A 124,179-nucleotide genomic window follows, 5' to 3' on the forward strand; every position below is an offset into this window, starting at 1 on the left:
GCCCTGTGGAGGCCCCGCCCCTCCTAGAACAAATGGGGACCCTGGGACCCATGAGGGCATGGGAGCCCCTCCAGTAGATCCCAGTTCCCTCCACCCGAGCCCACTGCCCTGAAATTTGCCTAACTCTGAAAAGCCCTGTCTCCAAGCACAGGATGAACTAACTCAGTACTGCCCTTAACTCTGGGCAAGGGAGCCCAGCCCTGTACCCCAAAATGTAGTGGCTCCACCAATCAGAAACATATACAAGAATAAATGTATTAACAACACATGTGGGCGTTTCTATCTCAGCATCTGGGCTCAGTGCTGGCACCCTGCACAATAACCTCACCTTGCTCTCTCCTGATTGAAAAAGCCCAGGCCAGAGGGACATTCTCCACCTCTCTTGCCCTCTGTTTTTACTATTACACAAAAGTAACACCTACTTTCCATCACCCTGTTTTTCTAATGGTGAATTTGAAAACCCCAATCTCTAGATAGCCCCATTTTGTTTCCCCGGTAGTATATAAGGGCTTGTAGGGTGAGAGTCTGTATGACTTATTCTGGTCTCCCGTCACTTCAATTCCCTCTTTCATTCAATTTACCAAGTTTCTGTCATCCATTCATTCCACATACATACCAATTATTTACTGGGCACCTGCTATGTGCTTCCTGTACCCGTGCCCAGCACTATCAGACCTATGTTGAATGAATGAACAAGGCAGGGCGGTTTTAAGCGAGGAAGGCAGGCAGGAAGGAAAAACTCAAGAGTTTTGGAACCCCCGGCCCGCCCGCGAAAGCCCTAACTGGCAGCAGCGTCCCCTCTAAGCCTCCATGTTTCATCTTCTACCTGGACCCCTCTCCTGCCATCCTGGGACCTATCAACTCTGTCACTGGGGAGGGAATTGGGTGCCAATCCCGACTTCGGGGAGGGGTGGTGCCCGAACCCGCCCCCTCACAGCCTGCCCTGGGCGAGGGGCGGTGACTCCCTCGCGGGGAGCCGAGCAGCCTCTGCCCTCCTACCCCCTAGGGCGCGCGCCCCTCTGCGCACAGCTCGAGTGCGGGGCAGAGGGGTGGGCGGACGGCGCATGGAGTTGCCCAAGACACCGGGTGACTCCTCCCCGGGGACCCTCCCCTCTGGGGCGCGTCATTCTCCCCACCCTGGGGCCCGACCCCGGAGGCTTCTGACACGCTGGCCACGCTGGGGACAAGTCCCGGCCACCTGCTCCGGGAGCCCGAGCCCGGGGCGCCATCCGCGCGCCTTGGTGTGGGTGCCCATGGAGCTGCCGGCCCACAATGCCAGCTGTGAGAACGGTAGGTGCAGGCTGGGGGTGGGGGGGATGACGCGGGGAGGGGGGAAGTGCGGAAAGGGGCGGGGGGGGGTGTGTGTGGAGGGGGTAGTGCGGGACAGGACGGGGCCAGGGAACTGCTTTCCTTCCCTTCCCTACTCCCCTTCCCTTCCCTGCTCTCCTTTCCTTCTCGTCCTCTCCTGCTAGGAGGCCCAAAACCAAGTGTGTGTGTGTGGGGGGGGGGGGGTGAGGGGTGCAGCACTAGTCCCCCGCCCAGTTCTTAAGCCTGTCTTGAGAAGGAGCAGGGTTCTGCCTGACTTTCCCCATCTTGGGAGCTGGGTAGCTGAGGGGACAATGGGGGGAAAGGGGACAAACTAGGAGGGAGGCAGAAGCAGGCATTTTTGATTGCAACAGGTGGACCTAGAGGTGTGGGGTCCCAGGTTTCTTTTTATGTATAGTCACTTCAGATTTTAGTACGTGCCCAGGTCTGGCTGTCTCCCTAGGGCCCACCAAAGACAGGAAGAGGGGCACCCCATCCCCACACCCACCTTTTAGACAAAGGTGAGAAAGAACAGCCCAGGAAAGATAAAGGGAGATCCTTGGCTTTACGTGGACCTCTTACCGTGAGCCAGGTAGTGGGCTAGGCTCTTTATTTGCATTATCTCACTTAATCCTCAACACAGCTCTAGGTGACAGGTAATATTACTACCTTACTGTCTCCATTCTGGAGACAGGGAAGCTGAGGCTCTGGAAAGTCTGATAACTTGCTCAAGGAAAGACCGTGGGGAAATGGGATGTAGAAGTAGGGCTCTTGGATCCTAAAACCTGTGCTCATACAACTCCTTTCGTGGTGTCTCCACCTCCCTACCTTGCAGCGTGTGGGATACCGCTGTTGCTCTAACTTCTCTCCCGATGAAGCTTTCAAAGCCAGCCTGTTGGGTGTTGGCTGGCTTTGGTTTCCTGACCAACAAGGTGGTTCATGTTCAGCCTCGCCTTCCCCTGGGGAAAAAGATGTTCCCCAGTCCTAGCATATTCTGAAAGAGAAACAGGAGTCATTTGGCCCAACACCTGCTTGTCACATGACATCCTTCCCAGAACTGGATTGCCTTTGGCCTTCAGTCTTCTCTCTTTTTTTTTATTTATTTATTATTATCTCAATGGGAGAACTTCGTTCAATGGAGGGAGCTGTGCCCCTTGGGTGCTTCCGGCCTCCCCCAAACAGTCAAACCCACAGTGGGCTCTTTGGTTCCACCTGCTGGAGACACACCCTCTGGAAGGCAGGGGATGGGCGTGGGAATGAGCTTGACCTTCTTCTTGGGAGTCGCCTTCCTGGGCCCACGTCCTCCCAGGCTCTGGCTCACTTCCTGAGCTCAGGGAACTCCTAGGGCTTGACTCTCATCCCAGATGAGGAGCAGGAGTGAGCAATCAAAACAAGTTGGATTAGGGGCCGAGATGGCCTGTCTCACCTTCTCTCGATTGTGACACAGATGTCAGAACGAGACAGCTCCCATTGTAAAAGACACATCGGTATCCCCTGGTGGTCTCCATACCCCGCTGCCACTAGGCTTTTGTGTGACATAAGTTAGCACTTCTGCTTCTCAGGGCCTCAGTTTCCCCAGCTGAAAGAAGGTTAGACAGGCTGCCTTCTGAGGGCTGCTCCAGCTCCACTGGTCTGTGCTTCTGTCCCGTGGAAGAAAGGTCGACACTGCACTTACTGATCTCCACCCAGATGCCGCTCTGTGCTCTGGGCATTCCAAAGCCAGAGCTGCCTGACCTTGGACTTTGGGGTCCTTCCAGTTCAGGTTTGGCCGCAGGAGAAGTGCCTGACGCAGGCTTACATCCTTGTCTTTATGACACACAGTTAGGAAAAGACCGTCTGTCGTCAGAGGTCACAAACTCAAGTGCCTACAAGAGCTGAGCACATAACAAAAATGATGGAAGGGAGCCGGGCATGGACCCTGGGGCATTGCAAAGAGCATGTCCTGTCTAGTGGGCGACGCAGCCCGTGACAGCCAACTGTGGCAATGGGAAGATAACCCAAAGTGGCATTTTCATGGGAAATCTGAGTTTTAAATGTTGGTAACAGATTTACATTTAAAAATAACCCCCAAGAGGCCGAATGAAATGCTACCCTCCTTGCTGCCTGTTTTGTGGGCTGTGTGGTGGTTGAGAGCGTGGGCTTCAAGTCAGCATCAGGGAGGCTTGGAGTCCAGTTCCAGCTTCACCGGTTACCAGCAATACAGCCTTCGGCAGACTACCAAACTTACCAGGGTGCCTATTGCTTCAGCTGAAACCCTGGGCCTGGTGGCTGTGCTATGTTCATGACAGGAAGGTTCAGGGACAGCCCCGGAGCAGAGGGCCATGTAGGTACTAGCCCTGGAGGATTACTGACTATGCTATATGTACTGTTTCCTTGAACTTAGACAGCTTAGTTTTTTGACTGAGGGTGTGCTCCACATTTGTCCTTTTGTCCTCAACATTTGTGCCAGAAGGGCAAGCAGGGGTGCCCTAGCTCAGGCATGAGGACTGACCAGATGCTCATGGACTCGAGGGCTTGGAACGCAAACTAGAGGCTTTCTGAGAGGGACGCGATCCCTCTGAGGCCTGAAGGTAGGCTCTAGCCGCTGACCCCAAGCACCAGAGCTCTCAGAAGGAAGGCCTGGGAATGGTCAGTTATAGCAAACTGAATGCTCATATTTAATCACCCGCAGGCCTGGAAAGGGCTATGGGCTCTCTGACCTCACTGCCCCACGTTACCTGTCAGGGGTCTCCGCTGTGGCTGGAGTCAGGAGATGTAAGTGAAGAGGCCTCTGGGAGGGAGAATCCCTGTGTGATCTGAGCCGTTGGAGGCCCAGAGGCTGGGAGAGGATTCCTGTGGCGGGTGGGAGGTTGGATTCAATGGGAGCTTGGGGGACCCTGCGTGTTGTTTGGGGCATCAGAATAGCTGAGTGGTTCCATGCTGGAGTTCTGCTGTCAATTTGTGTTCTTAGGCAACATACATGAGCTCCCATGGCTTCCAAATTCATACCTATGAAGTGGGATTTAAAAACAGCACTCTTATAGGCGGCTATAAGAATCCGATGAGTCCGTGGAAGCCCGGCATAAGCACCGGGGAATGCTGACGGCTATCTGTGGGTGGGGGCCCAGTGCGTGCACGGAGCTGACGGCTGTCTGTGGGTGGGGGCCCAGTGCGTGCGTGGAGCCCCGCTGCAGCTGAAGCATGGGCTCCGAAACAGTGGCCAACTCTGATATTCCTCACGTGTGCCAGTGTCCCCAGCATGACCCCTCTCACCATGGTCTTCCCATCCAGGTTCCCTGATCACCCTGTACTGCTCCTCCCAGCAAGTCCTGTGCCAGATCGTGGGCGACCTCAGCCCCCACGTACCCGGCAATGTCACCGCAAGCAGCTGGCGGGAGGTATTCTGGCAGAAGTACAGCTTCTACGTCGGCCTGGGTCTGGCCTTCCTGTCCAGCTTCCTCATCGGCGGCAGCGTCATCCTCAAGAAGAAAGGCCTCCTGCGCCTGGTGGCCTCGGGGGCCACACGGGCTGGTAGGCTCCTGGCGGGGGCGGGGAGATGGGATGTGGGGTGTGGGGCAGCTGAACCCTCAGCCAGCCCTGTGAACCTCCCTTCACTGCAGCAGTTTGAGAGCCTGGCCTCAAAGGGCACAAAAAGCTCACTCTCAACCCCATGGGGAATCCAATCCACCAACAGGAGATTTTCCTTTATAATCCAGTATTTCTTGACCACCTCGTGACCAGTTCAATAGGGATGAGAGGGGATGGTCTCAGGGTCAAGAATTAGGAACCCCAGATCTAGTCCTGGTTTTATTTCTAATCAGTTGTGTCATCATAGACAAGTCACAATTTCCCTACAAAACGGGAATACAAACACCTCTTTCGGAAACAATGTCAGACACTAGTATGCCCTCACTTATTATCATATTGAGCTCCCTATGGGCTACCAAGGAATTACCGAGTCTCTGTCCACAGGGATTTGCTTGTCTGAAAAATAAGATGTGTATCCATAAAGCAATTCTTTTTTATTTTACTTTATTTTTTATTTTTTACAGAAACAGAGCAAGAGTCAGAGAGAGGGACAGACAGGGACAGACAGGCAGGAACGCAGAGAGATGAGAAGCATCAATCATCAGTTTTTCGTTGTGGCACTTCAGTTGTTCATTGATTGCTTTCTCATATACGCCTTGACCGTGGGGCTACAACAGACTGAGTAACCCCTTGCTCGAGCCAGCGACCTTGGGTCCAAGCTGGTGAGCTTTTTTGCTCAAACCAGATGAGCCCGCGCTCAAGCTGGCGACCTTGGGGTCTCGAGCCTGGGTCCTCGGCATCCCAGTCCGATGCTCTATCCACTGTGCCACTGCCTGGTCAGGCTCCATGAATCAATTCTTGAGGAATGGAATCCTGTGTAAAATAACTTATTCATTTAATCATTGTTCATTGTGTACCCACGGTGTGGGACACAGTGCCCTTGAGGGGCACTAAATCAAATGGGAGAGACAGGCAAGCCAGCAGGCAGGTGTTACACAGTGCTATCATGGGGAAAATAGATGCTGTCGCAATATTTTGGAAGGGCATGTAAAGCCCAGGCTGTGGGTATTAGGGGAGGTTTTCTGTAGAAGTGATTCAGAATCTGAGACATAAACAGTGAAAAAAATAGCAGGGTGAAGGGGGAAAGAGGAGGACATAGAGCTCCAGGCAGAAAGAACAGCATGTGCAAAGGCTCAGAGGTCATCAAGCACGAGTGACATTAGAAACTGAATGTAGTTCAGGCTGGCTGGAGCATGGTGGGGCAGAGATGCTGGTGTCGGGGCCAGATCCTCATGTGTCTTGGAAACCGGGCCTCAGAATTTGAGTGTAATTGTAAGTGAGAGTAAGGCTTTGGGCAGGGGAGTGACAGAGTCCAATTTATGACGTGAGATGATCCCTGGTGGCTGGTTGGAGATGGATAAGGGACAAGACGGAAGACCAAGTAGGGGAGAGAGACAGAAGAACCTCGTCTGGGCCTGAGAAAGAGCAGCGGGCATGGAGACAAGAGGTGGAGTCCAGTTTGGAAGGTAGACCTTACTTACCGGGTTTGGTGTTGACCGGCTGCAAGGGGAAGGTAAAACCACGATTCACGGACTTCGCGGCTCTATGACTTGAGCAACTAGGGAGATACGGGTGCTATTTTGTGAGATGAATAATGCGGAAGGAGCAGGTTTGCAGGAAGATAACATGTTCAAGTTTGGACATGTTCAGTTTAATTTTTTGCTCTTTTATTTATTTATTTTATTTATTTATTTTTAATATTAATATTTTTTTATTAAATTTAATGCCGTGACATTGATAAATCAGGGTACATATGTTGAGAGAAAATATCTCTAGATTATTTTGACATTTGATTGTGCTGTATACCCCTCCTGCAAAGTTAAATTGTCTTCTGTCACCTTCTATCTGGTTTTCTTTGTGCCCCTCCCCTCCCCTAACCCCTCTCTCCTTCTTCACCCCCTCCCCCCTCCCCCAACCCCCCCCGCCCCTGTTGCCATCACATTCTTGTTCATGTCTCTGAGTCTCATTTTTATGTCCCTTCTATGTATGGATTCATCTCAGTTTTTTTTCTGATTTACTTATTTCACTCCGTATAATGTTATCAAGGTCCATCCATGTTATTGTAAATGATCCGATGTCATCATTTCTTATGGCTGAGTAGTATTCCATAGTATATATGTACCAAAGCTTTTTAATCCACTCGTCCTCTGACGGACACTTGGGCTGTTTCCAGATCTTCGCTATTGTGAACAATGCTGCCACAAACATGCGGGTGCATTTCTCCTTTTCGAGCCGTTCTATGGTGTCCTTGGGGTATATTCCTAAAAGTGGGATAGCTGGGTCAAAAGGCGGTTTGATTTTCAGTTTTTTGAGGAATCTCCATACTGTTTTCCACAGTGGCTGCACCAGTCTGCATTCCCACCAGCAGTGCAGGAGGGTCCCCTTTTCTCCACATCCTCGCCAGCACTTATTCTGTGTTGTTTTGTTGATAAGCGCCATTCTGACTGGTGTAAGGTGATATCTCATTGTGGTTTTAATTTGCATTTCTCTAATGATTAGTGATGTTGAGCATTTTTTCATATGCCTATTGGCCATCTGTATGTCCTCTTTGGAGAAGTGTCTATTCATCTCTTTTGCCCATTTTTGGATTGGGTTGTTTGTCTTCCTGGTGTTGAGTTTTACAAGTTCTTTATAAATTTTGGTTATTAACCCCTTATCAGACGTATTGTCAAATATGTTCTCCCATTGTGTAGTTTGTCTTTTTATTCTGTTCTTGTTGTCTTTAGCTGTGCAAAAGCTTTTTAGTTTGATATAGTCCCATTTGTTTATCCTGTCTTTTATTTCACTTCCCCGTGGAGATAAATCAGCAAATATATTGCTCCGAGAGATGTCGGAGAGCTTACTGCCTATGTTTTCTTCTAAGATGCTTATGGTTTCACGGCCTGCATTCAAGTCTTTTATCCATTTTGAGTTTATTTTTGTGAGTGGTGTAAGCTGGTGATCTAGTTTCATTTTTTTGCAGGTAGCTGTCCAATTTTCCCAACACCATTTGTTAAAGAGGCTGTCTTTACTCCATTGTATTTCCTTACCTCCTTTGTCAAATATCAGTTGTCCATAGAACTGTGGGTTTATTTCTGGGTTCTCTGTTCTATTCCATTGATCTATATGCCTGTTCTTATGCCAGTACCAGGCTGTTTTGAGTACAATGGCCTTGTAGTATAACTTGATATCAGGAAGTGTGATACCTCCCACTTTATTCTTCTTTTTTAAGATTGCTGAGGCTATTTGTGTCCTTTTTTGGTTCCATATAAATTTTTGGAATATGTGTTCTATATCTTTGAAGTATGTCATTGGTATTTTAATTGGTATTGCATTGAATTTATAAATTGCTTTGGGTAATATAGACATTTTAATGATGTTTATTCTTCCTAACCATGAGCACGGTATATGCTTCCACTTGTTAGTATCTTCCTTGATTTCTTTTATCAATGTTTTGTAATTTTCCGAGTACAAGTCTTTAGTCTCCTTGGTTAAGTTTACTCCTAGGTACTTTATTTTTTTGGTTGTAATTGTGAAGGGGATTGTTTCCTTAATTTCTCTTTCTGACTGTTCATTGTTGGTGTATAAAAATGCTTCTGATTTCTGAGTATTGATTTTATATCCTGCCACTTTGCTGAATTTATTTATCAGGTCCAGTAGTTTTTTGACTGAGACTTTAGGGTTTTCTATATACAATATCATATCATCTGCAAATAATGATAGTTTTACTTCTTCTTTTCCAACTTGAATGCCTTTTATTTCTTCTTCTTGTCTGATTGCTGTGGCTAGGACTTCCAGGACTATGTTAAATAAGAGTGGTGAAAGGGGGCACCCCTGCCTTGTTCCTGATCTTAAGGGTATTGCTTTTAATTTTTGCCCATTGAGTATGATGTTGGCTGTGGGTTTCTCATAGATGGCTTTTATCATGTTGAGGTATGTTCCCTGTATTCCCACTTTGCTGAGAGTTTTGATCATGAATGGGTGCTGGATTTTATCAAATGCTTTTTCTGCATCTATTGAAATTATCATATGGTTTTTCTCCTTCTTTTTGTTTATGTGATGAATCACATTGATTGATTTACGAATATTGTACCAGCCTTGCCTCCCCAGAATAAATCCCACTTGATCATGGTGTATGATTTTTTCCATATATTGTTGGATCCGGTTTGCTAATATTTTGTTGAGGATTTTAGCATCTATATTCATCAGAGATATTGGCCTATAATTTTCTTTCTTTGTGTGGTCTTTGCCTGGTTTTGGAATCAGAATTATGCTCGCCTCATAAAAGGAGTTTGGAAGTCTTCCTTCCTCTTGAATTTTTTGAAATAGTTTGAGAAGGATAGGAGTTAGTTCTTCTTTGAATATTTGGTAGAATTCCGTTGTGAAGCCATCGGGCCCCGGGTTTTTCTTTGTTGGGAGTTTTTTGATAACTGTTTCTATCTCCTTTGGTGTAATTGGTCTGTTTAAGTTTTCTGATTCTTCCAGATTGATTTTTGGAAGATTGTACGTTTCAAGGAATTTGTCCATTTCATCTAGGTTGTCTAGTTTTTTGGCATACAGTTCTTCATAGTATTTTTCTTACAATATTTTGTATTTCTGTTGTATCAGTTGTTATTTCTCCTCTCTCATTTCTAATTTTATTTATTTGAGTCCTCTCTCTCTTTTTCTTGGTGAGTCTACTTAAAGGTTCATCAATCTTGTTTACCTTTTCAAAGAACCAGCTCCTAGTTTCATTGATCCTCTGTATTGTTTCTTTAGCCTCTATGTCATTTATTTCTGCTCTGATCTTTATTATTTCCTTCCTTCTACTACATTTGGGCTTTACTTGCTGTTCTTTTTCTAATTCTTTTAGATGCAGGGTTAAGTTGTTTATTTGAGCTTTTTCTAGCTTCTGAAAGTGTGCCTGTAGTGCTATGAACTTCCCTCTCAGCACTGCTTTCGCTGTGTCCCATAAATTTTGAGTTGTTGTATGCTCATTGTCATTCGTTTCTAGGAATTTCTTTATTTCTTCTTTGATCTCATTCTTAATCCATTCATTATTTAACACCCTGCTATTTAGTTTCCATGTGTTTGAGAATTTTTGAGCTTTTCTGCTGTGATTCATTTCTAGTTTCATGCCGTTGTGATCGGAGAAAGTGCTTGATATGATTTCAGTCTTCTTAAATTTGTTGAGAGCACTTTTGTGCCCTAACATGTGGTCTATCCTAGAGAATGTACCATGAGCACTTGAAAAGAATGTATATTCTGCTGCTTTAGGGTGAAAGGTTCTGAAGATATCTATTAAATCGAGTTGATCTAGTGTTTCCAATAAGTCTGCTGTTTCTTTGTTAATTTTCTTTCTTGAGGATCTATCTAGTGATGTTAGTGGGGTATTGAAATCCCCTACTATTATAGTATTGCTGTTGATCTCGCCCTTTAAATCCATCAAAATCTGTTTTATATATTTGGGTGCTCCTATATTAGGTGCATAGATATTTATAATAGTTATATCTTCCTGTTGGATTACTCCCTTTATCATTATGTAGTGGCCTTCTTTATCTCTTACTATATCCTTTGTTTTAAAGTCCAATTTGTCTGATAAAAGTATTGCTACCCCAGCTTTTTTTCATTTCCGTTTGCATGAAACATTTTTTTCCATCCTTTTACCTTCAATCTGTGTGTGTCTTTTGTTCTAAGGTGTGTCTCTTGTAGACAACATATGTATGGGTCCTGTTTTCTTATCCACGCAGCTACCCTATGTCTTTTGATTGGATCATTTAATCCATTTACATTTAAGGTTATTATTGATATGTAGTTGTTTATTGCCATTTTCTTCTTTAAAGGTGTATTCCTTTTTCTTTTTTTTTTTTTTCTGTATTCTTTTCCCACTTTATCTGTTTACACCAGGCCCCTTAATATTTCCTGCAGCATTGGTTTGGTTGTAATGAATTCCTTGAGTTGTTTTTTGTCTGGGAAGCTTTTTATTTCTCCTTCAATTTTAAACGATAGCCTTGCTGGATAAAGTAGTCTTGGTTGTAGGTTCTTGTTCTGCATTACTTTGAATATTTCTTGCCATTCCCTTCTGGCCTCAAGTGTTTCTGTTGAGAAGTCAGATGTCATCCTTATGGGGGCTCCTTTGTAGGTGATAACTTTTTTTTCTCTTGCAGCTTTTAATATTTTCTCTTTATTGCTTAGCTTTGGTATTTTAATTATGATGTGTCTTGGTGTAGGTTTCTTTGGGTTTCTCTTTAATGGAGTCCTCTGTGCTTCTTGGATTTGTGAGAGTTTCTCTTGCATTAATTTAGGGAAGTTTTCAGCTATGATATGATTGAACAAAGTCTCTATCCCTTGTTCTTTTTCTTCTTCTTCAGGAACCCCTATGATGCGGATGTTATTTCTCTTCATGTTGTCACAGAGCTCTCTAAGAGTTTCCTCTGACTTTTTGAGTCTTTTTTCTCTTTTCTTCTCTGCTTTCATGCCTTCATTCCAGTTGTCTTCTAACTTGCTGATTCGATCCTCTGCTCTATCTATCCTGTTTTTAATTCCTTCCATTGTGGTTTTCATTTCTGATATTGTATTTGTCGTCTCCAACTGATTCTTTTTTATACTTGCTATTTCTTTATTTAGGTTTTCAAACTCCCCCTCCATTGTTGTTCTAAGATCCCTAAGCATCCTTACAATCATTATTTTGAACTCCGCATCTGGAAGTTTGATTATTTCCATATCACTCAGTTCATCTCTCGAAAGTGTCTCTTGTGGTTTCATTTGGATTGCACTCCTTTGTTTTCTCATCTTCTTTTTTTTTTTTTTTTATTTGTAGAGTTGATTGAGTCTAGGCTTGGTGTTGTCTGCCTCCAGTTTTCAGTTGTGTTATTTTTAGGTCTTCGTGGGTTGGTATCAGCTATTATTTGTAATCCACTTTCGGATTTGGGCAGCTTTGAAGTCTTGATTTGTTTGTTTTCTTAACAGGTGATAGTCTTGTTAACTGATCTCAGCAGGGGGCTTCCTTGAAACGTAACCAGGAATGCTGTGGGTGTAACCTGAGACGCTGAAGGTCTCTTCCTCCAACTAATCTCACTGGGGGCAGGGTTTTTTCTCTTAGCTTCAGTAGGGGGAGGTGTATCTCAGATCTCCATGGAGACCTGAGTTACTGCCCCTCCTCCCCACTTCTTGTTTTCAGCTGTGTCTTATTGTGCTGATTGGAGCTGGATAGATGTCCGGAGATCTCTGATCCGGAAGCACTTCAGCTCTGTTTTGTGAAAGGTTCAGTCCCTCCCCCAGCTATGGCCGCCTCCAGCACGAATGAGTCAGCTTTTTAATTTTGTTTCTTGCATACCTTAGCCCCTCACAGTCTGTCCCTCTCCCTGTCTTTTCCACTTGGGAGATAAGCTGGTCTTTTCAACCCACCTTGCTCCCTGGTTGCCAGGTAAGTGGCTGTGAGCAGTAGTTTCTGCTCTTTTTCCTCTGTGAAATCCTCTCTGGGCTCTCAGCCTCACCCCCCTCCTTCCCTTCCTGTAAGCAGAGGAGATTCAGGCACTCCTTACCAGGATTATTGTGGCTTCCTCTTTGCTCCTTGGTTTTTGAGAGCTGTTCTTGCAGTTCAGTGTTGGTTTTTCATGCTGATTTTTTCTAAATTGATTTGTATTCCAGTTTGGTGTTGAGAGCTGGGTGTCTGTGCATCCGCCTACTCTGCTGCCATCTTCTCTCCCCCTTATTTATTTTTTATTTATTTATTTATTTATTTTTCATTTTTCTGAAGCTGGAAACAGGGAGAGACAGTCAGACAGATTCCCGCATGCGCCCGACCGGGATCCACCCGGCACGCCCACCAGGGGCGACGCTCTGCCCACCAGGGGGCGATGCTCTGCCCATCCTGGGGGTCGCCATGTTGCGACCAGAGCCACCCTAGCGCCTGAGGCAGAGGCCACAGAGCCATCCCCAGCGCCCGGGCCATCTCTGCTCCAATGGAGCCTTGGCTGCGGGAGGGGAAGAGAGAGACAGAGAGGAAAGCGCGGCGGAGGGGTGGAGAAGCAAATGGGCGCTTCTCCTGTGTGCCCTGGCCGGGAATCGAACCCGGGTCCTCCGCACGCTAGGCTGATGCTCTACCGCTGAGCCAACTGGCCAGGGCTTTGCTCTTTTAATACCTTCTGAGATCGCAAATCTTGGTGAGTGGATGAGGAGCGTTTAAAATCGAGAGTTCCATTGAGAGCAGAGTTTGAGATGTCTGGGTAGAGAATCGAGAGATGTCGACTAAGCAGTTGGATGTGCACCTGGGCTCAGAAGGAAGGATCGGGGCACCCAGATGGTATTTAAAACTCGGGGGATGGATGAACTCACCTAGGAGAGGACCCGGAAGTAGGCCCGGATGACTGGCCACAACTAACATATTGTATATCCCGAACCCTTGGAGAGGGCGGAGTGAAGGTCAAGGTAGGAAAGGTGCCTGAGGCAGTGTGGCCAAGCTCTGACGTGTTGTCCACTTCTTTCTGCAGTGGACGGAGGCTATGGCTACCTGAAGGACGCAATGTGGTGGGCTGGCTTTCTCACCAGTAAGTGGGGTCCTTGCTAATGACGGTGCCATTGATGGCAGGGGCGGAGATGGAAGGACGAGTGTTTGGGCCATTTCTATCTCTCGTGTGCCAAGTATGAATGCGAGGCCCAGACTTTTAGGGGGGACCTGCCACTTAAGGTTTGTACAGATTTGCACATTTACACCCCTCCCCCCACCACTTTCCACCTGCTTTCAAAAGGCAGAGCCTGGTCATTCTGTACCAGCAGAGAGACAGACCCCTTGCAGGGGTCTGCAAATCGGCGACTCAAATGGGGACAATTAGGCCCTTTGAGAGTGTCAGACGCGCTAACCACCTGCCTGTCTGTTGTAGGCTGCCCACGGTTCCTCTGGGAAAGATGGCGCTCTGGACCAGTTGGGACCTGGAGAGTTGATAACCGTCAACTTTACTTGACGATTAACACTTTCTAGAACTTACCTTAAAGATACAGACCCAATATTGGCAGTCCCTGAGACACACTTAACCGTATCTGGACTAGAAGAAGCCAAGAGATCTCAAGGACAAGACGGTGTCCACCCACGACCATGTCGTGTGACCTTGAACTTTGGCCCTAGCTTCCCCATCTTTCAAATGGGAGGATTTGATCAGGATGACCCGGGCCTGACCTTCTGACCAGATTCTCCAGGGAGAGAGCATGAGGATCAGGATGTTAAGGAAGGCCAGACTGGGATTCTATGACCGGCCGAATGCTGAATGGAGCCGTCTCTACCCAGATTCGTCTGGGCTGGAGATGGGGCATTGGAGCCATACCAACCTCTTTTCTCCTTTCATTTCCTAGTGGCTGCTGGAGAAGTTGCCAACTTCGGGGCCTACGCATTTGCTCCTGCGACAGTCATCACACCTCTGGGAGCGCTGAGTGTCCTCATCAGGTCATCGTCACCTCTCTTGCTTTCTCTGGCTCTTTCCTATTTTCAGTTTGTTGAGGTCTGGAACTGATCAGTGGGGTCCACTGCCGCTTACAATCAGGAACGTGGGTCGGTCCTAGCTCCTGGAAGGGGGCCGTGTGCTGTGCTGGACTCTGGCTGCTTGAATTGCTTGCTGCCGGTTGCTCTGGCGTTCCCTTGACTTACCGGGCAGTGGAAGGGCAGGCTAAGCCCAAACCGGAGGGCAGGGCCTCCATTGCCACCGGTCTGAATTCTCATGTCAATATCTTGGTGCCGCCATAGGAGAAGCCTACAAGTGAAGAGCGTGAATCCTAGATGAACATCCCCTGAGTTCTCACCTTAGCTTCTACCACTTAGTCGTTATGTTACCATGTGCAAGTCACTTAACCACTCTAAGTCTTAGCTTCCCCATCTGCTAGGTGGGGGTGCTAATAACGCCTACCTGAAGGCACTGCTAGAGGGACTAGATGAGATAGTGCACGGAGAATGTGTAGTTAGACAGGCATTGAAGAATGACCATGGCTAACATATATGAAGGGCTTACTATATGCTAAGTGTTCGAAATGCATTCTGTGTATTAACACAGCATCCCTACTAACTAGAAAGTAGGGGAAACCTGAGGCCAAGAGAGGTTAAGCAACTTGGCCAAGGTTACCCAGGTAGGTCCCCTGAGAGGCTAGGCCAGGAATCCCATCCAACAGTCTAATGTCAGAGTCTGGGTGCTTAACTGCTGTGCTGTGTCGTCTTGCAAGCGTTTGCTGGTTTTAAAAACAACTGATTCTAAATGCATATGCTTCCCATTGCCCCATTCCTCCTGAGCCCCAAACATAGCTCCTCTGGGGGGGGGCCCAAACCCCCATTAGAACCTGGCTCGAATTGGCTTAACCTTGGAGCCCTGGTCAATCTCAGCCAACCACACCCAGTGTCCATAATTTCCTCCGTTTCATTTTACCTTCTTGATGACAACTTTGCAACATTTATGTAGTCAAAACAAACAAACAAAACAATGCAGAGCCATGACTCACACTGCATATTTGGCTGATGTAACAGTGTCCTCACAATCCATGTATGATTAGTTCCCTCCTGTGGGAAGTTGAGAGAGTTAGGAATCCTTCAGTGTGTCCCCTCTGCCTATGCCACCATGCACTCTTTTTTTTTTTTTTTTGTATTTTTCTGAAGCTGGAAACAGGTAGAGACAGTCAGACAGACTCCCGCATGCGCCCGACCGGGATCCACCTGGCACGCCCACCAGGGGCGACGCTCTGCCCACCAGGGGACAATGCTCTGCCCCTCCGGGGCGTCGCTCTGCCGAGATCAGAGCCACACTCTAGTGCCTGGGGCAGAGGCCAAGGAGCCATCCCCAGCACCCGGGCCATCTTTGCTCCAATGGAGCCTTGGCTGCGGGAGGGGAAGAGAGAGACAGAGAGGAAGGAGGGGGGGGGGGTGGAGAAGCAAATGGGCGCTTCTCCTATGTGCCCTGGCTGGGAATCGAATCCGGGTCCCCCGCATGCCAGGCTGACACTCTACCGCTGAGCCAACCGGCCAGGGCCCACCATGCACTCTTTAATGGGCCATGTGGGTAAAATGTTTTTGGTAGTTTTAGAGAAGAGATGGGAGACTGCTTGGACATCAGTTCCCCTCTAATGGGTCCTGATTTTTACCCTAAATGCTACCTTTGTAAAGAAACAAAGGCGTGCCCCAGCGATTACATCTGTTTTGCCCAATTTCCCTCCCTTCTTCCTTCACCTCTGCTGGCTCACCTGGAAGAAGTGAGGAGAATGAAAATGACATCATCTAGAAACAGCAAAGAAGTGGAGGTATTTTGCCCAGAAAAGAAAGAAGAGACTCTGGGAAGTCCCAAGGATTCACTTCAGTGATGTGTAGTGGGAAAGCCATAGGCTTTATGATGAGACAGAACTGGAGCACAAATCTGGACCCAGCTACTGACCAGTCGTATGACCTTGCCAAGTTGTTTTAACTTCTGCGTGACTCAGTTTTCTCATCTACAAAATGGTCCTAGCATAGTTCACTTCTTGAAGAGTCGTAAGATGCTAGTGAGATAATTAATGAAAAGTTCCTAGTGTAGTACCTGGTACGTAATATAGGCCCAAGACGCAGTGCCTATCTATAATTGTCACTGTGGTTGTTTACACTGATATATACAAAAAGAAGAAGGAATAGAGTTCTGTATGGCTCAAAGGATAAAAGTGAAATGGAAATAGAAATGAGAAGAAATGACCATAGTTTTGGTGTATAATTAAATTGAACCTACAGTGGATTCATTTGCCTTGTGAAGGAGTGAGCTGCTTGCCACCAGAGGGATACAAGCTGTCTGTTTGTGATGTTAAGAGAAATGTGCTTGTTGGGTAGGGAGTTAGACAAGAGTGCTTTGAAGGGCTCTTCCAACTCTTCTGTTTTGGAATACTTTCCATCCCTAGAATGAAAGAAATTCACCTGTGTGTTCTCAGGTCCTCCAGCACACACTGTAACCCCCTGTAAGTAAGTTTCTATTTTAACTGGTTTGGGAGGTGTCTACGAAAGCTTCCCTCTGAGACAGGGAAGACATGACCTGGGGTGCGTCCCGATCTGTCATTCTCCGTGAGCCCTTGCTCAGACCCATTTCCCCTATGGGCGCTAGCACAGTGCTGGCTACCTAATCTCTGCTCCCCCCCATTGCCACCTGCAGTGCCATCATGTCCTCATATCTCCTGGGAGAGAGTCTGAATCTGCTGGGGAAGCTGGGCTGTGTGATCTGCGTGGCCGGCAGCACAGTGATGGTGATCCACTCCCCTGAGGAAGAGAAGGTCACCACGGTCATTGCAATGGCTGCCAAGATGAAAGACACAGGTAGGCTCCAAGCCCCCCTGCCCCCCCCCCCGACCATGGGAAGGAAGGCACTGAGGGATGAACCAAGTTGAAGGGCTGACCTGGTTGGAGCATCTCACGTGCTGCCCCCTGGAGGGGAAGGCAAGCTCAAGAAAGTGGGCGGGCTGGTACTGAGGCCAGCATATAGGTTTCCCAGCCTGATGTGCATCGATGCCATTTACTAAGAGTTCAGTGCCAGGTGCTGTTCTACATGCTTTATCTGCATTGCCTTAGTCTGCTCAGGCCGCTGTAACAGAATACCAAAGACTAGGGGGCTATCCACAACAGAAATTTATTCCTCACGGTTCTGGAGGTTGGGAAGTCCATGATCAAGGTGTCAGCAGATGGTGTGTCTAGCCAGGGCTGGCTTCCTGCTTCCCTGTGTCCCATATGGTGGAGGGGAGGAGAGAAGTCTCTGAGGTCCCTTTTATAAGGGTACTAATCCTATTCATGAGATGACACAATCACTTCCCCAAGGTCCCCACCTCCAGATGCTGTCACATTGGAGATTATGTTTCAACATATGAATGTGGGTAGAACACATTCAAACTTACAGTGTATACGAACTCATTTGATCCTACAAAAAGAGAAAAGCTCTCTGTGGAGGTCCTATCAGCCTTATTTTACAAATGAGGTAACTACGGTCTTGGGGTTGACCTGTGTCCCTGTCTTCCTGAAGGGTACATCGTGTTTGCTGTGCTTCTGCTGGTGGTCTGCCTCATCCTCATCTTCGTCGTCGCCCCACGTTATGGACAAAGGAACATCCTCGTTTACATCGTCATCTGCTCTGTGATCGGGGCCTTCTCGGTGTCTGCCGTCAAGGGTCTGGGCATCACCATCAAGAACTTCTTCCAGGGGATGCCAGTTGAGCGCCACCCCCTGCCCTACATCCTGTCCCTCATCCTCACACTCTCGCTCAGCACTCAGGTCAACTTCCTCAACAGGGCGCTGGACGTGTTCAACACCTCCCTGGTGTTCCCCATCTACTACGTGTTCTTCACCACGATCGTGGTCATCTCCTCCATCATCCTCTTCAAGGAGTGGCACAGCATGTCCGCCGTGGCCATTGTGGGCACCCTCTCTGGCTTTGTTACCATCGTCCTGGGTGTGTTCATGCTTCATGCTTTTAAGGACCTGGACATGAGCCAGACACGCTTGCCGCACACGCACAAAAACCCCACACCTCCTCCCGCCCCAGAGCCCCCGGTCAGACTGGAGGACAAGAATGTCCTTGTGGACAATATAGAACTCTCCAGCACCCCATTGCCACGCGAAAAGCCCAAAGTATTTACCGTCCATTCTTAAAGCTCGGACTCTGTGCATGAGAGGATGAGCCCTACGGTGCAGCCTGACTTCTCCATCTGGAGCCTCCTGGATATTTTCGGCACCATTGTTACCCATGGGCTCTCTGTTCTGGGACGTTCATTTATACCTCATCACTGTTTCGAGGAGAAAGATCCCTGCCCAGTGAGTGGTGGGGTCAGACTTCCTGGAAACACAGCCTCAGTGACCAAACACCCTACTTACATTGTTGCCAGCAGGTCCCCGGGACCTCCCTTCCCACATGTTCTCTTGTTGCCATCTGTGCATTGTTGGGAAGAAGATGGAATTTGACCTGTTGAATGTAGCACCCTCTAAGAACTTCCCTGAGACTCTGGTCATCAGGGAATCCTCAGCGTTCGTTCTCCTGAGACTGATGGCCCGTTCCTGAGCCCAAGGACGAGGTGTCGCTGGCTCCCTGGGGCACGGAGAGCGATTCGTCCTGCCTCCCCATCCAGAGCTGACAGAAACACACCACTAATGAAAAATGTCTTGCTGCTCTTGCCACTTCCTCTACGGAGACAGAAGCAGGACCTCAGCTGACCTTCTTACTGTGAGAGTCACCTGATGTCTCAGGGAAACATTTCCACCAGCCCCACTCCCCCCGCGCTCCGGTCCAAGGGCAGCATCTTTGTTCCCATGGACTCCACCGCCATGCCCGCCTCTTCCCTTTCTCTGTGCGTCCTAAGGAGTCAGTCACTGAGACGTGCAGGCAGTTAGCTCGGAACTCAAGACAAAGTGACAACCACCACAACAAAAGATGCTTTGCAGCCAAGCTCTGCTGGCCAAACCCAGTGTTTATTTTGCCTCAGAAAATGGCAATTGCACTGCTCTTGAAAGCACCCTGTTGAGCTGGAATTTGGCAGAATGCACTTTTCCTTAAGGAGTAAAGCAAAATATGATTTGGGGAGATGGGCGGGGAGATTAAAAAGCAAAGTCAGGATTTGCCAGGAAGCCACCACCAGCTCCACGGAAACCAGGAACTAACTTTTGTGTTTACTGTGGTGCCCAACAAAGCAGAGAGGGCTCTGGATGACTTCTGGTCTCCAGCCTTAAAGGCTTGGCCAGTGAGACCAGCTTGAAACTTTAGCGACCAAGTGGGATGTCAGTTTGGCAAAGGTGCGTTCTTGCTGTTGACCAGATTGCCACCAAACCCCCAGCTCTGCTGACGAGCTGCTCACCCTGGGAAGCAGCGTGTCATGATGATCCAACGCCACCTGCCTTGGAGACTGCCTTTGGTCCCCTCACATTTGGCCAGTGGCATTCGAAAAACAAGAGCAGCTGGAGAGCGGTCTGACTGATACAGCCTTCCCTCTGGGTCTTCTTTCTTGCTGCAGGAGTGTGGGAGTTGGTAGGAGGACTGTGAAAGGGGAAGGAAGGAGGCCACGTATTTCTGAGGGAGGACTGGATCCTCAGCCCCCAGGTGGGGGCCGTGCCTCCCCTGAATACGCTACACCTGTGTCCCGTGTTTACATACCCTGCCCCAAGCGCAGCCACGCCCAGGCCAAGCTCCTGCTGGCCCCGGAGCTCCAAAGGGTCACCTGATCACCAGGCTGGCTTCCTGCACCTCCAGCCTCAAAGCCCCAGTTTTAAATGAATGTGGATCTCTGTATCGGACTAAAATCAATGCAACACATTGGATCTTGAGAATATCAGTAATCTGAGGTCCCTGAGAGTGTGGTCTGCAGGGTCAAGAATAAAGACCTTCGAGTGTGTTTACTTTATACTTGAGTCTTAGCCTTCCTTGGCCACGGAACAATTACCCTGGTTCCTCTGGGGCTGGGAAGCCAGTCCCAGTCTCTGGAGGGTTGTGGCCTCCAAGGAAGTCTCTACAGTGGTTTTCAACAGCCCCCACTAGAGTAGAAAAGGTTGTTTTGGGAAGAGAGTCAGTAGAGGATACCTATCCCTTGTTAATGCCTGAGCCCTGACTAGGAGCCTGGCGTAGTGCCAAGAGCTTCACATCCATTCTCTCTTTCAGCCCTCCAAACTCCCCAAGGCAGATGTATTTCTATACTCATCTATTTATTTTATTTGATTAATTCTAGAGAGAGGAAAGGAGGGAAACGTCGAATTGTTGCCCCACTTATTTATGCATACACTGGTTGATTCATACACGTGCCCTGACTTGGGGACTGAACCCGCAACCTTGGCGTATCGGGGTGATGCTCTAAGCCACTGAGCTACCCGGCCAGGGCCAAGCAGGTCATGCCAAGTAGTCATGTACTGGGCCGGTATTGTTTTCATATCTGAGGAAAGGGCCTCAGGGAGGTTAGATATCCACCCAAGGCCACATGGCCAGGAAGAACTAAAGTTCATATCTGGCTCCAAGCCCGCAGTTTTAACGACCAGGTCTGGTGTTACTCTGTTCATTTCTTCTTGTGACCTGGGCTGAGCCGGTGAGAGCTGTCTGGAGTTCCACTCCTCAGCTCACAGGGCGACCATGGAGGTCCCGTTGATGTCCTCAGCAAAGAGTTGGCCCTCATAGGAACAGTGAGTCCTGCTTTGCCCAAACGGTCTTGGAGGCCAGCCTTCAACCTGAACAGACCCTAACAGAAGCCCAACACGTTAAGCAGAGCAGCCGTAAAGCTGATGTCGTTTCTGAGCACTCAGGAACAGCACTTCGGGGGCAGGCAGCATTCCCACTCGTATAATAAAAGCGGACTCAGACTTCTGGAATATACCCGCTCTCACACACCTAGCAAGCAGTAGAGGCAGAATTTGAACTCAGGTCTGTGCAGCCAGGCTCTGTGTCATATGCTACTGACCAGTCCGTGACTGGCTGTCCACAGATGGACACAGTAATGGGTTTAGATGGTTTGAGGCAGGCAGCGCTGTTTGGGTGGGGGCTGATATCATGAGCAGGTGTTTTAGTAGTCGGGGCATTTGTGTTTGACACTTTCGGTGTCTTCAGGCAAACTCATCAACATGAAAAGTTAGAACAGTATCATCAGATATCAAGGACTCTTGTGAAGATGAAATGAGATAAAGTGGCCCTCAGAGCCTAGCGTGGGTTAAGTACTCAGTAAATGTTAACTGCTATTATGGTGACTATGAGTCTTTCTCTCTTAGGGAACTTCAAAATTGAAGCAGGGAGCAAATGAGAGAATGAGGGTGGAACCCTTTCACAGCTGGGGAAGCACTAATGGCTGAGCTGTTACCACACAGGGCTCCAGACTCAGAAAGCACACCCACCCCGAACCTGGGCTCTGCTCTGCCCGCCCAGCCCAGCCGACCTCGGGCAAGTCCTCCCCTCTTTGAAGTACATGATCCCTAGCAATTAAGATGGTTAGAACAGAGGGTCTTAGCTGTATCCTAAATGCATATCAGGGAATCCCAAGATTATTCATGCCTTTAGTGACTCAAGACCTAAGTAAACTAGCCCAGCCTATGTCCAAGTGCAAAGAGACACTTCCCCTTTCCACTGGTCCCAGGGAAGCCCGAGACTTCTGTGTAGCTCTACAATGGCCCAATAGGCTGGACGGATGGATGGTCCCTGTGGGCACTCTTCTGAGGAGTCCTCACGTGACAGATCCTCACCAGGCTGAGCAGTAGGACATCAAAACAAACAAAAGAGAGTCGCCAAACCAGACAGCATTTCAAATGACAATTTATTATTATAATTAAATACAAACAAGGAAAAAAAGGCACCGTGGCCTATTCAAGTATTTTGCATAGATGTACAAATATTGTAAACAATTAATAGGTGGACGTGAGAGAAGAGGATCTGTTTTCCATGAACAATCTCCCAAATAAAAGAAACTTCACATTGCCCTGGATCCTGGTCACATACACACACACAGCGGGCGGTGTGAGGATGTGGGGAGGGGTCGCTCTGGGGGCGCTCGGCTTGGACTCCGCAGAACCCCTCTTAGCACCTTTCCAGTCAGCATTCCCTGGGTTTTCCTGGGTGTCCAGCAGAGCTGTTACATAGGTGTTTAATACAATCACTGACTTTGAACTGGTCCCCAATTTAAGTACGCAAGTCTTCCACCCCCTCTGCCAAATAACAAATTTAGACATAGGTAAGGGGAGGCTTTATTCACAAGGATTACTGCAAGAGACGGCAAGGGACACCTGCAATAGGGTGGAGGGGGCTGTTGCAACTCCACGAGATCTGTAAGTGTCTCCGAGCTGGGGAGGAAGGGGCCTGTTCTTTTCCAGGAAGACGGAAACAAGGCTGAAAAGAACTTAAGGCCGGCAGGTAGTTCAGACTTGGGGCCAGTGCCCACTGCCGTTCCCACTGACTCGGGCACGGAGCCAGGCGCTATCTCCGTCAAGGTCCCCTGAGGCTTACATCTCAGAGATGGCTCCCAGGCCCTTAAGAAAAACATTTCCAGGGTCATAAAACTGGCAGGAGGCTAAATTAACTTTTAAAAAGATTTATGGACATCTGCATCTGAACGCAGGGCTGGTTAACTCCCTACCTTAGTTCAACCTTAGTTCAACCCCTCTCCTCCCCGTCAGACTCTGAACCTGGACTCACCGCCAGCCTGAGCCAACATATACAACCCTCCCCCAAAAGGCCAAGCACAAAGACGGCTCCTGAATACACCTTTTAGCCACGTTCAGGCCTCCCTGGAAAAGTCAAGGCCTCTGCTCTGAGCTGTGGGGTGTGGGCAGACCTTGCAGCGGCTTGTCTACCCCAATATCCCCTTCCGCCATCTAGCAGTAATCCTGTCAAGTAAATTCCCCCGCTTCCCCAAGTCCGAATTTATCTTTGTCACCTCAAAGCAGCACATGGGCGCAGGAGGGGACGGGGGCCGTCATGGCCGGTCTTGCTCCTGTCCAGCCACTGTGGCCCGCCAGAACAGCCACGCCCGGCCCCCTGAACAGAGAGAGCCGGGAGGGAGTGGAATAGGAAGGAGAACCGGCTGCCGGGGCCGTCTATCAAATTTTAAACATTTAGCCATTTTCCAGTTCACAGCACAATTTTGTGGGATGGAGGTGCTATTCAAACAGTGGAAAACAAACAAAAATAAAAAAGCAACAACCCAGATCTCTTTCGGGGATGGTTCTAGGGAGAGCGGAGTTCAGGTTCAGAAGGCTCACGCAGCCACAGTGGGTGTGGCATTTCCCCCAAGATATCTACTGTCTGATGTGAGGGAGGAGCCAGACAGCCCGCGGGAACGTCGGTGAGCCTTGGGGTGGCTTAGGGGTGATTATAGATATATATATATATATTTATATTTATATATATTTGTAGAGCCTGTTCTCACCTTTACTTTTCTGGGGCCCAGCACTGCGGCCTGGGACATTTGCAGTAGCACACTTCAATGGCAGGCTGTCCCCTGACTTCGTGACAGCAAGAAAGGCAAAGATTGGCAACGGGGAGCAACCAGGGCCCATGTCAGGGATAAGGGGGCGCGAACGTCACGACTACCTGAGGGAAGAGAACCTTGTTTTCCTGAGCTCTTTCTGAATCCACCCCATGTGTGTCCCCGGGTGCAGATCCCAGACGTCCCACCTGTCCACAGGCGCAGGGACACCTATTGAGCACCAGTCGCGTGCAGAGAACTGGAAGGGGGTCGGGCGGTGGCTGGGAGGGAAAGGTCAAGTCTCTTCCTTGCACTGAGGTTTTCACGGGCCCTGCAGCACCTTTGTGGGGCGGGAGCCAGTCCCAGGGAACATTCCAGCAATAAGCCGTCTGATTTGGCAGAGCACCACACGGCCCTCCCACCCTGCTCCGGGGAGGACCGTCCAGAGTGGGGTCCCCTGGCTGCTCCGGGGTCTCTCTCTGTGAGGGCCAAGTAAAGGCAGTGACCAGAGGAGAGAGCACAAGCAGGTAGGTCATAAATGGCCTGGGTGGCCCCAGCTCAGACTCTATTCTTTCAAGACTGGTGACAGTTCCTTCTCCAGAGACCTCCAGAGACAGGGCCGCTCTCTGCTCAGAGGGCCCCAGCTCTGCCTCAGGTCAGTGACGGACCTCGGGACAGGCTGGGGCTCCCCGGGGAGTAGCGGGGGAGACCCTGGCCCTGCTGAGGTCGCAAGACACAACGGAAAATGAAACCACAACCCCCACAGCCACAGCCCGAGTCCACTTTGACTCCTGAGAACCAATGGAGTCAAGCCTCGAGGCAGGACCCTAACGTGTAAGTCACAAGCATCAGGCCCCAGGACGTCAGGACTGCCGAGGGCCCACTCTCCGCAGCACCACACTGGGCGGGTCCGAGCGGGGAAGGAGAAATCAAAATCATGGGCACTTGGAAAGTGCGGAAGGGAAAACAAGGGCAATCAAGAGTTATGGTGAGTCAAGAGTCAGAACCTTTGGCATTAGGGCTCAGAGGAGGCCTGCTGCTCCCCCTGCTGTCTGCACTGCCTACAAATAGTACCTGTCTGGGTCAGAGCGACCCATGTAAATAAGGGGAGGTGGGGAGCTGGGAGGGTTGGGGAGGGGACTGCACTTGTTCACATGTGGCCACAGAGCCACAAGCTGTGACCCCAGTCAAGCCCTGTGCAGGGGCACAGCAGTGGCTGGTCTGACCTCCCTCAGTCTCAGAGCTGCAAAGGGTGGGTGAGTGCCGGCCTCTGCCTAGCCCGGGACCTCCGAGAAGACAGAAGCAACGGAAGGCTCTCATGCATACCCTCCACTGCAGGACGAGGACAGACGGCTTCTCCAAGCTAAGCCCTGACCCGAAGGGTTGAAGGGGACTTCTCCCGGCCGGGCTCCTCGGCTCAGCTCAGACAGCCTGGCACGGGCACCTCTGAGGCGAGGGGCCGGCTGAAGGGAGGCTAGAGAAGCAGCCATTCACCCTCTCCTGCGCCCCCCACCCAGGGCTGCATATTGCACTAAAAACACTCGGATGCTATTGGATAGTGGTCCCTGTGGGCCTTGGAGGAGGCTGTGGAGGCACGGAGTCAAGAAGGAGGTTTCGGAGATGCGGGGGGTTCAGGGAGGAGAGGCTCAGAGGCGGCCAGACAGGCTTCTTCCAGACGGCGGTGTTCAGAGTCCCCAGGGAAAGGGAGCAGCCCCTTGGGCAGGCCTAGATTCTTGAGCTGGTCATCCTCCCAGCCCTCTGAGATCTGTAGTCAGGAAACTGTGGAAACCAGGAAAGGGGAGAAGGAGAGACATTAGCCACTTGCTGATCGGTGGGGTCAGAGGGAGCTGTCCTCTGGGTTTTGACAGGTTGGACAGGTGACAGCCAGTCAGCGAGAGGGACAGTTTCCCGTGGAAGTCTGTGACATGTCCGCTAGACCAGTGGTCCCCAACCTTTTTTGGGCCACGGACCGGTTTAATGTCAGAAAATATTTTCACGGACCAGCCTTTAGGGTGGGATGGATAAATGTATCACGTGACCGAGATAGGCGTCAAGAGTGAGTCTTAGACAGATGTAACAGAGGGAATTTGGTCATTTTTAAAAAATAAAACATTGTTCAGACTTAAATATAAATAAAATGGAAATAATGTAAGTTATTTATTCTTTCTCTGCGGACTGGTACCAAATGGCCCACAGACCGGTACCAATCTGCGGCCTAGGGGTTGGGGACCACTGCGCTAGACCATCAGCCCCACATGGCGGTGCCCCTACTCCAAGCTGACAAGCCAGCTCCCTCCCTCCCCCTAAAGCTGCCTCCTGGGAACACAGGGAGTCAGCCAGCAGCAGCCTTCTCCCCTCCCCTGTGCCCCGACGCCTAGGACTGGGGGCCGGAGAACACGCCAGCCCAGGGAAGAGGTATAAGAGGGGTCATTTGGGCACACTGTACCATAGGCCGGCAGTTTAGCTAAATTAACTGCCTTGACCTTCACGGCAACCTGGCGGGCTGGCTTTGCTGCTTCTTACTGCCTTGTTCCAGGGAAGGAAACGGACTCAGGAGGGCGACATGCTCAGGGCCACCCGGCTGGTCCATTGCAGATCCAAGTGTGATGCCATCAAGCTCAGACTCCTAAACATCACTTCACACGAAACAAAAACCCCTATCACCCTTTTCAGGGAGAGTCACGTCGGCACCAAGAAACACTTCGCTTCTGCCCTCCTTGTTTTTTGCTATGGAAGGAGTTCAGCCCTATAACAAGGAGCCTGGACTCCATCTGCTTTTTCAACCACAGTCTTGCCCCCTGGGTCCTTCTGGTTGCAGCGTTCACCTCGCAGACTCCTGCAGACTCACCTTTGGGGCGGGTGCTATCAGAGGCCGGGCCTGCTGAGGCCCCGTGGCAGCGGGTGGCAGGACGGAGGCGCCGCCCGCCCGGGGGAGGTTCTTGCGGCCCGGCACTGGGTTAGCCGGTAGCGCCTTCTGAGGTGGCCGCGGCCGGGAGAAGTCCTAGGGAGAGAGCCACACGCCTTGGTCAAAGCCCAGAGGGGCCTGCTCCAAGGAAAATGTTCCCAATATCATTACGGATCGAAATCAGATAAGAAAAGGCATTACTACCTTGTTTCCCTGAAAATAAGACCTACTGCACCTGACCAGGCGGTGGCACAGTGGATAGAGCGTCAGACTGGGACTCAGAGGACCCAGGTTCAAGACCCCGAGGTCGCCAGCTTGAGCGTGGGCTCATCTGGTTTGAGCAAAAAGCTCACCAGCTTGGACCCAAGGTTGCTGGCTTGAGCAAAGGGTTACTCAGTCTGCTGTAGCCCCACAATCAAGGCACATAAGAAAGAGCAATCAATGAACAACTAAGGTGCTGCAACAAAGATTGGTGCTTCTCGTCTCTCTCCCTTCCTGTCTGTCCCTATCTGTCCCTCTTTCTGACTCTGTCTCCATCACACACAAAAAAAGACCTACTGCAATTTTTTTCAAGCTTAGAAATATAAGGTCTCCCCTGAAAATAAGACCCAGCAGGTCTTTAGGAGCAAAAACTAATATAAGAGACTGTCTTATTTTTGAGGAAACACGGTATACTATACGGTCCCATTTAAAAAGAATTTATGAGTGTTTTAACACGCAGGAAAAGAGCCTTTTGGAGAGTCAGTTGGGAGTATCCATTAAAATTAGAAATAATCATTGTCTGATGTAATAATTCCACTTCTTACTGCCTGTGCTGGAGAACTATTTGCCCGGGTACACAAAAGGGAAATGACACGGACGTTCCTTGCAGCACCAGTTGCAACGGCAAAAGAAATAATAAATAACCATAATTTGCATCAATAGACAACTTACTAAACTTACATGGGACATATGAGGCAGCATTTAAAAGAATGAAGGGGGTTGATACGTGCTGATGAGGAAAGATGGTTAAGAGTCATTACGAGCTGACGCACAAGTGACAGAGGACAGTTTACGTGAAATAAGCCTCCACGGCCCTCTTACCCTGTCCCCAACGTAAATATAGCTGCACAGTCAGGAAGGACACAGAGCAAACTGCTACTAGAGGTTCGGGATGGGGAGTGAGTGGGGAGAGGGTTTGCCCAGGTGAACGTGTAACGCTTTCAATAAGCGCATATACTGTATATGCTTTGCCTGTGCAAATAAAAATAAAACGGGGAAATGACTAGTTGGCTGTGTGTGTGTGTGGGGGGGCACAATGGACAGGAAGAGGGGTACAATGGACAAGAATCTTTTCCTCTGCTTTTCTATCACCTGCATGGTTAGTCACCTTCCCACTAAGGTCTTCCCAGACCACTTTATTTAATGCTATAACAGTGCTGCTCAGTGGCAGGGGATGAGGCTGACTCCACCTTCATTCAACAAGCCTGCAGCGTGGGCTTTTAGAAGCAGAGATCTGAATGGACGGCTGGCTCTGTCTCTCCTCCTGCAACCTGTTCTCCCTTCAGCCCCGCCCCCACGCACGGCTCTCCCCCCTTGAACTCCCTTTCTCTCCTCTCCCTCTGTATGGGCTGAGCTATGACCCCCTCAAATTCATACAGTGTAGCCCTAACCCCCAGGACCTCTGAATGGGACTGCCCTTGGAGCTCGGGCCTTTAAAGAGGCGATTGAGTTAAAAATGACATCCTAACCCAATCTCCTTGGCGTTCTTCAAGGAGGAAATGTGGACACACAGGGAGACCTGGGGCACACGTGCATAAAGGAGGGACCGTGTGAGGACACGGGGGACAGCAAGGAGAATGGCTTTGGATGAAAACAAATCTATTGACACCTTGATCTTGGACTTGCTGCTTCTGGATTGAAAAGTGAATTTCGCCTGGCCTGTGGTGGCGCAGTGGATAAAGCGTCAACCCGGAATGCTAAGGTCGCCGGTTCGAAACCCTGGGCTTGCCTGGTCAAGGCACATATGGAAGTTGATGCTTCCTGCTCCTTCCCCCTTCTCTCTCTTTCTCTCTCTCTCTCTCTCTCTCTCTCTCTCTCTCCCCCCCCCACCCTGAAATGAATAAATAACATTTAAAAAAATATGTGGCAAAAAGTGAATTTCTGTTGTTTCAGCCACTCAGTAAATGATTTGTTGTGGCCGCCCGAGCAGACAATGCGCTCTCGTCTCCTGTCCTCTCCCCCTCTGGCTCTTGTCCCTTTCTCCGTCCCTCCTTGCTCTATCTGTCTGTCCCTCCCCCTTACTTTCCTGCACAGCTTTTCCCACCCCACCCCTGCCCCAGATGAGAAAAACGGGAAAGCAGAAACCTCGCCCTGTCAGAGACCCAAACCTGACGCTCTCAGCTCTGCCAAACTGGACACTGCCCATGTCCCAGGGGCCCTCCGGGACCTGGTGCCAACGCCACAGTCCTGAGGCTCAGGGACAGGCGGGGCCCCCAGGGAGCCCTCTGGACAGTGCCCAAGGAAAGCAGTCCCAGGAGGAAAATAAGCATATCCCTGCTCCACGGTGGGGTCACACCCAAAACACACATTCAACTCGGGCAGGCAGCAGGTCCGGCCACCGCCCTGGAAACATCTGTGTCTGCGCTGCGGGAACTGCTGCCAGAAGGTCCAGTAGGAGCCATTGGAGCCCAGACATGCCGGGGACACGGGCGGCCACTGGGCAGGGCCGCTCTGCCCCCAGAGGGCAGCAGTGGTGGGCGTCCAGCCCAGCCCCCACTCCCAGCTCCCAGAGCCGCCTGCCCCTGCCCTGCCCCCCCGCCCTGCCCTGCCCTGAAAGGAGCAAGGCATCACGGCACATCCCTCATCAGACTTCTGACCGGTGGGAGATACCGACGGGCACCCTTTGGTGGGGTAATGACTAAGCCGGGAGAAGTGCGGGGCCACCAAACTCAGGCTTCGGGGGTCAGAAAAGTGGGATGTAAGAGGAGATCAGAGGATGAGGAGGATGAAAAGGAACTGGGTGATTGGAAGGAAAACCGTGTATCAGGCAGAGGAAACAGCATTGGCAAAGACTTGGAGAAGAGAGAAAGACTGTCCATGGGGAACTGAAAGCAGTGACTTTGGGGTGGAAGGTGGGCAGTGGCTTGTGATAAAACAGGGCCACCTGGGAGGAAATCCTCTGTAGCGGAGGGGCTGCCTGGGGGGCACAGTCCCCCATTCTCTTCGCTCCTGCCCTGCAGTTAGCAGAACACAGACCAGGCAGGCAGCTCGGACTCAGCAGGGTTCATCTCCCCAGCCTTGGTCACTCGCAGTGCCAGTGGCCTTTACAGCAATGCCCCAGCCCAGGGCTGCTGGGCGTCCACTTACCTGGGAGAGGAGGCAGTTTGGTGCAGGGGGCATCGGCCGGCTTGGAGGTGGCCTCCTGGCAGACTCCTTCCTCTCTACTTGGGGCCCAGCCCCTGGGGAGTTCCGGGGAGCCCTGATGAGGTGTGCCGACAATGGCACAGGTGGGGACCCGCCGTGCAGATAGTCTGGAGGGGGCCGGGGCGGGGGCTGGGTGGGCTTTCGTAGAGTTTCAGGGGTGTTGGTCACCTGTATGCATAAGACAGGAACACTAAGACAAAGGAACCCTCAGTGCCTTTAAAGACTCACGGGTGCCCTTCTGAGACGACTAGGAGCCAAGGGAGGAGAGGGTGACTTGTTAAATCCCAGGATCCCAGAGTCAGATGTAATCTTTAAAGTCTCTAGGGGATGTCAGAACCAACTGAATGTCTCTCATGCCAAGAAAGTGGCTTTTATTATCAACCTCACGGGCACAGAGGCTCTTAGGAAAGTCCAGTAAGGTCCTGAGGATAAAGGAAAAATAGCAAAGTTCAAGGTGCAAAGCCCTTACCTTCCGCTTGCCCTGGGGCGTCTGCAACTTGAATGTTGGGTTGGCATGGCCAGTTCCACTGTTCTGAGACACCCTGAAGGGGCAACTAGTAACAGGGAATGGGGGAAGAACGTAAAGGGGGTTAACACTGAGGGTCAGTGCCCGAGTGGCCCCCTGAGCCCCAGCTCCCTAGGGATGAAGGTACGGATGGCCAATGGAAAACTCTCAGGGTAAAGGAGTTGACTTTATATAAACAGTTCTTCTCAGCACCTTCTCTTTGCCCATTTAAGACCTTTCTTCCCCAAGAAGTCCCTAGAATCTCATGAGCCACCAACTAATCCCCCTTAGGCACTGACTCAAGAGGACTTGGGATTAAAAATCCACTCCAGGACAAGTGTAATTTACTATGGGACTCAGAGACTAGACATCTTCAACATCCTAAGCCCTGGTCGTCAAACCGTGGCTCGCGAGCCACATGCGGCTCTCTGGCCCCTTGAGTGTGGCTCTTCCACAAAATACCATGTGCAAGCGCTACCTCGATAAGGAATGTACCTACCTATATAGTTTAAGTTTAAAAAATTTGGCTCTCAAAAGAAATTTCAATCATTGTACTGTTGATATTTGGCTCTGTTGACTAATGAGTTTGCTGACCAATGTAGGAACAAATAGCTTAAAAACAAAAACAAAACTTAAGTTGCTGTCTTGAGTTGGGAGCCAGCCATCCCTGTGAATGTTTTGGGCTAGTCATTCTCTCTCTTTCTGGTGCCTCAGTTTCTTGCTCTTTAAAATGGGGAGCAAACTGATGAGATAAAGGGAAGAAAATAGATTTCTTCAACAAGAATTGGTTGGGGGTATTCTGCTGAAAAGTATTCTTAAGTGATGAGCAGGCTCAGTAGAGAATACTTCCGGGAAAATCAACTAGTAATGTGTGCCCTGGTCTTGGCGCACAGCTAAGGGGACAGGGTGGCGTGCACCTTGCATTGGCCTTCCCCGCATTAGACCCATCTCCACCAACTTTTTCACACAGTATGGCCGACAGAAAGATCTGCGATCCACAACCCCAGGCCTCCAGGGCGCCCCATCCTACCTGAACTGCTGCCTCAACTTGGAGGGCAGGGCCAAGGCCTTGAGGTGGCCCAGTCTGCTGTCCTGCTTGCAGCAGTAGTACACCAGCAGGAGCACCGCCAGCACGAAGAGGGCCGAGAACACTCCGGCCACCACAGGGCCCACACCTGCCAGAGACAGAGCTCGGTGAGGGACCCGGAGCCTGTCCGGGCAACGGGCTTCAAACAACGTGACTCCTCTTCAGGTATTGGGCTTGCATGTAAGAGGCATTACTTATTTTAACTTAAAAATTATAATGCAAATATGATTTCAAATGCTTGGCAACCAAAGGGCTAGAATCCTTGAGATTTCCAGTAACAAACTGTAATATACAGTAAATATAAACTATATATATGTTTTTCCTGAGTGCCTGGCTCTCCATTTCCAGCTTTGTGCATCCAAGGGACTCTAAACCACTTGAATGTGTACCAGGTTCATGATTATTTTTAAGTGGCTAAGGAAAACTGGTTGGCACCCCACCCCACCCCCAAAAGGATGAGCTCGTTCGATAACCTATGGTCTGTCTTGATCTCTCTCTCTCTCTCTCCTCAGTAGAAAGGGCAGGGAGCAGCTGAGCTCAGCCCCACACCGGGCTACCAGCCTCAGCTGCTCCGCCCATTCGGCCGCTCTGTTTCTTGTTTCCTCATCTACACCATCAGGATAATGAAGCTGATTCATTACCGCTCTGCAACATGCCCCCTGCCCCTATGGCACCAACCCGTTCCCCTAAGGTGGGCAGAGGTCCCAAGCAGGCCAGGCACTCACCCTCAGGAGGCATGGGCCCGCTGTCGATGCTGCCCCCCTGGCCTGGCATGTCACAGAAGGGCGGGGCCCAGCCCGGGAAGCAGTGGCAGTTCTGGTTGTTGTTGCAGACCTGGAGCAGGCCGGGCAGAGGCGTCAGCACCCTGGAGAGCTCCGGCCTCCCACAGGGCCTGCACCCCTGCCACCAGCTGAGGAGTTCCAGGACCCCGGGGAACACGTACCCCGTGGCCATTGCACTTCTTCCCACAGCCTTCTGTTTCAAAGAACGAGGTGTTCCTGCACTGCCCCTCGAAGCAAATCTGTCGTGAGGAGGAAACCAAACCGTCAGCACAACCAAAAGGACACTCATTGCTTAACAATCAGAACACAGAGGTTTTGCACCTAGAACGTATGGGGCTCAAAAAGGCAGCCCACTTCCAGTTATTTATTATGGAGAAATCAGAAAACCAAGAGGACTGGACAGTAGTTAACTAAGTTCCACTATTACTTCTGGGATTAGCAAAACCCCCACAAATACTATTAAAACATCTCTAATAATATAATAAAGGTGTTATTATAGCCTATGTTGCCTATGTTATTACATGTTGGTTATATGTTATTACTTAATTGTATATTAATATGCACTAATTTTAATATCAAACTCAAAAATAATGATAATGGTGACAGCAATCTATTCTGTGGCAGGTGCTATACCAAGTACTGTGTGTGTGTGTGTGTGTGTGTTTTATAATTTCATTCTCATAATTAACTCTGAGGTGACCACTATTTCCCCCAGGCTCCCCTGATTCTTAGTCTAGTCCATCTCTTAATTCATGTGATGGTTAATGACGAGGACAAAGGTGATAAGAGCTAGCCCATCAAGGCACAGAGATGCTAGGCTAGCTGGGATTGGGGCCTAGGCATCTTCCTTCCAGAGATCACTTTCCTCAGTCACGACCCTCTGCAGCCCAGCCCTTGAGTGGAGCTGGAAGAAGAGACTCACATGGTTGTAGCCACACTTGGTCCCGGTCATCACCAGGCCTGGGTCCAGCATGTCGCCCTCCTCCTCCTCGGGACCTCGGTAGACATGGGTGCCCCGACATCGGATCTGCCTCCCGTTCATGATGATGGTGGTGTCAATGGGTACCGCGTTAGACTCCAGGGGCCGGGTCTCAGAACTCTGACACTGGATCTTCCCACACTTGGCATCTCTGGGCCCAACAGAGAGGGAGAGAAGAAGGCAGAATCAGAGGGAGGGGAAGAATCTGGGGCGCAGAGAGCTTAGTTTTTATTGACCAGGACAGCGGGCGTCCAAGCCTGGGGAACAGGCAAAGACAAAATGGGCGTGCTCCAGGATCCCACCAGGAGAGTCCCCACGTGGACTCAGACCAAGGGAAGGAAACAGGGGTCTTGTCCCCAAGCAGTTCCAGGCCAGAGGGCTGGCCTCAGGAAGTCCTCTTTACTGCAAGGACAACGGCCTGACCAGAGCACCTGGCCCCTTATTGTCCTTACACCCCATGCACCCAGATGCTGCAACCAGAAGCCTGGTGTCATCTCAGACTCCCCATTCTCTCTTACTATTGGGTTCAAGCAATTTTCAGGTTGTCAATCCTCTCTCCTATACACTGACCCTAATTCACACCATCATCCTCTCTCATCTGGACACCAGGAAACTAGTCTCCCTGCCTCCAGTCTTGCCCCATTGGCATCTAATTTCCAAATTGTTTTCAAGCCAAAGTCCAAACTATCTCAGCCAAGCATTCAAGACTCTTTATAATAAAAGACAGGATAAACAAATGGGACTATATCAAACTAAAAAGCTTTTGCACAGCTAAAGACAATAAGAACAGAATAAAAAGACAAACTATACAATGGGAGAACATATTCGACAATACGTCTGATAAGGGGTTAATAACCAAAATTTATAAAGAACTTGTAAAACTCAACACCAGGAAGATAAACAATCCAATCAAAAAACGGGCAAAAGAAATGAATAGATACTTCTCCAAAGAGGACATACAGATGGCCAATAGGCATATGAAAAAATGCTCAACATCACTAATCATTAGAGAAATGCAAATTAAAACCACAATGAGATATCACCTCACACCAGTCAGAATGGCGCTTATCAACAAAACAACACAGAATAAGTGCTGGCAAGGATTGGAGAAAAGGGAGCCCTCCTGCACTGCTGGTGGGAATGCAGACTGGTGCAGTCACTGTGGAAAACAGTATTCCTCAAGAAATTAAAAATTGAACTGCCTTTTGACCTAGCTATCCCACTGTTAGGAATATACCCCAAGAACACCATACCACTGTTCCAAAAGGAGAAATGCACCCACATGTTTATGGCAGCATTGTTCACAATAGTGAAGATCTGGAGACAGCCCAAGTGTCCGTCAGAGGACGAGTGGATTAAAAAGCTTTGGTACATATATACTATGGAATGCTACTCAGCCATAAGAAATGATGACATCGGATCATTTACAACAACATGGATGGACCTTGATAACATTATACGGAGAGAAATAAGTAAATCAGAAAAAACTAAGAACTATATGATTCCATACATAGGTGGGACATAAAAATGAGACTCAGAGACATGGACAAGAGTGTGGTGGTTATGTGGGGGGCAGTAGAGAGGAGGGGAGGGGCACAAAGAAAACCAGATAGAAGGTGATGGAAGACAGTATGACTTTTGGTGATGGGTATGCAACATAATCAAATGTCAAAATAATCTGGAGATGTTTTCTCTGAACATATATCCCCTGATTTATCAATGTCACCCTATTAAAATTAATTTTAAAAAATGAGTCTTTATGATCGGTCCCTGCTTTACTATCCAATCTCATTTCTAAGCAGTCCCCTCTCCTCTGTGCCCCAACATTATCCTTTATATCAAATCACTACCACTTCTTCTGACCACCAGCTTTTCTCTCCTTATGTCTTTGCCTGGGGCACTCTCCCGTGTACAGCACCCTTCCCCACCCTATTCAGCTAGAGAAGTTGTTCAGATCTCAGCTGAGGCATAACTTCCTTTGGGAAACCACGTTCACTCACTAAGAACAGGTTGGGTGGCTCTCTCCATATGTCCATTATCACACTACATTGTTGATTAAAAGTCCCATGTACTCAGCATAGTAGCTGGTACATGGTAAATCCTCATAGATACTGGATTGGTGAACAGATGGGTGAATGGGTGGTGGAAATGAATGAATGAGTGAATAAGTTAGGAATTTAGCACCCTGCAGAAGTGACCCAAAAAGGCTGATTCCCTGCCTTACTATAAGAATGTCCCAAAAGGAAGTCTGATCAGCTTTCTAGGAAGCACTGCCATCCACACCCTCCCTCTGACGTCCTTAGGGCTGAATGGGGTATTGTCCAACCACAGGCCTGGAAGAGATGACTGACTTGGAACGGTTTATTTAAAGGCCCAGCTCTGGGGCCAGCCAGGCTGCTGAGCAGCGTGGGAGTGAGGAGGACAGAGCAGGGATCGCTTTGTGACCCCTCGCCTCATGGGGTCTGCCCTACGGTCATCACCTCATGTTGCACTTCTTGTGTTCCCCGTTCATGTCCTTCCCACAGTTTCCAAAGGTGTCCCCAGCCACATTCACCTTCTCGAAGCAGAGGTCAGGAGCGGGCCGGGCTCCTGAGTGGGCAAGAAACATTTATCAGTGCACGAGACAACTTGAGCAGAAGCCCCCAGAGGGTAAAGCTAGGTAAAGGGCCAAGGTTAAGAAAGCTTTTTGGGAAAAAATAATCAGCCTTTTCTTCCTGAGCCCCCTTTCAGGGTGTTCCATTCCTACTCAGAGAAAAAGATTTCATATTTGTGGGTTTGTATCTTAAGCCTTCTCCCTAACAAAAGAGCCCAGCCCTTTTCAGGATTGTTTAAAATATCTCATACATGCGCAGCATTTTAAAGAAATAAAGTAGGTCTTGGGAATTTTTCTAACTAGCCATTGCAGTTCTTCCTTCCTATACCTTGGAGGAGTCATCACAATGAATAATGTGTTTTCTACAGATAACTAGGTATCTTTTAGATACAATTCTTGTGTATCTTTCAGAGGTAATTTAATAAAGAACGACAGTATACTCTAGTCACTGTTCTGCATCTTGCACTGCTCACTTAATCCGTGTGGGAGATGATCGTATTCACTCCATACAGAGCTGCCTCCTTTCATCGTGTAACACTGTACAGTCGCACCAGAAATAATTCAACTGGTGCTATTAAATCAGCATAGGCTATATAGGTGTTGTTGCTGTAACTAACAACACCGCAGTGATTATCCTTGTAAATTTATCTTCACATACATGCTCAAGTACAGTGGAAGATAGATTTCTAAGTAGCAGAATGGATGGGTCCACTGATCAGTGCATTTAAACTTTTCCTATCTCCCAACTGCTCTCCTTAGGGGTTGTACCTCTCTGTTTCCCCACACTGTCCATCTCACTATATTACTATTATTCTTGTTGTGGACGTTGTAGTATTGTTATTATGAATAATGTGACATTGTAATATTAACTCCTCAGTCTTTGCCAATCTGATCTATGAAAAACCCCATTTTCCAGTACCTGTAATTTGCTTTCACCTGAGTGAGGGCAGACATCTCAGAGCTATGGGACACGTGCATTGCCTTTTCTGTCTCCATCCTCTGTCCACTTTTCTTTTGGATTAGTCTTATCCGTGGACCCACTCTGAGAACTTAACGACTGAGGAACCGGGAGGAACACGGTCCACTGCCTCTCCCTGAAAGTCTAGCCCGACCCAAGGGGGCATCTGGACATGCTGTTTTGAAGCCAAGATTCTACACTCAGCAGAGGTGGGACGGGGAGGGCCGCTCAGCCCGGGTCACTTACCAGGACCCCACAGCTGCTGGCACTGCTCCTGGTAGGTGAGGCACATGCCGTTGTAGCAGTAGGCCTGGCCGCCCTCGCAGGGGGTGCCGTCCATCTGGTAGAAGTTGGTGGGACAGTGCGGAGACTTGCCCGTGCAGAACTCCGGGAGGTCACACTGCCGGGCTTGCTCGCGGCACAGCGTGCCAGGGGCCAGCAGCTGATCCAAGGGATAGAGGGAAAGGCGTCAACCCCGTGCCAGCCCTCAGCCCGACCAGCAAAGGGCCCGTGAGCATCTCCCTCGTGGCACAGAATTTCCCCTTTCCGTTACTTTGCATGACCTCATGAGCTCAAACCATCATCCACCTTCTGATATGAAGCATGACTTAGAGTTCCCCAGGTGTTTTCACAAATGCTAACTCACTTCCTCTTCATAAGAAGTAGTGAGAAATAATATTTCTGCAACAATTTTCACCTGACTGGGTGCTTTGGTCCTAACGGCTACTGTTACGGAGCTCCTGCTTAAGTGCCCTGTGCAAATATTACTTCGTTTAGTTTTCATGACAGTTTTATGTAAAATAATTATCCCTGTTTTACAGGTTAGGAAACCTGAGGCAGAAGAGGTTAAGCAATGTATCCAAAGTCGCATGGTGAGGAAATGGCAAAAGAACCAGGCCAACTAATACACACACACACACACACACACACACACTATAAACTCACATATGCAAATATACAGACCCAGTCACACATATTCTACCAAATTATATATATACAGCCTTTCCCCTGAGCACTTACATGTATACCCACGTGTGCTCGTTATGTGCTCGAGAGGGTCCCAGCTCCATGTATCTGAAATTTCGAGGCCCTATCTTCCCCTAGATGGAGGCTGCTTCCCTTCCATCACCCCACAGTGAAGCATCGAGCTGGTAGGTCAGAATGCTGGGCAGGGGAAAGGGCCACTTACCTTACAGCGGTGACAGCAGGAGCCGTGGGCACACTCTGCCCCTTCCTTCAGGGTGCAGTTAGAAGCATTGCAGCAGGGGTTATTGCATTCCTGGGGAGGCAGAGGGGGTGGGCGTGAGCTGCTGGACAGGGGCCAGGCCAGGGTCGCAGGACAGGGGACAGGGGTCTGGGCAGGGGCCAGGCCGGGGCCACAGAACAGGGGGCAGGGGTCTGGGCAGGGGCCGGGCCAGGGTCGCAGGACAGGGGACAGGGGTCTGGGCAGGGGCCGGACCAGGGCCGCAGGACAGGGGACAGGGGTCTGGGCAGGGGCCAGGCCGGGGCCACAGAACAGGAGACAGGGGTCTGGGCAGGGGCCGGGCCTTCACCCACCTCCTCTATCTCCCACCATCTCCCCACCCAGGACCCATATGCCCTGGAACCTGGGCTTTCTAGGAAGTGGTTACCAAAAAATCACTTTATAGCTTAATTGCTAAGGTAACGAGTATTTATCGTAGAAAAAACATATATACACATGCACGATCACCAGTAATGCTACAATTTAGACACAACTCTATTTTGAGTGTGGATATTTTCCTAGGCATTTCCCTATATACATCTAGAGACATACACTTACTTTACAAAAGCATAGGATCTGAACTGCTTTTTAACGTAATACAATGTGCACACTTCTCCTCGTAATCATGCATCGGCCCGAAACACGATTTTCAGTATAGCATTACACTATATGGAAACTCTGTGACTGGCTTTCCTCACTTCTAACGGAACACACAGACTCTCTTCTGCGCTGCCCTCCCTGGCCCTCTCCCCACCCCCTCGGCCTTACTATCCCACAAAAAGAGGCCATCCTGCAACAACCCTGAGCACAGTTTATGTAAGTTCCTGCGGCCCGCTTCCTCAGACTCCTCTCACCATCTGCTGCTCTTCCTCAACCCTCGCCGGCCCTGGCCTTTCTGGGACAGAAGTCTCTAGGGGTTCCACGCTCTCCGCTCTCCCTTCCTGCCTTCCCGGTCCTGATTTGCTGACACACAGCATGAGATTTAAAAGACTGACGAGATGGCCAGTGCCTCTGACTGTCCTGATAACACTCCTACTATGGTCACAGGCCGATCCATAATCATTTCTTGACAATGTGCTGGTCTCCATGCACAGGACCATTGCAGTCTGTGAAGCGAGATTATTCCCACTGCACAGACAGGGAAACTGCGGCTCCGACTAGCCCAAGGGCAGGTCGAGGCACATTCCTGGAAAGTGTTGGAGTCGAGTTCAAGCTATGTCTGCCTGGCGCCCACCCACACTTATTAACCATATCCTAACCATAACTGCCCAGGCCTAGCAGATCGCAGCGACACCAGCCACCATCTACTGGAGATGCCCATCTCTCCTAAGAGAAAAAATAAGAATACTTCCCTTCCATTAATTTCTCACCATCCTGGGCTCCGGGCAGACCCGCGTCCCTTCCCTTCTAACACACCACGTCTTTTCCCATCTCAAGGCACAGTTCCTCCCCGAGCTGAAACGTGCCTCCTGTCCTTGTGCTCTTCACTGACTCCTAACAGCCTCCAGGTATGGGGTCAGAGGCCGCAGCTCCACCCAGGCAGGGCCGCTCCCCTCACACTGCACACACCCATCGCGCCTTGGCGCTGGCCCTCCGGCGTTTACCATGGATTATATTCAGATACTTTTCCAACTATGTGATCAACGTGTTTTTCCCACTATTCTAAATGCGCCACAAGGACAGGGACCATATCTATTTTGCTGTATTTATCTTAGCCTTAGCACCCAAAATAGCACCCCACACTCGGTAAATACCTGTAGAATCAGCAACAGCTCCGAATGGAAGCCACCCGGCTAAGCCCACTCGTGGGCTGCTCCTCAACCCCATGTCCCCCTCACATGATAACATACACCCTCCTTTCTGACTGCTCTGAACTCATGGTGGTGGGCGTGGCAGAACCTTTAACTAGGCCTTTATTATTAAAGTTACATGCTGACATTAATATAAAATCAGACCACAGAGAATGTAATAAAATCAAATAGTCTTTTCCCACACAGACAGACCCTAAATCACATCCCCATAGCTAACTTACTCATGCGTTCTCCCCACAACTGTTCTCAACACAAAAACTAATCAGTTCTGCTTTTTTGTGGAACAGCATGCATCCGTTAAAAACAACAGCTACGCTGTGCGCCCCCACGCTCATATGAGGGTCACAGCAGCTCTGCTCCTTCCTCCTAGCAGCCTTTCTCGGGCCTGACTAGCCTTCCTGCTTCCCCTTTCAATCATCTCTTCTCCAGGCTGAACAGCACGAGCTTATTATTTCAAGCATCCTCATAGGTCCCGGTTCAATTTCTTATGTCCGGCTGCGTGGCCTCCGGAATAAATTCAGTGCAGCTGGAAGACCAAGAGGCCATCTGTCACGCCACTGGAGAAGACTGGTTTCTGGTCAGGTCAGACCCTCACAAGAAGAACTCCACCCCGACTTGGACACAAACAGTGTCAACCTCAAACTGGGAGAGTGCAGAACTGGTGCAGAGTTCAGGCTTCCTCTCCGCGTCTTAGGTGTGATGTTACGGGAGATGCACACAACTAAGACGCTCTTCGATTGCATTCTCTTTGACCGTGACATTTGAAATGAATGCAGATTCTCTCCCCTCCGCCAGCACCGCCTTGACACCTTACTTACCTCTTCCTCTCCACAGTCACACTCTTCCCCATCTTCTAGGTACCCGTTTCCACATCTCCGGCCTCCGTACAGCGTCCTGGTGTCCGGCATGTTCGAGAGACACATCCCACCACCTGACTGCAGATATCTGTCCAGCTCCCTCCTGTTGCATCCATTGAACACTTTGGGGAAAGGATGCCTGGCAGAGAATAAGGCTGGAGTTAGCGGGGAGTCTGAGCACCACTTGGCCAGAACAGCTGCCAGTCCTGCCGCCCAATGGGCTGACCGCACCTGGCTGGGCTAAGACCCTCGACAGTCCCATGCACATACACTCTGCCCCTTTAAACATCACCAACATAATGACTTACAATTCTAAGAATTAAAAAACACTAAGCACTGCATGCTGGGGTTTTTTTTTCCCCTCCTCTGCAGAGAGGAGGTATCTAAGAAGCAGAAGCAGCGATCTCTGCCCCTTGCATGCGGGGGCTGCAATAAATAAAGAGATATGAGAGTTAACAATAGGCCTTTTGAGCCTTAGAGCTGCATAAAATGCCAGCCAACCTAAACGTTTTCTGAAGCTGATATTATATAGAGATTTTCTTAGGACTGAGGACCAAATCAGAGAGATCACAGGTTAAATTTTTTGGTTGGGTCAGTGATCTGATCCCTGTGCTAAGGATTTAGGCAGTATCCCAAATTCAGCCAGCCGTCTCACAAGTGCATAGTCTTTAAAAGGTCCTGGGTCCCACCACTGAGAAGAAGCATTAAAAGCCACACATTTCCTGGTAGGAGGTCAGTACTACCATTTGGGTCTATAAAAGATAAGTTTTCCCGATCCAATTCTCTAAGCCACCTAAACATTAACACGCGAGGGTTTCCTTCAGTTATCAGGTATATCTGCTACGAACTGTTAAACTACCAAAATTTATGAATAGTTCAAAAAACCAAGCGGGGTAGTAATTAATATAACTCTCAACCATTTTTTTACAAATATGCTTTTTTAGATTGGGAAAGAAAGACGTGGATTTAGGCAGGAGCGCACAAGAATCTAAGCATCGCCCATGAGTTATATCCTGCATATCAACCTCACCCTTTGTGTGTCGTCACAGCTGAGGAGGAATGGGAAAAACACTGGCCCCTGGAGCTCCAAAAAGCTGCATTTTCCCTTAGAAACATTGAAACACCATCTCTTTAAGAGGCATAAACAGGTCGTAACGGTTTGGGATGAGAGGAACCCAAGCTCCCAGCATGATGCCTTCCAACAAGTGACTCACTTCCTGGGAGAACCCAGTGCTCTCTGCGGAGTGAGTCCAGACACTAAACATGAATCCTCTGAATAAACTCCAGAGTTCTCTTTGAAGGGCTCTGGGTTGAAAACCCCTCCCAGCTACAGGGAGACGCAGCCGCCTCGTCCTGTTCCTCGTGGCGGACGCAGCCTGTGGATTCTGAGGGGTCACTGTGGGGAGTGCTGATGCTCCTCCTTCCTGTCCTTGTTCTGGGGGCTACATCAGCGCTCTCGATCGACCCTGGGGAGTAACACACTCATCAAACCCCCTCGGACTGGAGGGACTAAGAATCGTGACTGTTACCAAACTGGGTCCTCATCAAGAGTTCACGACAGAAAAAGGCACATGTAGTCGGGTTGACTTTGCAGCTGAAGACCTGAGACAGAAATTAAGTCTATCTCGGGTTCCTCCGGCACCAAACCCCCTGCTGGGAACCTACTGCTCCCTGCCTGCATTTGCTCTCTTTCTCCTCTTCCCATTCTGTTATTGTCAAGAGCTCATTTCTCTCTAAGGTCTAACAGAAGCTCCCCGCGGCCAGCCGGGAGGAGCACCGGATTGCACTGGCCTGGCACGCTCCGCCCTCCACCCGTCCTCCCCGTCCTGCTCGACTCACCCGGTGGCGGCCGCCATGATGCACCCACCGTCGGCCGCGCTGGCCTGGCAGCAATTCGCAGAATCATGGCTCATGCCGAAGTTGTGGCCCATCTCATGGGCCATGGTGGCAGCCACGCCGATGGAGTTCTCAGAGTGGTCCTGCGCAGGGAGAGAGCTGTGGTCAAGAGGACAGCTGTCCCCAAGCCCCGACCCCGCCTTTTCTTTGGCCACGCCACACAGCTTGATAAAGGCCCGTGCTAACTACAGGCTGCGGCTGTCAATAACACAGCGTGGATAGAGACTGGGCGAGCAGAGGAGAGCAGGCTCCTTGCCGTCTACTTCACAGGCCAGATGTGAAGAGTCATTTAATAAACAGTCCCACAGTCAGAGAGAACACTCTATAGAACGCAGTGATTTCCTAGCCATAACTATGAGACAGGTTTTTGTTTCATAATGATATACATAACAGAAAACCTAGAATTAAAAAAAAAAACAAAAAACACCTTTTCTCATCTCCATTATCTCACTATTCCCCAGCCGCTGGTTTGGAACATATAAAAGACCTGGTGATGTATTAATGCGATTGCTTCCTGGTGTCCCTGCGCTTGAAAACTGGGATAAACTACAGTCGGTGAACATTCACCCCTGGGCACCTCCATTTCTTATTACTTAGTGACTTCACTTCAAACAACTGCCTGTTGTGATGTCAAAGCTTTTCTTTTTGCTGCAGTAATAAAGGTGAAGTTATTTTTCACTAGGTGAGCTCCTGTCTTGCGAGGCAGTGTTCTGTCTCCCTGCCACGTCCTCCTGTCGGCTGAGACTCACCATGTTGACGCCTCCAGACTGGTACACGGAGCACATGGCCATGAGGGGAGCCAGGCCGATGGTGATGCCCTGGAAAGCCCTGCCCCTGCAAAAGGGAAGGAGAGAGGGTGACAGGGAGGGGACTCAGAGGCCCATTTCAAAGTGCCCAGGAGCAGGGGGCCATCATGGTGTCCCTTGGACCCTCTGACTCTCCCAGAGGGTTCCCAAAGGGAGAGGCCCTGGGGTTACAGGCCAACTGGGCGGATTCCAGGCTGCCACACCTCTCCCTTCCTCCCACCTACTCTCTCACTGCTCTAGAAAAAACAGAAAGAGTGAAAGGTCACTTCTTCCCACGGCGTGCCCAGAGCCCCATGCCCTGGAAGGAAACGGGCAGGGCTTGCAAAGCCGCGTCCCATTCCTGCTGCACGGGAAACGGTCGGAGGGAGGGGTGCGGGGGAGCAGTACAGGTTCTGATGCCGACGTGAATCATGCCCACTTCCGCCAGCTGCCAGGGTCCCATGCCACATCCCTGGCTCTGGGGTATGCGGATGGGGAATTTGGCCGCAGCTGTGGGGCGATGATGCTTCATTCCTACATCATGCTGGGGCCAAGGAAACAGATGTGTCCCATCAGAAGCCTCACCAAGTGCAGCTGGGTGCAAGAATGATCTGCCTGTGTTTTGCGGTTGTGATCCTAATCTGCCAACAGCCAAGCTCCATTCCCCCAGTTCAATTCATCCCTCCCTCAGCTGCATACATCCAGGGCTGGGGCCAAGGAATAACTAAAACCCCGCGCTTTCATACATGCCACCAACATGCAACTTATTTAAAGGATCTATGCGGAAAGTCATTGTGTGGTGCTTTTATATCTACGTGATTGTCTTCTTATTCTGGGTCCCATTATCTTTGAGAGCTGAGACTCTCATTTATTTTGGGATCATTAGAACTTAGCATAGACTCTGAAACACAATGGATGCTTAATAAATGTTTGATGAAGTCAAGGCAGACTCTTCTTCAGAGAAACAATATAAAAAGGAATATGCAAAATACATGGTTGTTTTATAAACTTAGACAATGGCTCTGAAGAAGTCCAGCGGGAAAACCTGGATTCCAGGTCTTGCCCAGAGCAGGACTCCAGGCTTCCAAAGATCAGGCAAATGTCTTGGTGACCAAAGACTCTTCCCAGGTGACTGTACTCACTGCCCAAGCGTTTGGTACAGCTATTTCCTGGGACTTTTTATTTAAAAAAAAAAAATTCAATAAGCTTTTTATTAAAAAACTTCTACATAACATAATAACTTCTAAATGATCTGTGGCTTAAAAAAGGAAACCAAAACTGAAAAGACACACCACTTAGGAAGGACAGTGGAGCAGTATGTTTTAAGATTAATGGGATGTGCCATGTGTTTATTAGAGAATAAAAAAAAAATTTAAGTGATTGTTGATTCAGAAGGATATTTAGGCAACAGAAGAAAAATAGTTTTATTACGTACATATCTTCCGTTGTAACTGCCTCAGAATACCTTTGGATACCAGATAGTCACCACCCCCTGCCCCAGGGAACTGTCACATGTCACCATGACCCCCGTCAGTGCCTTCTGTTTTTCTCTCTGGGATGGAAGAAACTCCAGCACAGTCCTCACCCCATTTCCCAATGTCTCTCTCCCACCAGACACACAGTTCCCACACTGTCTGCCATTCTGCCTATCTTGGGCGGTCAGCCCCTGAGCCCCTAGGGAGGAAGTGAAGGACAACCCGGGAACCCCACCTGTGCCTGCTGGGAGAGCTCAGCTCTGGGCTAGAACAAAGCCTGGAGGTACAGACGAGCCCCGAGGAAAGTCTGCTTCAAAGCTGCCCATGACCAACAGCCAGTCACTGCCCAAACACACGCCCAAATGGTTCCAGATGCTCAGCTGAACACGTGCAGGTCTACTTTTCTCATCTAGATTGTGAATACTTCTTGGGATTGTTATACCTCTTAGGCGCCTTAACTTTTTCCAGTGTGTGCCTTCCAGGGCACAGAGCACACGTCGAGCAACACCTGATTACCTGGACCAGAGAGTCAGGGTGGCCTAATGCAAACAACACTCGGCACCGGGAGAGGAAGGGGCCAAAAGCACACGCCCTGTGGGCAGGGGCTTGGCAGCCACGGCCAACGCAACACAGATGCCAAGAGGCTATTTACGTGATTAACTGTGCGTTGTCGTGCTTCTTCTGAACGAGCAGCTTGCGCCTCCAGCGAAGAAAGGACCAGAGGGTCGAGTACGGGTTCTCCGAAACTTCACACAGGTCCCCGTGAGTCCACACTTCCAAGCCCACGAGAGCAATGCGGATGTTCAAGGATCGGTAAAACTGATCGGTAAAAACAGAAAAGACATGGCATCACCTTCATCCGTCAGTGCTGGGAAGGAGCGTCTACATCTCCGGTGGCTAAACAGTGTTCCATCGTGTGGACATACCCAGTTATACATGGGTATTTTATTATGAGATGTCCCCACCCGTTTTGGAAGTAAATGGGAAATAAACGATTCTACATGTAGGTAGATATGCTTACTCTCAAAAGTTTCCTTCCCCACCACTGGAGGTGTGTAACTTTCATCATGGATATCATAAACAGGCTGTAACCAAGACTTCTAAGGTGCCAGGTCATCTTCAGGGTTCTATCCAACTCAAACTCTTGACTCTCGGGATCCTTAAGGCTACAACTATATCTTTTATGACACAGTCTCTTTCATGTCATATACAGATAAGAAGGACGAGAGCTTTCTTCAAAGCTGACTATTGGAAGGCGTGGGTATAAGGAATTCTTTGACTGATATACCCTAAAGACTACTAAGGCAGTGACTTAAAAAAAAATGTTGCACATAAATCTAGGTCATATGAACAAAGAGATACCATCTAATCCAAAGTTGGATGGCTTTAGGCAGCTACTGCCCCAGCTAAAAAGGACAACTGGACCACTTTCTATGTACTAAGAACTGAAGTTTAGTTAGTGCCTTGCTCAAAGTCTCAGCAGGAAGATGGTGGAGTCAGGATTAAAGCCCAAATGGTCAGACCTCAGAGCCCATGCATGAGCTATGCTGCTTAAGTGTGGGTGTCTTTATATCCACACAATCCGCGTGCCCCCCAAAAACGGCGGCGTGAGGGGGCTCCAGATTCAGCAGAACATCAGCTGATCGCAATGGAAATTTTTACTTTCCCGTTTCGTGCCAGGTCAGTCATTACAGAAAATGAAAGGTTTGGATTCCAATTTGGACTTGCGGCATGCAGTAGGGAGCTTTTTACGGACTTAAACTTGGCTTTTTCATGGTTAAGAAAAAACGTCTTGGATTGCGTTCATGAGTCAGCAAATTAGCACAGTTCATTCCAGGTTTGGTTCAACAATAGTTCAGTTCAAGTGGCTGGGTCAGCGAGCCTCAGAGAGTAGGTCAGCCTTCCAGCCCGGGATGACGAGCATCAGCTGTGAGGAGAGACCTGACCCGGCTTCACAGAACAGACCAGCGAGCCAGGCTGGGGGCCTTCAAGGACGGACTGGGTGTGCTCACGGCTCTCTTCTCCTTCCACTCACCTTTGGGACCCTGGGTTCTATCTCCCAGACCAGCTGGAGAGCTCACAAAGGGGTGGCCCAGCCAAGTCTCCCACCTGTGGGCCTCCAGAACAATAGATGTCACATGGGTGATAACAGGGTCCGCCTCCTGCATCCCCCCCCAGGGAAACAAGCTCTTGTTTTCCCAGATGTTGACTGTTTGGATTGCAGGATCATTTAGCCGTTCTTGTTGAGTGAGGTGAGGGCTAGAGAGAGAACTGGGCTGTGTCCCTGGAGTCCTTCCTTCCAGGAAATACCAGCACCTGACTTTCACCAGTCACTGACCGCTGACCAGGACGAAAACAGACGGCAAAGACTGGTCCACCTGAGGATTTCAGAATGCTACCACATTTGCTTGTAAACCCCTAAAAAATAGTTAAATTCTTTATACTCTACTGTTCAGGGAAAAATGCTTTCTCCCTTTGCCCTGGGATCCATGAATCCCTAGCAGGCCCAGAGTTAAAGCTTCACAAGTTCTGTGAGTGCCCTGTAATTGTACAATAAATGTTCTTAGAGTCTCAAAGAGACCTGTGACCCCAAACATATTAAAATCTACATTTTCAAACTACTACCAGCCTATCAAGAGGCTAAGTTACCCATTTTACTGCATTTTGTACCAAACCAAATAAAATATATATATTAAAAAAAAACACAAAGTATTTCCATGTCCTGGGCCAGCCTGTTCTAGTAAAATCCAAGAATTGGGGCATTTCCTAAGAGCATGTTTCAAAGGCCTGCCCTAGGAAAGTTACACATCTGCACGGTCTTTGGGACAGGAAATAATTTTAGAACCGGTTTTACAGATGGAGACTGTACAGACTGGTCCCAAAACAACCCACGCCTCAACTTTTAAGAGTCTGTCCGTCTCTCCCTTGCTAACCTACGTCAATCCTCACCTAAGTCAGAGAATTCCTGGGCTTGGGAGCCGGGAGGAACCTCAGAGAACGTGCAGGCATTCTTAAGCTGAGCTCCTGTGTCCTGTCAGTTCCCCGGGAGCCGCTGCAGGGACGAAGGGGAGGAGTGAGAGGACAGTGCTCGGAGTCCTCACCCCGCGTCATCTCAGAGCCGTGTGCTTCACCCGACTCTTACATCAGACTGCTATGTACTGGTCTCAGCCTCGTAATAGCCAGTGTTATATAACCAGACCAGTGCTGGGGCTCTTTATCATAATTGCGACACTCCCTTCAGCAATAACCACCAGGAAACCGAAAAGATACAGATTTGTTACTTACAAGACCTGGAAATTACACAGCATACCTGGGGCCACTCAGCAACCAGGTCGTGGCGGGGGGGGGGGGGGGGGGGGGAGAAGGTAAGGGTGGGGGGAGAGAGAGCGAGCCTGGGTTCCGCTTTTCTTTTAAAATGTGGGTAAGGGTGAGGACTCAGGTTTTTGAGGGCTTGTTCTTTATTGCTAAATTTAAAACACAGAGTGGGGATTTAAAGCATAGGAAAAGAAAAAAAAGAAAAAGACAAGTAGTCCCAGTGGTCACTGAAATCAACCAAGATCTCTAAAACAAAGGAGCCTCAGTGGAGGGAGGTAGCCCAGCTCTCTCCCTAGTTATTGAGATAGCCCACTGTGAAGTGGATGCCTCCTTGTAATGAAGGTCTGGGCGACCAAAGCTCAAGCCAAGCATTACAAAAAGAAAAAAAGTAAGCACTGTCGGGGCGTACAGTACTTAGATACTGGCAGAAGATTTAAATTTATAAAAAGATCCCACCAGAAAAAATAAAAATAATTCAAAGCCATTGATTTAGCTCAACCTCTCTATTTTGTAAATTCAAAACAAAACAAAACAAAACCTCAAGCCAAAGAAGATGAGTCACTTGGCCATGATCACATAGTTGAGCTCTCGATCAAGATCATCTCGCTGAGCCTCTGTGACATTGCTATTCCCTCCCGGAAACTGGCTGGACCGGCCAGTCCCTCTGGAGGCAGCTCAGGTATTGCTCATTCTCCTGACCTCTGAAATGTGGCACCTTTCCCACAAGGTACACACCTGGTCTCACCTTATCAACGTAATTGGCGATCTCCATGAGCTTGTGTTTGGTGGCAGTCTGGTCTCTTCCATTCTTATGAAACTAAATGGGACAAGCAGAACTAGGTAAATACTCAGGACCTCTCTCAGGACCCCTCCCGTGCCCATTACTTGTCTTTGAATGAGTTTTCACTTTTCCCCGGCTTCTATAAGCTGTCATTTCTACACAGCTGTCTCCCCACCACACACACACACACACACACACACACACACACACACGCACAGTGCCCACTTGGGGCTAGTGGAGCCAGGATCATGTCCATCTCAGTAGCCCCAACTACTGACTCGGTGCAGAGCACAGAGGAGATATACAGCAGTTGTGTAGCAAATAGAATTCCCTTTCTCCAGCCCTTGAAGTCAACCTTGTTCTCCTGTCCTCCAAATTAGAAGGCTTCCCACAAAGTGCCACGGGACCTTAGAAGAGGGACTGATCCAATCCCTGCCTTGGTCATCACCCCAACATAAAGCCACCACCATCAAAGAAATTTCCACAGGCTTCCCTACATGGGGTCAATCAACAGTGGTCAAATTGTTGCTGAACGCCTGCTTCTGTGCAAGGTATTGTGCTTGGCATGAGGTGTGAGGTCCTGGCACTAGCCTGGAGGAGCTTCCATCAAAACAGAGAGAGGGCCAGAAACAACAACAATGGCGGAGTCTGTATTTAAGGAGTACATGACTGAAATAGGCTGAGAAAACATGGACAGAGTAACTGCACTAGAAGGCCACATGAGGGATACAAAATGGGTGCTGGTATTGAGGCTCTAAGTTCCTGGCTGTGTTGGGCAGGACACTCAGATCGACTGGCCGTGCCTTCTACAGTGAGAATTCTGAGACTGCCTGGGGCTTCCCAAGAAGGAGTGCTGGGCTCGATTAGAAATGTCTACCATGGGTACCAGGAAGAGGTCATTTCAGTATGAATCCTCACATTCATCCCTCCTGCCTCAAAAGGATAGATCTCTTTCAGCTGCAATGATGAAGGGACGTTTCACAGTGTAAAGATAAAATTTGCTACAACTGATCTAAATTTGCAAGGGATGGGCATATGCCCTGTCAGGTACATAAAACCTGGGTGCGTATCTGATTTACCTTGGATATACACTATATATGTTACTTTAATTCCAAACCTGATGCCCTTCCTCCACCCCATCCAGCAAGAATATCCAAACAAGAAACAAAAGGAACAGCCAAATCAAACTCCCTGGGATACTGATTGTGATGGGATGTGTCCCCACCCCGGTACAGGGAGAAAACCACCCTTTCCCATTCTACTGCATTTGGACTTTTCAGAGCTTCCCTGGAACTGTCACTCCTCAGAACTGTCAATCATTTCACTTTCATCACTGCTTTCTAAGAGTTAAATGCAATGTCAGGCATTGTGACCTGGACCTTTACCAGGTGTTAATCCTGAAGTTTCTCATTATAGGGTCATCCCATTTCTAAATGAGTCTCATTGCGCAGAGTGCTGTAGTATTTAGTGAATATTTATTATAAAATTAGAGTCACACTTCACTGCCTTTCAAATATATTACTCCAACCTCCAAGCAAATGCCTGATAATACCACCACAGCTTAAGGAACGTGTCCTGTTGTCCAGAAGAGTGTCAAGCAGGGGTCAGCAAACATTGTCTTAAATGGGCAGACTGTAAATAGTTGGGGCTTTGAAGCCATCCATCACTACTACTCATCTCTGCCATTATAGCTCAAAAGCAGCCATGGGCAGTACAAATAGCAGTGGGCATGGAAGTGTTCCAATAAAACCCTGTTTACAGAAACAGGCTGGGCTGGACTTGACCATGGGCTAGAGCTTGCAGACCCCTGACCTAAAGAAAGGACTGTCTCAACCTTATACTTTCTAAGTGACAGAGGAAATAGAAACAGGGGGTATGTGTCACCTGGCCTTCCCCAGTTATCTCACATTCTGTCCGTATGATGCAAGCTCTCTGTATTCCTGTTTTTACAGCTGCCCTGTCCCCTCTTGCAACGCCCCATCTTCCACCTCCCCCCTTCCTGGATTTCCCGTTTCATCTGCGGAAACAAGCTGAGACCCACCCAGGTGCTCCCACAGAGGCCCGGGGAGTAGGTGGCTGCTTGTCACTCTCACTGCTGACAACGCTCTCTCTGGGCAGCAATGGTTCCCTGTTCCTGCTCCCTGCACAGAGCCCAGGGGAGGAACCTGGCCTGTCCCGGCACCAAATCACAGAGAACGCAGTCCTCCCCCTCCCTGTCTTCCCATCCCTTCCGATAAATTGTCAGGAATACACTTCTGCCTGCGGAGGGCCAGAGGCCGCTTGAAGGGGTGGGGGTGGGGGGCCAGAGGCTTTCCCCGGCAGCCCTCCCACCAGGGACCCCAGCGGTTACCTCCTCCTATCCTCCCTTGGCCTGGGCTTTTAAATCAGCTTTGGATTTTGCTCCTACGCTGCTCCTCCACCTCCCCCCACACACACACACACACCAGTCTTTGGAAAGGAAAGCACAAGGTGGGGGGAAAGGCCACTAACAACCAACACCGACATCTGTTAGAAAGCAAAACTCTTCTCAAAGTAGAACACAATATTCCCCGGGCCTGGAATGCCCTTCGCCTCCACCGTTCCAGCCAGTTAACAACTCCCTGCCCTTTAAAACAGCTCCAGGGCCACCTCCTCCTGCCACCAGCACAGGACGGCAGACCTTCCGGCCTGAAGCGTAGTCGTGTCAGTGCCACCATCCGGCCCTGCCTCCCCGAGTCTGCGCTTTGGGACTGTGGACTAGATGGAGGGACCTTAGAAGGAGTTGGTAACTAAACCATGTGGAGGGGATACGAGACAGACTGGAGCTTGGATGAGTTCTGTCCTAAGGGGAGCGCAGGCGAGTGTGCAGTGTTAGAGCAGAGAGAGGGCGGGGCTCCGCATGACTCCCGCCCGGAACACGTGCTTAGTGGTGTGGTGGAACAGGTGCTTACTGGTGTGGTCGAGCTGCTATATAAAGTGAGAATGGGGGGTTAAAGATGGCTAATTTAGGCAAATGTGGGCTCTGGGGCCTGGGCCCATTCTTTAGGTGTCAACTTCAACATCACTGCCTTGGAGAAGCCTTCCCATTGTGCAAAAGCACCAAGTCGGATCCCTCGTTATCTGCACACTAATCCTCTGTAACGGAACATCTTAGCAGGTATCTATCACCCTGGGAACCAGTACACACAGTAAACTCCATGGTACCAGGGGCCAAGTACTGTGCTTGGCACAGAATAGGATCAAGAAATCGTTGATGAATAAATGAAATGAAAGAGAGAGATGAACGTTCATCAAACTTTAGACTTCAAGGCCTGCAAGACCCTGATTTGAGGAATGTGAGATTAAAGGCCAAACAGCTCATCTTCTAGGTCAGTAGTTCCCAAACTGGCCTGCGTCTCAGAATGACCCAGAGGGCTGGCTAAGACAGGGATCGCTGGACCCCAGCCCCGTAGTTTAGGGTTCAGTAGTTCCTGGGTACGGCCCAAGAATCTGCATTCTCACAAGTTCCCGGGAGCTACCGTTACTACTGGTCCAGGGACCACACTTTGGGAACCACAGCTTCAGGTTTTCATTTAGCACCAACCTAATTATAAAAGTGGACCCAGACGTGGGCAAGAAAATTGTACTGTATCACATGATTCAGAATACATGTATTATCCGTGTTTAAAAAAAATAAGTTCTGGCCCTGGCCGGTTGGCTCAGCGGTAGAGCGTCGGCCTAGCATGCGGAGGACCCGGGTTCGATTCCCGGCCAGGGCACACAGGAGAAGCGCCCATTTGCTTCTCCACCCCTCCGCCGCGCTTTCCTCTCTGTCTCTCTCTTCCCCTCCCGCAGCCAAGGCTCCATTGGAGCAGAGATGGCCCGGGCACTGGGGATGGCTCTGTGGCCTCTGCCTCAGGCGCTAGAGTGGCTCTGGTCACAACATGGCGACGCCCAGGATGGGCAGAGCATCGCCCCCTGGTGGGCAGAGCGTCGCCCCTGGTGGGCGTGCCGGGTGGATCCCGGTCGGGCGCATGCGGGAATCTGTCTGACTGTCTCTCCCCGTTTCCAGCTTCAGAAAAATGAAAAAAAAAAAAATAATAAGTTCTTTTAAATATTTAAAGAGAATTCAGGGACTCCCCAAGAATAAGCACCCAAAAACCTAAAGGTCTTCAGATGGAGTCTAAGAAATATTAATCCTGATGACGTCAGAGTAATGGCGGGATAGGAAGTGATACCGATAAGAAATATTAATCCAAATAATGTGAAATGTACTGATTTTTTTAATCTGATTAATGTATCAGGTTAGAAGAGACATTTCCTTGTTTTTTCCCCAACTATGTTTAAAATAGCAAAAAAGAGCCTTACGTCAGATTTAAGGTCAAATCATATGTCAAACGGGAGAAAAATGTCTGCTTCAGCCTCTCTCTGAAGCAGGTGGACGCGTGGAATGGAAGCTGTGAAGGGGGCACCTTTTCTGCTAAAACCCATCGCCTTCCCCTTACCTCTGCGTAGTCAGCCACGAGGTAAACCTCCACATATTTCATGGAGTTCAAATCTTCCCTTTTCATCTAAGAAAGAGATACAAGCGGATCAGGGCTGTGGAAATGGCAGGCTTGGCCTCATCTCAAAAAAAACCCAACAAACTGCTGAGAAGTGGTGTCAGTTTAATTTTATGCTTGGGCACTAGGAGCCAGTTTCGGGTGTGGTCGCCACCTCCCTCCTCCACCCTCCACCCGCCATCTCGGTTGTCACGGAGGTTGCCCTGGGACATGGGGTCCCTTCTTTACACTCAGGACAAAATGAGCTGGGTGGGCAGCTTAGAACAGGAAGAACAGAGGCATACTGTGAGGGAACATGCTGACAATCAAGTTCCCCAAAAACATCTAAACCACATACCTCTGTTGTCGGTAAAATAAACACAAGCAGGCCATACATATGGTTAAGGGGCTATCCCAAAAAGGAAAGCATATGTTTTGTTTTGTTTTGTTTTTTCTCACATTTTGAAGTTTCTGAAATTAGCGTCTCCAAGTATTTTAAATATTGTTCCCCAAAGCATTATTTTATCAAATACAAGGACATCCCACACTCAGCAATGACTTAGAATAAAAGAAACAGCTATTTCCTCCTTCTTGGCCGTCTCCCTTTCATTCAGAATTACTCCTGGATCCAAAGTAAGGGTCCTCAGCGGGGACAAGCCTACCCCAAGGTTGACCCCTGCACTGAAAACTCACCCTGCGAGGTCGTTTCTTGATTTGATTTGTAAACTGAAGCCCCCAGTCCCTGGTGGTGGTTCCGGAGTGCTCGAACCCACAGTTCCCGGGAGGCAGCTTGAGATGTTCAGATCTGTAAATACGGTGGTGGTCCCCACCATCGGGAAGGGGCTCGATGATGTAGCTGAGGTTGCTGCTCACCACGATCAGTCCTCTATCAATGAGAGAAATAGAATCTCTGGTCAGAGATGATGGCCTTGCTCGGACCTCAGTTTCCCCATCTGCAAAACACTACAGTTGGTTGTGATCATCAGTTCTTAATCTTACTGTGGGATCACGCACCCTTTGGTGAGAAGCTCACGCAAACTCAGACTTCCTCTTCAGAGAAGCGCACAACGGCCGTGACATGTGGCACACAATTTTAGGTCACAAAATGAGCGCAGAGAAGCTCTAAAGGTTCTAAACAGGCTTGACCTGGGAGACAGTTAATACCTACAAATGATGGTAGGGACAAAATTCCAAAAAGCCTCCCAAACCCAAACATGGGCATATGACAAATCGTAGGTCAAAACTTTTATAGACTCAGAAAAAAATGGGATGGTGACCAAAGGAAGAACTCTGGTCTGGGGACGAAGAGACCCAAGTCCTGGTCTTAGCTTCAACGTGAAATAGTCAAATGCTCTTCAACAAACCTCCTAAATCACTCTGACCTTCCGTCTCCCCACGTGTAAATGCAAATGATAATCTACTAGCTCATGACTCTCGGGATGACTAAATGGGATGACAGGTATCTTTGTCCTTGGAAACCAAAGGCATCACCGATGGCATTCCTGCTAGCCCCCACTTCCCTGGGCCAGCAAGGCAGCTCTCTGGAAAAGTGACATCCACAACCAAGCCTGTGTGAGAACTCTTCCTCTTGGTTATAGATACGAGCATTGAATGCTGAATAAAGACATGTTTGTTTTCTATTTTTTCACTCACTGAGCCCTCACTCTGTACTAGATGTCAGCGAGACACAATCCTGGTCCTTGAGTAATTTGCAACCCATTGGAGGACAGACACTCATTCATTCCACAAATAATTCCCAAGCTCCTGCTTTGGGCCAGGCGGGCATCGTGCTGGTTGCTGGAGATAGAGTAGTGAATAAGAAAAAGTGCCTGCTCGCCTGGAGCTTGGAGTCTGATAATGGAAATATATCGCTATGCTATATAACAGAGACAGCAGAAAGGTTTCATCACCCCCAGCACTGATGGGTTGGACGCAGCCGCCTGCGGGGTGGCACCGGTGAGGCTTATCTGGACGCGGTGAGAAAGAGTGCCAGGACTTATCGATCACTATTACAAATAATCAATGGAAGGGTGAGTAGAGGCCATTCGGCAGGTGTTTGCCATCCTTGATGCAATGAAATGTATACAAGGGAATGTAGCCAGGGCTCTGGGGGAAGAAGAAGCCCAGCAATGAGTCCCTGGGGCCCCAGAAGCATTTCACACGCTCCCAAACCTCAGGCTCTCATCCACCCAGAGAATTCGGAAGTTAAATGCGCTCCACATCAGTCTTTGCACTCCAAATCGAAAGGATCTCTCTCTTCACCTTTCTTGGGCTCTAGCCCTGCCCCTTGTTCTTAGGGGCCCCCACCTAGGTTTTGCCCTTTGGGAAGAGCCTGTGATGCGCCCAGGAGAGACAATGTCGGGGGCTGATCAGCAGCGGCCCTGCCTGGAATCCATCCCTGGCTGACCTCATTCTGGGGCCAGTGCTGGGGAGACTTCCCGGCTGCCTCGCCCAGGCTGACGCAGCAATCCCGGAGCCATCCCAGGGCAGCCCATTGGTGGGACACCCAAGGTGCTCCCTGGACAGCTGGGGGTGGGAATGGGGCAAAGAGCAAGGGGCACATCCGCTCCTGAATGTGGACAGGAAAGGGCAGTAGGCCGAGCTGCTGCGGGCATCCTGCTCCCAAACTATCTTCTCATCTCAGCTGACCAGGGCCCTTCCTGTCACACCGGTTTCCCCCAACAACTACAGACTTTGCAAATAGAGGGCTGGACCGTAAACCAGCTAATGCTTTTGTGTGCGTCAGTCTATGGCTATGGAGATAACACCCAGTGAGCGGAAGGTTCCACTTAGGGACTGGGAAGAGTTCCGGCGGAGCCGACTGGGTATCACCAGAACAAGCCTCTGGGCCAAGTGGACAGAGATCAATCCAAAGTTCAGTGCAGGGTGGATGTTAATAATACAGTGGTTATTGTTGATTGAGCCTTTGCTATGGGACAAGGCACTGTGCTGAATATTTTATTATTCACATTAGCTTCCATGAGCCTTATAAATATTATCCCCACTGTACAAATGAGAAAACGAAGGCTCAGTGAGGTTAAATAACTGACCCAGATTCACACAGGTAGTAAGGACCTAAGCAGTCTGGTTCCAGGCTCCACACCCTTAACCATGACCTCACAAGCCTCTGTCACAACAGCTCCTGTGGAGTGGTTAGAAGGAAACACCCAGTTTACAGATGGCCACAAACGATGGGTACCAACAACCCTACTCCATCTTTCTTATTGCATTCCTACATCTATGCTCTAAGGCTACATCATGGGTCCCACTGCATAGATGAGGAAACTGAGCTCTAGAGAGATTCAAGAACAAGCTCTCACAAGTCTCTGGGGCCAGAGATTTAAGGTGTGGTAGACTCTGGACACCATGCCTTTCCCCTCTATGCCATCTGTCTCCATCAGTGAGTTCCAAACCTATGGGTCAGAGATCACCAGGATCAGATCGCCCAGAGCTATATATTAGAATATTCTATAGAGTATTCTCTATATCCATCTGTATTTCTAATCCATCTGCATTAGAAATACAGATGGAGGAGCCTCGGATTCATGGGCCTGGGGACCAGCACTCTCAACAAGTCCCATAGTAATGCCTTGCACAGACACACCCAGGAACTGTGGCCTGGAGCCCAGGCTGTGCAGCAGGAGCCCACCCCTTCACAGGGCCCTCCAGCAATTCTGCTTCAGGTGTGGGCAGATGACAAGGTGAGAAACATGGGCTCAGAAGGACACTGCAAGTCCTCCCAGCAAGAGACTCCGTGGCCCTACCCTCGTCCCTCGACTGTGGCCCCTGCTCACTCGCCTCGTGTCACAGCTGCAATCCTCCCAGACTGCCTGGGAATGGGGAGACACTGGCACAAGCCTCAGCACTGTACGGTGAACCTCAGCTTTGACAGTTCGGGGTTTCTGAAACTCTAGTTCCTGGGGACCTCCTCCGCCACGACCCCTAAGTCCTGCTAAACGCTCACCAGTTCTTTATCCTCCTAGCAGCCTCAGTTGATTTAATTTGCTAAAGGTAAGCATTGGCAAAGCTCCACCAGGGACATGGGAGGGGGGCCCAGGAGGCTGGGTGGCCGGGACCTCACAAGCTACCTTCCATTCCACTCTCCATCCTATTCCTCATTGTTAAGAGCTCGATACAAATGAAATTGTACAGAGAACCCTTGGCAGAGCAGGCCAGGCAGGCAGCGGGCGATTCGGGTTTAACCCCTGAATGACTGCAGGAATGGTCCACATACACCTTTCAGGGAACTCAGCCAGACCGCTTCCTGTGGATCTGTCCATTCAGAGCTAAGCCCAGGGGACACACACTACCTCCGTACATTCAGAACAGCCCTAAGAGCTAATCACCCTGTTACCCTTCCTTCCTCCCCCTGAACCCCAATTCGCATCCACGTGAGGAGGTACAGGAAACTGTAAAGGCAGCACAGAAGGAGGAAAGAAGGCAGGCAGGTGATGTGCTCTTCCTAGGGTGGCACGTGCCATGGCCTGGGAGTGAGGCTCAGCTGGGTTCATGCCCTGGCTCTGCTGTCCACTGCTTTGTGGTACGTCACTCAACAATGCTGCCCTTCTCTCGGGGTTGCTGGGATAATTGGCGGAAGTAATCGGCAATGTTTACTAACAAAGTAACATTAAAATAATAACATGTGTTATATACATCAGGGAGGGTCCAAAGCATTTTATTCGATCGCCATTCAACCGATGTATTAAGAACGTACTAAGTGCCAGGAACTGTCCTAGGCACCAGGGATGCAGCATGATGGGGAAAAAAGGTCTCTGCTCTCAAGAAAGTTGCACTCATCACCCAATGGTGTCACTGTTGTTCTCATTTACAGGTGAGAAAAATCGATGCTGGAGAACTGAAGCTAACTATCAGGTCTTGAGACAGGAATTGTCTGACTTCGGAGCTGACATCAGTCACAACTTAACGGTCCTCTCCTACGGGGGCTTACTCTGTGCCTGACACGGAGGTGGCACTTGTCATCCATCCTGCATAAGGAAGGCCAGGTATTCAAAGGGGAAAGGGCCTTGGCACTCCTTGGTAGAGGGGCAGGCATATAAGGACTGGCTGCCTGCATTAAGGGCCACCCTGTTCTGTCTCAGATGCCCACCTCCCTGAGATTCTGCCCACTCTCTCTGCAGTGCAGAACTTCCCATGCTAGAGGGTCCGTTTCGTGAGCTGGTCTACCCTCCTTTCTCAGAGGAGAGGAACCAAAGCCCAGAGAAAAAGGAACTTGCCCAAGTCACTTAGTGAGTTATTCTTAGGGCAGGGGGCAGATCCCAGGTCTCCTGAGGAGGCACAGTACTATGGAGGCTCTGCTCGGACACTGTGTCCCAAGCTCCCTCCCAGGGCTCAGCAGCCTCCTGCCTGCGGGTACCATCTACAGAACTGAGTGAGGACCACGGGAGGCACCAGCCCCGCCAAGATAAAGATAAGGAGCAAATGAAGTAGGGAGAGGAAAGCTCAGCGTTACACAGCCAGGAGGTGTGGAGCTAGATGACAAACTCGGGCCCCTTGATGCTAAGATTTTAGTTCCTTCCAGGCCATCCGTGCACATTCCTGCGCATACGCTTCTATTCATTCTCGGTGTCACATTCTCTCATACAGAATCCGAGTCCGACCACAGTGAGCGTGGGCAGATCTGAGGACAGGTCTGCTACAATGTAAGAATAGATCACTACAGGTGCTCTATGATGTGCCTTTGACAGACTTTCTGTGTAATTAAACTTGCCAGACATCAGTACATAAGAAACTATGCAGCCATTAAAAGAATGAGATAGAACTATGTGTGCCTAAGACACAATGTTAAATTGAAAACAGAAATTACATAACGGAAGGAGACTTGACTTGAGCCATGAACACACTCTACAATACACAGATGAGGTATTATAGAATTTTATACTTGAGCCTGACCAGGCAGTGGTGCAGTGGGATAGAGTGTTGGACTGGGATGTGGAGGACCCAGGTTCAAGACCCCGAGGTCGCCATCTTGAGTGTGGGCTCATCTGGTTTGAGCAAGGCTCACCAGCTTGAGCCCAAGGTTGCTGGCCCAAGCAAGGGGTCACTTGGTCTGCTGTAGCCCCTGGTCAAGGCGCATATGAGAAATCAATCAATGAACAACTAAGGAGCTGCAACGAAGAACTGATGTTTCTCATCTCTCTCCCTTCCTGTCTGTCTGTCCCTCTCTCTGACTCTCTGTCTGTCTCTGCTACACACACAAAAAAGAATTTTACACTTGAAACCTGTATAATTTTATTAACCAACACCACCCCAATGAATTCAATAAACACAAGAAAAGGAAAAACAATTTAAAAAATAAAATCCATTTAAGAAAATTCTTTGACTATAGAATAGATCTTACGAGGATAAAGATATGGACAGATATGTATAGAACATTTCAGGTCAATCCATTAACTCTATAGAATTTGCTACATGAAGTTTGTGATTTCAACTTATTTCAATTTTTTTTTTTTGTTAACTGAAGAAAATAATTACAGAATAGTATGTATGGGGTCATCTCATTTGAATTTTAAAAAATCATATATACACATAATTATTTATTTCAGTTCCGTATACCCCCAACAGGAAATACAGATGGGGGATGGGATTGGTTGAGAGTGGGACAGGATAAAGGACTTTTACTTTTTAAGTTCCACACTCTGTATTATTTAAATATTTAACATAGTAACTAGTTATGCAATGATAATTTTTAATAAGCAGTGTCTTTAAAAATAAACTGACCAGGTTTTTAAAAATGTTTTTACTGCAGTCAATAGCTCTCCTGCTAACAGTGAGCTAGGGACACACAGCATGCACGCATGTCGACCATCTCCCCCACATCCCACAGGTCCAATCGAGAACACTCCGGCCCATTGCGAGCTCAACTTCCTCACAAATAACCATCATTCTTTACATTTCCACTTTGCACTAGTTTGCAAAGCATCTGTGCACGTGAGAAGTCCTGTAGACAGAGGAAAGGTCCTTTTTTTTTTTTTTTTTTTTTTTTTTTTCATTTTTCTGAAGCTGGAAACAGGGAGAGACAGTCAGACAGACTCCCGCATGCGCCCGACCGGGATCCACCCGGCACGCCCACCAGGGGCGGTGCTCTGCCCCCCAGGGGGCGATGCTCTGCCCATCCTGGGCGTCGCCATATTGCGACCAGAGCCACTCTAGCGCCTGAGGCAGAGGCCACAGAGCCATGCCCAGCGCCCGGGCCATCTCTGCTCCAATGGAGCCTTGGCTGCGGGAGGGGAAGAGAGAGACAGAGAGGAAAGCGCGGCGGAGGGGTGGGGAAGCAAATGGGCGCTTCTCCTGTGTGCCCTGGCCGGGAATCGAACCTGGGTCCTCTGCACGCTAGGCCGACGCTCTACCGCTGAGCCAACCGGCCAGGGCAGGAAAGGTCCTTCATCGGAGACCAGCTTGAGGGTTATGGACACCTGCCACCCCTACCAGAACGTGTGCCCCATCTTTCTGCTGGTGTCGTTTATAAGTATCTGTAGCTGCTACTCAATTCTCAAAAGGGCCAATGGCGCAAAACCAATGACAAAGAACTGCATTACATATCTGTGTTCTGGTCTCCAAGGGCTATTTCTAACGGGAGACATCAAACACTGATGACAATGGCTGCCCCGGGGGGAGGAGAGATTCTGTAAGTTCAGAGGAAGACCTTCCACTGTCCACTCTCGCACTGTGTGAAGGTTATATTTTTTTTTACTACGATCATGTATTACTTCTTCAATTAAAGTAGTTAAAGAACAGGACTGGAGTGAAGAGGGGGCCCAGCAACCATCTCGAAACTCAGCTGACTGCTCTGCATCTGTCTCATCAGCCTGAAGGTCCCACTTGGGGTAAGTCCTACCTCTCTTCTCCAATCATAAGGAGCATGCTTCCAGGAGAAGCACGATGGCTAAAAAGATTTTCCATTGCGGCATCACTTTATCGCTTCATGAGCCCCGGGGAGTGGGGGGAGACACGGGTGTTACATGGGTTTGAAGGCTGCAGCTGCTGAAGCTGCTCCTCCTCCAGAGTCCAAACGGAGCCATCTGGCATGAGTCTCCAGCTCTTAAATCAGTCGAGCCCTTGGTTTCCTAAGGTGTGCAGTGAGCGGCTGGGAAAGTCAGGCGGGTGGACCCCACCAGAGGGAAGCATGCAAAACAGAAACACATGGACGGCTCCTCCAGTTTCCCCCTGTCAGTATGGCTGCGGGAATGATTTACAAGAGGCCAAGCCAAGTTCCCACCACTCCAGACCAAGGCGACAGAGGAAGGGGCAGAGAGATATGAGTCACACCTGCATGTTCCCTTTCCTTCTTCTTGGGAAAGATGGTTGTTTACTTGCAGACTGCAGGTGGCCCTGGCTGGGCCTGTAAACACCACCGGGAGGCTTGGCTCAACCAAGTCACTTGAGTGGGGGATTGGAAGCCACTGTTATGGCCTCCCAGCCAAAGCTTGTTTCCTGCCTAATTCCCTCCGGCTGACTCACCACAAAGCCTTACAGAGGGGACACGGCCCAATTTATAAACAAACACGTGGGATCTGCAGCGTTGCATTTGCATGCGAGCCTGGGTAAATCCAAACACGGATTCACTGTTATAAAATGGTGTAAGACGATAATAATCTTGTATGCCTGCAGAGTGCTGTAGAATTAACATAGTGTATCCTATTCTCTACCATGCCTGTCATCGATGCCCACTTTACAGATAAGGAAACTGAGAGCTCAGAAAGTACTTTCCAATGCCTGCTTTCCTCTACCTACATAGGGCATGGGCATAGAGCAGCATCTAGTATTAATACGCTGAATGAAAGAAACAATTGTTGTTGCCTGACCGGGCGGTGGCGCAGTGGATGGAGCATCGGGCTGGGATGCGGAAGACCCAGGTTTGAGACCCCGAGGTCGCCAGCTTGAGTGTGGGCTCATCTGGTTTGAGCAAAAATTCACCAGCTTGGACCCAAGGTTGCTGGCTTGAGCAAGGGGTTACTTGGTCTGCTGAAGGCCCGCGGTCAAGGCACATATGAGAAAGCAATCAATAAACAACTAAGGGGTCGCAATGCGCAACGAAAAACTAATGATTGATGCTTCTCATCTCTCCGTTCCTGTCTGTCTGTCCCTGTCTATCCCTCACTCTGACTCTCTCTCTGTCTCTGTAAAAAAATAAAATAAAATATTTTTTAAAAAAAAGAAACAATTGTTGAATGAATCAGTTGACAAAGAAGGCTATATACACAGCGGAAATAGCTACTGGCCCATGAGAGGCAGTACGTGTAACTTTCCAATTCTGCCTTTAGTAACATCATGTTGATAGCTTCATGTTGGTCATGGTGGGATTATTTTTACCAGCATATTGGCAGATACAACAAATAAGTACTTTTTCTTTTTTTATTTTTCCATAGAGACATTTTATCAACTCAATGAGTATAGATATCACATTAAAACCCAGGCAATTATATAGGCAACTAAAATATAGGATTTTCAGATAATCTCTTTTCCAAAAGGAGGGGAATGTCTAAATCAATGATATTACTTCAATATACATGTATAGATCTTACTATATGCAAAGCACTTGGGTAGGCTGGAGGAGAGAAAGATATTCAAAATACAATTCATATTGTCAAGGAACACACACTCTCAGGGATAAACTATAATGTGCGCATGAATCTCCTGGGGGTCTTGATAAAATGCAGATTAGAATCCAGTAGGTCTGGGTGAGACCAGAGACACTGCATTCTGGACAAGCTTCCGGGTGATGCCGCCCCGCGACAGGCCACACCAGGGGCCAAGGATCTAGGAGCTGACTGCATGTCCTATGTGACAGCCAGTTGTGCACATTAGGTACCTATCAACACACCCAATCTTCATGACACTAGGGGTACATTTCTCTTATCCACATTTTACAAGTGAGGCTATTAAGGCCCAAGTTCACCCAGCTGGTACACTGACACTAGTTCAAATCCAGGTAGTCTGGCTGAGAGGATGAAGAGTCACTTGCTTTCCAACGTGCCACCTAGTTGGAAATTTTTCAGTTAACTTTCTGTCTTGAAAACTGGCCCTGGCCAGTTGGCTCAGTGGTAGAGTGTTGGCCCTGTGTGTGATATACCGGGTTTAATTCCTGGTCAGAGCACACAAGACAAGCAACCATCTGCTTCTCCCTGCCCATCCCTCTCCCCCTTCTCTTTTCCTCTCTCTCTCTGTCTCTCTCTCTTCCTCACCCACAACCATGGCTTGATTGATTTGAGCACATCGGCCCTGGACGCTAAGGATGGCTCCATGAAGCCTCCACCTCAGGTGCTAAAAATAGCTCAGTTGCAAGCATGGCCCCAGATGGGCAGAGCATTGGCCCCAGACGGGGATTGCCAGGTGGATCCTAGTCAGGGTGCATGCTGGAGTCTCTCTATCTTCCTTCCTCTCATTTAGGAAAAAAAGGGGAAAAAAATAGAAAATTATTCTTGCTTCTCCTTTCTCTTCCCACCCTCTCTTTTCACCAGCTGCCCACTTCCTTTTCCGTCTCCTCAAGTGCATCTACCAGAAAAGAGCAAAGGAGAAGTAGGAATGAATGCTCACACTCATCAGTTTCAAGAGTATGAACCCCATCTCTCAGTTTTCATATTCTGGTGCTCTGCCATCTACCCCCCAGGTTAGCCAGTTCCTAGAGGCAGGAAACAGCTCACTAGTGAGCAGCCCTTTAAATGTGGCTTTCACCCTCTGGGTCACTATCCCCCTGCCCTGCTCACCCTAGGCCAGGGACCAAACAACTAGCCACAGCCCCTGAGCCCAGATCCCATTGACATTTTTTAAACTAACCAATCCTCAGCCTTGCCTGCTCCTTCCTGAAGAAACCACAATAAAGACTCTGCCACACTGCCTCCTCCCCTCTGCCTGCTGACTGACTCCTGTGCTTCCTGTCCTCCCCCTGCGCGCGCGCGCGGGCGCGCGCACACACACACACACACACACACACATGCACACCTCCTCTTAGAATCTTGGGTACAACAAGCTGTCTCTTCAGTGGCTGTTGCCTGCTGCTCGGTTGGCTTTACCAAACCTGAAAACACTGAACCATCATGTTCCTCGAGTTCCTGCCCAGCTCGGCCCTTCTCAGAACTGGCTTGCATACAATCTCCATGGACAGCCTCTTCAGGTCCCCGCCCAAGGCGAGCCCTGCTTGTCCTGAAAATTCCATTCCTGGGGAGAGTACCAGGTATCTCTGGGCACTGTCAGGGCCTCTTACCTCATCCCCCGGCAGGTGCTGAGTGTGACACTGGACTGTTCTGCCATCCTCACCGTCCCATGGTAAAAGCAGTGATCCTAGCAAGGAGAAAGGGGAGGCGGTTAGGCCAAAGAATACAGGTAAGCACAGCAATGTTAATGTCTCATGAAGGTCATGGATGATTATATACCCAGTTTAAACCTTCAACCCACAAAGAGCTTTCCAAGCCTCTATTCTATTTGATTCTCGTAACAGTCCTGGGAGGTGGGACAGTGCAGATGTCATCATCCCCATTGAACAGATGAAGAAGCTGAGGCTTAGAGAAACAAAGAGGTCTGCCAAAGGCCCATCTGCTAGTTGGAAAACCAGGATCCCAGAGCTAGTGCAGAGCTCTTCCATGACAGGATGTTGGCCATAGGAAACTGGCTTCTGAAGAGCTTGCCTCCCCATGGAAGTCACCTCTGTGACCCCCTGCAGGGTTGAATATTTATGTCTACCCAGAGCCTCAGAACGTGCTCTTATTCAGAATAGGATCTTTGCAGATGTAATTAGGTAAAGAAGAAGTCATACTGAGCTGGTGTCTTTCTATGAAGGGGATACAAAACAGACAGACACTCACACACACAGGGAAGGCCACGTGGTAATAGAGACAGAGAAGACAGTGATGGAGCCACAAGCCAAGGAGCGCCGAGGCGGCCGGGGGGCATCAGAAGCTAGGGAGAGGCCAGGAAGGATTCTTCCCTAGACTACAGAGGAAGTGTGGCCCTGCCGTCACCTTGATTTTGGACTTCTAGCCTCCACAACTAGCGAGAATACTTTTATGTTCTTTTAACCCACCAGGTTCATGGTGCTTTGTTACAGCAGCCCTAGGAAACGGACAGACCCCGCTTCTCTGTCCCTCTCCAGGATCGCCGCGTGCCGGGAGCAGACTGGACTTGGAACCTGCGTCCCCGGGCGCAGAGGTCGGATGCTGCTCTCTAGTCTGTGGTCTCGGGGCCATCTGGTCTCCCCAGCCCAGCTGCATTCCTCCACGACCATGAACAGCTGTGGAGCGCTGCTGAGTGCCAAGGCCTGGGCTAAGCCCCAGAGACACAACAATGGACAAACAGACTCGGCTCCAGCCTTCATGGGACTCAGGGTCTGGTGAAAGCCAATCTTAATTAAAAAGCCGTACAGAGATACAACTATGAACAATGAAAAGTGGCCTGAAATAAAAGTTGGCGATGCCAGCAGAGTGGTTCATAAGGAAGAGAACCAGAGTGTCGAGGAGGCAAACCAGGACACTGCTTGGAGTGCTAAAGTGTAAAGCCAAGTGGGCGCAAACCCAGTGCAAACCAGGGCCGTCCCGGGCACAGCGAGGGGTAATGACAAAGGACACATCCCTGCAAGCTCCTTCCCAAAGGGTTAAGGGAGAGAAACCGGTCAGAGGTGAGAGAGGGTCAAACCCCCAGGGCAGAGCCAGGCTCTAACTAGGTGTTAACGTTATAACCTGTGTACCTGCAGACGTGGAAGCTTCCTCCCCCAGCACCCTAAGCCTGAACAGGCCAAACTGAAATCTCTGGCATTCGCCTACAGAACAGTCCCAGTGACCCATCAGCAGGACCATACTTGCTTGTAGATGTTCCTTGGTCCCCAGAAGGCAGGAATGTGACCTAGGGGACAACTAATCCAAGTGTCTATCTTCTCTGGCTCATCTCTTGCCCAGCTCCGGGCAAGACGACAACCTAACGATTAAACTGAAGCACTTTGGCATGCCCAGGCCAGGTCTGAACGCAAGCTCCTGTCTACCAGCCCCGTAAACAGTTGCACAACCTCTCTCTGACCTCCAGCTTCTTCATTCTCTACCTCAGGGAAGGCTGTGAGAACACCGTACCTCAAGGAACTAGAGCAGGACACGTGACCTGGAGCAGCTGCAATAAACATTAGTGATCACTTGTCAAAGGCAGAATGTGGCCTTGAGGGAGCGGGGAGCCCAGCAAGGGGCTGAATCTTTGGCCTTAGCGGCACCAATTCTGTGCCCTCCCAGCGAAGCCACGCAGCCAGATCACAGGATACAGGCCAGGCTGGCACTCAACTCAGGGTCAGTCTCCGTGGGTGCCCTTTCACCTGCGGGTCATCTGTTGCCAGCAGGGTGGCTTCTCCACCCGTTAGAGTAGGTAGTCAATCAGACATGAGCTGGGTGAGGAACAGAGAGGGAAATGAAACAGCAACCTTAAACATAAACATCAGCTGTCAACCCAGTGGGTGATTTGGGTGATGGTGGTTTTAAACTTCCTGATATAGCCTAGGGCAGTCACACACCCAGGGACTAACAAATAGGGCAATGACTGCTGTATGACCCTGACCTTCCACTGGGGGCACTACATAGAAGGGCAAAATGATGAGAAAGAGCATGCATGTGGACTCAAAACATGAATACCACAGGTGTGCAACCACTCACCAATGGCAGAGAGATGTGTGCATGCAACAGTCAGGAACAGACCAGCCAGAGAGGAGGAGTCAGGAGGCGGGCAGGGTGCCCAGGTAAGCATGAAATCCTGACTATGTAACCAAGCGGGGCACTCAGGTCTGAGTCGCCCTCTTTGAAATCCTCCAAGTATACGTTCCCTTCGCCATTAAGCCACGGCCTGCTTTGCTATCTCCATCTCTTACCTGGAATCCTTCTTTCAAGAAGACAAGAACTGAGGACTCCAAAACACTACGAGAACAGGGACACACCCATTCAGGTTCAGGCAGTCAGCAGGTGGGACAGACACCGGCCCCTCTTTCGCATCAAACTCTCCTGGACTGGAAACAACTCAGACCCCGACCTTTAGTGGGGCTCTAAGGAAAGCCTCCATGCCAGGGACCCCCCACAGCCCCTGTGAAAGAAGGGAGGTGGGCACAACCCTCCTCCTAGCCAAGATTCCATCTGCTTGCAAATGCCAGCCTGTCACGTGGCTTCCCCACCTACTGCTGGCTCAGGGACCTTGGAGGCACGTTGTCAAGCATTCAAGTTCTAAACCTGATCCTTAGACCTCAGCAACGAGGCTGAGAACTCTAAAACCTAGGATCACTCATGGGTGGAAGAAGGGGGCGAGCCAGTATGAGGTTAATGGGGCTCACAGATATTGGAATGATGGAGAGTCAAATTGTTCAGAGACATAGGGTCAGTTTCAAAAATCCTGGTTATTCTACGAATAAAGAGAATTCAGATCCAGGGGTGGGCAGAAAGAGTCCTTGCACCTTTTCCCATCTTTGCACTGATGCAAACAGTGTTCAATGCCTGGGTGCTCTCCAAATAGCATCACAACTGACTTTTGCGACATGCCTTAAATTTCCAAAGGGCTTCCACACACATCATCACATGTATAATAATAATACCTCCGTTCAGTGTTAGTAACAAGAAGAGCTAACATCTGCCTAGCTTTTACTATCGGATAAACAAGTTATACAGATTTTTCTTTTTAATTCTGACCAAAGTCTTATGAGGTAGCTATTATTATTCTCATTTTTTTTAAAAAAGGGAAACTAGTAGAAGAGGTTTTGTCATTCACAAAGCCACAGAGCAAAGTGGAGATTCAAACCCCAGCAGCCTCCTGACTTTCAGACTCCGTGCTCTCTCTGCCTCTCCCAGGAAAAGCAGATCCAGCAAAGTACATACAAATTAATTTGTCAAAACCGTTACCTTCAAGTACCTATAGATATGTGAGTTCTAATCTAAGCCTTGCCATTTTCCTGGTTATCTGAACTCAGACATGTTACTTTTTCTTTTCACTCAATCTTCTCATCTGTAAACTGTGGCATTGGAAAAGATGTTTATAAATTCCCATAAAACCACTGATTCATCTTACCCTTCTATAGCCCTGAGAGTCGATCTTAGCAGATCCAATTTCAGAAGAAGAAACAACACTAGTGCAGTCAAAAAGGGTTGATTAAGGTCAGTTAGTTAAAGCCAAGACTAAAACCCTGGCTTCAGACCCCAAACTCTGTAACTTTTTCCTACTGGAACGCAGTCATGGATCTATTCCCCCAGTGATCTGACCTAGATTAAGGCTGTACCCCGCTGGCCCTGCTGATGAGTTTGATAAGGTTCCCAGAAGTCCCACTGCCCCAGGCCAAGTTTGGTAGTAGAGTGTGGTCCTCAACATTTCGGTCAAGGGCAGCTAAATGGTTTATTTTATTCTTGTTTCTCTTTGAGTCTTCAGTTCCCAAATAAGAAAGCCAACTGGGAGCCCCACTGGGCCGGGTGGGGTCTGGGCTGTCCACAGCAAGGGATGTAAGAAAACAATGACTTGTGCCATACTTTAGTCAACAAGACCTTCATGAGGGAGGGGCATTCTGGGAACGAGAGGAAGAGCCCATTCCTCTCTTTCTGAAAGGTCCTTACAACATCTCTGCCTAATTCTGAGAGCACAAAGAACAAGTATGTGAAGTCATCGCATTCCTTCTCAGCTTCTTGGCCTGAGGGGGCCACCCTGAGGGGGCTTTCAGAGCAGGAAGCGTGAGCTCATGGCAGACTTGTGCACTGAGACCCGCTCTTGAGCTGCTGGTGTATCAGTTCAGGAGCTGAACGCAGGGGCGGGGCTTTGTGAGATCTTCATGGCTAGGGCTTTCAAAGGATGCCTGTCCCCTCCCTACCTCCTTGGAGGCAGAGGGCAGAAATCTCAAGGAAGGAGGCTTTGACCAAGCGGCACTGAAGAAGGGTGTGCAGACACACCGCAGCTGGACATCCTCAGAGATGAAAAGACACAGCCAACGTGCCTTCTACGGGCACTGGCCACATGGCCAACTCCTTCCCCATCCAGAAAGGTCTTGGTGAAGAAGGCAGCACTGATCTTCACACCCAACAATCCAACACAGCTCCTCAGCTACCCATTACTATGCTCTAGACCTCTTAGATCTATCAAAATGTAACTGTCTTGTGTCCCTTTCCTTAGTCAAGGGTAATGACTGATAATGGCTATCACTGTCTTCTAGACATTCACACTCAGGTGGGGATATTTTAAAGAATGGGCCATGTGGGAGTCTTAGGTTTCCAGGGAAGCTGCTGGAAGAGCACAGAAGCAGAGGACCTGTCCTGCTGTCTTCCTGCAACACCTTCTGCACCCATGCCACTAAAGTCCACTATGTCCTGCCCCAAAGGCTCCTGCCGGAGTCCACCTTCCCTTCTCCATCAGCCCATCTCATCAGCCCAGAATCTGAGAAAGGTCACTGCAATCCAGAGTGTCTCAGCTTGGACACTACTGACATCTGGGGCCAGACAGTTCTCTGTGCGGGGACTGTCCTGTGCGTGGTAGAAAGGTAAGCAGCATCTTTGGCCTCTACCTTCTGGGCACCAATAACATCCACCTTCCAGTCATGATCATCAAAACTGTCTCTGCACACTGCTGAGGGTCCCTTCCTTTGCTGGCTAAAATGGCCAAACAAAAAAATAGAGTATTTTAGGGGAAATGCATTGGATTATAATTGATAGACATCATTGTGAAGCATATTTTCTTTGCTTTATGTTAGTTACCCACATATTGACAAATGTTTAAGTAAACGAATGACTGAAAACAAAATCGCTGCTCTGAACCAACGATTCTAACAGGTCCCCCTGGGAGGAAAAGCTAGCAAACCATGAAATGTGTAGGATTCAATACCTTCGATGTCTACCAGTGCAGGGTGGCAAATCTTTGCGCAAATACCCGTACTCCAATACTACTTTGAGGGGGAAAATATCCAGTACAGAGACAGCAGCAAAATAAGAAAGCCTTCATAACCTAAAACCACCTTTCAAAGGCAGACTATAAAAACCTCAAAGATCCACATAAAAAAGGAACCATTAGACATCTGATTGGGTGAGACAACAGGATGAGCAGTAAATCACTCCTTTTGCTTAAACTTCTGTTAATGTTGAGTAATTAACACAAAGCAATGAAAATGTATGCCTCACGGTGATTTATACCAATTTTAATCATATGGAATTATCCTAAAATATTTTTTGTTTGACCATTTTAGCCAGCAAAGGAGGGGGCGAAACTGGAAAACAACACACTCCCACTTGGCTTCTCCCGCTGGCTCCCTTCGGTCGGGAGAAACAACCCCTTCAGAGGAGGGACCACCTCCGTCATGTCCCACCATCTCTTCGCTTCCTGGGGGTGGGGCCGGGGAGGGCAGCTGCTTGGAAGCTCCTTGTTGACCTGAACTTACCTCTGACTTCAGCGAGGTGGTGTGAGCGCTGCCATTTGAAGTGTAATGGGTTTCTGTGTAGGCGGGAGCGAAAAGGTGCCTGCAAAGAAGAAGAACAGACATTTGTCCCCTGAGGTGACAGCCTCTACTCTCCTGGGAACCACAGCCGGCCATTCTAACTGAAGTAGGCAGAACCAGCCCGAGCAAATCTGCGCAGAAGAAATGGGGCAGCCGTAAGAAACCAAACAAACAAACAAAACAAAACAACAAATACAAGATGGAGTCTGTTATGAATTTTGTATTGGTGGGGGATCATCCTTTTGTTTAGACAGCCAGATGGAGTCCACAGAACCAAAGCAGTGGTTCTTAAACGTTTTCTGGGTCCTGGGAACACACACATGCAAACACATACTCTCAATTTATCTGGATTGATCTTTCTACCACTGCATCCACCAGTGCTTAGCATCAGCACACCAATGTTTTCTTTAAGGAAATACCTCTTCTCTGTTGCACGTTTTGGTGAGATTGTCAATCAAGGTGTGTCCCCATCACCACCACCGACCCTGGCCCAGGGTGGCCATGATCCAAGCTAAGCCAATGGAATAACGTCACAAGAGCTGAACAGATGGGGCAATCCATCTGCTCCTTTGTTCCTGCTGCATGGATTCCTGAAGCTTCCTTGACTTGTCCTTTCTGAGACTCAATGGTCCAGATTTCCTGAGACCTGGTACTTCTTTCTGTGTTACCCTTCCAATAAATTTTTCTAAAAAATTTAGAAAATTGGACATTGGTTTCTCTCTCGACACAGACCCCTTGAAGCTGAGGTTAAGAGTCCCTCACCAGAGGAAAGGCCACACCAAACAAGGTTCTTAGAATTTCTCAAAAAGCTAAAAATTGAATAAAAGAGCCAAATGGATGCTTTAAGTAGCTCAGCCACATTGAAACCAGAATGTACCTATGGAAAGTCAAGGTCAGGGAAGCTAAAGAGTTTCTAATGAAAGAAAAATTGGAATCTGACAAAAAAAAAAAAAGAATTAAGTGGATGTATATGTACTATTTGGAAAGAATGTCTAAAATTGAGTTAGATAAAAAATAAATTTTAGAAAAGTATGTACTTTCAAAATCCCTTCTAATGGAAAATAATAATAGTACACCCTACTGTATACATTGAAAACACTGAGAAAGCAAATGCCCACTGTTAGTGTGGTTATCACAGGGAACTGCAGAAGATGTCCACAAATGCCAACTGCATATTTCTAAAAACTGGTTGATTTTTAGAAATAAGGATCATGCATTTGTTTTGAAAATAAGTTTGAAACTGCTTTTGAGAAGAAAATATAGGCTGAGGCCAGGCACAGAAAGCCAAAGGAATCTGCAGGGACCACCCCGATTCTGGAAGACGCAACATTTCCCAGAAAGACGGGGTCATTGAGGAGAGTCTCTAGAGTCACTTCCAGCTCTCAGTTCTGGGACTACTGACTCTCATAATCCCCTCTAGCCCCAGAGTGCAGTCAGAAGTAAACGCCACAAGAGTTGTCTCTTGTACTATGTCAAGCCCTTTGACATCCAGCCTTCAACAAGAAGGAAAGGAACTCAACAGGGAAATGTAAACATAAAGCAAAGCCCCAAACTCAGCTCGTGCAGGGAGGAATACTCTCATTACATGGAAACGTTAGGTCAGTAGCTAACCTGCCGGGTTCTGTCTCCCAACCCTTTCTCTTCCCCCTAAGCCTCTGGGCAGCTGAGTATCTCAGGGAGGAGTCCCCCAGCTGTCTGAGGGAGATAAACTGTAGGCCCCAAGAGAACAGAGGCCAAGCTGCTTCGCTCACCAGTATAGATTAGTGTTTAATATTTACTTAAAGCAAGACTGACTTAACTATTGATTGAAGGAATGGATAAAAGAAGGAACAAGTCAATGAATGAGTTGTTCAGCATGCTGGGAGCTTAACACAGGACCTGGAATCTGAGAGATGAGGTGTCAACGGCAGCTCTCACACGGACTGTCTCCGTGGCCCATGAGCAAGTTCACTTTCTCCCTCTGAATGTTTGTTTTCTTGTCTTCAAAGACAAAGACACTACCCTTACTTGCCTGGGCTGTCATAAGAATAAAATGACAAAATGCATGTAAGGGACTTAACACCAAGTCGGTACAGAGCGGAGCTCAGTGAAGGTGAGCAATTGTCGTTATTGCTTTCAACAGGGACTATGGTGGAAGAAGCCAGCAAAACCGATGGAATTTACCTGTTTCCCTCTAAATCTCCCCAGCCAGTGACTCTCAGTGTATCACTCAGGGGCGATGAGAAGGCAGTGCGCTCATTCCTGCAGCCCCATTTCCTGGTCCGATTTCACAGACTGCTTAATGGATGGCTAGGCAGGGGTTCAGAGCTTAATGGTCCAGCCAGGTGCCAACGGGATGTCAATTTTCCCACAGAAGATGTTCTCCTGATAAATTCATTCTCGGCCTGTTCTCCGTATTAGGGGGAGAAATCATTCATCTGGTGACATCAAGATGCTCCTGAGAAAGCCATCGCGGCTGAACCACATTCCTGTCGGTCCTCAGCCACGCATCCCACGGAGGGTAAGCCTCTTTCTGCAGTTCCTTATTCTGAGGACCTGCTCCCATCACCACGGGCCTCTCAGAACCTCAGCATCAAAAGGGACTTACTCACTAGACTACAGGCTCCCTGGGAGCAGGGGGCACAGCTGCCTCGTTCTGGCTCCCCCAGCTTCCAGCCCCTACCAGGCAGGCAGTGCGTGTTTCCTAGGTCAGTAAGTGGGTGCATGAACACATGATGAACCTTCTACCTTGTACAGGAATCTGCCAGATGGCCACTCAGCCCTGGGAGCCCCTGAGACCACCCACTCCATATTTGACCACAGATATTAGTTAAAGAAAGTTCTTACATTGAACCAAAACCACCTCTCTTTAACCGGCACCCAGAGGCCTTCGTGCTGTCTTCTGAATGACAAGGAGCAACCTGCTTCTTCTTCCACCTAACTGCCCTATTGAGACCAGCAGCAGCAGCAGCAGCATTGCCTCGGAACTGGTTACAAATACAAGGTTGTCCGGCTTCACCCCAGATGTACAGAAGCAAATAGAAACTCTGGGGTTTGGGGTCTCACCATCTTGTGATAACTGAGTGATTCTGATCATAACCACCGCCCTAGATCACAAGATTTCAACATACCGTTAAGGCAGGCAAATCTCAGAACTACCCACGAGTGTCTCTCACCGCCCTACGGCCCACTGCCTTCCTGCCTCCACCACATCCTCGACCCCTCGGAGCTTCGGAAACCCAGACAAGTTGCAGTCAGAATAGCTCACATCTTTTTAAGTGTTCAGTTATTTCACCTTCACAACACACCTGCGAGGAAGGAAGGCACTAATCCTTTACCCATGTTGTACCTGAGAACACCGGGAACTCAGGCGTGTGTAATGATCCAAGCTCTCACAGCATAGTGTCACCACCGGGCGTCACGCCCAGGTCTGTTGGTCCTGAGTCTACCTCTTAAAGCTGTTTTCTGCTCTCTCTTAGAAGGTGGAAACATAACACTCAAGCACTGCCGGGAACCAGCAGTCCAGAATACAATTCGATGGTTGAGGATAGTGGCCTCGAGGACACATGTGCTGTCACAAAAAGGAGACTCAGCTCTTAGAGGTGACTGAGTACAGAGAAGAGTTAACGGTACAAGCAAAGAGCAGGGCAGGAAAGAGGATGGACATGCGAGAATTTCAGGGATAGTTTTTTGTTCCTCCTCCTTCTTTTTAAATAACAGCCCTTTCCCCAAATGGGGTTGCAGATGTTGGCCAGAAAGGTCCTTCCTTCTTGAAGCAAAAGGGTCATGTTTCATCACCACCATCTGTGCAATTTTAAGGATATATGACACACTTCCTTCAAATGCTCCCCACTGCCCCAAAGCAGGCCCATCTATGGCCATGTGGTGCCTTGTCACTGCTCTCTGGACCAAGGACACTGCTGTCCCCTCACAGAGGGGCCAGGGGGCCACTGAGCAGCCCAGCTGGGCCCACCCGCCCCTTCTCTGACCACATCTTGTTCTCATCTCCTCCCTGACAAGGAGCTGGCTCAGCAGATCGGCAGGAAGCCGTCTCTCACCACTGGAGTGTATTAGGGTTTTCAGGAAACGAGTTGTGAGTGATGTGCGTCCAGGAAGAGAGAAGGACTATCGAGATTTCCCACCCCACCCCCTGCTTTTTCTGGCTTTGATGGAAAAGCTGTTTCTGTGTGCCCCCCTGGCCTCTGGAAGCCGGCCCTCCAGGCGCACCAGCCCCCAGGCAGGCCGTGCCCATAGCCCACCCCAACGCTAATAGCAGCCAACACCAGAATGTCCCCTGGGGCGAAATCAGGTTGCCCAGACCCCAAAGTCCTTGGGCAAAACCTGCATCTTCTGAATTCCACCTGGGAAAATACTCCTCCAAATTCCAGACATAAAACATAAGGCTGCTCTCCAAAAAAGGACAATCGAATTGCCCGTGGCAGCTTGGAACCTGTTTGCCCACAAAGCGGGTCTGGAACAGCCCTGACCACCCCTCCTAAGGCTCGGAGCCTTCAAACCCAGCACCATCCCTTTGAGAACTGTTTACTGTCAGACAAATTTGAAATGGCTCTCTAGGATGCAACTCAAAGCAAAGTTGCACAACAGCTCTGAGATCAACCCTCCTTCCTGCTGCTTCTTATAAGAAACCAGTAAAGATAACGTGTTAACATCCCCAAGCTACCTTGAAAAACAGTTATGCAGACATGCTCGGCAGAGGCAAACATGACTCCCGCTAGCCCTAGCCCCGGGGGACTATTTCTACTGACACCTCCTTCCCCCAGCCGCTGTCCATCTTGCTCTTCTAAGAGGACCCAGGCACTTAGACTGGTGATGCTCGGGAGGTGCAGCCTCGCTGGTCCCTCTTGGTTTTCCTGGCGGATCTCCACCCCGTCTGCCTGTGTTGGTGCTGACGTAAGCCTCTTTCATTTCTTGCTCCTACTGTTAATGCCATCATTGTGGGACCTCGCCCAGCCACTGCACTACACCCGGAAATGCTGGGAAAATTACAAAATCCCAGCCCCATTCCAGACCCACGGGGAATTGTATCCCCTAGAGAAGGAGTCAGAGATCTGTATTCTTAATAGTTTTTCCAGGTGATACTTTATTAGGCTCAGAATTCTCCTGTTCCATTGAGTCCAATTTCACATTTTAAATTCTTTCCCCCATGTCTAGCCTCCCAAAACCTAAACACAATACCAGCACAAGACAGAGGACAAGTCTCAGGTTCAGAAAGCTTTGGTTTGAATACCAGCCACACTGCTTTCTAGAAACCCTGGAAATGAGTCAAGAGATGCTCAAGGTCCCTTTCAATGTCATACAAAAGCACTGTTGGGTCATAGGCTCTGAGGGGCCAGTGTAAGGTTCTTTGGATAAGACTATTTACAATTAACTAGGGTGGCTCTTGTACAACCTTGTAAAACTAGACCGGAACTCGTAAAAACCTAGAAAGATACAACAGAGAAGCAAATGACTGCTATTCAGTAAAAGAGATAACTCCAAAGGTTATGTAGGGTTTTTACTGCCCCTGGGATATCAATTAACAAAGTTGTGTATCTGATTTAGCAATGTCTCCACTTTCCTTTTTTCCAGTTTTAAACCCGTTTCACCATCTTGCCGTTTCCCCTATTTGTCCGCAAATAAAACTGACAGGTGCATTTGCAGGTACAGTGTTTCACTTGAGCCCCCCCCCCCTCATTTCCTGGACTGCAACTGGGCAGAGTAATAACCACTATCTCACAGCATCACGGAGAGGATCAAATGAGAAAAGACAGCCACATACTAGCTCTGTGAGTTTGAGCAAGTGGGTTAACCTGTCTGTGCCTCAGTTTCCTCAACGAAAAAAATGGGGGAAATGAGAGAATCTACTTCACAGGGTGACTGTAAAATGTTAGAAGAGTGCTTGATTAAGAATATGTTTCCATAAAATGAACAAATGTAAAAGAACCCCTGAATCAAACTGGTACCATTGGTATCTTTTTCTCCAGACTAGCTGTGAAATCTTGATAATTGTTAAACGGAGACAATGAGCCCTGGCCGGTTGGCTCAGCGGTAGAGCGTCGGCCTAGCGTGCGGAGGACCCGGGTTCGATTCCCGGCCAGGGCACACAGGAGAAGCGCCCATTTGCTTCTCCACCCCTCCGCCGCGCTTTCCTCTCTGTCTCTCTCTTCCCCTCCCGCAGCCGAGGCTCCATTGGAGCAAAGATGGCCCGGGCGCTGGGGATGGCTCTGTGGCCTCTGCCTCAGGCGCTAGAGTGGCTCTGGTCGCAACATGGCGACGCCCAGGATGGGCAGAGCATTGCCCCCTGGTGGGCAAAGCGTCGCCCCCTGGTGGGCGTGCCGGGTGGATCCCGGTCGGGCGCATGCGGGAGTCTGTCTGACTGTCTCTCCGTTTCCAGCTTCAGAAAAATGAAAAAAAAAAAAACAAAAAAAAAAAAACCGGAGACAATGAATTTTTTGAGGGCTCATAATCTAGTTTCTCTTCTTTGGGGTACACTGGGAAATTTTAATATTAATATTTTTTTATCTAGCTAGGCAATACTGAGCGAGTCACAAGCTGCTCAGCCCGTTTCTCTATAAAATGAAAATGGTGACGCCCAGGACAGGCAGGCTCCGGGAAGCGTCTGAGAAAAGCAGAGCGTGCTATTTTAATATAATGGACCATGCTTGCCCATACTTGGGACAATAATAAAACAGCTTCAGTAAGTATGGTTTTGTTTTCGAAAAAGAAGAAAGAGAAGGGGAGAAGAGATGGCTCAAGCTGTTTCAGAACCAAGATTTCCCAACCAGCGCTCATTCCACCGCTGACTCCGAAGGAATGGAGATAAACCAAGTGCCAGAGGCCAAATAAGGGACTGTCCTGTCCAGGGGCCCACCGGCAGAGACATTTCTTTGGGAAGGAGCAGAAAGGCCACGGGAGAGGGAACTTTAAATGTTGCTCCTAATGTGAAGAGCAAGGATCTCTTCCCACCCTCAGAACACACTCGAGCAGGCATCGTCGCTGCCCCAGAAGCAGTGATGAAAGCAAGATGGCGCCACCCACAAGCCTGGCTGAAATCTAAAGCTACTCAGCATGTTTTTGGTTTTTTTAACCTTCTATTAAGGAAGTGTCCAAACAATGCACTAAATCAACACTCCCTTTCACCAACCACTTCCCATTACATCTTCTCTCGGTCCCCACAAGACCTGGTACCCTTTGGACCAGCTCCTGATCCTGTGTTTTGCCTTTATGTTAAATACCAAAGGATGTTTGGATAAGCGCTGTTTACTCCTTTGGTCAACAGGGTCTTTATTTAATCTTCTACTTGCTTCCCTCTGGGCTGCCTCCACAATGATGAGCAAGCTCTCTGCGCAAATCAGGTCAACGTCTTGGGATCAGGGAGCTTAACTGGCAGGGACCTTTGGGGCCCTAAAAATGGCTCACCCAAGAAGAGTTTACAGGTTGTGTTACAGTGTCCTGAATAGCCCACACAGCTGTTTATTGGAAAGGGTAAGAACAGTTAAGGGAAATGGAGTATCGTTTTTGCGATTTCTGAGAAAGATAAATAACTGAAACATTTGCTTGGCAGTAGCCTGCCTCCTAGCAACCGTTTTTTGATAAATAACCGTAATTCTTGTTTACCAGACTTACCTGAAGGGAAGGGCCCATGTAAGAGGTCACTGACTACACCGTAGAGATAAACTTTGTGGTTAAGACATGAAGGATATAAAGAAAACAAACCTCTAAGATCACAGGACCTTTGAGAACATGCATAGGAAAAAGGGACTACATGGAACTTCCTATGCAGAAAAGAAGCAAACAAACAAAAAGCAGGCGGGTGAAGACCCAAATCCAACTTGCCCTACACGTGGGTGCTTGATCCCTTTCAGGCACTGATTAATATCCCAGTAACTTTGACACATCTTGCCCAATGTTTCTTTGCATCCTAAGGCATAAATCCCAACTGAAGCACAAGTCAAGAAGGTTAGAACTTGGAAAGCCCTCCTAATTCGTCATGAACATCCGCTGTCCGGCTTCCAGTATCCCTGCCACCTTCTCGGGATAACAGTACCTGATCTGCGTGTAGAGAAATGTTTCATTCGCGACACACTGACTGGGAGCACCCAGACGCAGTCATGACAAGCCAGGACAATCAGGGCTCATTTAGCTGAACTTCAAGATGGTTGACACCTGGTGAAAACGGCTGGAGCTGAGTCACCCCAGTGGTGGCACCTGAAGAGATGGTCTCTGATTTCCTAGCTCCTGTCCTTTCTAAGCCCCAGTCCTTCACCTTTTCCCTTATTCTATGTGTTGCCCCATATCTTTTCCATGAGGGTTTTTTTTTGGGGGGGGGAGGGATGTTAGTACAGAAATTTCAGAGTCCCGGGTTCGATTCCCGGCCAGGGCACACAGGAGAAGCGCCCATTTGCTTCTCCACCCCTCCGCCGCGCTTTCCTCTCTGTCTCTCTCTTCCCCTCCCGCAGCCAAGGCTCCATTGGAGCAAAGATGGCCCGGGCCCTGGGGATGGCTCTGTGGCCTCTGCCTCAGGCGCTAGAGTGGCTCTGGTCGCAATATGGCGACGCCCAGGATGGGCAGAGCATCGCCCCCTGGTGGGCAGAGCATCGCCCCATGGTGGGCGTGCCGGGTGGATCCCGGTCGAGCGCATGCGGGAGTCTGTCTGACTGTCTCTCCCCGTTTCCAGCTTCAGAAAAATGAAAAAAAAAAAAAAGAAAGAAATTTCAGAGTCAACGGCAACAAGAGATCTTTATACGCCATCCTGTCTGCCCAGTGCTTACCCCTCTACACTTTTACAGATGAAGCACTTCACAATGAGCGAAAGCAACATATCCAACATCATGGTTAGATTTTGCTTCTAAACCCATCAGTCTAAATAAACTAAAGTAAGCTAAATGTCAGTGGTAAATAACCCAAGAGTCAGGCCATCCAGACACTCCCAGAGGGCAGACAGGAAGGATGTCCATGCAATCTCATCAATAATTACTTACTAAGCAGCCTAATACTGTACAAACCGCGGGCGCATGGCATCAGGAAGGCCAAGTTCCTCCTGGCTTCAATTCATCCCGTATTTGTTCTGGGTCTTTGGCCAAGTTGCATTACCTCCTCTGAGCCACAGGCTTTGCATCTGCAAATCCACTCACTCATTCCACAAATATTTATTGAGGCCAGTTGTGTGCCAAGCACCTGCAAGGGAAGCTTGTTTCTCCTACCTTCCACTGGGCACCTGTATCCCCCATCATGAAGATGAGAGGAAGCTGAAGGGTGGCAGAATATGCCTCCCCAACTATACCACTTTAGAATAGGATTATTTTGAGCTGAAGGCAATTGAGAAGAATAGACAAGAAAAGCATCTTGCCCTCCCTTTATCTGCTTAAAAGCAAGACATATATTTTCAAAGGCTTCCCTCCTGCACTTTCTACCAAGAAGGACAGAAGTTAATCTCCAGAGACAACTTTAGACTATCAGCTGGAGAAGGCACTAGAGCAGCGGTTCTCAACTTGTGGGTCGCGACCCCGGCAGGGGTCGAACGACCAAAACACAGGGGTCGCCTATGTATTTCCGATGGCTTTAGGCGACCCCTGTGTTTTGGTCGTTCGACCCCCGCCGGGGTCGCGACCCACAGGTTGAGAACCACTGCACTAGAGGAATTTGTACAACAAACTTGACTAACTAGCCTTTATCTACCATTTATTTATCATATAGCACCGCCTTTAGAGGCCTAACAGCTCTTTCCTTTGTCCTGTCATTTCTCTACAAATGTATTCTTTGTCGAAGATGCCATAGAAGCCTGTAGTCTAAATGAGTTACTCATTTTTCCATGGGTGTCTCCCACATAGACAAGTTAACTTCTGTTTGTTTTTCTTTTGCTAATCTGTCTTTTGTTACAGGGTTCCCAGCTAAGAACTTAAGACAGGTAGAGGGAAAATTATGTTTTTCCTCCCTTACAAGGTCATCTGTGGAAGTCCTTTGCAAACACTCCAGACCACCCAGAGAATACTATCTGGTTCTCAGAAGCCAAGTCACTGTTCCATGGCCCGTCTTCCTTCCTTCGTAGAATTGCTGCAAACCAGTGCTGCAAGCAACTTCCAAACTCCCCGAACAAGCTGCCCACACAGCTATGGAGCAGGGGTGCATACATGTGTGTGTGCATGCGTGTGTGTACGTGTGCAAGTGTACATGTGCATGTGTGCATGTGCGTACATGTGGGGCAGAGAAGAAGGGCAGCCTCCAGATCAGGAACTCCAGATGCTCACTCAACGTTGCTCAACTCCTTTTCCAGAGCCACATTCCTATGGCCACACCACTGAAAGCCAGTTTAATCTTTATCTTCTTATCCAAACCGCATAGAACATCCAGAAGTCAAGAGGTCACAGAGAACAGACTGATGGTTGTCAGAGGCAGTGGAGGGGTTGGTGGACTGGCCGAAGAAGGTGAAGGGACTGAGAAGGACAGATGGGTAGTTACAAAAGAGTCACAGGAATGGGAGGTACAGCATAGGAAATACAGTCAATAATACTGTAATAACTGTGTGGTGCCAGGTGGGTACTGAAAATACCAAGGGGAATGCACGATTATCTCATCATTACGCTGCATACTTGAAACTAATAAAAATGCCAAGTATAAACCGTAATGGAAATATTGATATAAATTTTTAAAAAGAAGTCAAGAGACGAAGAACTTCTAGAAGCCTAGAAGCCTGCCATCTTTGTCAACACTTAGAATCAGCTCTTTCCTTAGCTCTCAGTCTCCCTGCAAAGGAATCCCTTTCCGTGACGGCCCTTCCTTTCCCCAGAAAGGGGGGCTTGGAAAAAGAGACCCTGCCTGACACAATGCCGCCATTATAGCCCGTGGCCCATCTGGACCTCTCTCCAGGGAGAGACTGATGCAAGAGAAGAGAGTGTGGAGGCTGCCAATGTTCTGAAAACCTGTAACCTCGGGAGAACAAGGAGGAAAAGGGGGCAGTGGGGCGCATGGGAGCTGTGGAAGGGAGTGGAAAAAAGCCATGAGTACAGAAGTCATAAAGACCCCATTTCTCCTTAAACTGGGGGTGAGGAAAAGCTGGCCCAGTCCATCCATTCAATGATACCATTGTTTTCAACAAAAGTGGGTTTGAGAACCCTCAGAGAGGTCCTCAGTGAGGCCCCAGCTGCCGGAATGGGCAGCAGTCCGACCAGTTCCTAGAAGATCAAGTTCTTGGAGTTGTAGATAAGAAGGAAAGACTGTGTCAGACCACAAATCAGAAAAAACTAGGGTAAGGACAGACCTCCCTTTGAGGGTCAAGGAGAGAATACTGGAGGCAACTTTTCACAAGGATTTCATCACTGCTTCCCCATCACAGTCCTGCAAAGTTGTGGCTACAATGACAACCTTCATCTCATGAGAAAACTGAAGATCTGGGGAAAGAAGGGGCCTGTCCAAGCTCCCACCAGAAGCTAAGGACTGACCCAGGGAGTGGCACCACTGTGCCACTACTTAAGCAGGAACCTCAGACTGCTTCTTGGATCCATCCTCTCCTTCAGCCCATATTCAATCCATCTCTAGTCTCCACGACTCCACCACATTACATGTCTTTGGAATCCACCCCCTTCTCGCCATATCGGCTACCTCTTCCCAAATTACGTCACCATAATTTCTCACTCAGATTATAAATAAAGCTTTCGAATGGGTCTTATTACTACTGCTGCTCTTGTCCTTCCCAATCCGTTCCTTACACTTCAGTGAAAGTAGTCCTGCTCAAATGCGTTTTGGATGCTGTTGCTACCTGGCTTTTAAAATGTTCTTCACCAGCTTCTCATCATCCTCAAGATAAATGCCCAAACCCTTTAAGGAGCCTACAAGGCCCTCCTTCAAGGACTCACCCCTGTCCGTCCATCATACCAACCTCTCCTCTTACCACTTCCTTCCTCCCTCTCGCTCTTTACGCTAGCTCTCTGCTCTAACCTTAAAGAACTTCTTTTCATCTTCAAATGTTACTCTTGCTTTGAGGTCTTTGTTCCTGCTGCTTGGAACCCACCTGCCCTTGTATAAGCCCTTTACCAAAGCCCTACTTCTTACTTACTTCATTTCTTCCCAGAAGCCTTTGTTCAATCCAGGGTAGGTTCCCTTTCCCCGCGTTCCCACAGGACCTCAACTTCCTCCATCACAGCATGTCCACACTGCTCATTAATGGTTTAGTTCTCTGTCTCCTCCACTTGGCTCTAAGCCGCAGGATGGCAGAGACTGTGACACTGCTCTCCAAGGAAAGCCCAGGACCTAGCGTAATGCTTGCCATGCGGTTGGCACTCAGAATATTTGCCGAGTGAAGGAAGAGAAGAAAAGAAAGACAGGATTAATAATTCCCAGTGAGAGGTCCAGAGCCCAGTATATCAGAGACTCTCATCAGTACAGCCAGGGAGTCTCTGACCCAACCACTGCCCCAGGGCTGGGTTTGAGCAAGTTTTACCCCAGGGTGCCCAAGAGCCTGTTCATTTCATATGTGAGATGTCAGTCAAAGGTCTGTGTATGTCACTGAGTTCTAAGCTGAAAATGAGTAAGCTTACTTTCTGCAAATCAAAATATTTCCTGGGTGAATGTGAATGCTGTATCATCCTCAGGACAAAACCAGTCCAGAGGCCCTGGCCGGTTGGCTCAGCGGTAGAGTGTCGGCCTGGAGTGCTGGGGACCCGGGTTCGATTCCCGGCCAGGGCACATAGGAGAAGGGCCCATTTGCTTCTCCACCCCCACCCCCTCCTTCCTCTCTGTCTCTCTCTTCCCCTCCCACAGCCAAGGCTCCATTGGAGCAAAGATGGCCCGGGCGCTGGGGATGGCTCTGTGGCCTCTGCCCCAGGCACTAGAGTGGCTCTGGTTGGGGCAGAGCGACGCCCCGGAGGGGCAGAGCATCACCCCCTGGTGGGCAGAGCGTTGCCCCTGGTGGGCGTGCCAGGTGGATCCCGGTCGGGCGCATGTGGGAGTCTGTCTGACTGTCTCTCCCTGTTTCCAGCTTCAGAAAAATACAAAAAAAAAAAAAAAAAAAAAAAACAGTCCAGAGGCCCCAGTATCAGCCTTCTTCTCCCGCACATTTCAGGAGAGTCATGCTCCACTGCCCAAGCACGAAGGCTGGAGAGTAGGAAAGTCGTCGAACCTCCAGGGAGTCTGGGTGGAGACCCACGGCACATACTTGAAGCTAGGGAGAAAAGAGAGATCTGGAGGGCAAGACTTCCAATGCACCTCCCAAACCCAAATGTATACCCATCCACCCACCCACCCACCCTCAGGTCCTGCTTCCCTGGCGACTCCCTGCATCCCCAAGTTGTGAAGAAGCCGCGTCTGCCTTGTGCGCGATCCCTAGCAGTCCACAGCCCCCCCCCCCCCAGGTAGCCCTCTGCCCACGTGGTTCGGCCCAAATTTCTCATTAACGGGAAGTGGTGGAGGAAGTGCTTCTTCTCATCCAAGATGTAGAAACTACAGCCTACCTTCAAAGTACACCTCAAGCATCCTTCCTAGAAGCACCCCACCCACCCTGGCCACATGGTGGTTTCACCTCAGGCAAGAGAGAGACTGACTCAAAGTCAAAAACAGGAAAATAAAAAAACTGAGCTCTAAGCCACTCAAATTATCAGGTAGCCTAGCTCTGGAAGAAAAAGGTACCCCTCTTCCATTCCCCACACACCACTCTTAGGAGTTAAAATGATTAGATCGGTCGGAATCCTGAATTCCTAAGAGATTATTAACATTACAACTTTGATTCCCCTTCATCCAGACCAAATATTTATGCATTAATTTCTCAGTCTGAATTCCTTCTCATCCTTCCACTCTCCTCTCCTCCCTCCCTCCCTCATCCAAAGACTCCCCTCCTTGCTCCTGCAAGACAGAGCTCCAGGCAACTCTCCTTAGGGAAGCCTTCTCTATTCCCCTCAGAAATTATCTCTTCCCTGCTGCCTCCTCCTCAGCACTGCACTTCCAACTCTATTATGGAGAAGGAATCTGCCTTGGATTTTGCTGTTTATGTTTTCTCTCTCACAGAGAGTAAACTGCCAGGGGCAAGGATAGTGTGTGTGTCATCTCCCCGTCCCCACAGCACCTAGCTGAAATCAATCTTATAGAATGGAGGCAAGTTAGCTATGGATGACAAGGCAGGAGATACATTAATGGATGGACGGATGGACGAACAAAATGTGGTAAATCCATTCAATGGAACAACAACAACAAAAGGACTGAAGTACAGACACCTGTTGTTATTCAACATGAAGAAAACTCACAAACATTAACATTAAGTAAAAAAAGCCTGTCATAAAAGGCCACAAAGTATGATTCCTTTTATAGGAATAGGCAAATCTAGAGCCAGAAAGCAGGTTAGTGGTTGCCTAGGGCAGAAAGGGGTGGGGAAAATGGGGAGTGACAACTTATATTAGGTTGCTGGGGCCGCCTTAACAAAGTACCATGAACCGAGTGGTTTAAAAAACAGATTTATTATCTCACAGTTTTGGAGGCTAGAAGTCTAAGGTCAGGTGTTGGCAGGGCCATGCTGTCCCTGGAGGTATTAGGGAAGGATCTGTTCTGGGCCCTTCTTTTGGTTTTGGTAGTTCTTTGGTTTTTGACAATAGAACTCTAATCTTCACACTGCGTTCTCTCTGTGTGCACGTCTATGTCGAAAGTCCCCTTTTTATAAGAACAGCCGTCATATTGAATTAGGGGCCCCGTTTCTCCAGTATGACCTCATCTTAACTAATTATACCTACAAGGACTCTACTTCCAAATACGGTCACTCTGAGGTGCTAGTGGTGAGGACTTCAACATATGAACCTGTGGGAGGGAACAGTCAACCCATAACACTGCTGATGGCTTCTTTTTTGAAGTGATGAAAATGTTCAAATAACAGAATATGATGCGGTTGCAAAACTCAGTAAATATACTAAAAAAATGTTGACTTGTATACTTTAAATGGATGAACTATATAATATCTAAGTTATAACTCAATAAAGCTATTTTTGTAAAAAGACAAGAGAACTTGGAGTTAAAGATTCTGCCCAAACTCCACAATCAACCATTGATAAGAGTATGTAAAAACAAGTTATCCAAACAAGGGTAATCAGCTACAACTTAGAGACAAGCCAAAGGCACTACGCCTTTATCTTTCTTTGCGGTCCACATAAATTCCCTTTGACCCAGTGACTCACATCTAGAAGGAGATCGCCTGGACGTACCTTTCAAAGAATACAAGGAGTTCACTCCAGCACTGTTTGTAAAAATGAAGAAAAGAAATGAAACAGCTTGAGTGTCCCCATCCATGTCGGGTGATTAAATTAATCAAAGCATCTTGATTATTACTTAATCTGGATGATGGCTATAAGGGAATTTATTACATTGCTCTACTTCCATGAGCACTTGATAATTTGTCATTATAAAAAAATTTCTAATCTACAATGTAACATCATACATCCATTAACAATGGTCCTATAAATTTACATGGAAAGGTATCCAAAATATACTCTTATTCTCTGCTATACGTAAAACAGTACAGCCTTTTTGGGCGGGGACTGTGGAGTGGAGGTACAATTTGTCAAAATAGAAAACATTTTAAATATATATGCTATTTGACCTTGCAAGTTTACTTCTAGGTATCAGTTCCACAGAAATACTTGCAAATGTGCTTTAAAATTATGTATAAGCTTATGTATATGTATAAGCTTATTTCTGCAGCATTATTTGTAATAGCAAGAAATTGAAAGCTTAACTGTCCACTAAAGGGTAAATAATAAATTTTAGTCCATCCATTTGATAGAATCCTATGTTGCCATTAAAAAATAATATAGGCTTATATAAAATATGCAGCATAAAAAGACATTGAAGACAAATAATGAAAAAGCAAATTATAGAATAGTATATAAAGTACGGTTTAATTTATTTTAAAACTCTATTCCTTGTGTATTTTTTTCCTAGAACTTTATTATCAAAGTTTTCAAACATTTCAAAAAGTTCATGTGTAAATTTGTTTTCTTAATGATTTAGGATTGCCCATGCTACATTTCCAAGTGAGAAAAAAAAAGTATAGAAATTGAAGACACCGTATGACGCTATTTGGGTAAAATATTGTAGGGTTAAAAAATCTATGTAAAATAGTATGGTCATGATAAATGCTCACTCACTGGACACCTGCTACCATTACCTTAAGGTAAACAGTCAGATGGTAAAGAAATCCTCAAGCTTAGCACTCAACTCCTAACCTCCTCCAAGTGCACAGCTTCCCTGCGCTCTGACACGGGTCCCTGTAAGGCCAACAGGGCAGCTGACAGCTTCCTTCCATTCATTTTACCCCATGCTCCTGCTGATGGGCCGCCAGGAGAAATAAGCTTGAGACAAAAGAAACCATGGACATCCTTCCTGGCTACACAGGCAGCCCTGGCCGTGAGTCCCTGGAAGGAGAGAGAGCCGGAACCGGTGAACAAATCCTGACCTTATCAGACAGTTCAGGACTTGCCAAGGGAGGGACCAGGCACTGGTTCTGCAGGCACAGAAAACAGATACAGTTTGGCCGACCGGAGAACGCTGCGATGCTGATCCCTGAGATACAGTGAGGTCAAACTGGGCATTGGCTGGAGAACAGAAGTGAGCTTCCTGCCGGGGGCATTGGGTTTTAAGGTCAAGTCTTCTTAATTACATTTGGAAACCAACTCAGGGGAATTCCCTCTGACTTCATTCTTCAATGTTTTCCCAACCCCGCAATACACAAATAATAGTGACTATTTACTGGGCTCTCACAGTGCACCAGGCACAGTGTAAGTCCTTTAATGGCACTACGTTATTAAAGTCACACCTCATCCAACAAGGTGACCACAATGACTGGCCCCATCATGAGGATAAGGAAAACTGAGTCGTGCACGTGTGAAGCGACTTGCCGACGTGAATGTTGCCAGTGGGCATGGAAGCCAGGCTCTGGATTGGACCCACCTGGCCTGCAACACCACAGGCCACTGCAATCCAAATTCTAACCAGGGCCAAGGGAAGGAATAAGGAAAAAGAAGAGAGGGAGAGCAGAATAATGGAGAAGAGATGCAAGTGGTAACAGAAGAAGACCATACTGAGCAAGAACAAGACATCCAAGAGGCAATATAAGGCCATGGCCAAGAGCCTGGCTTTGCCCTCTCCATCTGAGGCGCCATGTCTCAGGGTCCCCATTTGCCAAATATGGCTAATCTAGGCCCCTACACTTCGCAGAGTTGTTGTGACCACTCATTTATTGATAGATGGACCACGTAGAGACTGCAGAACAGGGCCTGCTATATAGAGGCACCTCTCACACTGTAGCTATTGTCATAATTGTGGACATTATTATTCATATCTGACCCTCATTCTTCTGCCAGAATTCAAAGGCAGACCGAGCGTCCGAGTATATGATCCAGAACTTAGGAAAAGCTCACAAACGATAACCACACATGCGATTTGTCAATATGTTTTTCTCTCACCGTCACTTCCATATTTGAAGACAGTCACAAGGGCCACATGCAATGCTTTGTATCAAGACACTTCGGGAAACACACGGTCTTAACCTCACGTTAATGAATGTTAGCACATCTTGAAAACCTGCCTGTGACGTGCTAGGCGTTGTACTAAGCACATCATAAATACATTATCTCTATATCACACACACGTGTATTTGTTTCCTGTGGCTGCTGTGTAACAAATTACCACACACGAGGTAACAACACAAAGTCCTTCTTTCTCAGTTCTGGAGACCTGGAAGAATGAAGTCTTATTACTGAGCCCAAATCGCCCTGTGGGTCATTCAATTTCTTGCCTCTTCCACCTTCCGGTGACTCCCTGCACTCCTTGGCTTGTGGCTGTATCACTGCAATCTCTGCCTTCTTCTCTTCTATCTCGGAGCATCTCCCTCTGCCTCCGTCTCACAAATAAACTTGCCAGTGCATGCACAGGCCTTCCGGACAACCTAGGATAGTCGCTCCTCCTCCAGATCCTTAATCTGGTGACGCAAAGACTCTCTTTTGCCATATAAGGCAATAAAGCTTCACAGTCCAGGGATTAAGTGTGGAAATCTTGGGGCAGTGGGAGGGGGCACTTTTCAGCCTACCCCACCCTGCAAGAAAGATGTTAATGTCTATTCTCTGTGCAGGCAGTAGAATATAGTAAGAGACAGGTAGACTTGAGCTTGACTCTTAGCTCTGCCTGACATTGGGTAAAGTGAATTCCTCACACTGAAGTCTCTCATTTTTAAAACGTGAGTAACAGTCATATTTCTTTCAAAAGGCCCCCATGAGGATTAAATAAGACAGTACCTGAAGCTTCACACAGTGACTGGCTCTCCATAAACTCTCACTAAGGAGTATTATCATGAACACCAGGGAAGAACCAGCATTCAGAAGGCAAGTGACTTGCTGAAAGCTGCCTGACCAGGAAGTGCCAGTGCCCAAAATCCATCATGGGTCTCTCCGGCTCCGGAGCCCAGGCTGGATTTGCTCTATAGATTATGGCGTTTCACTTATGCTGGGGTAGGGCTAAGAATTCGGCTTGCACAAAAACCACATCAGGATCGGCTGGCAATCCATTTGGGTCTGCGACTCCAGGGGTTCCAGACATCATGGGAACTGGAAATGAAATCAATCTCTGTCTGTCAAGGTACCATTGGAAATGGCATCTCCAATGGGAACACAAGGTCTCAGAGGGGCAAGGTGCCAACCAAGCACAGCACTAGGAATTTAAAATCATTTATGCATCCACCACCTCCAAGTCAGAAGTTGCTCATATTTAAAAAAAAAGTTTGAAAAAAATTTTCAATGCTCATAGGCAACTTTCATCAAATTCCAGTCCCCACCCATCCATCCAACCATTTCCTCGGCACCGGTCTCCTTGGGTTAGACAACCTCAGCTGCAGGGAACGGGGAGCCCAGCTGCGCGCCGAGTTTGGAAAAACATTTTGAATACTTGAGATCTGCCAAGTGCTTGGTTCAAGAATGATATCCTCTAATTTCTTAAGCCATGTGTATTTTAAGTGAAATGTAATCCATATGTGTGCGACTCATTTAAATGCAACTCAGCGAAGCATGAGTTTCCCCAAAGCATTGGGCTTTCGTCTTAAGGCTTTCTTAAGTTTCTCTTAGATCCAGAACATTGACTTTTGCCAACAACAAAATGAAGCTCCTGAGGAGAGAGGGTCAAAGAGAGCTGTCTTTTCTCCTACTCCTAGATAAGATGTTTAACTCCTGTACTCCTGACGCAAAAGCGAGCTGGGAAGGGGGGGGGGGGGGCGCACTCCGAGGCCTGGGCAGAATGCAGGGCTTTGCTCCGGATCAGCTACATATTTCTACCAGGCCTCCTTGGAAGAGAAGTGCAGTAGTAAGAGCTGATAACCAATCCATCTTGTCCAGTGCTGAGAAACTCCTTTCCTGCCTGCTAGTCCTCCCCTCCTCGGGGCCTCCAGTATTATATACAACTCACATAAGGTTGAGGGGAGAAAAAAAGAAAATTAGGGAGCTAATGGCTCCATTAAGGTGAGTGACTTAATTTTCCAGGTTGTAGCTCAATTTCCAAGCCAAGGTCAGCAGCCTCCTTCCCGTTGGTGTCTCTGAGGGACGGATAAAAAGTCAGAGGAATGAGGAAAGATTCAAGTCGGAAGCAACGGTGAGTACTATCATCAGCAAATCTCTAACTGACCCAGTTCTGCTTTGACACCTACTGTTCCTTGGGAGGTCTGAAGGTAGAGACCCACACAAAAGAAAATATATTCGTTTCTATTAGCTAGACGTGTGCGCACAGGATCCGTCCTTAGCCAGGGCTAAAGAACAATGAATGGGGTGAGGCCAAAGGACATCTGTCCCTTTTCCAAGCCAACACCCAAAGCTTATCATCATTCAGACTCAAGGAAGGGCAGTATAGTGAAGAGATGAGAGTTCCAGAATGTGCTTAAAAGACCAGCAGAGAGAAGCAGATGGCCAAAGGCCCTCTGGGCACAGTGCCCACTGGCTGAGCTTTTCATTTGCGTCTGAAGGTGCCCTTGGAATGTAGTGATCCTGCCCTCGAAACGCAGCCCCCCATGAGCACCCTGCAAGCCGGTTCAACAGTTCATCTTGGGAAGAGGGGGAGAAAAGAGAAGGGGAAAGAGACAAGGTCTACATCTCCCTGGAGGTGTGCGGCTTCCCAGATGCCCGCAACTCAGGAAGGTTCCATTTCAATTCAGCAAACGAGAAACAACAGTAGCTGCCATTTATTGAGCATGGAACGGAAGGCAGGCACTATGCTGGGTCCTGTACGTGCACCATCTCATTTCATCCTCCCCATGGCTCTACAGTGTGCGACTATCATTGTACCCCAGAGAGGGAAATCGAGGCTTAAAGAGGACATCCAGCTAGTAAGGGGGAGAGTCAGGATCTGAACCCAGCATCTGACAAGAAAGCCGCATGCAGACAGATACTCCCTACAACGCCTGTGAACTCAGTAGAGAAAAGGGTGTGTGTCTCCCACAGGAATTGCATCCATTTCTTCCGAGTCGCTCCACAGCAGAAAAAGGCTGCTGGCTGTCATGCTGTTGAACTAAGGCACTTTGGGTATCTGCTGCCTGAGCTGAAGGCCCCTCTCTCCTGGCCCAACCCCCACGCTCCTCCATCCTCACCATTCTTGGCAATCTCTCCACGTGTGAATTCCATTAAAGGCCTGCTCACTGCTATTTTGGGCCATGCATTAGCACGTGGGCTTTGATTTGATGGGAGAAGGCCAGACACTTTAGGATAATGAAAAAGAAATTAGACATGTCCTCTCTCTCCCCTCAGGGTTCCAGAAGCTCTTGCCCACAGCTCCTGGGGGGGCTGAGAATCCAATGTATGGGGGCTGGGGAGGGGAAGTGGAAACCTTTAAAATTAATTATGGCCTTTGAACTTAGCTGTTCCTTCTCCTTGGAAATGCCATCTCTTAGCCATCCACGTGGCTTGTTTTCTCACCTCCTCCGGGTCTTGATTCAAATATCAACTCACCACTAAGGCCTTCTCTGACCACCATTCCGAAACAGCACCTCCCTTCCCATCCCTGCTCTTCCGAGCCCTTTCGTTCCTTTGTCTCCACAGCACTTGTCACCAGACATATTACACATTCACTTGTGTATCTGTTTACTGTTCCCACCAGTAGAATTTAATAAAGCTCCAAAAGGGCAGAACTGTTTCATTCCAGCCATATTCCCAGCACTGACACCGGTGCCCGGAATGCTACATACATATGCACGGGAGATAGAAAAAAAAAAAAAAAAGAATCGATCAAGGAACTTAAAAAACAGAGGCTGAGGAATCACTTAGCACAGGGCCCAGTTTCCCCTCAAATATCAGTGGATTAATAAAAACTTTAACAGAGAGATATAAAAATCAGAAAGGCATCATCCCTACCCCCTAAGCCGTTCTGCATCCGGCCTCGCACGCACCATGAATGAGATGGCTTTGGGAAATAAACAAAGTAGGAAGTCGTGTGCAGTTGGAGTTCCGCTTGCTAACACATGTTCAAAAACAAAAAGCCCCATTTAGACAAAAATAGCAGGAAGCTGTCCCCCAGGGATACCTGATGAGGTCATAGCGCTTGACGCGGCTGTTTCCATTTTTGTCAAGTCTCCTGCCTCCTGCCAACTCCAGGAGGCCAGGAACCACATCCAGCCCCCCACCACTCGCTAGGAAGCCAGAGCCACTCAGAGCAGCACACAGTACAGCCACATCCACGGGCTCTCCCTGACTCCAGAAACAAGCCAGGAACATAAGTGATCCTAGTCTTACCGCTCTCATTTACCTGCTATGTGGACTTAGACAGGTGCCTATCCCTCTCTATCCCTCTCTGAGTTGAAGTTTCTGCATCCACACATAAGAGCATTGCATTCAGCGCTTGTTCAAGCGTCTTCCCGCCATAACTTCTTATGATCTCTTGCAAAGATCCCAAAATAGGAGGGAGGGTTAGGTGCTGGCATCCCTACTTGGCCAGTCCAATTCTTGTGGATTTGCCCATGATAGCAACCCCACTATTTGGACTGCCCAGAGGAAGTTGAAGGGTCAAATACCCCACTTGGAGGCAGAAGAGGGCCGATTAGGCTGAGTGGTAACAGAGAACACTTAGTCTAGAGCTAGAGGGCTGGAGCCATGAGAAACTAAAGCTGATCCTTGAGAGGAACTGTCAAGAACGGGCCTACTAATGGCCTATTCCTGCAGGACGGAAAGAGGACTAGGCAAGGAGACATCTCGGACAAGCAGAGCCTGCACTCTCTGGGGACAAAGCCAGCAGGTCTGCTCCAGGAAAATGGGACAAAGAGAACACATTCTTGAGCTGGTTTGACTCTCAAAAGAAAAGCAGCAAAAATGGTTGAGATGCCCATCTTTCCAGAGGCAGAGGAAAGACATGGCTGAAGCCCTGTGACTGCACGTGCTAACGTCACACTTCCACCCCACCTCACACTCCACTCACCTTCCTTCACAAGGGCCCAAAAGCCCAGATCTGCAATAAGTTATGTTCCTGCTCCCCACCCAAGCTTAGCAGCCCTTCCCATCCTCTGGACACGGGAAGGTCTCATCCATCCCTTTCTTGGCAGTTATGTGTGGGATTACTCATCTGCCTCCCGGGAGGCTGCCAAGAGGACACAGGCAGTTTTCTGAGCCTTGCAGCCTTATCTGCAAGGTCTGGGCAGCAGAATCAAAGCAGGACTGTTGGTGGGGAAATACCAGTGGCCTGCAGGCTCTCCTGGCCAAGGAAGGAGAGCTCTCCAGTGGCTGAGCAGATCGGGAAGGACCCAAGAACAGGCAACAGACAGAGTTACGCATTATCTCTATCTATTCACCTGCTCGACAGCATGAATCCAGATACAGCCATGCTTGATGGTAAATCAATGTGGAAATCTTTCTGACTCAGGCGGCCACCCAAGATGAATGAGGTTAGAAAGATGGAAGAGCCTGCCCGATGAAGCCAGGAGACTGCTGACCGTGCCCTTATTGGCAGACGCTCGGATCTGGCCGACCCAGAACAGATGGAGCAGCCAGGGTTGGAGGCGCAAATCCCAGAACACTCCACATTGCCTCTCTCCTCTCTGTTGTTTTCCTCTAACTCCTTCGCTTCCTGCCATGCCCTGTGCTGCAGCTAGTGAGACAGCTGCTGCATGCAGCCCTGCAGTCCATGCCTCCCTCATCACACACACACACACACACACACACACACACACAGAGTGAACTCTAAGAAACCCCGGAAATACAGCTTGTTAAACAGTCCAGTAATTTCACAGCCAAGTCAAGAGATTGTGGAAACGCTGTCTTTGCAAGAGGCTCCTCAGAAAGAAACCAACAACTGAGAGTTTGGGTCACTTCACTCACTGCTTCCTTCCAAAACAGCGGCACCTAAGTCCGGCCTTGACGTGGAAGGGAATTGTTTCATTTTAGACAAAGGAGGAGTCCACTTACTCATTCTTCTCCAGGTCCAGGATCAGCTCTCGCCCCTCGGCCATTACCCTGAGCTCAGCTTTGAGTGGATGCTAGAAGCAACAACAAAAGAGAATGTCAGTTCCCAAACACAAGGTGGCGGCTCTCAGGAACAGACGCAGGATCTAGCACAGTGCTCTGACCGCGATCCACAGGAAGTGAAGGAGAAGAGTCAGTTGCATTTCCAGCCCAAAAGCAAAATAGCTTCAATCCCAGAAGAACCAATTACCCTCCCCCATTTGCCTCCTCCTAAAAGACACAGGAAAGAAAATCCACGCTGAAATGTGGTGTAAGTGCTCCCATGCAGGTCTGGTCAAGGCCAATGCTGGAAAACATGACCTTCAATAGCAGGGTTTTTTTTGTGTTTTTTTTTTCCATTTTTTCTGAAGCTGGAAATGGGGAGAGACAGTCAGACAGACTCCCGCATGCGCCCGACCGGGATCCACCCGGCACGCCCACCAGGGGCGACGCTCTGCCCACCAGGGGGCGATAATCTGCCCATCCTGGGCGTCGCCATGTTGCGACCAGAGCCACTCTAGCGCCTGGGGCAGAGGCCACAGAGCCATCCCCAGCGCCCGAGCCATTCTTTGCTCCAATGGAGCCTTGGCTGCGGAAGGGGAAGAGAGAGACAGAGAGGAAAGCGCGGCGGAGGGGTGGAGAAGCAAATGGGCGCTTCTCCTGTGTGCCCTGGCAGGGAATCGAACCCGGGTCCTCCGCACGCTAGGCCGACGCTCTACCGCTGAGCCAACCGGCCAGGGCCTTCAATAGCAGGTTTTATGCAGTCAGATCTGGATTCAAGTGCTGCTCTCTGACTCTGTGGTGATGGCATGTGGGCATGTTGCTGAACATTCACTCCTACAGCTCCGTTTCCTCATTTATAAAACACAGATAATAATTGTCCAAACTTTTGGGGCTCTCATAAAGATCAAGTGACGTCGTAATGCATATAAAGACTTAATCCGGCAGATAGAAACCCTGTATACATGGTATTATCTAAAATACCAGGAAAGGCCTCTTCACAGTGGGTTACCTTACATTATTTTGTTTTGGCTCTCAGTTTGGATACCCTCAATCGTCTCAGAGGAGACAACTAGGGGCACTTCAAACTAAGGTTTTATAAGTCCAAAGGAAGATATAATTTTACATACAAGAGACAATTTGCTGAGGCCCAGAGTTGCTATAAACTCAGCATAAATCATTTAAGATAATATACAAATGACCAACGAGCAAGAAAAATGTATTCAACATCGCGATGAATTCCTCCCTCCAATTTTTTTTAACCATACCTTTTTAAAAAATCAAAGTGACAAAGGTTTTTTTAAAATCATGAATCACAATGCAATGGAGCATGCTGTCAAATGGGCACTCTCCTACCCTAGCAGTAAGAATTTAAACTGTTGCCACCACTCACTGGAACGTAATTTGACAGTATGGATGAAGTTTTTTAGCGTTTAGACCCTCTGAAACAGTAATACAAGTTTATATCTGAAAGGAACAAATGGAAGAATGGACGAAAGTTTATTATACAGAAGGATATTCATTACTTAAAATCCTGAATAATAAAATATAACTTCAGTGTCCAAAATAGAAGATCCAGTCATACAACAAAACACTAGACATTCATTAAAAACAATGACTTCAAGTGATTTCTAAATTACCAAGAAAGTATACGTTATTAAGCACAAAGACTTAAAATATAACACTGTTTTACTTAAACATACTTTTGTAAAAGGAAAAACTAGAAAGAAAAAACCCAAACTAGTAAATTACCATAGTTACCTCCAAGGAGTGAGATTATTAGTTAATTTTATCTTCTTTTGTGCAACTTTCCATGTTTTTATAATTGCTTAAAAAATGGGCTTTATTTCTTCTATTTACCTCATTGTCATGGAAAATTTCTAAGAAATTAAAAATTGAAGTCAAAATAAACTTCTAGCCTTCAACAAATCAACTTAGGCCAGTTAAACTGTTTTTGAAGAAAGAAATTATTTATTTAAAACAGGGTATTTACATATTTAAACCTGTTTAAAACAGAGTGGATTCTCTGGGGTATTTTAAATATGCGCTCTCTAACTTGATACCAGGGAATTGATAAACTCCTGAAGTCTCTCCCAATCCACAAAAGTTTCTGCCCCTTTTAAGGTGGGCCTGAAAACTTAGTTTCCAGTTTCCATGTGTCTGAGGGAGTAGGTCACCTGCTTTGTTGCCCGCCTCTGGTGGGGGGAGCCTGTCTCTTCCATGTCCATTTCCTCTTTTTATTTGCCCAAAACCCCACCTCCCATCAGAGTCCTACACTTTTAGGGTTCTGATGATATCTGAACTCTGATCCAGGATGCTTGAGCAATCCTGTCCTTTGTTGTTTTCTTTTTTTCTTTTTTGCTCATTTGTCCTATTGACACTTCTTAAGAACATTTTTAAACCACGGGGAGAGGAAGCTGGGTGGATGTTTACCCAATAACTTTCACTAGAGGATTCACTTCTCTGTTTCTGATGCCCTGCGCCCACTCTGCCAACACCTGCCCTGGTTGCTGGTCCTTTGCCACTTCACTCTGGGCAGTTCTGGGGCAAGGGCCCTGAGCAATCACACTGGGCTTCCGGGACAGAGTCCCGAGTGATCACTTGAGAAAAAGCACATGGTAACAGTGCTATAGCAATTCTCTTATCTAAAAGGTAGGTAGCCATGTGACAGCCCACCCCAAAATGGAAAGTTGACACAAATCAAAGCACTGTCACCTCTTCCCCAAAGATACCCAAGCTGCAACATGAGAACAAATATTTATTTTTAAGTGGTTTTATCCAAATATACTTCTCTCTGGTCTGGAAGATGCTCAGAGACTGATATTTTTAAAATACGATGTTCCTTGTTTCCAGGGGACATTTCAAGCAAAACAATGAAACAGCATTTCAAGGATCTGTGCTACTTCCCTATCTAGTTTTACTCAGCTCTTCTCTTGCAACTCCAGCCTGTGCTAGGAACAGGTGACCTCCCCTCCCCTTGGGAGGTGACTTGCTATTACATTTACCCCAGAGGAGGGTTAAAATTCCTTTCACTTTATGGCTGGATTAGAGAGATCTTCAGCTCCATAAGGTATTAGAAATCTGTCCTATGTATTGCATCCCTGCTAAGATCTAGTATGATAATTACTACACAGTGAGTGTTCAATTGATGTTTGATAAATTATGTAAATGAAAATAAGAGGCCTGAGTGAGATCCACCTTTTCTTTCTCTGTCTCTCTCTCTCTCTCTCTCTCTCTCTCTCTGACATTCCTTCATTTGTTCTTTCAACAAATACTTACGGTGCCAGGCACTGTGCTGACTATTCAAACAAAATGCAGTGGCCCAGTTTCTGGGCAGACAATGGCTGGGAACAAAGACAGGATCTGGGACTCCACTTTGTTTCTCAAGCCCTTCCTCAGGATGCCTGGCATCCCACATCTGGAAAGAACAAAAAGGCCTCTACAAAGAGTATCAGACATTCTTCGGCAATAATGGATTGGTTGGACTATCTGAGATCTTAATTTTTAAAAATAACCTGCTCAAGGATGGCCATCCATTAATTTGTCTAGACTTTTCCTGAAGCTATTTTCAGTGTTATTTTATTTTTTGATGAAATGAATTCCATGTATTTATTGTCTTTAGGATAAAATGTTACTTGCCTTCATTTGCCCTACAATTTTGGCTGTAAGTTCTCTTAGTAAACCTGAATTGGAACATTTGGGGACATGTCTGCATTACTCTAACCATAACTTTAAGGATTCCAGACCTTTTTCCCTCTCTATTTGCCTTTCTAGACTCAAAAGCCACAAAAGTCTGAAATCCTACCTGATCCAGCTCTCTCTTCCCTCTCCTACTATAATCTTGCTCTTATATGTGGCCCAACAAATCACTGACCCTTTGAACCCAAAGGGATCTTATTCACTATCCCCTCTTCCCAGCCTTCTTCCTTCTTATTCCCTCTAAGCCCTATTTTGTAAATGAGGAAACTGAAGTTCAGAAAGTGGAAGGTCAACAATCATACCTTCCTTTCTAGTTCTCCCATGTTTTGAAGCTATTTTCAGCATCTATTACTTTTTGATGAAATCAGGATACCTAGTTGCACAGGTCCTCTCTGCAAGAACAGGGTAGTGCTTTCTGTCTTATTCCCAAGACCCTTGATAAAGCCTGTGCATTTTGCTGATGTAGTGGCCCAATTTGCCTACTGGATCTTAAGATAAATAAGTACAGTACTAAGTCCCTACCTGGGCTCTTATTAAAAAAATAGTTTGGGCCCTGGCCGGTTGGCTCAGCAGTAGAGCGTCGGCCTAGCGTGCGGAGGACCCGGGTTCGATTCCCGGCCAGGGCACACAGGAGAAGCGCCCATTTGCTTCTCCACCCCTCCGCCGCGCTTTCCTCTCTCTCTCTTCCCCTCCCGCAGCCAAGGCTCCATTGGAGCAAAAATGGCCCGGGCGCTGGGGATGGCTCTGTGGCCTCTGCCTCAGGCGCTAGAGTGGCTCTGGTCGCAACATGGCGACGCCCAGGATGGGCAGAACATCGCCCCCTGGTGGGCAGAGCGTCGCCCCCTGGTGGGCGTGCCGGGTGGATCCCGGTCGGGCGCATGCGGGAGTCTGTCAGACTGTCTCTCCCTGTTTCCAGCTTCAGAAAAATGCAAAAAAAAAAAAAAAAAAAAAAAAAAATAGTTTGGATTAGTATCTTCTCTCTGTGTACACTATCTCATCAATAAAATAAGCCGTGTATTATGCAGAGCAATAATAACAATGATAATATTTAATCAATTCTCATTGAGAGCTGGTGCTTTTTGTGACACGTATTTGCCCTTAGTTTGTGTCAGCGTCAATGTGGATTTTCATTTTCACAACTAATAGCATTTGAAAGTCTTCTAGAAGTTCGTCACACGATGAAGGAAAGTCCCAACTGGGATCCCGAAAGTAACCAACAGACAGGGTAGAGTGGGCCCGAAATAGAACTGACAGTGGTGACACGGCCTCCAGGAAGGTCAAGTTGGTGGCCCAAGCCTCACAGAGTGAAGTGGTCGGCTCTGGCCTCGGAAAATGAGAGCTTTGGGGCTTACCTTTTCTCTCATACAGCCTTCTGCAATCTTCCACTGAGGTATTATTAGTTCATGCTGTAGCTGGGCGCTGCCTTCCACACTTCCTCCTGCCAATACAGATGCACAACCATCGGAATCCCAGACCTCTGCACCCTAGCCAAGCCAGGCCCGCATGGCCAACTGGGAAGAAGCCCATATTGGGTCATTAGAAGACCTGCTGGATTCCAGACCCTCGGCACTTACCAGGGGTCAAGCACTCTGCTAGGTGTTGGCAATGCAGTGCTAGTCAGCGGTAGCGAGGTCTCTATACTCCTCACAAAATTTATCTTCTAGAGGTGGGAGATGGACAACACACAGATATTCTCAAATGGTACAACGGGGTCATGGAATAAAGAGACACCGAAGAAGGGGGGGGGGGAGTCCCTGTTTTAGACAAGATGGCATTTAATTGAGACCTAAAGGACCAGGAAAAGGTAGCCTTGCAACCAAGATCTGGAAGAAGAGCATCCCAAGTAGAAGAACCAGCAGGCGCAATGGTGCTGCGTGAGCAGAAGGAGACTCGGTCTGTTTAAGGAAGCAGAGAAGGCAAAGGTAGTTAGAGTCTAGTAAACGAGGGGGGGAGTTGGCAGGAAACGTGGTCGGCAAGGCAGTCATGAATCTGATAGCACAGAGGCCATGGAAAGTGTTTGGATTTCATTAAAAATAGACTTGGAAGGCAATGGAGAGTTTAAACACAGAGGAATATGATCTGTATTCAGTTTTTTAAAGATTGTCTGGCCTGCTGGGTGGTGATGGGGGTGTGGTAGGGGAGGGGGTGGCGGGAGCGAGAGTCGAAGCAGAAGGCAAGGTTGGAGACTTGCTGGAGCCCTGGTGAGAGATGACCGTGCCTCAGACTAAAATGACATCAGTGGAGAGGAATGAAGTGGTTGGATTCTGGGCATATTCTGGAGGTCAAACTCATGAGTATTATTTCAACTGAGCTTCAGTTTTCTCATCTGTAAGATGGAAACAATGATACCTGCCTGCCATCTCATAGCATTACTGGGGAGAGTCACTGTCAAATTGCTTTTCTGTACACAAAGAAAGCATCATGGCAGGAAGCTGAGCTTTCTAAAGGGAAGTGTGCATTTGGATATCACTCCCTACTTTCCATATGAATCTCACCACCCAGTTCTCCTTTATTTCCATGGCAACCCTAAGAGATAAATTGCGGGATTCCTTTCATTTATTTATCTATTTATTTATTTATTTTTTATTTGTTGACTTTAGAAGAGAGAAAGAGGGAGAAGAGAGACAGGAACATCCATCTGTTCCTGTGTGTGCCCTGATGAGGGATCGAACCAGCAACCTCTGCACTCCAGGATGATGTTTCAACCAACTGTGCTGTCCAGCCAGGGTGCAGGATTCCTATTTTTTAAGAAATGCATATTTTTAAACTTGTTCTAGGCAGTGGCAACCTCAAAGACTGGTTGCAGACAAGCTTAATAAAGTGGTCAATTCCCAAGAGCTAGGCAAATTAGTCTCCAAAAGAGGCCAAATCCATAGGACTCCAGAGGATGAGAACAAGGACACCAAAATCTATTCTATCTAAACCAACCAGATCAACCACATAGAATATAGTGAGAATACAGTCATTTTGTTAGAATGGCAGGATTATAAGTGATAAACTTTCCTTTCAGATTACTGATATAATGTATTCTCAATCAAAATATTCTAAAAATAATCTCATTAGACTTGCATTAGTTTCATCATACCTGCTCTAGTGACTCTGATTAAGTCTAGATTCTTTGCCAAAAAAAGAGAGAGAAATCACTCGATATTTAATGAAATATTTAAATAATGAAGTGAACTTCATGATACAAGAAATACTGAAAGCAATCTAAAGGCTCAACAATGGAGAACCACAGTACATCCTTTTAAAAAAACTGTTCAAAACTTAGAAATAAGGCAAAGAGAAAGCAGGATGTCCTTTCTAGGTCACATGATAGCATTGTTTAACAGTCCCTTCAGTATATCACTTTATTATCTAGGGGCATGTATCTTTGTCTGACTTCTTTTATTTACTGTTAACTAGAAGACTATATACTCCGTTATGTGTTAACTGCAGATTGCTGTCAGGTAGAGATGCAAATGACTTCAACATAGCAGAAAGATAACTAAGAATTCTGGTCGTTTGCCCAGTGGGGTACTGACCACTTTTGCATCTGTTCCACCACAAGATTTCAACCCTCTTTCTCCAATGCCGGTACCACTCCTGTTCCTCTAATGCTTTGAACCAGTTTTACCATTCCATTCACTGCCTCGTTAATGAACGGAACAAATCTTGGCCCCCCATTCATCCCATATTTGTAAGAAAGTCATGTTTTTAACTTTTTGAAGATCATACTGCTATTTCTTGATGGAATTTATAGTCATTAAAATCACGTTTTGGAGAATTTAAGGATGTTGGGAAATGCTCTTTATGTGAAGTAGAAAGTGCAAGACACAAAACTGTACATATGGTACGGTTCCAATTTTATCGGTATATATTTATAGGAACACACACAAAGACTGGAGAAAAAAGGAGAGGCTAGGATAGCAGCGGAAAGCGAAGCCAAAAGCAGAGGGAGAAAAAAAACGGAGGAAAAAGAGAGAGAGGGAGGGAAGCCAGGGAGGGGACCCGCTGTTGTCTGCTTGCTCAGGACCTCCACCTCCTCCGAGGACGCACAACGTGGGAACAAAGCCGGGGCTCCCAGGCTGGGAGACTGCGGGGTGCAACTCCCAGGTCCCCGTACCCCCTAGCCCACCCGCCTCCATCCCCACTCCAGTCCTCCCTTACCCGGCCACTTACTTCTGGTCCATCCCGGCAGGGCGAGCACCAGCAGGCAGAGCCGGGCAGCGCCCACGCCCCCGGGCATGGTGGCAGCGGCCAGTCGCGCGCTCTGCGCTCACAAGCACGCGGCCATGCCAGCACTCCAGCCAGGCGGCTATGCGTCTGGAACCCACTGATCGCCCAGCGCCTCCCAGCCCGGCTCCCAGCCATCGGCCGAGACGCTCCGCCCTCTGTCCGCAGGGCTCCTCCACCGGGTGGAGGAGGGGACGCGCTCGCCTGGAGGGGGTGGGAGGGACCGCCAGGGGAGGAGCCCGGGGACCCCTTGGGAGTCCGGCTGGCTCAGGTGACCCGGAACAGCGGAAGCAGAGTCCGAGCCGCTGAGGGGCAAGGATCCACTCTCAAGGTGGGCGCGGCCTGTGGGGAGTCCTGGGCTCGGGCTTTCAGGAGTTAAACTGGACCTCCCTCTGCACAGCGGCCCGTCTAACTCTGTCCCGCACTGTACAAGATGCCTTGGGTGACACTAAAATGCTCCCCACCCAGCACCATTCCCTAGAGGCCGCCAGTCTTGGAGGCAGGCTTCGAAAGAGTTAACGGAACCACCAGGCACAAAGAACTCAGTGCTACATGGAGTTGTTTTCTTAGCAGGACACAAATCCAGGAGCCATTCCTTCTCACTGGGAGGAGAGGGTGGAGAAGAGAGGATTCCCAGAGGAGACGACATCCGAGCTGGAGAGGAGGAGGATTGGAGCACTAGGCAGAGAAAATGGCCTAGAGAAACGCATGAGGGTGGGAGGGCCGGTGGCTGTATTGGGGGAAAACCGGAATTGGGATGCTTTAGATTTAGGCTTTGGAGGGCTTGCTCTGCTGGAATAAGAAAATAACAATAACTGAGATGGACACAGCACTTAATGACTGTCGGACACTGTCCTTAGCACTTTACATCCATTAACTTATTTAATTAATTAATCTAGGAAAAGAACTACTTTTTATTATCCTTTAAAATGTGCCAGGAACTCTGCATACATCATCTCTTTTCATTAGCCTCATAATCTCTTAGGGCAGATACTAATAGTCTCCTGTTTTACAGATGAGAAGAACAGACCTGAGAGGCTACTTTACCCAAGGTCAATTACCTCTTTAAAGATTCTACCTCCAAATACAGTCATACTGGAGGTTAGGGCTTCGACGTGAATGTGGAGGGGAACACAGTTCATTCCATAATATTCTAGCCTTTGGTCCCCCAAAATGGATATCCTTCTTGCATTTGAAATGCATTCACCACATCCAAATAGCCCCTAACATCTTAATTTATTTCAACATCAACTCCAAGTCCAATATCTCATCTAAATACCTAATCAGATATGGATGAGACTCTAGGCATGATTCATCCTGAGGCAAAACTCCTTTCTGTGAAACCAAACAAGTTATGTTCTTCCAAAATACAAGATAGGATGGACATTCCCATTCCAAAAGAGAGAAACCAGGAAGAAAGCGGTGACAGGTTCAGAGCAAGTCCAAAACTTAGCAAAGCACATTCCACTAAACATTAAAGCTGTTGAATAGTCCTCTGACTGGATGCTCTGTTTCCAAGTCCAATGGGGCAGTGATGTCGTCCTGCGGCCCTAGGCAGTGGCCCTGCCCCCTCAGCTCTGCAGCTACCCACCCTGGGGGCAGCGTGACTCCCAGAAATTGGGAAGGGGACCCACCTTCTGAGTCCAAGAAAATGAGAGCCTTGCCCCCTAGACCTGTGTGCTCTAGACATATAGTGGGAATGGCAGCCCTGATGATCTCGGAATCACCTTCAGAGTCATCCTGCCCTTTCCTTGAAGGATAAAGCATACTCAATAGTTTTCTTGTCCTGTAGAATCCCAAAACTCCAAAAGCCTTTTTTTTTTTTTCATCCTGACTGTTCCCTTTGGTCCAAATGGCAGTGTCTCTCTCTGCTGATATAATCATATCTCTATTCCTGATTTCTGTTAAAATGGCTGACTAACTGCATGGGTCATCTTATAGTGACACCTTTGGTGTCCCATGGGCTCTATCTCCAAATATAGTCACATTGGGGCTTAAGGCTTCAACATATGGTTGGGGGTAGGGGACATAATTCTGTCCATAACAGGCAATTTGCCCCTAGAGCTGTGAGACTAGAAAACTTCTCACAGCTGAAAAAAACGCTGAAGTGGGAGGCCTGATTCTATGGATCATACTGCTCACAACAATTAGGGGTATTTCAAAATGAATATGAAGCGATAAAAGATTCATTTTGAAATATCCCCTAATTTTTGGGAGTAGTATCCTTGCAAAAGACACACAAACCCCATACTTGAAATTTGCTTTCATTTGCGGGTGCTCAGTTAATCAATATTTAATCAGCACATACCCCTGGATATTGGAAAGTAGCTCACAAGAGAAAAAGTCCAGTGGTTATTGAACTCTGACCAAGGAGTGAGAAAGTTTCTGTTCTGTCTCTCATCCACCCCCCCATACACTTATACACAGGAACAAACATATACACAACCTTTGACCCCCCTGGAAACCTTCCCATTTATTTGTAAAGAATGTATTTGTTGTTTATAAAAAAATATTACGTCTCTACATAATCTTTAAAATATTCATGACATTTACCCTACTACTTACATTTCTGGGAAACTATCCTAAAAAAATAATCTGCAATGCATGCAAAGATTTATGGACAAGAATGTTCATAGTGGTGTTATTTATAATAGTGAAAATACTGGAAACAAACTAAATATCAAATTGTGAAGGAACAGTTAATAAATTACAGAATATCCATATGATGGATTATTATGCAGCCATTTAAAATAACATTTACAAAGAGTTTATGCTCTGATGTTAAATGAAAAAAAGCAGAGTCCAAAATTACATGTAGGCATGGCCTCAGCTATGTAAATAAAAGACACTTTTAAAAAGACTAGAAGGAAATGTGCCAAAATGTTTGCAGTGGTTACCTCTGGATGGTGAGACTATGGAGAAATGAAGGTTTTTTGGGTTATTTTTGGTTTTAGTTTGTCATATATATCTATCATATATATATATGTATATATGAGATATATATTGCCTCTCATTTTCTGCAATACTTAGATATGACTTTAGTATGGGAGTGGGTGGGTGAATGGTAAACACAGGAAAGGAAGGCGGAAGGAATAATGGTTAACGGTTTATCCTGGTGTCTTGACCTCTCTCCTCTGATGTTAGGGAAACTGAAGCAGAGTTCAAATAACCAATTCCAAACAGGTGACCCAGGCCACTGTTCCCCTCTATAGTACACTACCATGGTTAGGAGGTGGCCATCCTGCCAGGGCTTAAATCCCTTCACTGTCTTTAACCAGCTGCGGGACCAGAGGCAAAACAACAAACAAAAACAAAACACAAAACACCTTTTCTGTGACTTTGTTGCCCCAGCCTATAAAGGATGCTGATAACGGTAGTTCCTAGCTGAAGAAAGAGTGAAGATAGGGAGTGTATAAAATGAAGTCACTATAACCAAGTGGCTAAAATTATTAACATTATGGAGGTTGAGGTATAAGGAAAGACTTCATTCTTGTTCTAACTAGCCCAGGAACTTTTTTTTTTTTTAACTTTACAGTCCTGCGTCAACAGATATATATCTGCCTTCCAGGTAACGTTCTAATTGACCTTTGAAGGACTTGCGTATCCAGGCCATCTGATTACCTCTGCAAGGCCTCAGTGGATATCTCCCCTTGACATCTATTATCCAGACACCCTGAACTGACCAGAGCTCCTGGCTCCCATGATCCTAACCGCCTGAAATCTAACTGATAACCATCATGGAGCAGTCCTAGAACCAGGAATGCAGGGCTGGTAATTCTCAAGAATGTCCTTTTTTACTATAACTTTTTTGTCTTCTTTGGAACACTTTTGGGGTTTTGCCTCGCTGCAGTCCCAGTTTGCAAACCCCAAGACCCTTGAATAAATTTTTATCAGTTATTTATAGCAAAACCTCCGGACTTTTTGAGTTCATTCAACATAGCTCATAGAGTTTTTGTGAGACCAAATGGGTGCTTAGCATAGTACTTCTCCAATAACAAGCAGTCAAATGCTAGCTTTTATTATCTTTGTTCTACCGCTAATAAGTACAGGGGAGGGGATAACATTTATAATGCTTAGCTTGTGCTTTTAGTTGTGTAAGAGGCGCAGAATCTAATTATATACTGATTCTTTCGTTATTATCAAAGATAATGATCTATGTGTAATTGCCTTTTTCTTACTCCACCTCCACGACATTGTTAGCCCCTTGTGAATGGAGCTGGACCTGGTTCTTATCTCATCCTCCCAGCATTTGGAAGGCACAATAAATGTTTAATTAAATAAATTATTAAAGAAATTATTAATAATAGTTATTTCATTCTGGCTCTGCACAAACTTCCAAATTGCTCATGGGAGAATTGGCCCTTGCTATGAAAATAATGTTGTCCCTGTAATAACCCTGCTATCATTTCCCCAGCAACTAGCACACATTTTTTAAAGTTCAGTTTATTCAAGTATAATTTACATACATTAACATTCTCCCCTCCTCCCCTTTTTTGGACATATACGGTTTTGAGTTTTGGCAAATGCCTACAATCAGATAACCACTTCCACAATCAAGATCACCCCAGACAGTTCCCTCCTGTCTCTCGTCATTTCCAAGCACTGACAATCAGTGATCTGCTTTATGTCTCTATACTGTTGGCTGTAAGAAAATGACATATATATGGCACCACACAAAATGTAGCCTTTTGAGTCTGGCTTCTTTCATTCAGCATAATGCATCGAAGATTCATGCTTGTTGCCCCATGTAGCAATAGTTCCTTTTTATTATTCAGTAGTATTCTATTTGTGGATGTATCATAGTTTGTTTATCCATTCACCAGATAAGGAATATTTTTGTGTTTTCTGTCTTTGATGATTATGAATAAAGTCACTATAAATACTCAAGTTTTACTGGAGCATAAGTTTTGATTTCTCTAGATTAAAAAAAATTAAGAGTGGACTTGCTATGTCTTATGGTTAAATACATGTTTAACTTTGTAAGAAACTGTATTTTCCAAAGTGGCTGTACAATATTACACTCCCACCAGCAATAGATGAGAGTTCCAGTTGCTCTGCATCCTTCCAGGACTTGGTGTAGTCGGTTCTTTGATTTTAACTATTCTAATAGATGTGCAGTTTCCCAGCAACAATCTTGGTCTTCAAATACTCCATGAAGGAGCCGGGTTAGGATTACTTGAATCCATGTTGACAGAAGGAAATAAAGCCTAAAGAGCATCTCTTGATTATGTTCAAGATTTTAGTCTTTAGTTCTGTTTCTTTTTTTCCCCAAAATCCAGAGAAAAAGCAAATCTCCCCAACCCCTGGGCAACTCATAAAGCTCTTAGAATCACTCACCCAGTAGCATTCATTGATCAGTTACTATGTGCTTGGCATTTCCTAGAATGTACAAATGCAGAGATTCCTAAGACAAGGTTGTCACTATAAACTAGGGAAGGAGGAGGTAGGAAAAAAGACAGGGTTAGGAACTGACAAGAAAATGTAAATGGCCAGTTACAGATCACATTTCTTGATGTGTAGTTTTCTTTTTTAGCCAGTTTAATGTGGAAGATTATTTTAAATGGTTTTTGAATATTGAACCAGTCTTGCATGGACAAATCCTACTTGGCCATGGTACATAATTCTTTTTATACATTGCTAGATTAGACTTGCTAATAATTTTTTTGAGAAATTTTGCATCTATATTCATGAGCGATTTTCTGTAGTTTTCATGTAATGTCTATGCCTTGTTTCAGTATAAGAGTAATGTTTGCCTCCTAAAATGACTTAGGAAGTATTCCTTCTGTTTCTATCCTCTGAAACAGATTGTAGAAAATTGGTATAATTTCTTCCTTAAATGATTGGTAGAATTCACCAGTGAATTCATCTTAGCCTGGTGCTTTCTCTTTTGGAAGGTTTTTAATTATTGACTCAATTTCTAGAGGTCTATTCAGTTTGTCTATTTCTTCTTGTGTTGTTTTGGCAATTTGGATCTTTTAAGAAATTGGTCTATTTCATCTAGGTTATCAAATTTGTGGGCATAGAGCTGTTCATAGTATTCCTTTATTATCCTTTTAATGTCAATGGGACCTGTATTAATGCTCTCTCTTTCATTTCTAGTATTAGTAATTTGTACTGTCTCTCTTCTTTTCTTAGCCTAGCTAGAGGCTTATCCATTTTATTGATATTTTCAAAGAACCAGCTTCTGGTTTAATTGATTTTCTTTAATTTTCTGTTTTAAATTTTATTGATTTCTGCTCTAATTTTTATTATTTATTTTCTCCTGCTTACTTTGGATTTAATTTGCTCTTCTTTTTCCAGTTTCCTAAGGTAGAAGCTTATAATATTGATTTTACATCTTTCTTCTTTTCTAATATGTGCATTCAATGTTATAAATTGCTCTCTAACCACTGCTTTCACATATTTGATAAGTTTTCATTTTTGTTTATTTTAAAATATTTTTTCTCTTGAGATATCTTCTTTGTCTCGTGTTATTTAGAAGTGTATTGTTTTATCTTCGTGTATTTTGAAATATTTTTGTTATCTTTTTGTTATTGATTTCTAGTTTATTTCCACTATGATCTGAGATTCAACATTGTACGACTTGTATTCTTTTAAATTTGTTAATGAGTATTTTATGGCTCTAAATGTGGTCCATAGTTCTGAATGTTCCATGGAATTTTGAAGAGAATATGTATTCTGCTGATGTTGCTGAAGTAGTTTATAGGTGTCAATTATATCCAATTGATTGATACTGCTGTTGAGTTCAACTATGTCTTTCCTGATTTTCTGCCTGCTGAATCTGTCCATTTGTGATAGAGGGGCTGAAGTCTCCAACTACGATAGTGAATTCATCTTTTTCTCTGCAATTCTAACCGTTTGTGCCTCATGCAGTTTGGTGCACTATTGTTAGATACAGACACTTTAAGGATTGTTAGGTTTTTATGGAATATTGACCCCTTTATCATTATGTGATGCCCTTCTTTTCCTTGATAACTTTTCTTGATTTCATGTCTGATTTGCTAAAATTAATATAGCTGCTCCTGCTTTCTTTTAAGTGGCATGGTATATTTTTCTCCATCATTTACTTTTAATCTACGTATGTCTGTATATTTAAAGTGGATTTCTTGTGCACTGAATATAATTGAATCTTGTTTTTAGATCCACTCTGATCATCTCTTTTTTAACTGGTACATTTAGATGATTGACAGTCAAAGTGATTATTGACATAGTTGGATTAGTGTCTGTCATATTTGTTACATTTTTCTATTTGTTGCCCATGTTCTTTGCTCCTATATTTTGTCTTCCACTCTTTTTCTGTCTTTTGTGGTTTTATTTAAACATCATATATAATTCCATTTTCTCTTTCAGCATATCAGTTACACATTTTAAAAACTATTTTTTAGTGGTTGCCCTAGAGTTTGCAGTACACATTTATAGCTAATCCAAGTCCACTTTTAAATAACACTCTACCACTTCAAAGGTAGTGTGAGTACTTTGTAATAACAAAATAATCCTAATTCCTCCCTCCTGTCCCTTATATTGTTTCATTTGTTTCACTTATATATAAGCATATATACTATATACACAGACATGTATATATGCTTTTAGATATGCTGATGCTGTGTTCTCAGGTGATACCGATGCTGTTGATAAGGGAGCGCGTTTGGAGAACCATTGCTCTTGGATACCACTGAAAGGGATTGCAGTCATCCTTTGCCTCGTTTTCAATTTTTGGATAATTTTTCTCAACAGTTCCCAACAATGAAAAAATCAGGAAATTTATTATTTTTGAAAAAAATTCTTATTCTGGCTTCTCTTGAAAACTTAGAAGGTCAGACAATAATAAGCACAAATTTTCTCATGGTGACAGTTGGCTAGAGATCGGTATTAGCTGCTCCTTTTAGGTAGAACATTTGTTCTCCATTTTGTCGCAGTCACCAACCACCCACAGTCCATGTCAGCCATTTATTTTCTAGGCATTTGGTTCTGTTGTCCCTGCAAAAGATGTGGAGACATACGTAATATGGAATTTTGAAGAGGGCATGAGCATAGCCAGTTATCTTATCTGGTTCGTTCAGGCACCCAGGCAGCTGCACAGGACCCCACCTTTAGAAAGGCCCCATAGTTAGCTTAGTGCTTTGCTGTGGCTGTCTTGAAATGCCTAGTAATTGTTGAACAAGGCGACCACATTCTTATTTTGTTTGGAAACCTGCAAACTTCATGGTGACCTTCTCATCCCCAGATTGCTAGGGAGGGGGAAGAGAATTCCAGGATCAGAAATCTAGAGGGCACTCAGAAACCGTCTCGTTCAGCAGGCAAGGTAATTATTTCATTTTATAGCTAGCACTACCGAGGTCCAGAGAGAGGAAATTGACTTTCTCAAGGTCATGGACAAATCCTGAAGAAGGAGCCAAATTGGAAGCCTAAAGTGATGAGTCTGCAAGGCAGTGAATACTAAGGCTGTCAGTGAGTTTATGTGTCTGATGGACCTCAGCATACCAGTGAGAAAATTCCTGTTTGTCCCTTAGCTCAGTCAACTTTGGTTGAGCTGTTTGAAGCAGAAGGAAGTGAATAAAACGGAAGGGGTGGGATTATCATTAAACAGGTCATGAAAACTATATAGAAGACCCAGTTTAGGATAAGGATTGTGAAGGAGGAAAAGGTTAAATACAAACTCCATCCCTGTGTATGTTACAAAAGGCAGATCTCCACCTAAACCCCAAATAAATTGCAAAAGGCAGAGTCATTCAGGGAAATGGCAATCAAGATTCAAGGAAGCACTTAATTTCAGTTGCCCCCCCCCCTTAGCTGGAAAATAGCTCAATTACTTGTGGATTTCAGTTCCTGGTTTTAGGTTAATGACTGCATACACCCGGTGAGGGAGCTGAATCCTTGCAGCTGGTTGGACTGGAAACTAGACAAATAAGTCAACTTTAGGTGGCCTTGCAACTGTTCACATCTGAGCTCATGGTTTGGTTGGGGTAGAGCTTCCTCTTCCACCCATCCACCCCCTCAGAGACAGTCAAAAAACCAACACCTACGCATAGAAGTCCATCCCCATAACTACTGTGCTTAATTCAGTGATGGTATGTATGTGGCCCCAAGATGGACCAATGAACATCCTCCTCAAGATTCTGACTGTTCTATCAGAGGCTTCCTTTTCTTCTAGCTGGTGGACAGTGTAAAGTTGGGGCTGTGAGTTGTCCTTTGGTACCATTGCAGGGAAGAGCCTGTCTGAAAATGAAGTCAAATAGTGGCGACAGAGAGAGAGGGTTCTAATAATATTACTTGAACCTGCCGATCTAGCCATGTCTAAAGTGAACCAACCCCTTGAACTTAATTACATGCACCCCCAATTTTTTTTTTCTTAAGCTTGTCTGGGTTAGAAGTCTGACCCTTGTTGGAAAACATCTCACTAATGCAAAGGGTTTCTCCATCCTAGGCTCTGTGTTAGGTACAGAGATTACAATAGTGAACAAAACATATGTCACTCCTATCTTTGTGGCACTTAGAGTCCAGTGGGGGGACAGGGGGACAGTAACAAGCAAGCAACTAACTACACAAATAAAATATAATAATTACCCATTGGGATTTGTAAACAAGAGGAGCTAGGAAAGGAAGTAAGAAAGGAGGACTACTTTAGATAGCATGGTGGGGAAAGGCTCCCAGTTGGGTGCCTTCTAAGCCGAGAGTCAGTGGTATAAAGGATGGGGAAGAGAGTTCCAGGCAGAGCAAACAGGAACTGCTCTTAGGCTTGAAAGGGCATGATTCATTCAATGAACTGAAAGAAGGCCTTCATTTATTCATCCATTCATCTATGCACCATATGTCTGTTAGGCAGTGGCGTGGTGCTGGGCACAGGGAGACAAAGATAAAGCAGTCCTGACAAGTTGGCAAGATGTACCAAAAGCCATAAAATGTTCATAGCACTTGACTCAGCCATTCCGCTTCCAGGAATTTAGTCAAAAGAAAAACGAAACAAAGAGAGATGTCTACAAAGATGTAGCAATAAGGATGTTCACTGCAGCATTATTTATATTTTCAACTTTGTATTGAAATGCAAACACGTCTTGAGTGCACATATCAGTAAGTATACGATTCAACCATTTTTAGAGCCTGAACACACCCATGTGATTGATCAAGAGAATGAGACCAGCAGTTCAGAAGCTCCCTTTTGCCCCCTTCTGGTCACAAATCCCCTTCCCAAAGGGTAACTTAGTATGGCTTCTAGCAGTATAGATTAATTTTGCCTCTTTTTTGGACTTTGTATAAATGAAATCACATAGTTTATGGTTTCCAAGGGAGAGGGCTGAGGGAGTTAGGATGTCCTGGCTTATTTTGCTCAATGTTATGTTTATGAGGTTCCACTATATTGTTTATGTAATTATAGATTCCTTCTTCTGTAGAGTATTCTATTTGTGGCATGTATCACAAGTTATTTATCTACTCTGCTAAGTATAAACATTTGGGCAGTTTCCAGACTGAGACTGTAATAAATAATGCTGTGGTAAACTTTCATTTGGTTAACAACTATCTGCATTTCTTTGGGGTATACACCTAAGAGTGACATTGCTGGGTCATAGTATACAACCCACTTTAGCAGATGTTGCGGAATAGTTTAACAAAATGATTCCACCGAATTACACACCCACCAATTTTTAAGAGAGTTCTGTTTTTTTTTACATCCTTGGTGACACTTGGTATTTTCCCTTTTCTTAGATTTTAGGCATCTGGTGGGTGTGTTGATATCAGATTGTTTTAATTTTCATTTCCTTAATGATTAATGAGGTTGAAAACTTCTTTACAATTATTGGACGTTGAATACCCTCTTTTCTGAAGAGTCTATTCAAGTCTATCCCCCCCCATTTTTTCACTGATCAGTCTGTTTTGTTTTTATTGGTTTATAAGAGTTCTTTTAAACACCCTCACTACAGGTCAGATATATATATATAAGCAAATATCTCCATTCACTTTACAAGGTACCTCATCATTCACTTTGATGAAAAGAAATTCTTAATATTAATAGAGTCAAATGTATCAATTTTTTAATGGTTGGTACTTTTTGAGCCCTATTCAAGAAATTGCGCCCTACCCCAGGGCCAGAAAAATGTCCTCCAATGTTTTTCTGTAACTTTTCTGTTTTCATTTTACATTTGGATCTACAGGCTTTCTGAATTGATTTTGTTTGTGGTATGAGGTTAGAAAGGCATCTGAGGAGGAGAGAGACAGTGGTATGAACAGCAGTGAAGACAGACAGAGACCAGAGGCAGTGGTTTCCTTATCAGGCTAAAATGTTAAGCCTTCATCCTGAGGGCAATGGGGAGCCCCAAAATGATTGAAGACAAGGACTGGTGTGCCCGATCACCTTTGCTTCTCCTGCAAGGTACACTGCCTGACAAATCTTACTCCAAGCAGGTATAGTCATGATACTTTCTGTCTCCTGCACTAGTCTCCATGAGTTAGCTCTCCAGTGGCTGTGAGGAGGACAGTTTGAGGAATCTTTCACAATAGCTTTCACAGTGTGTTTCTATGTCTTTGACCATGATCCTCAGTAAGAAATAACTTTTACAACACAATTCAACTGGATTTCACTGAATTGTGTTTAAAAACAAAACAACACCAACAACAAAACACTGCCCTAGACTACCAACTCCATGATGGCCAGGAACATGACTGTGCAACTTTTGATTGTCACTGTGCCCTCTATGGCACAATGCTTGCCCCACAGTGGGCCCATAACATTACTGTTATTACTAAGTATGTATTTACTGAATGAATGAATGAATAGATGGATGGAGAAATGTTTCAAAATGCCTTGTAAACTACAAAGAGTTCTATAGCTGCAAACAAGTGCAGAACTATATTTATGAGACTGTATGTTGACAGATCACCAGGGCAGGCAGTGGGAGTGGATGCTGAGGGCAGAGTAGAGTTTGAGATCTAATAGCAACAGGGAAGGTGCCCTGTTCACCACACTGAAATGACTCAAACCCCTTCCTGGACGAGGGTCTGTCTTTATAGCCCCACTTCTTCTTTCGCAGACCGCAAGTAATTTCAGTAGTACACAGAGAGCATGAGTCAGAGACTGGCGATCAGAGAATTTTCTTTGATTGAGCTTGAAGATTATAGCTCAAAGAGAGAGTAACAAATGTATAAGGTAATCTTTTTCTCTGAATAGAGACCTGGGTTTGAAAAAGACACCGCCATAGATATCTTGAAAGTGCATTTGGCTCAGAGAGGGCCACTGGGGACCACTTAAGCCCATCATTTCCTCCCTGCCTCTTGAAGCTTATCGATCAGTATCCATTGAAAAGCCCCTCCCATGAGTTCTCAGTAACCAAAGTTCTCTAAGTAAAAAACCGTGCCAAGGAACCAACTTTAAAAGGAGCAGTTTGGCCAGCGATTAGCAACACTAACTGGGGATGAGCAATGACTCCCTCCCCGCCTTGTCAATATTCCTACAAAGTTTAAGAATTAAGATCCCACTTGAAAAAGAGCTTGTCAGAAAAAATATTTGTCTTTTTCAAAGAGCCAGCAACCTTGATGATGGACAAAGTCATCATTAAAGATCTTCAGTTCAGGACTGCACTAACAGTTTAATAGTTCTAGATGGCTGCAGCGAAATTTCCAATATTAACCACAAGGAACCTTTTTCATTCAACAAGCAAGCCGAGGGTTAAGACCAGGTTCTAAAGAAGTTTTAGGGTTCAAGATTAAGGGACTCTGGGAACAGGCAGACCTGTGTTGGATTCCAGTCTCTCCTCTTACATGCTTTTTAAGTTATCACTTTGATCAAGTTAAAGAACACGCCTCCATGAGCTTCAAATTCCTCATCTAAAAATTTCAAAAGTGCTCTAAGGATTAGAAAAAAAAACATACAAAAGTATTTAGCACTATAACTGGCACATCTTAAGTGCTGAATAAATAGTTGTGTTGGTGGTGGTGATTATCTTTGTTACCATTTTGTTCCAAATCAATATAAAGAAACATAAGATCAAGTTCATGCTCAGAATCCAGTTGGCAAGACAAGTTGGATTTCCAAATAACCACAGCAACAAGCAGTATTTGTGAAGGGCTAGTACATTCCTCTCCTTGTCTTTAGCCAAGATGTTCTAACTACTGGAAAAGACTTTCACCCCATGTTCACCTTTTCAAATACAGCCAGACTTCATTTCAAATGCTATTGTTTTAGGAGGCTCTCCTCTGGTTACCCAAATCAAGCAAGCTGTCCTGCAAGCCTCTTTGGGTCTCCACCCTCCATTTGTGTGAGAGGTACCACTACAGCTTTTCAATAAGCACTGCTTTCTATCTGAGCTAATTTGAATGAGTTTTTGCTTCTTGTAACCAAAAGAGCGTTGACTCAGATACCTCCCATGAATATGGTTTTCAACATTTTAAGTGTGAGGGTGTTGGAAACACAAGGAAGGATGGAAGCAAGCCAGGCAGGCGGTGGAATGTGAGAGTCATGGGCTGATCGTCAATGTTGGTTCAGACCATGAGATCTCTGTGAGGAGAAAGAGACATAAGAGTAAAGATTGAAACATGACTATTTCAAGATCTCAGATAAATTCTTGTTCTATTAGATTGAATCACACTCCCATTGAGCACTTGGTGTGTGTGTGGCTACGTACTACCTAGGCACTGCAAGAGAATGCAAAGAAAGGTAAGACACAGCTCTGACCCTCAAAAAATGACAGTGTCTACTGAGTACAGATTAAGTGCAAGGATGACTATCTTGCAGCTCTTTCTGTCAGGGGTCTTAAATCTTGAGATGGAATAGGACAAGATCATACCAAGGAATACATTAAAAATACCTTGTAAATGGAAAATAGCTATGTAAATATAATTGATGTTAGTATTCAGACCAGGAATAACAACAGTCTAGAGTTAGATAGGACCTCTATGCCAAGCACAATTAACAGTATTTTATAAAGATTTATTCTCTGAAGAGAAGAAGTACCTTAGAAGTAAGCACTCTTATCCCATTATACAGATAAAGAAATGGAGCCTCAGAGAGGCAAAGTCTTTATCCCAGGTCAGGAAGCTAGTGAGTAGCAGGGCCAGAAATAAACCCACATTTATGTTTAGCAAATTTTTGACAGAAGTGTTCACAGAATTCAATGGAAAAAGAATGAATGATCTTTTTAATCAATCGTGCTGGAACAACTGGATATTCATATGAAAAAAGGAATCTTGATCTTTACATCATGCACAAAAAATTACCTGGAAATAAATCATAGAGCTAAAAGTAAAAGCTAAAACTACAAAGTTCTTGAAGACATCATAAGAGAAAATATTCACAATCTTGAAGTAGTCAAAGATTTCATAGTCAAGACATAAAGGCATTATCCACAGAGAAAACCTGATAAGTTAGATTTCATCAAAACAACAACAGAGTGGCAAGATGGTGATGTAGTAGGCAGATGTACCAACTTCCACCTCCCAGAACCAAAGTGAATTACAACTTAATTTTAATAACCATCATCTGGAAAAACCAACTTTGGACTAAACTAAGAGGATTCTTTAACCGAGGAACAATGAAGAAGTCACACTGAGACTGGTAGGAAAAGCGGAAACACGGAGAGGGCTGCCCAGCTCCCTGGAGAAAATAGCAGCCCAAAGAGACTTGCATGGTGGAAAGTGAGTTTAGTGGAGAGGGGAGGGTCCTGAGCCCCAGGAACAAAGCTCCAGCCTGCAGCCCCAGAGCCTGGAAGAGGCTTAGGGACAGTATTTAGCTGTGAAACAAGTCATGATACTGTTTGTGAGAAAGAGACAGATTTCTCAGACCCAGGATTCTTCTTGAAGGGACCATGCAGAAAACCTCTCTCACAACCATCCACTGGGGGTTCCGGGGGAGAGGAGAGAGGAGAGGACCGGAGCAGTGAGAAGAGAGTGTAATCTAGGAGGCACAGGGAGAAACACTTACACTGTTAGGACAGCCACCTTAACCCCTGGGTTGTGTCACTCCCCAAATCTGAAGCAAATATTGCCCCTGGCACCAGCAATACCAGCAAAGAGAAGCAGGACACCAGCCAAACAAGGTCTCCCACGGCACTCAGAGCAGAGCCGCTTAGAAGGAGGGAGCTACAGTATGGAGTGTTAGGGTCTGAGCTTCAGCGCCCCCACCCACACGACTGACAGCTCGCTGGAGGGCAGGTGGCGGTGGGATGCAAGGGCACAAGCCAGCTGACTATGTCTGAGGCCCGAGTGTGAGCTCAGTCTTGCCCAGCCGGGACAGAGAGTACACGTGAAAGTGGTCAGGCCCAGCTGCGGGCTGTCTGCAATCCCCCACAGGTGGAGGGCAGGGAAGAGGAGGAGACCTGCTGCTGAGCAAGGGCCCCTGGGCACACAGCCTCACCAGGCCCGAGACATGAGCTGGCTCCTTCCACAGGGGCAGGACAAAAGCCCAGAACAGGCAGAAACCCACGACTGAGTGCCAATGTGCAGCCCCACCTGGCCAGCAGAGTGGAGGCTTACAGCCCAGCCATGAATGGCTCCTCCTGCAGGAGCAGGGAAAAAGCCCGGAAAGAGGTGGAATCCTGCAGCTGAGCAGAGGTGCTCACCCCTGCCTGTGGTGCCGAGGCTTGTTTGCGGCCCAGGTGCAGAGCATAACCCCACCTGCAGGGGCGAGGTGAAGGCAGAGGCCGAAGAGGCTTGTAGACCGGGCACATGATCACAGCCCATCCCGTGGAGGAGAGGCGGAAACCGCACAACAACCCCAGCCGGCTAGCACCGGCACTGCCCATACCTCAATGCCCTAAGCAGCAGTGGCAGAGGGAGTGGAAGGCCTGCAGACAACCACACCTAGGGAACACAGAGGCCACACCCAGTGGACTCCGGTGGCCAAAACCTTCTTATACACAGACAAAATGAGAAGTCAGAGAAATGCAACATAAATGAATCAAGAGAAATCCCCAGAAAAGGACCTGAATGAGTCAGATATAACCAAATTACCAGATACAGAGTTTAAAATAATGATTGTTAGGATGCTCAAAGATCTTAGAACAATAATAGATGGTCATTACGAACACCTAAATAAAGACATAGCAAATATAAAAGGACATTGAAATAATAAAAAAGAATCAGTCAGAAATGACAAATACAATATCAGAAATGAAAACCACAATGGAAGGAATTAAAAGCAGGATGGATGAAGCTGAGGATTGAATCAGCGAGTTAGAGGACAAAATAAATGAAGGCATGGAAGCAGAGCAGAAAAAAGAAGAGACTCAAAAAGTTTGAGGAAACTCTAAGAGAGCTCTATGACAACAAGAAGAGAAATAACATCTACATCATAGGGGTTCCTGAAGAAGAAGAGAAAGAACAAGGGATAGAGACTTTGTTCAATCACATCATAGCTGAAAACTTCCTTAAATTAATGCAGGAAAAACTCTCACAAGTTCAAGAAGCACAGAGAATTCCATTAAAGAGAAACTCAAAGAAATCTATACCAAGACACATCATAACTAAAATACCAGAGATAAGTGGTAAAGAGAAAATATTAAAAGCTCTAGAGAAAAAAAGGCTATCACCTACAAAGGAGCCCCCATAAGGATGACATCCAACTTCTCAACAGAAACACTTGAGGCCAGAAGGGAATGGCAAGAAATATTCAAAGTAATGCAGAACAAGAGCCTACAACCAAGACTACTTTATTCAGCAAGGCTATCGTTTAAAATTGAAGGAGAAATAAAAAGCTTCTCAGACAAAAAAAAACAACTCAAGGAATTCACTACAACCAAACCAATGCTGCAAGAAATGCTAAGGGGCCTGTTGTAAACAGATCAAAGGGGAAAAAGAATATAGCAAAAAAAGAATACAGCTTTAAAGAATAAAATGGCAATAAACAACTACATATCAATAATAACCTTAAATGTAAATGGATTGAATGATCCAATCAAAAGAAATAGGGTAGCTGCATGGATAAGAAAACAAGACCCATACATATGCTGTCTATAAGAGATACACCTTAAAACAAAAGATGCACATAGACTGAAGGTAAAAGGATGGAAAAAAATATTTCATGCAAATGGAAACAAAAAAAAGCTGAAGTAGCAATAATTATATCAGACAAAATGGACTTTAAAACAAAGGCTATTGTAAGAGATAAAGAAGGCCACTACATAATGATAAAGGGAGCAATCCAGCAAGAAGATATATCCATTATAAATATCTACGCACCTAACATAGGAGCACCTAAATATATAAAGCAGACTTTGATGGATATAAAGGGTGAGATCAACAGCAATACTATAATAGTAGGGGATTTCAATACCCCACTAACATCACTAGATAAATCCTCAAGAAAGAAAATTAACAAAGAAAAGACAGACTTAAAGGACATACTAGATCAACTGGATTTAATAGGTATCTTCAGAACCTTTCACCCTAAGTCAGCAGAATATACATTCTTTTCAAGTGCTCATGGTACATTTTCTAGGATAGACCACATGTTAGAGCACAAAAGCAGTCTCAACAAATTTAAAAAGATTAAATCATATCAAGCATTTTCTCTGATCACAATGGCATGAAACTAGAAATCAACCACAACAGAAAAACTAAAAAATACTCAAACACTTGGAAACTAAATAGCATGTTATTAAATAATGAATGGGTTAACAATGAGATCAAAGAAGAAATAAAAAAATTCCTAGAAACGAATGATAATGAGCATACATCAGCTCAAAATTTATGGGATTGAGCAAAAGCAGTCCTGAGAGGGAAGTTCATAGCATTACAGGCATACCTTAAGAAGCTAGAAAAAGCTCAAAATTGCCTGACCAGGTGGTGACATAGAGGATAGAGCTTCGGACTGGGATGCAGAGGACCCAGGTTCGAGACCTCGAGGTTGCCAGCTTGAGCGCAGGCTCATCTGGCTTGAGGAAAAAGCTCACCAACTTGGACTCAAGGTTGCTGGCTTGAGCAAGGAGTTACTCGTCTGCTAAAGGTCCACGGTCCAGGCACATATGAAAAAGCAATCAATGAACAACTAAGGTGTCACAACAGCAACGAAAAAATGATGATTGATGCTTCTCATCTCTTTTCATTCCTGTCTGTCTGTCCCTATCTATCCCTCTCTCTGACTCTCTCTGTGTCCCTGTTTTAAAAAAAAAAAAAAAAAAAACTAGAGAAAGCTCAAATAAACAACTTGACCCTGCATCTAAAAGAACTAGAAAAATAACAGCAAGTAAAGCCCAGAGTAGTAGAAGGAAGGAAATAATAAAGATCAGAGCGGAAATAAATGACATAGAGGCTAAAGAAACAACACAGAGGATCAATGAAATCAGGATGTGGTTCTTTGAAAAGGTAAACAAGATCAATGAACCTTTAACCAGACTCACCAAGAAAAAAAGAGAGAGGACTCAAATAAATAAAATTAGAAATGAGAGTGGAGAAATAACAACTGATGCAACAGAAATACAAAATATTGTAAGAAAATACTCTGAAGAACTGTATGCCAAAAAATTAGACAACCTAGATGAAATGGACAAATTCCTTGAAACATATAATCTTCCAAAAATTAATCTGGAAGAATCAGAAAACCTAAACAGACCGATTATAACAAAAGAGATCGAAAGAGTTATCAAAAACTCCCAACAAAGAAAAGTCCTGGGCCCGCTGGCTTCACAAGTGAATTCTACCAAATATTCAAAGAAGAACTAACTCCTATCCTTCTCAAGCTATTTCAAAAAATTCAAGAGGAAGGAAGACTTCCAAGCTCCTTTTATGAAGCAAGCATAATTCTGATTCCAAAACCAGGCAAAAACAATACAAAGAGAGAAAATTATAGGCCAATATCCCTGATGAATTTAGATGCTAAAACCCTCAACAAAATATTAGCAAACCAGATCCAGCAGTATATGAAAGAAAACATACATCATGATCAAGTAGGATTTATTCTGGGGAGGCAAGGCTGGTACAATATTTGCAATTCAATCAATGTGATTCATCACATAAACAAAAGGAGAAAAACCACATAATTTCAATAGATGCAGAAAAAGCATTTGATAAAATCCAGCACCCATTCATGATCAAAACTCAGCAAAGTGGGGATACAGGGAACATACCTCAACATGATAAAGGCCATCTATGACAAATCCACAGCCAACATAATACTCAATGGGCAAAAATTAAAAGCAATTCCCTTAAGATCAAGAACAAGGCAAGGGTGCTGCCTTTCATCACTGTTATTCAACATAGTTCTGGAAGTCCTAGCTACAGCAATCAGACAAGAAGAAGAAATAAAAGGCATCCAAATTGGAAAAGAAGAAGTAAAACTATCAATATTTGTAGATGATATTATATTGTATATAGAAAACCCTAAAGTCTCCTTCAAAAAACTACTGGACCTGATAAATGAATTCAGCAAGGTGGCAGGATATAAAATTAATACTCAGAAATCAGAGGCATTTTTATACACCAACAATAATCTGTCAGAAAGAGAAATTAAGGAAACAATCCCCTTCACTATTGCAACCAAAAAATACAGTACCGGCCCTGGCCGTTGGCTCAGTGGTAGAGCGTCGGCCTGGCATGCAGAAGTCCCGGGTTCGATTCTTGGCCAGGGCACACAGGAGAAGCGCCCATTTGCTTCTCCACCCCTCCCCCTCTCCTTCCTCTCTGTCTCTCTCTTCCCCTCCCGCAGCTGAGGCTCCACTGAAGCAAAGATGGCCCGGGCGCTGGGGATGGCTCCTCGGCCTCTGCCCCAGGCGCTAGAGTGGCTCTGGTCGCAACAGAGCGATGCCCCCTGGTGGGCAGAGCGTCACCTCCTGGTTGGGCGTGCTGGGTGGATCCCAGTTGGGCGCATGCGGGAGTCTGTCTGTCTCTCCCCGTTTCCGGCTTCAGAAAAAAATACACACAAAAAAAATACAGTACCTAGGAGTAAATTTAACCAAGGAGGTTAAAAACTTGTACTTGAAAAATTATAAAACATTGATAAAAGAAATCAAGGAAGATACAAACAAGTGGAAGCATATACCATGCTCATGATTAGGAAGAATAAACATCATTAAAATGTCTATATTACCCAAAGCAATTTATAAATTCAATGCAATACCAATTAAAATTCCAAAGACATACTTCAAAGATATAGAACACATATTTCAAAAATTTATATGGAACCACAAAAGAACATGAATAGCCTCAGCAATCTTGAAAAGGAAGAATAAAGTGGGAGGTATCACACTTCCTGATATCAAGTTATACTACAAAGCTATTGTACTCAAAACAGCCTGGTACTGGCATTTGAGCAGGTATATAGATCAATAGAACAGAACAGACAACCCAGAAATAAACCCACAGTTCTATGGACAACTGATATTTGACAAAGGAGGTAAGAGCATACAATGGAGTAAAGACAGCCTCTTTAACAAATGGTGCTGGGAAAATTAGACATCTACCTGCAAAAAAATGAAACTAGACCACCAACTTACACCATTCACAAAAATAAACTCAAAATGGATAAAAGACTTAAATATAAGCCGTGAAACTATAAGCATCTTAGAAGTAAACATAGGCAGTAAGCTCTCCGACACCTCTCGCAGCAATATATTTGCCGATTTATCTCCACGGGTAAGTGAAATAAAAGACAGGATAAACAAATGAGACTATATCAAACTAAAAAGCTTTTGCACAGCTAAAGACAATAAGAACAGAATAAAAAGACAAACTATACAAATATTCGACAATACGTCTGATAAGGGGTTAATAACCAAAATTTATAAAGAACTTGTAAAACTCAACACCAGGAAAACAAACAATCCAATCAAAAACTGGACAAAAGAAATCAATAGACATTTCTCCAGAGAGGGCATACAGATGGCCAATAGGCATATGAAAAAATGCTCAACATTACTAATCATTAGAGAAATGCAAATTAAAACCACAATGAGATATCACCTCACATCAGTCAGAATGGCGCTCATCAACAAAACAATACAGAATAAGTGCTGGCAAGGATTAGAGAAAATGGAACCCTCCTGCACTGCTGGTGGGAATGCAGACTGGTGCAGCCTCTGTGGAAAACAGTATTGAGATTCCTCAAAAAATTAAAAATCGAACTGCCTTTTGACCCAGCTATCCCACTTTTAGGAATATACCCTAAGAACACCATAGCACTGTTTCAAAAGGAGAAATGCACCCACATGTTTGTGGCAGCATTGTTCACAATAGCAAAGATCTGGAGACAGCCCAAGTGTCTGTCAGTGGATGAGTGGATCAAAAAGCTTTGGTACATATATACTATGGAATACTACTCAGCCATAAGAAATGATGACATCGGATCATTTACAACAACATGGATGGACCTTGATAACATTATACTGAGTGAAATAAGTAAATCAGAAAAAACTAAGAACTATATGATTCCATACATAAGTGGAATATAAAAATGAGACTCAGGGACATGGACAAGAGGGTGGTGGTTACCCGGAGTGGGGGGAGGGGGGGAGGGAAGGGGCACAAAGAAAACCAGATAGAAGGTGACAGAAGACAGTTTGACTTTAGGTGAGGGGTATGCAGCATAATCAAATGTCAAAATAACCTGGAGATATTTTCTCTGAACTTATGTACCCTGATTTATCAATGTCACCCCATTAAAATTTTTTAAAAAAGAACAACAACAAAAACTTCTGCATTTTCAAAGACACTGATGAGAAACCAAAATAACAAGCCACAATCTGGAAGAAAATGTGATGCAAATAAAAGACTTTTAACCAAAATATGTAAGGAACTCCAAAAAGTCAACAAAAGAAGATAACTAAAAAAAAAAAAAAGATAAAAGATTCAACAGACCCTCCCCAAAAGATCTATAAATGACACAAAAAACACATGAAAAGATGTTCAA

General features: G+C 46.9%; 2 protein-coding genes across 2 annotated transcripts; one reads left to right on the forward strand and one right to left on the reverse strand.

Moving 5' to 3' along the window:
- The first annotated feature begins 986 nt into the window (after positions 1 to 986).
- On the forward strand, positions 987 to 18,939 carry NIPAL4 (NIPA like domain containing 4). Its single transcript, XM_066273129.1, has 6 exons — positions 987 to 1,290; positions 4,576 to 4,815; positions 13,323 to 13,379; positions 14,179 to 14,269; positions 16,971 to 17,131; positions 17,829 to 18,939. The coding sequence occupies exons 1-6, from the start codon at positions 1,065 to 1,067 to the stop codon at positions 18,452 to 18,454; spliced, it is 1,401 nt and encodes a 466-aa protein (XP_066129226.1). The 5' UTR covers positions 987 to 1,064; the 3' UTR covers positions 18,455 to 18,939.
- Positions 18,940 to 22,066: 3,127 nt separating this feature from the next.
- ADAM19 (ADAM metallopeptidase domain 19) lies at positions 22,067 to 102,501 on the reverse strand. The gene is made up of 23 exons (XM_066273130.1): positions 102,300 to 102,501; positions 99,491 to 99,576; positions 94,404 to 94,474; positions 70,975 to 71,053; positions 64,822 to 64,898; positions 54,294 to 54,486; positions 53,565 to 53,630; positions 49,066 to 49,137; positions 45,658 to 45,824; positions 43,495 to 43,579; positions 42,689 to 42,828; positions 40,811 to 40,988; positions 38,128 to 38,217; positions 37,185 to 37,380; positions 35,868 to 35,976; positions 33,331 to 33,538; positions 32,570 to 32,647; positions 32,352 to 32,460; positions 31,570 to 31,714; positions 30,504 to 30,588; positions 29,978 to 30,202; positions 26,573 to 26,725; positions 22,067 to 25,503 (listed from the first exon to the last, which is right to left on the reverse strand). Exons 1-23 carry the CDS (start codon positions 102,364 to 102,366, stop codon positions 25,450 to 25,452), a joined length of 2,733 nt encoding a protein of 910 aa, XP_066129227.1. The 5' UTR covers positions 102,367 to 102,501; the 3' UTR covers positions 22,067 to 25,449.
- Positions 102,502 to 124,179: the final 21,678 nt, after the last annotated feature.

This window comes from Saccopteryx bilineata, chromosome 4, assembly GCF_036850765.1.
Source record: "Saccopteryx bilineata isolate mSacBil1 chromosome 4, mSacBil1_pri_phased_curated, whole genome shotgun sequence".
NCBI lineage: Eukaryota > Metazoa > Chordata > Mammalia > Chiroptera > Emballonuridae > Saccopteryx > Saccopteryx bilineata.

What these genes read in the sequence shown, in the direction of transcription:
- ADAM19 (XM_066273130.1), bottom strand. Translation starts at nt 102,366, where the DNA reads ATGCCCGGGGGCGTGGGCGCTGCCCGGCTCTGCCTGCTGGTGCTCGCC. An exon ending in AAGGCTGTATGAGAGAAAAG is followed by an intron (nt 94,475 to 99,490) that starts GTAAGCCCCAAA and finishes TGTTGCTTCTAG; the next exon opens with CATCCACTCAAAGCTGAGCT. An exon ending in CCAGCAGCTGTGGGGTCCTG is followed by an intron (nt 35,977 to 37,184) that starts GTAAGTGACCCG and finishes TTGCCCACTCAG; the next exon opens with GAGCCCGGCCCGCTCCTGAC.
- NIPAL4 (XM_066273129.1), top strand. Translation starts at nt 1,065, where the DNA reads ATGGAGTTGCCCAAGACACCGGGTGACTCCTCCCCGGGGACCCTCCCC. An exon ending in CTCGGGGGCCACACGGGCTG is followed by an intron (nt 4,816 to 13,322) that starts GTAGGCTCCTGG and finishes TTCTTTCTGCAG; the next exon opens with TGGACGGAGGCTATGGCTAC. An exon ending in GTGGGCTGGCTTTCTCACCA is followed by an intron (nt 13,380 to 14,178) that starts GTAAGTGGGGTC and finishes TTCATTTCCTAG; the next exon opens with TGGCTGCTGGAGAAGTTGCC.